The 125,411-nt window shown below is 55.2% G+C and overlaps 2 protein-coding genes and 1 long non-coding RNA gene across 4 annotated transcripts; 1 reads left to right on the top strand and 2 right to left on the bottom strand.

Annotated features, from left to right (window-relative positions):
- Positions 1-4,183: 4,183 nt before the first annotated feature.
- On the bottom strand, positions 4,184-45,674 carry PEA15 (proliferation and apoptosis adaptor protein 15). 2 transcript variants are annotated; one of them, XM_030542189.1, is made up of 4 exons: positions 45,513-45,674; positions 15,452-15,625; positions 12,771-12,926; positions 4,184-10,642 (listed from the first exon to the last, which is right to left on the bottom strand). In XM_030542189.1, the coding sequence occupies exons 2-4, from the start codon at positions 15,621-15,623 to the stop codon at positions 10,578-10,580; spliced, it is 393 nt and encodes a 130-aa protein (XP_030398049.1). In that variant the 5' UTR covers positions 15,624-15,625; positions 45,513-45,674; the 3' UTR covers positions 4,184-10,577. The 2 variants fall into 2 exon arrangements, with proteins under 2 accessions (XP_030398049.1, XP_030398050.1); XM_030542190.1 differs by lacking the exon at positions 45,513-45,674 and adding an exon at positions 25,358-25,393.
- A 9,581-nt stretch (positions 45,675-55,255) lies between these two features.
- CASQ1 (calsequestrin 1) lies at positions 55,256-98,576 on the bottom strand. The gene is made up of 11 exons (XM_030542383.1): positions 98,180-98,576; positions 85,979-86,063; positions 82,479-82,579; positions 81,715-81,826; positions 78,469-78,542; positions 77,822-77,952; positions 72,754-72,799; positions 68,520-68,574; positions 67,762-67,862; positions 57,254-57,328; positions 55,256-56,543 (listed from the first exon to the last, which is right to left on the bottom strand). Exons 1-11 carry the CDS (start codon positions 98,417-98,419, stop codon positions 56,385-56,387), a joined length of 1,179 nt encoding a protein of 392 aa, XP_030398243.1. The 5' UTR covers positions 98,420-98,576; the 3' UTR covers positions 55,256-56,384.
- A 220-nt stretch (positions 98,577-98,796) lies between these two features.
- On the top strand, positions 98,797-104,329 carry LOC115639517. Its single transcript, XR_003997695.1, has 3 exons — positions 98,797-99,104; positions 99,349-99,462; positions 104,288-104,329. It is a non-coding gene; the product is annotated as an uncharacterized LOC115639517 (long non-coding RNA).
- The last annotated feature ends 21,082 nt before the right edge of the window (positions 104,330-125,411 follow it).

Raw genomic sequence — 125,411 nt, 5'->3', positions numbered from 1 at the left:
GCCAGGCTCTGCACCTGCCTGCCAGGTTAAGGGCTTGTCCACTCCTGCTGGGCTGAGTGTTTACCTGCTGGCATACAGCCCTGGTATGGGGGCAGGGAAGGGGGCACCTTTCTCTTGCTGCCCTGCATTTGCCAGTCCCTCCTAAAGCACCACTTATCTCCACTGTGTGCAGCATCCTTCCCACAGGGTCCAGGGCTCCCCTGCTGTCTCACCCATTTTCTGCTTTGATGTGTGAGAGGGCAGGGGATCTCTGCCGTGGGGAGGCAGAAATAGCCACCAAGGCTCCTGTGTCCGTGATAGGTGCCCTACCCAGTGTCCTACTGTGTACCACCCCCACCCCATGCTCACAATGTCCCTGCCCTGCTCTCGGCCAAGAGGCTCCTGGGCTTGGCAGCAGGTCCTTTCCCCCTCTGTTCTCACAGCCTGAAACCCCCTTTTACCGGCAGCCTGGAGGGTCCAGCCCCTGCCCCTTTGCACTGCCAGGGCTGGATAACAGAGAATAGGGCCCCTGGAGCTGGTGGCTTCTGTGTCAGGTGGGCAATACAGGTTCTGCCTCTGCTCTTCAGAGCATGGCCCGGTGCCCTGAAGTGCAGAGGTTTTGAGGGGCAGGGTTAGAACCTGTATTACCCACCCTGGCTTCCCCTGTTCACTCCTCTGTCACCCCAGTCCCCTCTGCTCTCTCTCGGCTAAGTTCCCCCTCTACAATTGGCTCCTGGCTTGTTCCCCACCACTCTCTGCAGTGGCTTTACCCTGTCAGTGAATTTAGGCTGGGAGCTGGGGCACATGATTTATGAGGAGAGGCTGAGGGAACTGGGCTTGTTGAGGCTGCAAAAGAGAAGGGGGTGGATTTGATAGCAGCCTTCAACTACCTTCCAAAGAGGATGGAGCTCAGCTGTTCTCAGGGGGAGGGATAGCTCAGTGATTTGAGCATTGGCCGGCTAAACCCAGGGTTGTGAGTTCAATCCTTGAGGGGGCCATTTGGGGATTGGTCCTGCTTTGAGCAGGGGGTTGGACTAGATGACCTCCTGAGGGGTCTCCCAATCCTAATCATCTCTGATTGGAAAGATGGGAAAACTGCGGCACAAGCAGGGGTTGATCTGTGGTATGGCCATGTCTAGTGGTGCTCTAGGGCTCCACAGCTAGAACCAGAAATAAATTCCTGCTCCCACCCACAGCTGGAACCTGCAGCCCTGAAACACTACTGAGGTGTTAAGACTCCCACTCCCACCTCTGCTCTGCCCCCCTAAACTCTCAGTGCTGTGGGGGCTCCTTGGTGCCCTCCAGCCCCTGAGCCAGGTACCCACATCTGCTCCTGCTTGGGAGTTAATTGGCTGCTGATACTGCTGGAGCTGGGGTCCCAGCTGGGAGTATGGTTACATCTATAACCCCTGCCAGTGGCTCTGCTGGCCTGTGGGTGCTGCTTATTGCCTCAGTCACACAGGGCTTCCTTTAGCCTGAGCCCCACCCTTGCCTGTAAGAGACAGGCCCTGCCCCCAGAGAGCACCCCTGGGGTGGGCAGGGCTTGGCTCTGAGCGCTTTCAGGGGCATCCTAATCCGACTGAATCCAAGGGCCTGTGGGAGCTGTGAGCCTGCTGTGCCTTGTTCCAGATGCAGCCTTCGCCGCTTTTCCCTTGGCACATTCCCTGGTGCCTTCAAGCTTTGTCCCTTTGCCTCCTGCTGCAGCTATCCCTCCTCCCTGCCCTGGTTTTGCTTGGGTGGCTGTTTTATCCTAGTTCCTTTGATTTGCTAAACAGTGGGAGCCTCTCCTGGGAACGTGGCTCTACTTGATCATCCTGCACCAGCACTCGGGGCCACTCTTGCCCAAGGAGAGCTCTGGAAGGCGGCCCGGCCTCAGGGGAGGGACAGGGCTGATCTGCTTGGCATGCGCTGCAGGGACTTGGAACACCCAAGCGCACAGCCGTGTCAGCTGGGAAGTCACAGATGCTAGAGATGGGGAAAGGCCTGTTTCATGGGAACCTCTGGAACTACCTGCCCCAGGATGGCACGGGGGTCCAATGTCCACACAATAGGTCTCTGGGTTGTCTGGGTAATGAGAACGCCTGCATGCACATCAGATGGGATTCTGGGCTGAGGAGTGCATTAGGCAGCTTGGAGTCAAACTGGGGAGGGGGGTGTAACCTCACTGCCAATTGACTCTCCCCTTTCATTATTGCATCCTGCCCTGGAGGCACCTTGTGAGATCAAGGCCCCATCAGGCCTGCACAGATACCCAGGGAGAGATGGTCCCTGCCCCAGCTGAGCTCAGGGCACCTGCAGGCCAGGCGCTGCATTGACACACTCTGAATGATTCCTTGCCCCAAACAGGACTGGAGGACCCCAAGGTCACCCTGATCTTAGCAGTGTGTCACCACTGCCACAGGGGCTAATGCCAGCTGATTAGGGGTCTGGAACAGCTTCTGTACAAGAAGAGAGTGAAAAGACTGGGACTGTGAAATTGGAAAAGAGACAACTAAGGGGGGTATGATAGAGGGCTATAAAATCATAAATGGTGCAGAGAAACTGAACAAGGTCGTGTTATTTATCCCTTCTGTGACAAAGTTCCTCCTCTACCTTGGTGGGTCCTGCACTTATTGGCAGATTTGCTCACCTCAGGCCACGTCCAGACTAGATATTAAAATCGATTTTAGATACGCAACTTCAGCTATGGGAATAACGTAGCTGAAGTCAAATTTCTAAAATCGAGGTACTCACCCGTCTGGACGGTGCTGCATCGATGTCCGCAGGTCTCCGTGTCGATTCCGGAACTCCGGGTTGATGGAGTTCCGGAATCAATGTAAGCGCGCTCGGGGATCGATACATCACGTCCAGACTAGACGCGATATCGATCCCCGAGCAATCGATTTTAACCCGCCGATGCCGCGGGTTAGTCTGGACGAGGGCTCAGTGATCTCCACTACAGTCTGGATCAACTCCTCTTGTGTCTGATGAGGAGTTGAGAGGTTTGGGGGGAACCCAGGCCCACCCTCTACTCCAGGTTCCAGCCCAGGCCCCTAGGGATTTGCAGCTGTCTATAGTGCCTCTTGTAACAGCTGTATGACAGTTACACCTCCCTGGGCTACTTCCCCAAGGCCTCCTCCAAACACCTTCTTTATCCTCACCACAGGACCTTCCTCTTGGTGTCTGATAACGCTTGTACTCCTTAGCCCTCCCGCAGCACAGCCTCTCCCTCTCAGCTCCTTGTGTCTCTTGCTCCCAGCTCCTCACAAGCACTTCCTCTCCTCTGGCTCCTCCCCATCTGACTGGAGAGAGCTCCTTTTTAAACCCAGGTGCCCTGATTAGCCTGCCTTGATTGGCTGCAGGTGTTCTAATCAGCCTGTCTGCCTTAATTGGTTCTAGCAAGTTCCTGACTACTCTAGTGCAGACCCTGCTCTGGTCACTCAGGGAACAGAAAACTACTCACCCAGTAATCAGTATATTTGCCCTCTACCAGACTCCTGCACTCTACTAGCCTGGTCTGTCACACTTCTCATAACACACAAAGCAGGGGTCACCCCATGAAATTAACAGGCAGCAGGTTTAAAACAAAAAGAAGTACTTCCTTTTGTGGTGGTGGAATCTCCAGCCTTGGAGGTTAAAGCCTGGCTTGACAAAGCCCAGGCTGGGATGATTTAGTTGGTGTTGGTCCTGCTTTGAGCAGGGGGTTGGACTAGATGACCTCCTGAGGTCCCTTCCATCCCTCATATTCTATGATTCACACACTGTCAACCCGTGGAACTCATTGCCAGGGGATTAGTGAAGGATAAAAAATTCAACTGGGTTCAAAAAGAATTGGGCAAGTTCCTGGTGGATCGGTCCATCAATGGCTATTAGCCAAGACACTAGCGATGCAACCTCTGCTCTGAGTATCCCTAAACCTCTGCCAGCCAGAAGCTGGGACAGGCCAGGGGATGGCTCACTCCATAATTGCCCTGATCTGTTCATTCCCTCAGAAGCATCTGGCAGCAGCACTGTCAGAGACGGGACTAAAAGAACCATTGGTCTGCAGGGCCGGTGGTATGGTCTATTAACTGCGATGGCTCACTGTCCACGCATGGAGTAGCTGGATGCATGGGCAGAGCAAGTTTGCAAGCTACCGAATTAACTGGCACACCCAAGCCCCCACTCCCCTAGTGAAGCCCCAGGCTGGGCCCACGGAAAAGGCAGTGATGGTCACACACACACGTCACGGTCAAGACAATAAATTTTTATTTGATCATTAGCACAAGGACTGTTGTTTGTACATCAGAGTTGGCTGGACAACGCAAAGCGGACTCTGTTTCATTCAGCTTTTGAACCATTGGCTCTAGTTCCTGGCTGTATTTTTGAGCTGTGGTTGCAGTTGGGAGGCGAAGAGCTATGCTGGAAGTTGGGGGCATGTAAAAACAATCAGTGCAAATAAGGAAGAGAAATCAAAGCCACAGCCTCACAGATGTGGCACTATTCACATTTTAGGATGCCCGCGTTGCCCCCTGCTGCTCCCAGGGCCAGGCGACCTCCGTGTCTGCATGGGCCCATTGAGTTGACCTAGCTGTAAGGTTTGGGGGGGAGGGAAGCAGCTCCTTGGGGGTCAGATCACTCCAGGGCAAGATCTACCCCCACCAGCTGTGTTCCCATTGCAATGGATGGGACCAGGCTGTGGAGTAAAGTGCCACTGAACATGGCGGAATCTGGCCCCAACCTCGTGCCAGGGACACATCTGGTGCTCCCTGCGAGCCTGTCACACTAAAGCCTCTGGACAGGATTCTGGCCAGAGCAGCTTCCACAAAAATAGCTAGTCCCTTAGAAACGCTGGGCCTGCCCGTCTCCCTCCTGGGGGAAAGCAGGGCCAGCCAGTGCCTCCGCAAGCAGCTGGCTTAAGCCAAGCCCAAAAGTAGTTGGCTGGGTTTTCGTGGCTGGGTGGTGGTGGGGTGTGTGGGGGGGGGGGGCGGTCCTGGAAATGGTTGTCAGGTGGCTGGCGTTAAGGCAGGTTCCAGGGCTGAACAGTCAGGATTGGGGACTCTAAGAGGCGCAGGTGTCTTTAAGGCAGGTTTGTCGCGACAGGGAGAGGGATGGGCAAAGCCAGCATAACGTGCAAGCCCTAGTGAGACTAGGCCAGCATCAGGCTCCTGGGGCATTGAAACACCTCCCCCTCCTCCGCCCCGTTCACCCGGCCCACCAAGTCCCCCAGCCACAGATGCCAACAGACATGTTAAAAACCATTTTACAAAAGAGTTGTTATTTTGCGTTAAAGCGAAGAGCTGGGTCTAGTAATAATACTGTTTATCTTAGCAAAAAAAAAACACAACCCAACAAAACCTCCAAACCTTCCTCCACCCCCATCACTAGGCCTGGGTTGGGTTTGTTTGGTTTTTTTTAAATGGCAAAATAAGTTAACACAAAACCACAACAAGGAACCACTCAACATTAGAGTTACTATACAGATATTTATAATATCTATGTACACACAGTTAGCGCGGTCCGAGCGTTAGAGGCTGAGCGGGCGCTGGCGGAGGGGGAGAGCTGGCAGAAAGGCAATCGATAGCAACCCAACCCCCTTTCCTGTGGCCCCTCGTCCCCTTAGCCCAGCTGGGCTCCTCTGAGTCTCCTATGCCCAATCGGAGCGGATTCAAATGCCAGGCAGCAGCTGAGTCCCATGGCAGGACATCTGGCCCTGCCCTAACTGCTCAGTGCAGGCCCCCCAGGCTCCCCACCCCCATGGGGTGACACTGGGCAACACCTTCTGGGAGTAAGAGCCCACGAGAATGCCAGGGTTTGTCTGTATTCAGCAGCCTTGCTAAAGCATATGAATTAGTGAAGGTTAAACCAGTAATCAGCCCTGCCCCCCCACCCCGAGAGGAGTGAGGCTCCCTTAGGAGAGCCTTAAAGGGGAAAAGCAAGGCTGGTGTTCAGCACCTGCCCCCTGGATGGGCGAGGGGAGGATTAGAAACAGCAGCTGACCATGTCTTGTGTGATATGAATGTTTCAAGGCTTCTTCCCAAACACTGCTAGGAAAAGCAGGACACTTACAGTCCCAAACTTGTGGCACTCCTCAGCTGGTAGGTTTGGGAACAGCCACTCCAGCCTTTTGTCACCTGTTTGCAGCCCTTCAATTAATACTGGTTAGCAGCCGGCAGGTGTTCCTGCCTGGGATCTCCTTTATACTGAGGGCCCTTTACAGCACAGCTGCGAATTGAGAGCCTCAACAGGGTGGTTCATTAACACTATTTATTAACCTTCATGCACCCTCCTCTGGTGGCCCAATCATCCCCATGTCACAGATGGGTAAACTGAGGCACAGAACAGTACTTGCTTGAGCTTAGCTTCCGTGGTGGGATTTGAACCCTCACCTCTTGGCTCCCAGTCTGTTGCATTGCCATGCAAAGAGTCCACTGCTAAGCTGAGCCTTTCTGCCAGTGCTGACCCCCCTGGGGTGCAGCTTTCCCGCAGCCAGAGACCAGGAATGAGGGGGAACACAACATGGTGTTTGCAATACAGCCGTGTCCCCCCGCCTCTGCATCACCATGGCAAAGCCTCCACCAGCCAGCCCCACTTCCTGGGGAGCAGCAAAGCTTTGCCTTGGATGGGCCAGCACTCTGCCCAGTGCTATTAAACAGAAAATAAATACCAGCTGGTTTGCCTCTCCAGGGTGATGCTTTAGCCAAGCCGGCTGCTCCGGCTCAGGGGAAGCAGATGAAGGTGAGAAAGAGAAGAGGCTGGGGGAGGCCCTGTGGGGACCAGGCCTTCCCGCTGAGCAGTAAGGAATAGCGATGCAGGCATATGACATACACACCAGCACGGGGCAAGGGGAGCACTGAGGCAGACACAGATCTGGCTAACAGGCAAGATGCACACTGCAGATTTTAGCTTTTATTAAATAAAATATATTAACATAAATTCTTTTCACTCAGTCACCCAGAAGCCCCTATTGATTTTGCACGTGTCTGGCTCCCTCCTTGCCCGGGGGCTGTTAGTTAATAGCCAGCTGTTAGCACGAATCTCGCCCACCCCTCACCTGGCCCCTCGAATCTGAGCTTCCCCTGCGCACTCACCACGCTGGTTTTATAAGCCGCAGGGCTGGCCCTGCATGGCACCAAGTGGCTAAGGTGCTGGGTGCCATTAGCATGTGCTGAGCCAAGGGTGTGCAGGCAGTTCAGATGGCAATGGGATCCGAAGGCTCTGTGCTAAGATCACTCCCTTACGACCGATTAAGTGCAGCTGGTGTAAACCAGCAGTGATTTCAACAGTGCAATGCTGATTTAGCCCAGATGAGGATGTTGCTCAGTTCCAGGGAACAGAAACATCCTCCGGGGGCTCCACACACTGGCTTTGGGCTACTTCGGCACCCACCATTGAAGGGAGTCCACACAGAGGAACCTTTTGGCTCTGGGATCCATTCCACAACCGCCCTCCCCCGCCGCACTAGACACTCAGCCTTTTCCTTGCCCTGGTTTGAAAAGCATCTGGATATTTTGTGCTTTAAATAAAGGGTTTTGTTCTCCCTCTCCGAGCAGCTCCTCTCCCAACCACTCAGCCCCCAGTGCAGGCCGGATTGGGAGCGCTGTGCAAGACCCACCATTTCTCTGATTGGCGGGGAGGGGAGGTTTCCCCTGGGAAGTGTCACCATTTTGGGGGGCAAATTTTAGCTCCATTTGCAACGTAAACCGAGTTGGGCTGTGGGAGAGATTCCTATGTGGGCGCAAAACGTGTCTTGTGGCTGAGGCACAAGCTGGATTTGCTGGCACAACGAGGTCTCTTCTATTTCAGAAAGTGGTGCGTTGTCAGGGACCCTGCTCTCACCCTTCCCCGCCTCCCATTCTCAGACCTTGGCCATGTTTCTTGCTGAAACTGAGTTTCTAGACTCAGGCAGGAAAACTGAAGGACCTTGACTGCAAACTCTCTTTCAGGTTCAACTAGTCAGTTTCAATCACCCTTTGTAATTAAACCCATGGGGGCCTTACAGCAGCTCAGGCTTCTAGCCACAACCCGCTGCCAGTGCGCAAGGATCTCGGCCTCCCTCCAGCATGGGGGTGGGAAACAATCTCCAGCTTGGAAGCCGGCAGGAACAGAAGCTGGTCCCCACTCCCTGCCTCGGGCTGTAGGTTCCCAAGTGATGGCTCCACTCCTACCAAGTGGGAGCCCCCCAGGGATGGCACCTGGCCACACCCCTTCTCTCTGGCACTAGGGGAGCTTTCAGCACTCCCAGGAGAGGGTGGATCATCATGACGGCTGCCCCAGAGGGCACCAGATCTTGGTGACTGCCCCGGCTCCATATCATGACAGCTGTATGGGCATGGACTCCCTGTTACGATGCACTGGCTCCCCGGCTAGCCCTACAAGCCAGGCCCCCTACGCCCATGGCTTTGTCCCCTGAAGGGCTGAGAACCCCCAACCCCTTCATGTCCTTAGGAGATAAGGGCAGCTCAGAGCTCAGCATCCCAGCCAGAGTAGGCCCAAAGGGCCACACTAGAGGATATCTGGAGCAGCTCAGCACTTGGCAGGGTCAGCTGGCTAATGGGGAAGGGGGTGTTTGGGGGCATGTTTAGCATTGGGCTGCCAAATGGAGAAAGAACCCAGAGCCTGGCCCTCACCCTGGCTGACCCGCCCCCCAGTGGCCCCACTCCCTGGACCCTGCCTTCTGGAATCCCCCCACATCTCGAGCCGCTGCTGCCCCCGGCCTTTTCCAAAGTGGAAAGAACTTTGGCTGAACATTCCAGAACCTTCAGGCCACCAACGTTCTGTCCAGCAAAGGGGAGCGGGGGAAGGGCAGCAGGGGGTGATGAAGAGCGGGCTGGATAGGAAGGCCGGGGGGGGTGATAGGGGAGGGGGTGGCCAGTTTCCACCCGTGATATGGAGGAATGGCACAGAGTCAAGAACAGATAAACAGGGTCTCGGCAAAGGCCCCCTCCCCCTCCCACAACCCCACCCGCACCCCCAGCACGCGTAGCTGCTGTGAACAAAACACAGATACAAGCACTGACACGGGGCGACCTTGAGCAAAGAGCTGGGGGAGATCCTCAATGGAACATCCTCCTCCGAGGGCCCACGTGCTCAGCTCCCGCTGCCTTTTGCTGACACCCCTAGAAACAAACTGAACTGGTACCAGCTGAGCTGGGACATACCCTGCCCTCCCCCACTTCCCAACTCTTCGGGGACCCCCATCCTCTCTCCTTCCGGGGCCCTGATCTGTCAGCCACTTGGCTGGTACCAACATGGGACTGGCCAGCTCCAGCTCCCTTCGCAGCCTCATTCACGGGGCTCACCTCCCAGCTCCATGAGGAGGAGTGGGGAGAAATAATGGAGGAGGAGAGGGGCTGCGTGTGCAAATTCACAAGCATGTGTATTATGGGTAGGTTTGTGTGCGCGCAAAGGCACAAGTGTGTGCACATGGACTGTGTGCACAAGGGCGCAAATGCAAGAGGGCGTGGGCTTGGGTGTGCGAGCACACGAGTGCCTGTGCACAAGCATACATGTGCCTGTGTGCAAAGGCGTTGTGAGTGGCTGTGTGCATGAAGGGTGCTTTTGTGCCAGCACGTGCGCACAAAGCCCCAGGAGGGTGTGCACGCGTGAGAGTCTGTGGGTGTGCTCTGAGGGAGGACTGACTGGAGAGAGGATGGGGAGCTGACACAGAGAGCAGGGGCTGGTATCTCTACCCAATATCCCTGTCCCAACCCAGCCCTTGGGCTTTACCCAGGTCTGGATTCCGTACCCTGACCCCAGGCCCATCCCTCACCCACGGTGGGGACCCTTCCTCACCTGTCACTGGGAGGGACCTGGCTGCTCCTTTGCATGGTTTGGGAGCGGGGGGGGGAAGCCTGCCTGTGCCGGGCTCCTTGGCATAACGCTCCAGTCCCTGCCCCCATGCTGCAGCAGTCTCCCCAGGTGCTTTTGGGGCTGGGGTCCTGGAACAGCTGAAGGGCCTGATCCTGAGAGACACTGGAAATGCAGGGGGAGGAGCGGCTGGGCCAGTGGGACAGCTGGCCCTAGTCACACCAACTGGGTGAGTCTGCTCCCCCGAAGCCCCCCACCCCCCAAACCCACAGCTCTCATCACACCAGAGCTCTTTACCTATGGGCCCTACCCTTTGCTTCACAGTGAGTTACCCGCTTGGGGACCCCACTGGCCCCTCCCCCACTCTCCCTCCATTCCTACTTTCCCTGCCTTCCCCCTCTTGCTCTCCCTTTTCCTTCCTCGGCTCCCTCCCGCCTCTGGGCTCTCTGCTGGGGATGTTCCCTTCGGATCCAGCCCCATCTCCCCTAACAAAGGGGCACGCATGAGTGCAGACCCGGCCTGGGAGAGGGGGAGGCATGGATCTCCGCTTGCATAGGAATGTCCCCCACCCAGCCCAGCTCCTCCCCCGGGGCTCATCGGTATCAGCCCTCCCATCCCCAAGGCCAGACACATGCGGGGGAGGGGGGCATTAGGATGTGTTAGTGACCAAAGCTCTCCCCTAACCCTCGGGTGGCAGGAGGTGAGGAGTGGTGGGAGAGGAGGGGCGAGCAGGGCTGGTGGGGTGGAGCAGGGGATGACGGTGGTGGAGCGGGGGTGGGGGTAAAGTGGTGGGCCTGGCAGCTGACCCCTTCTTCCTCCTCCCCCCCCACTCAGGCTTTCTTGGGTGGGGGGGCCAGTTTGATGATCTCTTCTTCCGAGGGCTGCCGGATGATGTCTGCAGAGAAATAGGGGAGGAGAGTGAATGAGGGTGCTGGGGGTGGGGGAGGGGGGATTTCCTCAGTCATCCCCCCACCCCATTTAACCCATAGGCTGGCCTGCCACAGGCTCTGTAGGACTGTGAGGGATGTCACCCCTGGTGGCTCCCACGGAGCAGCTAAGGGCCTACTGTGGCTGCCAGCTGAGCGGCTCCGTGCATGCCGACAGTCGCAGGCCCGGGGCCCTGCTCGGTTCTGGACATGTCCTGGGGTTGAGCGCCGGCAGGTGGCTCTGTGCCTCTGAAACAAGGCGGGGCTCAGAGTGGGGAACTCCAGGAATGGCCCCTTCCCCCACTGCCCGTAGACCCACGCGCGGCTCCCCCCGGAAATCACACACGGAGGAAAGATGCATCCTTGTGACCCTGCTGTGGCCACGGGCCTGGTGCCAGGCGGGTCCTGCGCTGCCTGGGGGACTGTTCGCGTCTGTTACAGCCCCCCGCCAGCTCGGTCACCCGGCCCCAGCACTGCCTGCCGTGTTTGGGCTCCCAGAACGGCAGGAGCAGAGTTAAATTTGGCAGCGAAGGGGGGGCCCCCATCCCCTAGCCCAGCGCTCAGGCTCCCAGGTCCACGCTGAGTGCCCCTGGGAGAGGGGGCAGTCTTGCCATCTGGATCCTCACTGGAAGGCCTGGTTCCCCTTCAGCAAGGTCACTCAGCTCCCCCTCACCCCCGTCACTCAGCCCCCCCAGGGGGGATCCAAGCCCAGAGAGATGTTGCTGCTACTTGAAGCCCAGGGAGCCAGCACCAGGCAGCGCCGCCCCCCCACCCGCATCCTGTCCCTCAGCCCCACTGGCAACTGCAGGTGCTGGGAGTGTTGTGGGAGGATGAGGTGCTGGCCTGGTAACTGTGGGTGCCATCCTGCTGGGGCCCAGAGGAGAAGGCGAGACTATCGCAGTGACGAGGGGTGGGGTGGGCAGCGAGACTGTGGCAAAGATCAGCCCTGTCTCCCTAATGCCTGTTGCCCAGGTGTCCGGTTTTTGACCAAAACATACGGTCGAAAAGGGACCCTGGCGGCTCTGGCCACCAGGCTGTTGAAAGTCCTGTGGGCAGTGCTGTGGAGCTAAGGCAGGCTAGTCTCTCCCCGGCCTGGGGCACTGCGCTGTGCCCCGGAAGTGGCCAGCAGGTCCGGCTCCTAGGCAGGGGGGCCATGGGGCTCCGTGCGCTGTCCCTGCCCCAAGCACTGGCTCTGCACTTCCATTGGCCAGTTTCCAGCCAATGGGAGCAGGGGGATGGTGCCTGCCGGTCACAGCAGCGCATGCCATGGAGCCTTCTGTCCCCTTCCTGGACCCCAGAGCCCTCACCCCACCTGCACATCAGGCCCCTGCCCCAGCCCAGAGCCTCCTCCAACACCCTGAACCCTTCAGCCCCAACCTACCCCAGAGCCCTCACCCCCTCCTGCACATCAACCCCATGCCTCAACCCGCAGCCCCCTCTCACACTCTGAATCCCTCAGCCCCAAACCCCACCCTGGAGCCCTCTCCTGCATCCTAAACCCTTCATCCCCAGTCCCACCCCAGAATTCGCACCCCTAGCTGGAGCCCTTCCTCCCTCCCACACCCCAACCCCCTGCCCCAGCCCAGAGCCCCCTCCCACACTCTGAACCCCTCATTTCTGGCTCCACCCCGGAGCCCGCACCCCCATTTAGAGCTCACACCCCCTCCCACACTCCAACCCCCTGCCCCAGCCCAGTGAAAGTGAGTGAGGGTGGAGGAGAGTGAGCCACCGAGGGAGGAGGAATGTAGTGAGTGGGGGTGGAGCCTCAGGGAAGGGGCGGGGCTAGAGTATTCAGTTTTGTGCCAATAGGAAAGTTGCCAACCCTATGGTCACCCTGCACTCCCCCCCAAACACCCCGCCCCAAGTCTCACACTGCTCCCCCATGCCCTGGCTGCAGGGAAACACCCTTCTCCCCAGCATCTGGCCTTTCCCAATAACCCCAGGCAGGGACCCGCGCCCCACATCTCCTGCCACCCCTGCAGCATGACCCAGGAGGGCACCGCACACCCCAGCCAAGCCCTGAGGGGAGGGGACCCAGGTCTCATGTCCCATGGTGGGGGATGGTCTTGCCCATGCGTGTGTAGGGGGGGCTCTGACCTTTGTACTTCTTGGCGCTGGGAATACGGGTGAGCTTGGTGTCCACCTCGTCCTCCTCGGAGATCTTCAGCACCTGGGTGCGGTACTCCACCACCACCGTCAGCAGGTCCGGGCGCCGCGAGATCTCAAAGATGTGCTCGATGTACGAGAGGTTGTCTGTGTGGGCACAGCATGGGGGTGAGAGGGTGAGAACCGGGTGGGGGAGGAGAGGTGGGGGTGAGAGCCCGGCAGGGATGAGGGAGGAAGGGTGAGAGCCCAGCAGGGATGGGGGGTGGAGGGGGTGAGAAGCACGGGAGGGGGAGGGAGGGTAAGAATTGGGTGGGGGTGAGAGCCCAGCAGGGACGGGGGAGGGATGAGAGCTGGGTGCAGCTGACTCCCCTCAAACCCAGACTCGAGGACTGAGACCCAGAGGGAGCCCCACCCCCAGCCTGAGCCAGAGAGCAGCTGCAGCAGCCGCTCTCTGCCCAAGGCCCTGCCCGCGGGGTGGGGATCATCCTGTCCCCCCACACCTAGGGCCTCAGCTCACCACACTGAACTGACTCACGCGTGCTGTGCGTGTGGGCGCAGTCCGGGCCTGGGAAGCAGCCTGTCTCCTCCCGCTCGGGAGGCAGGTTGCACTGATCTGAGTTTCATTTAACAATGAGACAGGAGATGCTGTGGTTTCCCCAGGTGTAGGAAAGAAAAGCCATAAGAGCTCAGTACGGGCCCCTGTCTGCCAGGGAACCAGCAGCCCCTCCAGTGGGGATCTGTGCTTAGGGCAAAGATTGGGGGGGCTGCAGGTCAGGATTGAGGGGCAGTGGCAGAGCTGGAGGGCAGGCGGGGAGCCCAGGGCTGGGCTAGCAGGGGGCTACGGGTCAGGACTGAGGGGCATCAGCAGAGCTGTGGGGGGGGAGCTCAGGGCTGGGATAGCTGGGGGCTGTGGTTCTGGATTGAGAGGCACCGGCAGAGCTGTGGGGGGCATGGGGGACCCAGGGCTGGGCTAGCAGCGGGCTGTGGGTCGGGACTGAGGGGCACTGGCAGAGCTGTGGGGGGCATGGGGGACCCAGGGTTGGGCTAGCAGCAGGCTGTGGGTCAGGATTGAGGGGCACTGGCAGAGCTGTGAGTGGGATGGGGGACCCAGGGCTGGGATAGCTGGGGGCTGCGGGTTGGGATTGAGGGGCATTGGCAAATCCCATCTCTGACTGGGACTGCAGGGAGCCAGAAAGGAAAAGACCAGAAGGGGCTAATATTCTGAGCCCAGCAAGAAGGGCCTTGGCAGCTGTTCTCTCTCTCTCATCTGAAAGACGGTAGCACCCCCTGCAGCACAGCACCCACCAAGCCAGTGCCTCAGTTTCCCCATCTGTATAATGAGGACACCATAACCCTTAGCTTGAATTGCAAACAATCCCAGCCCTGCCTAGCACTACACTTTTCTTTCTGGGCCAAGCTCACTTGGAACTCCACGGCCACCTGCGGGACGGCTCCTCCTGCTCTAAACGCCCAGGCTCCTCTCGCCCGAGCTACAGGAGAATCCCCACTGGCACGCTGTCGTACAGAGCCTATGCTCAGTTCTGCAGCCAGGCAGCAGTGATAACTAACCAGCTCCTTATGGTGCAAAGCCTGCATCAAGGGGACCGACCCCCATAAGACGGACAGGGAAGGGCTCAGTCTGTCAATGCCTGGTGTACATGCTCTCCCCTGCCCCCTGGGGAGCAGAGCCCCCCTGCCCCCTTCAGACGCACACACATGCGCCATCCATGTACCACTTTCACCTCCCAGTAACACATCTCAGGTCTCCTGGCTGGGCCTGCTGAATCACTGTCTCTCCTGGGAACTGGGACCAGCTGTTCCCAAGGCAGCTGGGCTGACTCACAGGGCTGGGCTGCTTTCACCTCTAGGTCTCCCTGGCTGGGGAAGGAGGGCTGGTAGAGACCCTGGGACAATCTGCTTCCTGGGGTGGCACAGCCTGCGTTCTCCCTGCAGCTGCTGCAAAGTGCCATGTGGAGGCAGGGGCCACGTCGCAGACACAGAGCTCCTGAGATCAGCCCGTGGCTAGTGTGAATCGGCCATTTCCGCAAGGAGCTGAGGTGCCGGCCCCTACAAAGGGCTGTCCCAGCATGCACTGGGCTCCGCATGGATTCTCAGAGTGTAGGGTGGGTCATGGGGTCATGTCACTTTCCTTGGAAGCCTCAGTCAGGAATTGGGAGGAGGGACACCGCCCTTGCCTACCCCACAATGGGGCACCCCCTTGCACATGGATGGGAGCCCCCCTTTGTCTGCCACCTGCAGTGTTGGTGATCCAGCCTCCTTTGGCAGGTGGGTGTTGTTCTATAAAAGATGTCATTAAGGGTCCCATGGCATTGGGAGGGAAGAACCCAGGTGTCCTGGCCCCACTCTGGGAGGGGAGAGAGAGACGGATCACTGAGGCATCCATCCATTGGATCTATCTGTCCTTCCATCCCCAACATCTATCAACAGGGACCCAGCCACTGGACAAAGCCCTAGAGAGGAGTGGACTGAACAATAACCGTGTTGGGCAGCATGGACACTGGGTTGTGGAGTCAAAGCTCACTTAGCAGCCTGCAGTGCCACCTGCAATTCAGGAACAGGGCTCGGGCCTGAGGGGCGTGAGCAGAACTGTGCGTAGGGGCAGTAGGTCTGGGCTAGCAGGACCGAGCCGCGACAGCCATGCACATGCTCACCTTTGTCCAACTTGTTGTGCTCCTCCAGGAAGCTGAACCAGTCTTTGCTCGTGGTGATCGCCTCGTGCTTCTCACTAGGGATGTCCTCCTTGCAGGCCGACTTCAGCTGGTCCAGGTCCTCGTTGGTGATGTTCTCCGCCAGCTCCTCCAGCAGGCTGCAGTACTCCGCCATCGCTGCAGGGGGACCACACGGACCAGCCCGGTTAGACCCAGCCCCGGCAGGCCAGTTACCGACCTGAACTGGGAGCCGCCTTCCCTTGCCAATGACACCTGGGTGCAGTCAGCAGGGAGGGGTTTCAGCCCAGTGCCCAGGGCAATGAATTTGGGGCTGTCTAGGCCCAGGTCCCACATGGTTCAAAGAGAGCCCATAAAGAGGAGAGCTGGAGTATTATACAAGAATTGCGAGATGACCCTGGAGACAGTAGTGACAGAAATGGGATGAAATTCAATTGTACCAAGTGCAAAGTCATGCACTTAGGGGCTCATGATAATTTCTGTTACGAGCTGGCAGCTTATCAATTGGAAGCAACAGAGGAGGAGAGAGAATTAAGTTTAGAATTTGGAGAATGAAAGGAGGGTAATATAATTAATGCCAATCAGCATGGGTTTATGAAATATAGATCCTGTCAGACTAATGTGATGCCGGTTTCTGATGAGATTACATGTTTTGTTGATAAACGGTGTTGTAATATATGGAGACGTCTGCAAGGTGTTTGAGTCAGTAAGGAACTTTCCCTCTGCTCAGATCAGCAGCGACCTTGTGGAGGGGTTTAACTTTGGCTGTTGGGTTTAATGTGCGGGTGCTCATGGGCCTGTACTATGGAGGTCGGACTAGATGATCTGGTGGTCTCTTCTGACCTTAAACTCTATGGTGTTAGGAGTGGGATCCATTCAGAAACCAGAGACCTTTTGGCCAACACCTGTCTCTGTGATGGACTGATATAAATGCCCCGCAGCCAGAGCTCTAAAGGCAAAGAAGGTCTCTCAGGTAGGGGTGGCATGTCCCCTTGGGCACAGGGTGTTGGTGGGCAGCCACTGGGCTGTATTTTCCAGATATTGCCCTTGGTAGCAGGCACAATTTTGGGCAGAGACGCTAGGTGTGTAAAGAAAAGGAAAACAAGATCCTTAGAGATTTCCAAGCCAGCAGCTGGATCCTCCTTAGCTCTGTCAACTCCACTTCAGCAATTCCAGCAGATGCCGACCAGTCTCTCTTATGCACAAGATTAAAGGGCAGGTTTGACAGGTCTGCCACCTGCCCACGCAGCTCACTCTGAGCGCCATGGCCCTTGGGGTGCAGGCTCCAGCAAAGCTTTGAGAGCAATGGGCTGTCAGGCAGCAGCACATAAGCAGTGTATAGCAGGCCTATGTGATAAGCATGTGTATGAGTATAGATATCTAGGGCTGTGGGTGTCTCTCTATAGGTGTTTGCCTATGGATACAAGTGCGTGCACCTGTGGATGGCTGCCTGGCAGCTGAGTGTGCCCGGGGGGGCCCAGGAAGAGCAGTTTGCTCCAAATCTGATAACAGCCACTCTGGGAGCTTTCTATCCTAAAGCAGGAAGTTTGGGGCTACTGGATTCCCCGTGGTTCTGAACCTATTCTATTGATCTTACCTTGGCCCCAGTGAACTCCCCTAATAACCCGCACCCGCACTCTGCATTGCTTCCAGGTTGGCACAGCCCCCTGAGGGGTCTGTTAGCCCCAGCCCGAGGCACAGGTTAGAGATCACAGTTCAAATCCCAGGGCTTGCTCCGGGATCCGCACAGAGATGTGGGACCTGGAGCCCAAACAATTCCTACCCATAAGGACTCTGCAGGCACAATTTTCACCAGTGGCACTGGCCAGCCTGGCTTTCCTGACAAACGTGGCCAGAGCCCAGGGTTTTACTGCTGCTGAGTTTGGTCCCAGGAGGCACAAATCTGCCAACTTCCTGGGGAAAATGTCTCTGGTTTTGTCATCCAGATAAGACTGCCCAGCAGGAGCTGGGGGAGGGGCAGAAGGGGGTGAGCGTGTGTGTGTGTGTATGTGAGTGTGTGTGTGTACACACACTGAGGAGGGGTTTGTTCATTTTCAAGAACGGAAGGAAGGGTTGGCGTGAACTGCCGCTCTCTCGCATTCTTGCTCTCTCTCATACTGCTACTCTGTCATGTCTGCTCCCATCCAGCCGTTAATGACCCAGGGATTTGGGGGACTGGCCAGATTTTCAGACAGTTTTTGGCAGATTAAGGTGAGGCACCGAACCAGTGACCTGGATAAGAAAGACGCCCCCACTCGTTGATAAACACGCCATTTGGTGACACTTGTTCCTTGCTCGGAGGCTGCTCAGCAGGGAGGAGACGCCGGGGCTGGTGACCAGACCCAGACATTCACCCTCCCAAGTAGCAACGCACGGAGTCCATGGCAGGCACTGGAGCTCTCCCAGTCCTCCCAGCTTGCTCGCACACCCCACTGCACACACTCATGCACACCTATACTGTTATTTTGAGGGATACTCCAAGCCCTGCACACTCACTAACTCCGCCCCACAATCACACCCAGTCCCACAGCCCTGTCAAATCACACTCGCACCCCAGTACAATCACACCCAGTCCCACAGCCCTGTCAAGTCACAATCACACCCTAGCACAATCATACCCAGTCCTACAGCCCTGTTGAATCTCACACACACCCCCAGCAGTACACAACACACATTCCTACACAATTATTCTAACACATACAACTCTGCACAACGCCACACACACACACACCCCTACACAATAGACACCATCACTCTGATGCACTCCTCTTCTGAGCTCAGACACTGACCCCTCAAACACACGCCCTACACAATGACACAAAGCCCAAGTGCGCACGCACACACAGAGCAAACAGCATCATTCTGCTCTCCCTAGCCCATCACTCCCCTGCGCACACACCCTCCACAGTGACATACACCCTCCACAGTCACTCATACCACTCCACAATCACTCAGCGTGTGTGCACAAACACATCCACGCACGCACACACAGCGCAGCGAGAACACTAGGACTGTGGCATCAGTGGGATCAGGCCGGCTAGGCTGTGACTTATTTGATGCTCATTGGTTCTGACAGAGATGGGAGCTGCACATAGCAGAGCGCTGGAGACACTGCGACACACACAATCAGGTCACACTTCACTGCACACTCACCCCTATCCACACGTGCCCCTCTTCCCCCAAGCACTGAGCACCCATCTGCCTATGGTGAGAGAGACAGAGCTGAACCGATTCTGCCCAAGCACTCACACCTATCTTGATACCCTCAACACCCCGCCATCTACTGACACCCCCCAAAGGTAACAAATTCTAGTAGGCCCAACACACACACACAAAAACATCTACTGACAGCCCTCCTATACACAGATATACATGCGCTCCATCTACTAACACCCACAAAGACTGATCCTGACACTCCCAGTACACACACATCACATCTGATGCCCCGCCAACAGAATGACACTAACACCCCCCGCCTCGTGACAACTGCACTGCACACAGGTATTTATGGAACCATACCCTGCTCCCAGACATGCTGCCCCCCAGCCTCATCCCTCTCCTGTTCCAGCCCCAGTGGGGCCATAAAGACATTGGCCGAGCGAGGGGAGTTCAGAGAGGGGCAGGCGGGGGGGAGGAGAAGCATGAGTTATGGGGAGAGAGGAAAAGGGTTAAATCCACCAGGCTGGGCAATGGCAGAGGGGGAGAAGCATCTTCAGAGCCCTGATGGCGAGTCCCCCGGGGGAAAGGTGGGCAGCCCTGTTGCTCCATGGTAGGGGAATAGATCCGGCTGCAGGGTACAGACCCCCCAAGGGGGTGCCATTGGGAGTCATAAGAACATAAGACCGGCCGTACCGGGTCAGACCAAAGGTCCATCCAGCCCAGTATCCTGTCTCCCAACAGTGGCCAATGCCAGGTGCCCCAGAGGGAGTGGACCAAACAGGCAGTGATCAAGTGAACTCTCTCCTGCCATCCATCTCCATCCTCTGACAAACAGAGGCTAGGGACACCATTCCTTACCCAGCCTGGCTAAAAGCCATTAATGGACTTAACCACCATGAAGTCCTGGGCTGCGGGGAAAGTCTGTAGGGGAGACCTCATGCTGGGCCCTAGGTGCAGGAGGAGATGGGACCTGTGGGGGTTTCCCCGAGCCTGAGATCTGGCATCGAAACTCTGACAACAGGGCACAATATCGCCCCAGAGCCCAGCCCCCCATCCCTTGCGCTGAGCCGCCTCGTTTCCTCTTGGTTGCCCTGGAAACCACTGCCATCCACCATGACGGTAAAGACGGTCACCATGGCAACCACTATTTCTTTCACTTAATGTTTTCTTCTTTCTCTCCTTCTCCCCGGGGCAGCACCCCCTTCCCCCATCCCACACACCTGGCGCCTGGAGAGACATAGGGTGGGGATGTGGGGGGAGGACAGCGGGGGTTGGTTCTCACAGGGCCCAGATTGTCTCTGATCTTTCCTGACGGAAAGGGGGCAGGGAGGCCAGCAGCCAGCCAGGTGGTGCTGGCATGGGGGCAAAGTGGGGCTACATCCATCCATCCCCAGCATCTGTCCGTCCGTCCATCCATCCATCCCCAATATCCATCTGTCCATCCATCCATCCATCCCCAATATCCATCTGCCACAGAATCTGTGTGTCAATCCATACATCTGTCCACAGTACCGATCCTTCCACCGTAACCAGCCACCGATCACCTATCACATCCAATGCCCCAATTCCTCCATCCCCAGAAACTACCCCTCCCTTCCTCCAACCCCACATCATTCTCCGGGATCCATCCAACTCCTTCATCTCTCTAACATCTCCCTCCATCCCCACGTCTCTGGGGCTTCTATAGCACTCTCAACCCGGCCCCGCACCCCGATTTTGGTAAAGATTTGGGACAGAGACCCCGGGCTTTGCTGCTAACAGCCCAGCTGGGTTTATTTTGTCCCTCTCAAGAGGCATTTCCTGAGCTAAGAATGTGTGTCCTTGGCATGACCTCTAGAGGGTGCTGAAAGCTGGATGCCCCTGTCCCTATGCTGCTCAACAGAACATCGTCCCCTCTGGAGTAACCAGATTTACCAAGAACAAACACTGGAGCCAGACTGGGATCCCACCACGACTTTCACAATGGACCCAAGCAACATACCTGGAGCCAAACACGCCCGCAGTGGTGGTGCCCAAAACCCAGGCCTGCACCCACAGCCAATTCCTACAAAGCCCTTTGCCCTGCCGCACCCACCCTCCCCTTTTGCTGCAAGGAGCCAAGAGTGCTCAAGACTGGGACAGGGCAGCCGGATGCAGACCGGAAACGTTGGATCCAGGAGAAGGACTGGAATCTTATAAACAATGGAGGGCAGTTAGCTAACCAGATACTCCCATCCCCAGATAACCCCACTGCCTGCCTGCTCAGTTCAGGATCTCCCCCCATTTACTCCTTCCGGGCTGTGATCCAGCCAGGCCCTGAGCCCTTACCCCTCACTGGATATCCAGGCATCTTCTGTCCTTCTAGCAACAGCCTCCTCCCTCCTCTCCAGCCACACCCTCTCCCCACTGCAGGCATGAGAGTCTCCTCCTCTGCAGCCCCCACCTCCCCCGCATCTCTCCACTGACAGAGCTGTATCCGTCTCACCAGACATCACGTTATCTACCCAAGTGTTGGGCTCAGGGATCCAATCTAACCCCTTTCTAGAGTCTGAGACTGTTCTCACCAGCCCCATCTCACTGCTACACCATCCGTTCATTTCGAGTGGTCACGATCCCCTCTCCTGTCGCAGGCCGGCCATGCCCCAGCTATGCACAGGCCGAGGGGGAAGGAGGGCGTGTGTAGCGTGCGCATGCAAGTGCCTTTCCTGGCCCCGTTTTCTCTCCATAGAAACCTCACGGGCCACCCTCTTTCTCAGGGCTGCTTTTCTATTCTCTGCGTTTCACTGGGAAGGGGAAATTCCTGTTGTGTTTCTTTAAAGGGAAACGTTTCCCAGCTGGCCCGTCTTCCTGAAACAATGAATCACTGGCTAGGCTCTTGGCCTGGTCTCCTGGGTTCTTTTTTCCGCTGTTGTTCCAGGAGGATTTTTTTGCACTCAGTATTCCAGGCTGCCCCTGCAACTTGTGAGTGTGGTGCACAGGGGGATCCTTTCTCTGCTGGTCTCTCCCATTCGCTCCATCCCAGGGAAGGTTTCCTCCCCATTCATCCGCGCCTTTCACTTCTCATTCCCCCCACCACTTTCATTCTGACTTGTTTTCGTTCTTCTCTCTTTTCTTCTCCCCCCCCTTTTGTTTTGTTTATTCCTTTCTCTCCCTTTTGTCCCGCCGGCGTAACACAGCCCTTCAGGGATAATAAACTGCCCAGCCTGGCTTCCTGCCCATTTCCCAGGCAAGCTGGGTGGCACGAAGAAAAGAGCAGGGTACAGAGATGGCTGGAAAGTGCTGTTAGAGGAGGGGGGCTGGGGGTTAGAACTCGTGGGTTCTATTCCCAGCTTTGGGAGGGGAGTGGGGTCTAGTAGTTAGAATGGGGACACGAGGAGTCAGGTCCTCTAGGTTCTCTGCCTAGATCTGGGAGAGGAGTGGTTCCTATCTTTCCCAGGGGTAAGCTGCCCCAATGCCAGTCTCTCTTCATGCTAGTGCAGTGCGTATTCACTAGTGCAAAGAACACCCGGAAAGGCTCGGCTCAGTTCTCTGAACCCAAGTCAGCCCAGCGCAGTCCATGTTGTTCCAGCTCCCATCTGCCTTTCCCAAGTCAGTCTGGCCAGGCCTTGACCCTTCCAGTCTCATGCCTCAAACCCTGAATGGCCAGTACCCTCCGAGCCAAACGCCATTGACTTCCATGGGCATTTGGACCCAGAACAACTGCTCCAGGGCAACATGCCTGTACGTGTCCCACCTGCATCCCAGTTCATGGCGCGTCTCTTTCACTTTGCAAGTTCTACAGAAAATCCTCTACGGTTAATCTCTACAAGCTCTCAAACAGAGGGATAAAGATTTCCCCGACCCCCAAGCCATTACAGGTTACTGTGGACTTATACAAATGTTACAGAAAACAGACAATAGCCTTGAACCAATAGGAAAGGGGTCACCAGCCAATCTCAAAGCAAGATGAACCACAGCACCCCCTACTGCCCATTAGAGTCATATGCCCTGCACCGTCTCTGTGACAGCAAACCCACCAGACAGGTGCACTGGACTGGTGGATAAGCTTTGGCTAAACCAGGGCACCTGATTCTGTTCTCAGTTCGGCCATGGACTCACTCAGTGACCTTGGGTGAGTCTCCGTGCCTCAGTTTTCCCATAGTAAAACAGGGATAATAAACCTGATCTTCCTTGCAAATCTCTTTCAGGTCTGTGGAGGAAAAATGCTCTAGAACTATTATCCCTGCCTAAGATGGTGGATGAGAAACTGATCCCAGAAATTACTCCATGGCAGCTTAACAGAAGGCGACCAATAATGTCTGACTGGCCATTATAGGAAAGCCCCTTTGCAGCACTCTGGTAGGGTAAAGGGGCCTTCCCCTAAATAAGCATCAGGCCCAATAGCCTCTGGCTGCAGGAACTGTGGTGTGGGGGTTAACAGGTGACACATTTTGTCAGTGATCGAGGGGGTGCACTTTGGGTCATTTATTGCATGTCAGTTGTATGTTATCACATGAGATCTGTTACAGCATGTTCTGAGGGTACACGTGTCAAGTCAATCATTGTACATAAGTTATAACATGTGCTTTCAGTTACTGCAGTCCAAATATTACCCATGGTAAATTATCACCTGCCTGTTATGGCATGATAATGTGGTCATTTATGGAATGATCGTTCCATGGTATCACAAGTGAGATCAACTGTCAGAAGTCCCATGTCATTAGGGCATGTGCTTTTGTTTATCCCAGGGCAGTTACCACGTGTCATGTTGGTTATTGTTGTGGCATGTGGGGTAATTTCTGGCACACCAGTTGTGTGCGGTGACATGTGAGATCAGCTATGCCATGTATCACACACATCAATCAGGACAGCTAGTGTGGGTCTGCTATGTCATGTGTGATCATGTAGGACATGCCAGCTGTAGATGATTGCATGCTATTTATGGGATGTGCTGTCATCACATGTGGAGTTACAGCATGTGGCATCATTGCATGTAGTTGCAGCATGTGCTGTCCATTATCCCGCGTCAGTTACCATGTGTCAGACGGGTTATCATGGGGCCCTCATGGAACACAAGCTCAGTAATTGGGTGTTAGTTAAATGCCGGCACGTTCCCTGAGGCTAGCAATAAATCAGGCCCTTCTATCTGCCGCTTAATGCATCTCCAAAGCGATCCTCATCTATTGCTATTTAACTGGATCCCAATAACAGTCTGGCTCAGAGACGACAGCTCCCAGGGGGCCATGGAGGGAAAACAAGTCCACGCTCCTGGTTTCAGCCTACTCACAGGCTCCCCAAGGCCTGTCTGAGCAGCAGCCCCTGCACACCCCATGACTCAGGGCACTCAGGACAGTGTTGGCTTCTTCAGACAACAGAAGGGCCTGGAGCAGGCAGACAAGATGCAACCCTGCCCTGTCCCACTCAGGGAATGTAGAGATCAGGGTCTCCCCATCTCCCAAACTGCAGGGAAGCCAGGGCTTAAGTCCCCCTCTCCTCTCTGTGTGGGGAAACTTCAGCTCCCCTTTGGGGGCTCCGGAACAGGAGGTCCCCAGAGCCAGCCCCAGAGGAGGTGAGCTGGGGGGAGGACACACTCACTCCACTACAGAAGCGGGTGAAACCTCCAGGGGCAGGAGCCCATCTCACCCTGTGCAACCCGCGGCTGTTTCACATGGAGACAGGATTTTCCTTCACTTCCTGTCCCAAAGTGCCAAGCAGCTGTTACACAGCTGCCCTATCCCACTCCAGAGGTGGCTGCATTTCAGCGAGAAGGGGAAAGTGAGACATCAGGGCAATAACACATAGCAATGGAGGCAGGAGGAGGAGTTTAACTGAGGGGAGGGGTGGGTTATGAAAAGAAAGGCCCCAAGGCCCAAGCAGCAGCAGGGAGGGGCATGGGGTGAAGAAAGCTGATGGTTTCACTTTGCTCCAGACAATCGAGCCTTTCAAGCTCCTGGTAATTGAAGCCATGAGGCATCAGCCTGACACTCGGGAAGAGGACAGACTGGTGGAGCTGGAAGGAAGGGGGCTGGCTGGGGGATCCCAGGGAGCAGTCTGCAGGAAGCTCCAGAATGGCATCCCAGGGATTGTTTCCTACACCCCAACCACCCCCCCGATACTCACTGCAATTCCAGGCGAGTCCCAGGGACTGACCAAATTCAATCAGCGGCTGGGCTCTAGACAATTAAACCGTCATTCCCAGGGAGAGATCAGCACACAGTGGTGATGGTGACACGTGTGGGGCATAGGAACACACAGTGGGGACATACAGTGACACCACTGACAGACAATCCAACCTCAGCATCACGCTGCCCTAGAACCCCAACGGGCCAATCCAACCTTACCGTCACACTGATCTAGAACACCCGCGGGCCAATCCGACCTCAGCATTATACTGCTCTGAAACCTCCGTGGGCCATTCCAACCTTACTGCCACACTGCCCTAAAACCCAAATAGGTTAATCCTACCTTATTGTCACACTACTCTAGAACACCCAAGGGCCAATCCAACCTTAGCACACTGTTCTAGAACACCCATGGGGCAATCCAACCTTATTGACACACTGCTCTAGAACACCGGTGGGCCAGTCCAACTTCAGAATCACATTACTCTAGAACTCTTGTTGGCCAGTCTGATCTCATTATCAAACAGTTGGGAATTTTCATCATCCAGACCTTTGTCTACTAATTTAAAGAGCTCATTAGGCAAAAGAGCGAATGTCATCCTGGGAGGCATAAACAGGGGAATCTCGAGAAGGAGCAGAGAGATTATTTTACCTCTATATTTTGCACTGGTGCGACAACTGCTGGAATCCTGTGTCCCGTTCTGGTGTCCACAGTTCAAGAAGAATATTGATAAATTGGAGAGGGGTCAGAGAAGAGCAACAGGAATGATTAAAGGATTAAAAAAAAAGCCCTACAATGACAGACTGAAAGAACTGAATCTCTTCAGTTTAACAAAGCAAAGATTAAAAGGTGACCTGATTACATCTTTAAATAGCTACACTGGGAACAAGGATGGTCCAAGGTCAAACACGATCCAATGGCTGGAAGTTGAAGCTAGACACATTCAGACTAGAAATAGAGGGGTAAATTTGCACTGGTAAGAGCAATTAACCATTGGAACAATTTACCAAGGGTTGTGGTGGATCTCCATCACTGACCCTTTTAAAATAAAGATAGGATTTTTTTTCCTAACAGATCTGTTCTAGGAATTAGTTTTGGGAAGCTCTCTGGCCCATGTTATCCAGGAGGTCAGGCTAGATGATCACAGTGGTCTCTTCTGGCCTTGGAATCTAGGCATCTTGTCACAGATTTGTTCCCCCAAAAGGTATGCGTGGGGGTTCGAACCCATAGTACCACAAGCAGGAGCCACCTATGCCACTAGGGATCTCACTTCTCTGCTGTGTTGCTCGGGTTCTCCATCTATAAGGGACACATCCCCACCCCCAGTACAGGGGCTGAGATAATTAATACATATTTATACATAAATTATATTGCAAATTGCCATGTTACAGGGCTCTCACACCTTCTAAGGATCCTGAAACATTAATGAATGAAGACTCATTCTCCCCCAGGGAAGACAGGTCAGTAAAGAGGTCAGCAAACAAACAGCATCAATAAATACATTGCTCAGTGAATGAACACATTGGAGATGTAATTGCTATCAGTAGCTAAATGTGTTACAGTCGCAGGCTGGATGGATCCATTCCATCCCAGTTAGTCATAATTCCAGTGACTAATGCAATGTGATTTGTTCCTTTGGGAGGGTGTTTGTAATCTATATTCCAATTCTCAGACTGAACTGAGATAAACTCCAAGCACAAAGCTCCCACCGTAACGATATTTCTAGAACTAGCTGGGAAAAGAGAGAAATTCTGTGGTGGTGGTTTTTTTCCCCAAAATCCCACTCTACACCCTGCCCCCCTTATTTAATTTTACAACATTTTCTGTAGCTGGCAGAAAAATGAGGAAGGGAAAACTCTCTCTCTCTCTCTCAGGCCATGTCTACATCTAAAATTTTGCAGCGCTGGTTGTTACAGCTGTATTAGTACAGCTGTATAGGGCCAGCGCTGCAGAGTGGCCACACTTACAGCAACCAGCGCTGCAAGTGGTGTTAGATGTGGCCACACTGCAGCGCTGTTGGGCGGCTTCAAGGGGGGTTCCGGGACGAGAGAGCAAACCGGGAAAGGAAACCAGCTTCCCCGCGGTTTGCTCTCTCGGTCCCGGAGCCAGCCAGCAAACCGCAGGGAAGGAGACCTGCTTGCTCGGGGTTCCGGGACCGAGAGAGCAAACCGGGAACGCCGCGGTTTGCTCTCTCGGTCCCGGAGCCAGCCAGCAAACCGCAGGGAAGGAGACCTGCTTGCTCGGGGTTCCGGGACCGAGAGAGCAAACCGGGAACGCCGCGGTTTGCTCTCTCGGTCCCGGAGCCAGCCAGCACACCGCAGGGAAGGAGACCTGCTTGCTCGGAGTTCCGGGACCGAGAGAGCAAACCGGGAACGCCGCGGTTTGCTCTCTCGGTCCCGGAGCCAGCCAGCAAACCGCAGGGAAGGAGACCTGCTTGCTGGCTGGCTCCGGGACCAAGAGAGCAAACCGCGGCGTTCCCGGTTTGCTCTCTCGGTCCCGGAACCCCAAGCAAGCAGGTCTCCTTCCCTGCGGTTTGCTGGCTGGCTCCGGGACCGAGAGAGCAAACCGCGGCGTTCCCGGTTTGCTCTCTCGGTCCCGGAACCCCGAGCAAGCAGGTCTCCTTCCCTGCGGTTTGCTGGCTGGCTCCGGGACCGAGAGAGCAAACCGGGAAAGGAAACCAGCTTGATTACCAGAGGCTTCCTCCTTCCACGGAGGTCAAGAAAAGCGCTGGTAACTGTCTACATTGGATTACCAGCGCTGGATCACCAGCGCTGGATCCTCTACACCCGAGACAAAACGGGAGTACGGCCAGCGCTGCAAACAGGGAGTTGCAGCACTGGTGGTGCCCTGCAGATGTGTACACCTTCAAAGTTGCAGCGCTGTAACTCCCTCACCAGCGCTGCAACTTTCTGATGTAGACAAGCCCTCACACACACACACACACACACATACACCTTCTCTTGCCCAGTGCATTGTACCGCACCACACAGCACTCAGTCAGGTGACAATAGAAGTGATTTGCCTTCGTCCAACCCTCAACAAGGAACTTTATTAGAATGAGGAAAACAGGGTCATCCCTCCAGATGATCTGCCTTCACTTCGAATCTTCCCTGGCCCTGCTACTCAGACTGCTGGCTTCCCCCTGGGGACTACCAGTCACAGCACAGGTAGCCTCCCAACCAGCGGCTGGACACTGCTGGGTGTTGAGCCTGGTCTCAGTGGTGCTAGACAGCGCTTCCTCCTGGCCATTCATGGGCAGAGCCAAGAGGGACCAAAATCCCTTTGGAGGGCAAGAATGACCTTGGAGAGGTAGACGTGGACTCAGTCATCTAGTGGGGGAATGGGGAGTGAGTGGCGTGGGAGCTGGAGTAGATCACATGGACTAGGAGATGCAGTGGCCTTCCCTATGGGGACACGGGGACCTGCAGTGTCCCTCACAGCACAGGACTACACTGGATCTAAAGGGAGATTCTTTATCCAGGCTGCTGGGCACAGACAGATCCTGTGGTTCTTCTTGGCTCTCCAGTTCCCAGCCCACAGCTCTGGTGGAAAGGACCTGGGATGGCACGCCTGGGGGAGGCATTCAGCTCGTGCTATGGTGGGCAGGGATTACTGGTTCAGTAATAAGACAAGGAGAGGGAGGCCAACCAGACCCTGCAATAGGCAGAGGAAGACTATGAAAGGGCTGCAACAAGTGACCACCCCCTTCTGCTTCCATTCATACCTTTCATGCAAAGTGCTTCCTGAATATGCATGAAGGCGCATGGCTCAGGGAGCCCCATTCACAAAAAGCAGCTCGCACACACCAGCTGGATGCTGTGATGAGAGTAATTATTTTCTCTCCCCAGCCAGGCTATTTTCTCAGTGGAGTGACAAGGAAAAAGTAAGAAGGAGTTTGGTTTATGCCTCCTGTTATCCAGCTGGCTTGGGCCCGTCCCCACTAACATCAAACATTTAAATTTGTTCTCCCTGGCTTCGGCCCTGCCCGCATTCCTGAACTGCTCTGCCACAGCCCCTCCCTCCGGAGAACAGAGCATTGTCTGGGAGCCAGGACTCCTGGGTTCCACAACACACACCTCTGGCAAGGGAGTGGAGTTAAATGCTTAAAGCCTCCTGGGTTGTCTAGAGGTTAGAGAAGGGAGACTGGGAGCTAGGACGCTGAGGTTCCTTTCCCAGCTCTTGGGCCTGTCACTTTCCCTTCCTGTGCCTTGATTTCCTGCTTCCTAACTTGCAGATAACAAAGAGCTGTGAGCTCCTCAGATGAAGGGCACTGTAGAAGCACACAAGACTTTGGATTTGGGGGCCACTGTTCAGCAGCAGCTACACTGGTGAATCTGGCCGGGGTAGGGTGTGTGTCTGCGGCTGAAATGTCTGATTCTCCCCACTCAGAACATCTTCACTTTCTTGGGCAGGCGAGGGTGCAGCGCAGGAGATGGTTGTACTGGAAACAGTACAGCTGCCCTGAGCCTGCGACTGGGTGAGGAAAGGCCCTAGAACAGGGGGGAGATCATGTCTGCAGCTGGCAGGGGAGGGGGGATGGATCCCACTGCTGGGCACATGGATACAGAGCGCACCAGAAATGCATAGGGGATGCTAGGCAGACAGACCATTGCAGTTCCTCTGGGGTCAGGGGCAGTTGATTCCCTTTTAGAGGAGCTGCCCCACACAGACCCTCTGCAGGTCAGTCTCTCCCCAGCATGTGGTCCCCCCACACTCCTCTCTGTTCCTCCCAAGCCACTGGGAAACATGGGGGGCTGGCTTGACACAGCAAATTAAAGTTTGTGGCCCTGGATGAAATGTGAAATGGGCTGAGTGGCCTGATGGAGGTGGGGAGGCATCGGAGGGACCCCCCCAGGGGATTGGAAGCAGCAGTGGTTGGGTTTCTAGGCGCAAAGAAATCACCATGGCAACTGAGTCCAGCATTATTTTAACCCTGACATCCCCTCCTCACTAGCTAGGTAGGATCGGTTCCCTTCCCTTTGCCTGGAGAGATCCTGGGGGCTCCAGGCGCCATCCTCCCCCCATAGTACTGTCAGCCAGGGGGGATACTCCTTTAGCTCAGGTGTCAGCTTTCCAGCATAGAAGGCCCTGGGATCACTCCCTGCTACTCCTGGGAAGCTGTAAGCAGCAGCAGGTCTGCTGCAGTATTTGCCTCTTATGACTAGACTGGGATGGGAGGGTTGAAAAAGGGGTGCACTTCTTCCCACCCCAAGATGCAGAAGATGGGAGAGGGGAAAGGATGCAGTGGAGGGAAGTGGTGCTTGGAGTGAGTGGGCAGGGATGTTCTGGGTGCTCAGCAGCAGCTGGGAGCAAGGGAGCTTCAGCCAGCCAGCCAGCCCCCAGCCACGTAGGGAGAAACACCATTGCATGGAAAGGCTGGAGGGTATAACTGAACCAGGCCTCCCAGCCTGCCCCCATCCCCATCTCTATATCAATGGTCCCTGTTTCTGCACTCTCTGGCAGCAGGGGAATTGGGGGTGGTACCTCAGAGCCCGGCAGGCCCGATCCAGCTGAGATTCCCAAGGAATTTGGTTCCCTGGAGCGACCTGCTAACCTGAACAGCCCAGCAGGAGGCACCAGCTGTCACAGCTCGAGATTCACCTGTTGCGCGTTCATAGGTGGATCACGGTGCAGGCCCCAGAGATGCCCCCCCCCCACCCCCGAGTCCTGCCTCCAGCATGATGTGTCTCTCAGCTGGGGCAGGGACTCTCTCCCTGGGTGGCCGGGCAATGCCCAGCCCAAGAGGGCCCTGATCTCAGCTGGGGCAGGGACTATCTCTGCCTGCCTGTCTCAGCTGCTGCCATTAGAATGATCTGTGCGCTCCCTTAACGTTAGCACAGCCTATTGGCTCCACAAGCACAGAGGAGAGAGGACTTCGTGCTCACCTCCTGCCTCCTCCAGCTGGCTGAGCTAACAACCCACCACATTAACGGGCGACCTAGCATCCGCAAGACAAGCCAACCTTCGACCTCGGCCAGACCTGCTGGCCACTCCTAGACACCAAGTCCGCCAGCTGGCTGGTGGCCAGGGGCAGGAGATTTGACCCAATGGCTGCTGCAGCCGTCTATAAACAAAAACAAAAGACGGGCCCATGGCTAAAGCATAGGCCTGGCATTCGCAGCTCTGGGCCTGGCGTGAACCAGGAGGGAGAAAAGGGGCTGGAGGCCAGGACTTTGGGGTTCTGTTCCTGATTTTGCCACAACTGGCTGCATGACCCAGCACAAGTCATTCACTGCAGGGACCTTTCCACCTAGGTGAGACGGGGCTCCCCAATCCAATCACCCCTGAAATTCTGGCCCCACTGAGATCATGGGCAAACACTCCCATTGATTCACAGAGTCTCAGGCCAACAGGAACCACTGTGATCATCCCTGTGACTGGCATAACTCAGACAATAACCAGTGCCGAGCTTTTAGACAAATATCCCCTCTTGATTTAAAGATTGTGGGTGATGCAGAATCCCCCACAACCCTTGGGAAACTGATCCAGTGGTTAATTTCTCTCTGTTAAAAATTTACACCTTATTTCCAGTCTGAATGGGTCCAGCTTCAACTTCCAGCCGTTGGATCATGTTGGACCTTTCTCGGCTAGACCGAAGAGCCCATTATTAAATATTTGTTCCCCAGGTAGATATTTATAGACTGAGATCAAGTCTCCCCTTCATCTTCTCTTCATTAAGCTAAACAGACTAAGCTCTTTGTGTCTCTCGCTCTCAGGCAGGTTCTCTCATCTTTTTATCATTTCCGTGGCTCTTCTCTCACCCCTCTGCAATTTATCAACGTCCTTCTCAAAGAGGGGACTCTTGAACTGGACACAGGATCCCAGCAGCGGTCGCACCAGTGCCAGATAGAGATAAAATAACCTCTCTGCTCCCTCTCACCATTCCCCCGTTTATGCCTCCCGCTCAAGAGCACATGAGCTCTTTTGGCCACCGCATCCCACTGGGAACTCATGTTCAGCTGATTATCCACCACGATCCCCAAGATCTCTCTCACAGTCCCAGCTTCCCAGGATCGAGTCCCCCATCCTGTAAGTACGGCTACACTCTATGTTCCTAGCTGTGCACGTTTACATGTAGCCGTATTTAAACGTATCGTTTGCTGGCGCCCAGGGACCAAGCGACGCAGATTGCTCTGTCGGTGACCTGTCCTCTTCATTCACAGCTCCCCAAACTTTGGGTCACCTGCAAACTTTAGCAGGGATGATTTAAGGTTTTTGTCCAGGTCATTGATATAAACGTTCAACAGGGTGGGCCCAAGAACCGATCCCGGCAGGATCCTGCTGGAAACACGCCCGCCTGATGACCATTCCCCAGTTACAATTACATTTTGAGACCAGCTTTTAATCTCTTTAATCTGGGCTGTGTTCGTTTTATATCCTTCGCCGTTTTTTTAATCAAAATGTCAGGCTGTGTCAAGCCCGACGCTGGGCAGGAGTCTCAGCACGTTCTATCTATTGGCTTCGCTGAGAGCAGGATGGGCCAGTCCTCGCACTTATCTTGGCCCACCCGGAGCAGGAAGAAGACCCCCCCAGGGGTGGATGGGGACACCACCTCCCCCCCTTCCCCCTGCCGGGACCCCCATCCTGGAGACAGTGGGAATCCCAGCTCCATTCCATACCCCTCCTCCCCGCCCCTCTTTATCTCCCCCTGACAATCTGCTTAGTGTGGATCACGCGGCCTGGATCTGCTGTGATGGGAATTGCGCTGCTACCAGCTGACCCCATTTGGGCAGAAGTAATCTCCCACCTTGCTGCCCTCTTGAACGCTGGCGCTGCCCTAAATACAACGGCTCGGGGGGCTGGGAGAGAGATGGCAGCCGGGGTGGGACCTGTGGCTCTGACAGGATGTAGCACAGGAACGGGGATGCAGGAAGCTGGTTTGTAACCAGTGGAAACAACCCAAACAGGGCTCCTGCTCGTTTCCTTCCTCTCTCCCTCCGCATCTTCCTGTCTTTGTCCCTCGCTGCACACACAGGTGTGCGAGGAGGGATGGGGGGGGACAAGTAATCCTGGGTTCTCGGCCAGCCCTGGGATTGGAGTGGGCGCTGGTGGTTAGAGCAGGTGGCTGAGAGTCAGGACTCCTGGGTTCCGTTACTGATTCTGCCCCGGTACAATCACATGCCCAGTCCATGATAAACATCCTCCTAGTTACTCTTCCTCCAGCCACTAACGCTCTGTATGCAGCAACGGCACCTGCCATTCAAGGTGCTCCAGGTGCTTTGCAAACGTCATTTTAGGTGTCTGGAGATGTAATTATGCAGCTGTTTGGGGGCTTTTCCTTAAATATCCTTTGGCTGGCTTTCTCCAGGCAGGCCCGGGTGATGCAGGAGCTTTCTGCGATGTGCCCGTTTCTTTGGAGAGCATCCAGCACTGGAGACAGATCGGTTGTCAGCCCCCAGCAGGCTGTTGATCTCGGAGCTGTTCGGCACAAGTCCCGGATTGGGGGATCATGTTGGCAAAGTCGTTGCTGTCCCACGGGGGAGCTGAGCTCCCTCGTTCATACTGCTCCTGTGCCAGGTGGGTCTGTACGTGGATTTAACCACAGCACCTGCCCTGCCACCCTTTCAGTTTTGCTGCGAGTTCCGAGATTGAGTCAAAAGGGTTTTTTTAATCTTCAAAGCAGGAAGAGCTCTTCCTCCAGCTGCTTGTTTACAGATTTGCAGATGAGTATCTGTGGGGCAAACCCACGGCCAGCCGATTGCGGCCAAGGGAAGAACCGATTTAGCCTCGGCGGATTCAGCGACTGTTGGTTGGCTAGGATTATTTCTGGGGAATGCTATGCAGCAGCAGCTAACACAGAGGCTTTTCCAGCCGCGTGAGCTGAAGACATGTCAGACTGGGCACAGCGCATGGACGAGGGATGAACTGGTGGCTCAGGCACTGGACTAATGCAGCTGCCTCTGCCACCTAAGTCCAAAATTTCAGTGCCATGGAGATCCTAAAAGCCCTTGCGACACTGATGCCCAAGGTTTGGCCTCAGTTCCCCTCTACCCTGGCTCCCCCATCTGTGACATGGGAGAGCAGTGCTATTGATCTGTAGCTCCCTCAGACATGGAGCAGGACCCCAGGGTGCTAGGGGTTGTACAAACACAGTTTCTGCCCCAAGAAGTTGACAGTCTAAGCAATAATTCTCCCCTCTTCACAGGGATTTCAGGAGAGCCAATGAGGTGCTCAGAGATGTGTGTTCGAGCGAGGCGGGAGAACCGGCCCTTTGGCACGTACAGCTCCAGCTGGGCACCCGTGGGGTGCACTGGTCTCAATGAAGCGAGACAATTCCGACTGGAAATGAGGGTCACGTTTTCAACTCTTAGGAGAGTGCCCAGGACCGTGGAGAAGCTGGTGTCTTCAGAACAACTCCCTCCTGCCACTTGCCTCGGACGTAAACCTTGGTGCACATGAGATCTGTGGCAGCAAAAACTGGAGACAACCCAACCAAGTGGAAGTCGGGTAACGACCCCAGATGAGAACATGTGGAGCCTGCACAAACACAGACTCTCCCTGATGCAGTGACCCCTGCCAGCACCCCATACTCCTGAAGAACCAGTTGAGATAAGGGACACCACCTGGTCTCGGGTGTGGTGTGGAGTGACCAGGTACGACGGAGATCAAGGGTCACAGTGGATTCTCCATCCTTGGCCAGCTTTAAATCAAGACTGGATGTTTGCCTAGAAGATCTGCTCTGGTTCCAACAGCAATTAACTCAGAGCCGTTCTCTGCCCTGGGTATCCAGGAGGTCAGACTAGATGATCCCAGTGTTCCCTTGACATCAGACTCCCAAGCTCAGAGTTCTGTGCCTTGCTCCATGCTGCATCCCCCGCCCCCCACACAAACACCTGCAAAGAGCAAATCTCCATGGAGGAAAACGCCTCCAGAAGCAGCAGAGTGTGTTGAGCCAATTCCTCGGCAGGAAGCGCTGGAAGAGCGCCCAGGCCCTGGTGAGGTGCCATCCCAATGGCAAAGCTTCATTTGTTACACAACCAATCACCCCAGAAGCAATTTTTAAAAACAATAAAACAAGCCAACAGCAGCACACGAGCTGAAAATGCATCATGTGGCTGGCTCGCCCGTAGGACAGCGAGGGGTGTCTCTGTGCAGGCTCCCTCCCACCCCAGTTCTGCTGGTGCCCCTCAATCCTGACCCGTGGAATTTTTTCCATTTTAAATTCCGATAAACAGCAGCAAAAATTGTTGCAAGAATGTTTGTTTGTTTTCCATCCACCTTTGCAAATAAGGGAGGCGAAGCAACTCCCGTGAGGTCGCACAGCCAGCCCTGGGTAGAGCTGGCAAGAGAACCCAGGAATTCTGAGGCCCCAGCAGCCCCTAACCACTGCCCCACACTGCCTCCTGCATACCAGCCAGATGTTTGGTGGCCTCTGCAGCCACTGACCATTTGTGCACGCCACCTGCGAGTCCCCCAGGGCAAGGGACATGAGAGCAAGAAGCTCAGCGCAGCCTCTGGGAAGGGAGAGGCTTGGTGCCTGGCCTGGAAGTCAGGAGACCTGGGTTCTATCTGTGCCACTGCCATGCAAGTCCCTTCCCCACTCTGTGTCTCAGTTTCCTCTCCCACCTAGATTCCCTTGGGAGACTTTCCCCAGCTTGGGCTAGTTTCCCTCACTCCCTGCTCCTGGTTACAGCACTCAGCAAATCCCTCTCCCTGCCTGCAGACCCTTGTCATGCCCTCTCTCTGTCAGCTCCCATCTCCCACAGCCCATGATCTTGCTCTGGCTCATCTCTCAGCCCACTTCAGCACGTCAATTTTCTTGTTAACAAGGCACCAACCATAATGCCCTGAGAGCTCCATGGAGTGAAGGCTGGGATTCTACAGCCTGATTCTCAGTCAGCTCCCTACTTACACCAGAGCAGGAGGCTTTAAGCCACCTTTGCACTCTTCATATTCTAGGGCTATGCAGGGGCCAGCCCAGCCCCCAGTGTTAGTTAGAGCAGCCTCGGGGCAGCTCTAACTTACGCTCCGCTCCCCATAGTGCCTCTATGGCCTCAGCAAGCAGAGAGCGGGCAGGGCCCAAGGCATTCCAGCCACACCCTGTTAGGTGGGTTCAGACATTTCATGCCACCCCAGGGGGATTCTCAGAGGGCCACTCCCAGTCACCACTTGCAGAGAGGCCTGAGTGTGACCGAGGAGCCCCATTACTTGCCCAGCAATGGCCCCCGCTAGCCCCTCTGTCTTGCCAGCGCAATGTGCTTCCCCTCCACTTTCTGCACAAGGGGGCTGGCAAGGGGCAGGATGCAGGAACCTGACTGACCCGATGGCTCCCCGATTTCTCCAGCCTCGTGGGCACCTGGGGAGTGCCAGTCACTCCATGCATCTCGGTTCCTTCCACGTTGCTTCCTCTGGCCCTGCTTCCCCACCACCCCCATCACAGGCTCTTGACATACCTATTCCCCAACCCCTACAGGACCAGAGACCTGCCAGGGCAGCTATCTTACCAGTGTCACAGGGCCCAGAGAAGCAGAGATTTTGGACCCAGGGCTCAGCCACCACCAGGCACGTGATGCCGGGTAGGGCCGTGGGTTTCAGCCCCTTGCGGCCAGGCGGGGGATCTGGCTCAGTGGAATTCCCACTGTAGCAGATGTGGAATGTTTAACCTGACCCTGGACTGAGATCCCCTGTGTCTGCTGAAAGCATTGGCAGGTTCGAGTTTCCTCCCGACAGCTGGAAATAATATCAAGATGAACAAGGAGACGGAGCCGATTCCCTCTCCCTCTCTCCTCCCACTTTCCCATTCCTTCGCTCTTTCCCCATCTTTCTTTCTTTCCTTCCTCTGATCTCACTCCATCATCCTCGCTCCAAGAAGCAGCACCCCTCGTGCTCTTTTCACACCCACACTGCATTGTTCCACCCCCCCAACACCTCTCCCCACACACAAACACTTTGGATCTAACTTGGCCAATCAATGCAAATCCTCCAGCAAGCCGGGCCCCCCCGGAAATGGAATGGAATGTCCGGTCGGCTGCTGGAACCATGCAGAAAAGCTCAGGGACACAAACAAAAGACGAGCAGAGTGTGTGTGTGTGGGGGGGGGGTTGGTGTGTGCCCCAAACAATTGGCCTTTTATTCAGCGATCCCAAGCACCCAAATCCCCAGGACAATGCCAAGTGACTGGCAGCCCTGTACTGCAAGCACAGCATTGACACCCAGAGAGAGAGAAGTCTTTCAGAGACAGGCCTGACGGTTAACTGTTTCTGGGACGGCAGTTCGTCCTCAGAGGCGGCTAGTCACCATGCTGCATGCTGGGGAAATTCAGAGGGACAGAACTCAGATCCTCCTGCTCCAAAGGCATTGCCCCCTGTCGGAGAATCACCATCAGCTGTCAGCACTACAGGGCCTATGACACATGGAGGAGCAGCTCTAATTCATCCAGTAGAGGGCAGTGGGGGTGCACTCACGCACTAGCCCAGCTCAGCAAAGGACTTTGCAATGACGCAGCCACTTCTCTCCAAGCACTTTCCAAACATTCCTGAACTATGAGCAAGGGGACAAGTATCATCATCCACATGTTGAACGGGTGAGGAAACTGAGTCAGAGTGTAACACCCAAGAGTTTGCTGAAAGCCTACAGCAGAATCAGGAATAGAAACCAGTTCTTACCGCCAGCCCCCTGCTCAAGCCACTAGTCCTGCGTCCCCTCCTAGAGCCACTGGGACGCAGGCGTCCTGACTCCTGCTCCTTTGATATAATGATGAGACCACCCTCCCTTCCAGAGATGAGAATAGAGCCCAGATGTTCCTGCCCCCACCCCCTTGCTTTAAACCCTGGATCCCACTTCCGCTGCGAGTCCTGGTCAGAAGAAAATATTTAAAACCAAAGGGGGAACTACACAAAACAGGAAGGGTTTTCCCAGCCCATTTCACCACAGTTTAAACATGAGCCCGCTGGGCTGGCAAATCCACCCTCTTTTGGAACCACTTTGCTCCTTTCTCAGCTACCACTAGAAATGGATGACAATTTTTGGCCAAAACTTGGGAGGTAAATGCCAATTCAACCAAACAAATGTTTCGCTCATTTCGTGTCACTTGCACTTAAATTGTTCCCTTCACAACAAAACAAATTTGGGGAGGGGAAGGAGAAATCCGTTTTGGCTTTTATTTTCAATTTAAAAAATTACTTTCAAAATCTCCTTCCGTTTCATTTAGCAAAAATGCAAACCCATCTAACAATGCTCAACATCGAAATGAATCAGGCTGATTTTGGTCAAAGCAAAAATGTTTTGTTTGACCTAAAATGTCAGCTTGGGGTTTTTTTGACTTCTTGTTTCACTGGTAATTTTGAAAATGTTCTTTTTCCATCCGACCCAGAACAACTGTCTTCCCCCACCCCCACCAATTTTCAAAACGACCAGTGTGTAAGGAGGGGAGGGGAAAAAAAAAAACGATTCACCCAGCTCTAGTGGTCACGACCCTGATTTGCACCTGCAGCCAAGTAACAGCTCCCCAACCTCCTCTTCCTGTCCCCCCCACCCCCAAGGAAAAATTGGGACAGGTGGTTCAGAGTCTCTCATAGTTTTGATGCCAAAAGAGCCATTTGGGCAGATTTCCCAGTGAGCGACACTGAGGAAGGGCAAAGAAAACACCTCATGTGATCGGCCAACTCCCTTTAGTGGGGAAATGGCAAGCCCATTGGTGGAATATTTTGTTATCAAATCACCAGCAGTATCATGCTTCAGGGCAGAAGCCAAGGGGTCAGGAGGGAACTGACCAGGGCACAGCAGGTTCTCCCATCACTGCACGTTCCTTATTCTGAAACGGTTGGTGCCAGCTGGTGCTGGAGACAGGATACCCAGCTAGATGGGCCCATGGCCACAGCATAGCAGTGCAGGGGTGCAGCAGTAGGGTACGCTTTGTGGGGATGGTGGCCCTGTTCTGAGGCTACATCTGGGGGGCTGCCTGTGCCAGCCCCTGATACTGGCCTCGCTCCTGAGGTGGCTGCACTGCCAGGCCTCACCACGTGTGCCTGGCCTGCAGGGAAGTTGACCAGGCCTTGGTGCCCCTGAGTGGAAGTGTCAGGCTAGTGCTGTGGCAAATCCTTGCCTATACCCCCTCCCCATGCTGCTCTGAGGGGAGGTGCTAAGCTGGGGGCCACAGCCCCCAATCCCGAGCCAGGAGTGGGGCTGCGGCTGGGTTAACCTCCCGTGGGCTGGCTGCGACACATGACTTCATGCTGCTAGAGGAGCCAAGTGGTGCTGGTAGCTGTCAGATATTGGGTCTACACATCCTCCCCACCACACACGTAATGGTTTCTCCAAGCTGAAGGGCTTGCAATGAAGATAAAAGCCCTACTACTAGGGACAGCAGTTGGGGGAGCCTTCTTCAGCCCATGTGGTGAGGCCGTGATGCTGAGAAATTGTTGCTTGGCAGGCATAGACTGAGCCGGGCCCCAGGGAGACCTGCAATGTGCACAGGTCGTACTCCAGATGAGCTGCAGGCTGGGACAAGACACACAGGGAGTGTCATTAGGTCTATACACAGAGGGAAGTAGGGGGCCTGTGCTGGAGCTGGGAGTCAGGACTCCTGGGTTCCATTCCCAGCTCCGACTTGTTCTGTCACCTTGGGCAAACTCACTGTCTCCCCGTGCCTCAGTTTCTCTCTCTGTAATATGGAAATAATGATATCGACTTCTACCAGAGAGGCCTTCATGATTATTTCTAAAGCACTGGGAAGTGCTCAGATGACACAGGCTGCGGGAAGCATCGTTCTAATCACAGACTCCACCCTGCCTGGCTGGCATCCAACGCTTTCACCTGGAAGACGTTAGTCAGAGACTCCATGGGACCAGATTCTGTCTCCCGGGGACGGGACTCCAGATCCTTGCACACCCTGCCCCCCGGGGACAGGACAGTTGGGGGTATTGTGCGGGAGGGTGCATGCGTGCGCATGGTGAATGGGGGTGAATGCACCACGCAGGAGGCTGTCCGGATGAGGGTGCTGCACTTGTGTGTGCAGAAGCAGTGCACGTGCAGTCAGTGTGTTGTGTGTGTGTCACCGTGGAGGTCAGGGAGGGTGTGTCTCCAGGAGCCTGAGTGTGTGATGAGCATGTTGTGTGTGGAGGCACTTGAGTGTGTGGGCATGTCTGGCAGCAGGAATCAGGCCTAGTTTGGGGAGGGGGGTGTTATGGGTTCAGTGCCCCCTCCGCTCCCTGGCCTTGGCCTCCTTATCACCCTAAACAGAGTAAGGCTGCATGGAGGGACCCCCTCTGCCTTTCCTCAGTGACCCACCCGGGTCCTGCCCAGAGCATAGGGCAGAGGGGATGGGCCAGTGGGCATCAGGTACTAGGGTCTGCGGGGGGGGAGGGAGGTTGGCTGGGTTTCAGACAGCGCAACAGGGCACTGGGGATGATGGCAATGCTCCTTCCTCCTTTCCTGGCATCTCCCCTCCCTGCTCAGCGAGGGCAGGGCCTTCTGGCCAGCTGCTCCCTGCCCCTTTCACACAGTGCTGATGCATCTGCCCTGGTGCTGCCAATACGGGCGGGCTGCACAGCAGAGTTATAGACTGAGATGGGCCGGCAAAGCATGGCTGAGCAACGCTCCAGGCCCTGGGCACTCTTGGCAGCCATGTCCCCTCAGACCCAGCCCCCAGGGGTGCCCCAGATTCCTCCCCCGCACACACCTGTGAGCCTGCTCCCAGGACGACTCTCACCACCCAGACAGCACCAACGAGAAGGTCTCCAGCTGACAATTACACCCAAAACCAGCTCGGGGGGTGGCAGCTGCCATTTCAAACATGGGGGAGAAGGGAACCCAGCAGCCAAGCTCCAAACAGGGGCAGGGACCCAACTTTGGGGCTGCATGGACAGTGTCCCTAACGTGATTGGTTAGATCAGTGGTTTTCAGCCTTTTTTCATTGTCAGATTCTTACAAAATTTTGAATGGAGGCGCAAGCTCCTTTGGAAATCTACAAACACCCAGTGGTCTGCAGACCACGGCTTGAAAACCACTGGATTAGTTAGATAAGAGGAACATTAAAGGAGTGCACGTGGGGATGGGATACAAGGGGATATACTTATATGGAGATGGATAGACACTGGCAATTCATGGCTAGAGTCTCAGCCAGCCAAGGATTTATCCCACTAAAGTGAGTGATGGAGGTGCGTGGGAACGAGGAACAGCCCTGCTAACAGTCTGAGATGGGGGAGACGCAGGGCAGGGAGGTGAGCAAACAGCCAGAGCGACCGATCAGAAGCCGACAGAGGTACTGACAGGGAGGCGGCCGAAGGGACCAACTCCCGAGAGAGCAAATGACAAAGCTGTGTGGCTTGTGGGGCTGGCTGCCCGGGGGCTCCATGGACAGCAGAGAGGTCCAGGGAGTGGGGAGCAGAGCCCGGGGCTCACAGAGATAAGGGGCAGGGCATTTGGGCGTGGAGCTTTCAGAAAGGGCAGAGCAATGACATGGATGATGTGAAACACGGACATTTTGGCTCCCGGATTCCTCCACCATTAAACTCCTGGTGAAATTCTCAACAGTTCCCCCTGTGTTTGCAGCTTCGGACCGTGTGGATGTGTTTGCAGCTTCGGACGGTAGGCATGTGGACAGTATGGGTGACATGTCTCCCTCTAGTGGCTGGTCAGCGGATGCGGATAAGACCCTACTACTGCCGCCTGCTAACAGGGCTGCTCCTTTAGCTCAAGTGGTAGAAGACCGTGTCTTTAATGCCAAAGGTCTGTCATGGCCCACAAAGGGGACTGTTATGACAAGTTTGGTACATACTGAGGTATGGTGGGGAGGGCACAGAGCTGGGACTCAGATCTGGATTCTATGCCTGGCTTGCCCTTGGGCAGGTCACTTCCCCTCTCTGGGACTCAGTTTCCCCTCCCATGCTTGTCTGTCTGGTTTATTCAGATTCTTGGGAGCGGGAACTGTGTCTGTGCAGTGCCCTTAGGGCCTCAATGTACTGTCAGACACACAGTTAGAACTCCAGCTGGCCTGCAGCAGTTTCTGATGGCGAACGCAGACAGTTGGCAATGACAGAAGGGGAAAGGGGTCTACTCCCAGCAGTCAGACTTTTGAGGGAGTGACTCATAGCCCACGCAAGAGGATGGGGCTCAGGTTTATAGCTGGCTGATCTGCAGGTCCAAGAATCCAAAACAGCCAACTGCGGGGCTGGGTAAGACTGCACACCCCCACAGCCCCCATCTGCACAAGTACCCGCCCTCCTGGCAAGCGTCACGACAGCAGCGTGCACGTGATTGTGAGCGCACCGGGGCACAGCCCTAGCACTGTGGGGTGGGAGAGGAGCCGGCAATCACACTGAGATAGAGACAGGACAGCACCTACATGGGGACAGGGAAAGGGTTCTCTGCCATGCACCACAGCCCGTGTGCCGATGAGATGTACGGAGGGGATGTGATGAGAGCCGCTAGCAATTTCCGATGTGATTGTTTAATCACCGAAGGCACCGAGGGTGTGGGGGGGGGGCAGATGCCTGTGAGGGGAGGAGATGACAGAAGGGCAACTTTCTGCTGCCCGTCACATGACGCAGCCCGGCCAACGCCCGCATCACACTCTCACTCCCAATCTGGCCCCTTTCCCCTGCATTCCTTCTCCCCACATCCCCCTTGGCCTGACAGCTGGGAAACCTCTCTTTAACCTCCCTCCACAAGCCCACCCCCTGCCCTTCATTCGGCTCCACACCAGGACGGGGCATCGCGACCAGTCTCTGCACAGAGGCCCGGATGGCTGCTCTCGAGGGGTCTCCGCAGCACCGCCACATGGTTCGGCTCAGAGACAAGCGGCCCGGATCCCGGCACTGGAGTCCATCTGCCAGCTCCTGCCCCATTCAAGTATATGGAGCCGGCTTGAGAACGGCTTTCTGCGCTGCTGGTTGGAGTGTGACTGATGAGACTCAGGCTCCGCTTCCTTTCGCCCCTTACCCTCAGCAATGCTCCCCTTCCTCCCACAATGGCAGAACCATGTGGGAGGGCTCAGGCTGTCACCGCAGGGGTCACAGCTGCCCTAGGAAGGATATAGCCAGTATCCACTAGTGCAGGGGTGGGAGGTTGGGGAGGGGCTGATGGACCATGAGCGGGGTGTGGGGGGAAACAAGACAACGAGGGTCCTGTGAACTCTTTTGCTCAGGGTGAGCATGCTCAGGGAGTGGGGTTTAGGAGCCTCAGTTTGGGGTACCCTAAAGAGCTCAGATTTTCAGGAAGTGCTCCCCGAAAATCTGCATCTCTGTTGACAATCGCAGCCACAGCAACTTTCACTGGGGGGCATCGGGACAAGTGACTCTCCCCCCGCCCCGCCCCGCCCAGGCTGCCACAGACAGCCAAAGAGCCACCAGAGTAGAGTCTGTGTCAGCTGCCGGGAGAGAGGGGACAGCCCTGGGGGAAAGGCACAGGGTTGGGAGGGATGACACTCAGGATTTTCAGCACACTGGGTGCAGAAAAGTCAGTTCATGTGCCTGGATAGGAGCGAGGTCTTTAGAAAGCCCAACCCTGAGCTCCTGGGAGCGCAACCTGCGCACTCCTGCGGGGCTCCGGTGCAGAGATCAGACACCAGGAGCAGGGCCAGGTTGTGGATAACCGAGGGGCTGGGTTACCTGGCGTCCTGTGTGCACCAGGGTGTCTAGACCAAGAGCTGGTGTCTCATTCTAGACCCAGGCACGTCCACTGCTCGCTGAACAGCTGAGTGCTGTGGGTGCGTGTGCCAGGAGTGAGAGTGTGTGTGTGTGTGGGGGGGGGGGCATTGCTAGATCTAGGTACACAGGGCCCCAGATTCTCCATCACAGGACAAAGGGGGGTTCTCAATTACAGTTCCTGCCAGACGGGTCTACAGGGGCCTTGGAGCAAATGAGAACCATGCCCCACATCTTTCCCCAAAGCCACAAGTGAGCCACCTAGCACCAGAAACGTTTCCATCTCAGGTGCTCCTGCTTGGCCGCTCACATGCAGGAGGCAGGAATGGCGGATTCGCAGCAACCAGGGGAGTCCTAGAGGATCAACAATAACAACGCCTCCCACACCTTTCATCCGAGGACCTCTAGAAATAGCTCCCTGCCCTCGAGGAGGGCTCAGAATCATCAGCTCGATGTGACAGGTGGGTAAACCGAGGCACAGAGGACATGACATACCCAAGGCCACGCACAGAGTCAGCAGCAGAGGCGGGGCTAGAACCCAAATGCCGTGACTCCGCCCTGTGCCCTCGCATCTAGACCCTACTCCCCTCCAGGGCTGGAGATAAAACCCAGGAGTCCTGACAGCTCCCCCAGATCTAACCCCTGCATACTGACCATGCCTCCAGCAACTCACAGTTGTTGTCTAGTGGCCAGAGATTAGGCACAGTTAGGAGCACCACCCTGGGGTACCTACTGCACTGGGAGTAAATAGCATTAAGGGGCAGACAGAACAGCTGGGAACGTTGGTCTGGGTGCCCACACCGCTAAGCTGTGAATGGCACAATGCCCGGTGCATCCTTTCCCCCAGCTGGCCTGGGGAGCTCAGCCAGGCAGGTTTTCTACTGGGAAGATATCACCACCGCCGCCACCACCACCAACCTAGCTCGCTGAGGGGAGATCTTATTAACAACACTGTTTCCTACCTGGGTTACGGCAGCCGAGAGCAGGGCCCCACTGCGCCAGGCACTGCCCCGGGACAGAGTCCCTGCCCCAAGCAGCTCACAAGTGAAACAACACAGGAGACACACTGCCCCCATGTTACAGGTGGGGAGATTAAGGGAGTTGGACCAGGTGGCAGAGGCTGGGACAGAACCCAAATCTCCCACAAACCCAGCAGCCCTTTCCACGCTTCCAGGGGTTCTCATGCTGCCTCCTGGGCTCCCGTTTGCCATGTTGCCCAGAGATTTCCTTTGAAAACAGGTCCCAGGGCAGCCCAAACCTCTGCCCTGAAACAGCCTCCCTTCCCCAGCAGAACAGAGCCCGATCCAACAGCTTCCATGGTCAGCCACTGAATCACGCTGGCGGGCCGTGACATGGCTGTTCCTTGGCGTGGGCATTGCCTGCCTCTGGATTTCACCACTTCCCTTCCGGGCAGCCCCAGCCCTGCAATCCCCTCCTCCCCCTCCAGATCTTTGAGGGGAAGCCCCCTGCAGCTGGGCTGGAGCACTAGCAAAGGCAGCCACAGAAATGGAAACTGACCACGGGGGGAGAGGAATGGGAACCAAACCCAGGGAGCTGCCAGAACAGAAGCTCTGGTGTTTGGGTCCGGGGTGGGATTTGCAGCTCCAGTGGGGTGGGGAGAGACTGGCCTGGTCCCCACAGGAGAGGTAGCAGAAGAGATTTCCCAGGCTCGCCAGCTCCCCAGGATAGGAGCGGTGCTTGTACAGCACCGAGCACAAGGCAGGCGGAGCTCCCAGGGCATTACGCTAACACCCAACTCCCGGAGGAGGGGGGGCTGCACCAGCTAGGCACAAGGAAGGGGGAGCCAATCTTTAACCCTCCCCGCGCCGCCTCCAGCGTGTGTTCCCAGCTGTCCCTGGAGCCAGCTCGGCGCTGCTCGGAGGCACCCAGAGCCGCCAGGGCGTGAGCGCCGGGCAAGGCTCCCTGGGGGCGGCGGGGACCGAAATCTCGCCCCACGGCGCGCGTGAGGGTCCCGCCCGGGGTGGGGGCGCACGTCGGGGTTCATCTGCCCGGCGCAGGGTGGGTCCCTCCCGGCCAGCCGCATGAGGCTGGCCGGGCGCTCCGGGGAGAGCCAGCGGCTGGCGCGGAGCAGGAGCTGGGAGAGGCCGGGCCCTTTGCCGGGGCGCGACCCGCTGAGTAAGCGGGGAACCAACCCCCGATTCCCCCCGCCCCGCCCCGGGGAAACCTCCCGGGTCCAGCCCGGCTCGGCTGCAGCGACTTACCGGCTCCGGGGCTGGCTCTGGCACCAGGCGCTGGGGGGTGAGCCGGGGCCGGGGCTGGGGCTGGGGCGGTCCCGCTGCGCTCGGGGCTCTCAGCGCCGGAGGGCGAGCGAGGGAGACGGAGCCTTTGTCTGCATCCTCCTGGCTCGCCGGGCTGGGGAGCGCGAAGCGCAGGAGCCTCCGCCCGCGGATTTAACCCCTCGCATGCCACGCCCCTGCCACGCGCCGCCTCCCTGCGCCCGCCCCCTCCGCGGAGACAGCGGAGCTCGGGGCTGGCGGCCCCGGAGCCCGGGGGGCGCGCGCGGCTGGTTGGCCCGAGGGGGAGTTGCAAGGGGAGCACGCGGTGCTTGCTGGGATCAGCCCAGGTGCCTTTGGAAAGCCCAACCTCCGGCACGATCCCGGCCGGGGCTTGAGTGACCCAAACACCACGAGGTGGGCAAGGGCCAGGGCTAGCCGCGCCCAACAGAAAGCGAAACTGACCCGTTCTCTGGGGAAGGGGCCGAAGTGCAAACTGCAGCTGCACCAGCATCTTGTTTCAGCAGGGCCCAGACCCAGTGGGGCAGAACCTAAGCCCAAAGGGTGACCCAGCTCTGATCCCCGGAGGAGAGAACCTGCCAGTGTCCCAGAAGGGCATTTCCCACCCGTTGGCCACTTGCCATCATCCCTTCACACAGGGCAGTTAGTTACCCCAGCTGCACGCACGGGTTTGGTATTGTAGGGTCACCCAGCAATAAAAGGCTCCACTGGTGGGTTTGTTATTGTAGGGTCACCCGGAAATGAGGGGCTGCACTGGTGGGTTTGTTATTGTAGGGTCACTTTTGAATTTCTGCACTGCTGGCCCTGACCCAGGGAGCTGGGAAGTGAAAAAGCAGCATCTAAAGAATGACACAGACTCTGCAACCAGCTGCCAAGAGGTGCAGCTCCCAACCTGGCTCCTTCCCCCCCTCTTCCGCATCCCTGAGCCTGGCTCCCCCCAAGCCTGTTTCCCCCCAACCCTCACAGCCCCTTCATGACTGCAGAAGCCACTCCTGTGTTCCCCACAGGGACAGCCCATCTCACTCTCCTCTCCCACCATGACGCCCCAAAGGAGAGGCCAACAAACCGCATCACAATCTGAGCAGTGTAAGAATGAAATCAAGAGGAGGAACTGGGGCCTTTCGCTTCTCCCCCAAGGAGGGGGTGGGAGACTGGAAACATGACATCAGGGCTTATTTTAGCAAGCAGCTCAGACCCTGTTGGTTTGCCTATCTGGTTGCTGGTGGGGCCCTTGGGCCCAGGCCTGGGCAGTGCCCCTGGCAAGGGCATGACTATGGGGCCCAGGTTTCTGGTTGAGCTTTGGGGCACCAGGGGAAAGGAAGCGGCCTGGCTGCACTTGCTTCTGCTCTGCAGCACAGGGATCTGCTGCCTTCTCCAGCCAGGGGAGGACAGGCTGCCAGCTGCAGTTCCTAGACGATGTGAACCCAGAGCTGCAGCTGTTTGGAAGGCTGCCACTGCTGCCCTTGGGAATGGTGTAGGAGGTGCTCGCTATGCAGCATTCCCAGCAGCTCCAGTCCCGGCCTCCCCCAGCAGGGGGTGCACTGGAGGGAGTAGGGCAGGAGGGCTGGCCAGGAAGGGAGCTCCCAGCAGCTCCAGTCCTAACTTCTTCCAGCAGGGGGTGTTGTGGACAGTGGGACAGGAATGCATCCAGGGGCGCATGCAGGGAGATCTGCTAAGGGGTAAGGACAGAGCAGCTGGAGCAAAGCCATCGAGGGGTTAAACTCGACTGGGGACATTAACGAGATTCGACCCAAACAGGAGGACCATGTACTGTAGTTATCTAGGGTTCTGGCCTCTCGCGCTCTCTCTGTGTCACAGCTGGGGCCCCAGGGGTCTATCCCTGGGAGAGGGTGAGCGGCAGTGCTTGTGTGGCCTGTCATCCCTCGGTGGACACCCCAAGGGAGCTGGGTCTCTCCAGGAGCTCCAGGCAGGTCTGCAGCTGGGTGTTGTGTGCTGCCCCTGGCCACCTGCTGTCTGCGCTCAGGGCTATTCCATTAGAGTGTTGCACAAACACCCTAATCCAGCGGTTCTCAAACTGTGGGTCATGACCCCAAAGTGGGTCATGGCCCCGTTTTAATGGGGTCACCAGGGCTGGCTTAGACTTGCTGCAGCCCAGGGCCGAAGCTCGAGGGATTCAGCCCCAGGGCAGCAGGGCTCAGTTTACAGGACCCCCCGCCTGGGGTGCTCTTGGACTTCAACTTTGCCTCCCCCAACCCAGGGCGATGGGGCTTGGGCTTTGGCTTTGCCCCCCCACCCCACCAGAGTTGGCAGGGCTCAGGCTTCGGTCCCCCCTCCTGGGGCCGTGTCGTAATTTTTGTTGTCAGAAGGGGGTCATGGGGCAATGAAGTTTGAGAATCCCCTGCTTAATCCCATCTCCAAGCATTTTCATATGAGAGCATAATGAGACACTCCCTGGCATCGCCTACTGCCCCGCTATAGCCATCAGTTCAGCCAGCGTCATCCACCCCTGCCCTGGGGACGCTGATTCCAGCCTGGGACCGCACAGAGCTTCACAAACACTGCTAGAGCCTCACTGGGAAGTGGGGGAAATTGGTCCTGCCTCCCAATGCTGAAAAAAATGCAGCCACTTCTGGGGCAGGGCATGGCAGCTGCTTAACAACCTCGCAACAACTCAGCACTAGGCTCACTGACCCAGCACTAATATGCAGCCACCTCTGGGGCAGAGCATGGCAGCTGCCTAACAGCACAGAACAGTGTAACGGTTTAGGAGAAGAAGTGAAGAGAGTCTTGTGTCCAGTGTAAACGTCTGAGCGAATTTACTCTGGCAGAATGTAATTACCCAGTGGCCCTGGCTGGAGTGCAGCCTAAAACCTCTGTGCCTGTGAAAATGAAGGTGGGAAGGCAGGATCGTGGAGTTATGTGTCTGACGCAGCAGGTCCAGCACCACCGTGGGGTCAGCACTGACTCAGGGGAGCACGCCCCCTATTGACCCCCCTTCCCCATGGCCTGCAGCACAGCGCCGCCTAATGTAGCACTGGGGCATTGGGATCAGCACTCCCTGAAGGAGCGAATCTCCTATGAGCCCCCTGCTCTGGTCCCTGCAGCACAGCACTCCCCTTGGAAACGCATCTGTCCTGCCAGTGCCACATGCTGTGTGCCAGCTCCTGGGAGCGGGATTTCTCCTTGGCCTCCCTCCCGGCAGCTCGAAGGACCCAGACCCCTCGGGCCCCCTTGTCTCTGTGGCTGTTCTCAGGTCCCCAAGCTGCCACCGCAGTGTCTCCTGGACAGAGGCGTGATGCCGCTCTGCCACGTGCTGGGCTGGCACCACAGGAGGGGCATCGTGTGCTGTTGTCAATGGGTGCGGGGCTGTGAGCGGCCCCACGGGCCCTTTTCCCTGTCACGCCCAGCCTCTCTCCCTCTATCTCCCCGCACTTCCTCCTGGCCTGGCCCCTTCAACTCAGGCCTCCTCAGGGCTTGGGAGCTTGTCATCCCACAGCTCTGGGAAAGGCGCTTGGCCTGGGCTGTCTGGCCGGCACTCCCACAGCCGTCACAGGACTGGTCTGGTCTAGTCTGGCCTGTATAAACCAGGACGGGGACCCTGCCCCCGGGATTCCTGCAGCCAGCTCCAATGGCTTGTGCCTGAGTGGGACATTCATACCCAGGCTCCAGGGAAAGCTCCCACAGGTCGGGAGATCCCTCAGGAAGCTGCTTCCACCTGGGAAAGGTCAGAGATCAGCCCCTCTCTCTGTGGGAGGGTCCCTGAATGGGGGATTGGAGAGAAGCAGCCTCGCTACCAGCTGGATTGAAGGACTCTCAGATCCCTTCCAGGCCAGCCTGGTCCCATGGTGCTGGGGGCTGGTGGGAGCTAGGCCAGGCCAGAGCACCTGCTACAGTCATATAGCATGGCCTCTTCGCCTCGTCCCGGGGGCCCCCTCCTCATGCATTGCCCCTCCCAGGGCAGCACAGAGATCCTGCCTTGGGGTGTCTGGACCCTGGTTCTCAGTCCTTCAGAGCCACAGATGAGGCTGGGCAAAGCCTGTGAGCAGATCGGGGTGCAGCTCTGATGGTCCTTGTGGGGGGCACAGTCCCTGTGCGCTGGCTGCCGCCCACTCTCCCCTCTCATGCCCCTCACCACTAGCTATGGGGTTTACCCAGCTTCATCGCTCCAAGCTCAGGGCTCCCCGTGGCTGGGGCCTGCAGCAGTGTCTCCCTGTAGGCTCATGGGAGCCTGGATGCCCTTTTGCCTGCCTGGCGGGACTGACCCAGGCAGGTCTCTGCCCTCGTACCCGGATAGCTGCTGCCTGGAGAGCAGGCGGTGTCTGGCTGCAGGCTCAGCTGAGCTCACCTGCCAGGTGCAGGCCCTGCTGGCTGGTGAGATCCCTGGGGGGATCGTGATCCCCTGCAGAGAATTCGCTGGTCCCATGTGCAGGGGAAGGAAAGCAATGGGGCTGGCATGTCCCCTGGGAGCCGGCTCCATGCTCAGTGGGTGTGAATGGACCTGCGGTTTTGCAGGAAATGCCTCTGACAGCGAGTGCTCCAGCCAGACGTGGCCATCCTGGGTTAAACAGCAATGCAGTGATGGGAACTCAACCGCCTAGGCACCCCAGGGACTGCGGGGCAGCACCTTGCCACAGTTCTGCTGATGCCTCTCAATCCCAACCCACAGCCCCCTGCTAGCCCTGCCCTGGGTCCCCCCACAGCTCTGCCAGTACCCCTCAGTCCCGACACCCAGCGCCCTGCTAGCCCTGCCCTGGATCCCCCCACAGCTCTGCCGATACCCCTCAATCCCGACCCACAGCCCCCTGCTAGCCCAGCCCTGGGCCCCCCCCCGCTCTGCTGATGCCCCTCAATCCCGACTCTCAGCCCCCTGCTAGCCCAGCCCTGGGTCCCCTCACAGCTCTGCTGATGCTCCTCAATTCTGACCCACAGCCCCCTGCTCGCCCAGCCCTGAGTCCCTGCCACAGGTATGCCAATGCTCCTCAATCCTGACCGGCAGCCCCCTGCTAGCCCAGCCCTGAGTCCCCCTTATAGTTCTGCCGATGCCCCTCAATCCCGACCCGCAGCCCCTTGCTAGCCCAGCTCTGGGTCCCCCATACCCTCCCAAGCTCTGTCAGTGTCCCTCAAACCCGACCAGCAGCCCCCTGCTAGCCCAGCCCTGGGTCCCCCTGCCCAAAGCTCTGCCGATGCCCCTGCTAGCCCAACTCTGAGCTCCCCCCTTATACACAGCTCTGCCATCTCAACTCCAACCTTCACCAGCCCAGGTTTTGGATCTGATGGCACCAAAATTTCACATGCCGCTTCATTAAGATCTTTCCTTCCAAGTGAACGTCAGTGTCACCCACTTTCCACCGTTGTGACTGCTGAAGGATCACGAGATCAGTCACTCCTGTGTGCTGCCAGCCGCCTCGCCTACATCCTGCCCCAGGGCAGAGTGAGAGCTCGGGCATTTCCCAGACGTCGCTGCACACGCTGTCCTCTCTACCCTGTGCTCCCTGGACAAATGGTTTGCAAGAAACGGCCTGTGGAAGCTGTGGATGCAAACTCCAAGGGGAAGACAGTTGCCTGGGGCTGAGGATCAGCGGCAGGAGACGCTAGGAAGCATCACTGTTGCATATCAGCCAAGGCTGTGGGATTCTCCGGGTGAATTAGCACAGTGGCCACCAGGGGGCAGCAAACAAGGGAGGGGGAGGGGAATCTGTAGCAAATGTGACCAATAGGAGTTTTCTAAAGCCCACTCCGCCCCCCACCAGTCCAGGTGTTGAGCCCCATGATTCCATTTTGGCTCAGTTGTGCTCCCCTTGGTCCTAGTTCTGTACCAACTGGGCCTGAGCCTCGGAGTTTGGCCTCAGGCTTCAGTAATACCCAGGCGTCCTGTCTCCCACTCGCCCCCATTCCAACCTGTGGACACCACTCCCCTCCCTTCTTGGGGCCAAGCCCATTTAACATTTTTATTCATGACCTGGGCACGATACGTGGGAGTGTGCTAATAACACAAAGCTGGGCAGAATTGCCAATACTGAGGAGGATCGGAACATGCATTAGTCTGGAGAAGAGAAGCCTGAGAGGGGACATGATCAGAGTTTTCAAGGACATAAAAGGTTGTTACAAGGAGGAGGGAGAAGAATTGTTCTCCTTAACCTCTGAGGACAGGACAAGAAGCAATGGGCTTAAACTGCAGCAAGGGAGGTTTAAGTTGGACATTAGGAAAAAAAAATCCTGTCAAGGTGGTTAAGCACTGGAATAAATTGTCTAGGGAGGCTGTGGAATCTCCATCACTGGGGCTTTTTAAGAGCAGGTTCGACAAACACCTGTCAGTGGTGGGTAATACTAGATAACATGTAGATAATGGTCTAGATAATATTCAGTCCTGCCATGAGTGCAGGGGCCTGGATTAGATGATCTCTCGAGGTCCCTTCCAGTCCTATGATTCTATGATCATACAAGAAGATCTGAATGGTGACCTTAAAAACTGGAATAATAGAAATGGGATGAAATGTAATAATACCAAGTGCAAGGTTATGCACTTAGGGACTAACAACAAGAATTTTTGCTATAAGTTGGGGACGTATCTGTTGGGTTCAGCAGAGGAGAAGTACCTGGGTGTATTGCTTGATCACGGGATGACTATGAGCCGCCAATGTGAAAAAGGCTAGTGCGATCAGGCGAGGTATTTCCAGGAGAGACAGGGAAGTGTTAGTACCATTATACAAGGCGCTGGTGAGATCTCACCTGGAATACCGTGCATAGGCGCCGACTTCCCCTCTGCCCTGTGGGTGCTCGACCCCCACCCCCGCCACCTCTGGCCCCACCCCTGCCCCAACCCACAAATGTCGTTTGCCATCCCCTGCTGTAACCAACTGGCCCAACACCTAAACGGCTTTACAGAGCCTGATGTTAATACAGCAGAGATGGGTTCATGAATTTTTAATTTTAAAATTCTTTTCTATACGAGAGACTTTTTCTGTATGTATTTATTTATTGAAATGTAACCCTGCCTGGGTGCTGGGAAGCCGACCACAGCAAGCACTTTGGGGTGGAGCATGAGCAATGGAAGGTGAACCTGACTAGGCGCAGCAGATGACATTGACTAGGCCTAAGACAAGCTCAGACTCAAGGTATCCTGTGTCTGAGCGTGGCCAGAGCCAGATGCTTCAGAGGAAGGTGCAGGAGTCCCTGGGGTGGTGGGAGGACCTGCCTGTGGGGGAAATCCCCTCCTGACCCCGTTGGTGCTAGCCCCTCCCCAGTGTATCTCTGGCACTGACTGCCCTGGGCCGCCTGCTCATGGATGCAGGAGAGGGAGGAGTCGCTCAGGGACGGATGCTGCCATTTGTCGTGCACCAGCCTTGCTGTGGCTTCTGGTGACATTAAGCACATGAAGGGCGGGCCCAGCTGGCGGTTAGCAGCAATGCAGGTCACCTTGACCCACAAGACGGGACAATGAAACCATCCAGCACCCCAGCCCAAGGTGAAGCCAACGCTAGGCTGGCGAGAGCCATCACCCTGTAACCAGAGGGCGCACAAGGTTTGCCAGCGGGAGGGGCATCATTGGGCACAGACCAGCCTGCAGCCCTCGGTCCAGAGGTGAGACGCTGTGGGCATAGGGCACAGCTGGGGCTCTCCGGTACCAAACTCCCCAACCTGAGCTGGCTGCAGCAGCTCCCAGCCATATGTTTGAATCACCCCCAGGAGCAGAGGAGAAGCTGCTCAGAACTTCGTGGCAGCGGCATGAAGATAGAACCCAGATCCTCGTGCTTGAAAAGCTCCCGTGCGCTGCAGAAGAATTGCAGTGCCCAGCGCAGGGATTAGGGCGCCCACTGGAGTCGTCCTGATTCCACCCAGAAGCAAGCGGCAGCACACAGACACTAAGCCAGCACGGGACAAGGGGATCTGGATTCCCTTTAAGGAGAGGGGCTGATGCTGCCAATCCAGGTGACCCTTGAGCTGAGGATCCAGGTAGGACCTGGATTCAGTTATTCAAGGCTCCTACGAGTCCCCTTCACTTGCCCCTCTTGTCCCCATGGCCCCCTACAAGTGCACACAAATACCCATGCGCACACACACACCTGAACAAGTACATGCATGGATGCATATGTGCAACCCACCCCCAACGCAGACAACCCGCCTCCCCCAACTTCTCAGGCCCATCATGCTGGTCTGCCTGAGCTCCCAGCTGGGCCAGCCCTTGCAGCCTGCAGTTAATGTAGCATAGACCTGGTATCCTTGGCAACGCCAACGAACAGCGTGGAGTCGCTCCAGCTCAGGTTCTCCCACCTGCCATTTAGTTGGAGGCTTGGCACGGGTGGTAGGGTCCATTGTGCCCCTCCCCATCCTCGACGCAGGGGCTACCAGGGGGCCCAATGAGGCCGAAGGCTCCAGGCCCAAACACGGGGGGACTGGGAGGTGCCAGCGCTGAGCAGGACAAGGGCTGGATCCTAGGCACAGCTGGCTCAGAAATGCAACATGAGGGCGCCAATGGATGCTGCCGGCACAATTCCTGCATTTTATTCCTCACCCAAAATCGATTGGAACGTTGAGCGGTGGGTTAGAGCCGCTCAAAATTCTTTCATTGACCAGTTATTTGGGTTGAAAAATGACTTTTTGAATGAGGTGAAAATTTGAAGTGCAACCTGCGACATTTTGGTGCTGAAACGAAGCAAAGTGAAAAATTGCATCATTTAGATTCCAAACAAAAAATCTATTCGCTTTTTGGGTTTTTTTTTTGTTTTCCTCCTTGTTTCCCCAGGGGTGCAAAGGGGGTGGGAGGGAGGGAAACAGGAAACTGAAAATTTTCCATTTTGACTCTGTCAAAATAACCCAAACGTTTCCACGAAAAAAATATCTGTAACCCCAGGAAACCAGTGAACGCCGATCGAAAATCTTCCCCAGCACATTCTTAATTGCCAAATTCAAATGGTCGCGTCCCTGGGTTTCCTACGCCCTGGGCTTGGGTGGCTCCTGCCACCACAGTGTTTTGCACTTGGACCTTTTTATACCACGTCACCCCCTCTTTTGGCTCCAAGGACCCTGGCCCCAGGTACAGGGAGCTGGCTGATACCGGGTGCGGTGCTTTTCAAAGACCACTGCAGGAAAACCCAGGCACCACAGCTCTGCTCCCGACTTGGTTAACCGAACTCCTGAAAATGACAAGCGAACCCATGGACGAGCTCAGTTACTGATTATCTGGAGGGGACCCCTCTGCCATCTCATGCACAGGACTCATAGACTCATAGACTTTAAGGTCAGAAGGGACCATTATGATCATCTAGTCTGACCTCCTGCACAACGCAGGCCGCAGTATCTCACCCACCCACTCCTGTAACAAACCCCTAACCTGTGTCTGAGTTATTGAAGTCCTCAAATCGTGGTTTAAAGACTTCCAGGTGCAGAGAACCTTTCACCAGGTGACCCGTGCCCCACGCTGCAGAGGAAGGCGAAAACTCTCCAGGGCTTCTGCCAATCTGCCCTGGAGGAAAATTCCTTCCCAACCCCAAATATGGCAACCAGCTAAACCCTGAGCATGTGGGCAAGAGTCACCAGCCAGAGGAGGTAGGACAGATCCCAGTTCAGTCCTCCTCGGAAGCAGCTGGGTCCTACGTCCTCCAGACGTGGGCTCAGTGCTTCCTTCCCATCCAGACCCCGATGGACTAGTCTCTCGTGGCGTGAGAGTCCCGTCCCGACATCTTCAGCCAGGTCCCGGAAAAATGCACCTCATTGTTTGAACCAAATAAACAAAACAATCCGGAAGACCCTTGTGGTTCTCACTGTTCGTTTTTAATCACGTTGGTTGTTACAATATTGAGCTGTACAAAGTTGTTTAAAAATATACAAATTGTACATTGGTTGCCCCCCTGCGAGGGAGGGCGTGTGTGTTGGGGGTGGCGCCGTGTTGTTCCATGGGAGGAGGTAACAGTGCTGCAACGGAACCAGTGGAGATCACTGATTAAAAGTCCACACAAGGACACTGGGAAAGGGACGAGCTGCCGGTGGAGGAGGGGATACACACAGAATGGATTTTTATCTCAGGTTGGCAAACAGCAATTTTAAGGGACAGATTTCCTCTGATTTGGCCTTCAGTTTGCCTGCAGGCTTATTTATGCTTTGTAATGGACTGATTATGTCTGTACAGGACACAGTTGCCCTCTAGTGGTTGGGATGGGAGCTGCTCTACTGTGTGTCATTAGCCCTATAATGCTGAGAGAGAATGGGGATTCTCCTCTAGCTCCAGGCATTTGGTTTTTGTGAGGAGAGGGACTCAGTTATAACCACGATGTTCCAGCTGGGCTATAACTTCCCCTCCACAAATTCAGGGGAGGGATTTAAAAGCATAATGAAAGCCAATGAGACTTGCGCTCTTCCGGTGCGTTTGAAACTCTCCCCCCTTTGATGTTTGGCTCAGGCTGGGTGAACACCTGCCCCTCGGAAGGGAAAGGGCAAACTCTCCCGGCTCTACCATGGGGAAGGGAGTGGCCAAGAGGCGCTCATGACACGCAAGCGCGGTGTGGGATGCTCAGGGCGGGGGACCTGGCAGCTCCCGACTCACACATGCTGAGATCAAAATCCAGTTGGGCTGCTGCACACAGAGAGATGGAGGAGGAGGGGGCAGATGGACTCTATTGGGGGGGAGTTGTCCCCTGTGGGCCCAGTCTCCCCCTTGGTGTCAGCGTCCTGCAAGGGGTAGCGTGGGGCCAGGGGACGTTGGCTGTGGTCGAATCCATATAAAAAGGCATTATCATTAGAGTCTGGTGGCATTCTTTGCTCCGGCGTGGCCATAGGCCCGTCACTCCCACCCCTGAGCCCCCGGTGGGGTGGCACGGGTGCGACCCAGGCGGGGCCTGGCCTTGTGTGTCAGGCAGGCTGGGGATGCCCACAGAGAAGCAGCTAATCTTCTTCATCATCATCATCATCATCATCGTCGTCGTCGTCGTCGTCGTCCTCTGTGTTGATCTCCCCCTCCAGCACATCCTCGAGCCAGTCCTCTAGCTCCTCCGTGGACGGCAGGTCCTCCTCATTGTCCATCTGCATCCAGATGCTGTCAGCCTGGGGTGGGGGGGGAGCGGTGAGTTCCGGGGAAGGGAAGGAGTGGGGTGGGAAGGGCAGGAGGCCAGAGATGGGGTCACCCCCAGTGCTGGATCCAGCGTGGCCAGTCTCTCTGTGTGATGAGCGGCGCAGGTCTCGGATCCCAGTGTCCATACTGTACAGCTTCCCTGCCCCCATTGCTAGCCAAAGATCAGGCCCTGGCCTGAGCTCTCTTGGTCCCTGTGAACCCCAAGGCTGGAGCAAGCTGACCGGGTGCCAGGGGGAAGCTGGCCTGGGGCAGCCTGAGATGTACCCAGCTCTGGGCATAAACACGAGCCTCCAGACCTGGCCCATACTTCATTCAGGCTCCAGGCTGGCTCCTCTGTGGCCCAGTGCGCTCCGCAGGGCACAGAGATCAGCGGCTGCACAGAGAAGGCCGGGATGCTGAGTGGAGCCAGTGCCAGGGCATTTCTGATACAGACCAATCCATGCAGAACACACAAGACCAACGCATGTTGGAAGCGTGTCCCCGAGCTGGGCTCCAGCCGTGCTGATTTCCCCAGAGCCGTGGCATAGCTCCAGCACACGTTTGAAACACAGACTGTGGGAAGGCGGGGCACTGGGGCTCCCTCGACCCAGCAGGGGTCACATCCCCAGGGACTGCAGAGAGGCCGACTCCCAGCCAGACTGGCCCCGACGCACGAGCGGCCCCTGCTTGTCTGTATACTCACATCTGTGACGTTGACCACACCAATCTGGGGCTGGGACAGGTCGATATCGAATGTCTTCTCCCAGTATGGGATCAGCTGGAGCAGGAGAAGAAGTGCAAAGGTGCATGAGTGCGGCAACAAAGCCACGTCTGCTCTGCACCATGGCACCTGCCACTGAACTAACAGAGACTCCCCATTAGCTGTTAGCACAATAGGGCTTCTGACACACCATTAAACTGTTCAGGTTTCATCCAGCAGAGGGCAGTGGTGACACACCCCTATTCATTTTATTCCACATTCTAAAAGCACCATCTGCACCCAGACACTAACTGGCCTGGCATGGCCTCAAGGCCTAATGTGCGAACCTTGGGCACAAGGGTGGAGCCTCCCTTGGGACGGGCAAAGGGAAGTAGATGAAATAAGAAAGGGGATTTGTTATGGAGGCTGCCAGGCACAGACAGACCCCGTGGTTCCCTCTGGCTCCAGCTCCCAGCCTGTGTTGCCCAGTGCCATTTCCAGAGTGGGCTGAGCACACTGGAATGCCCCCCAGCCAGCCTCCATGCACCCAAGGCAGAGTCACTCCGGGGGGCAGGAGGTGGAGTTGGGAACACCCACTCTCTCAGGAGGGTCTGCTGGCAAAGAACAACTCTGTGGAGCACAACACAGTCCACTATCACCTGTGAAACAGGATCTATCCAAAAATCCATCCATCCATCCCTATACACCTCATCTATATCCATCTATCCCCATACACCTCATCTATTTATCTACCCCTCCCCACAACCCCTATCTATCTATCTATCTATCTATCTATCTATCTATCTATCTATCTATCTATCTATCTCCATACATCTACCTATCCATCCCTATACACCTCATCTATATCCATCTATCCCCATACACCTCATCCATCTATCTACCCCTCCCCACAACCCCTATCTATCTATCTATTCCCATACACCCCATCTATCTACCTATCCATCCCTATACACCTCATCTACATCCATCTATCCCCATACACCTCATCTATCTATCTACCCATCCCCACAACCCCTATCTATCTATCTATCTATCTATCTATCTATCTATCTATCTATCTATCTATCTATCCCCATACACCCCATCTACCTAACTATCCATCCCTATACACCTCATCTATATCTATCTATCCCCATACACCTCATCTATCTATCTACCCATCCCCACAACCCCTATCTATCTATCTATCCATCCCCATACACCCCATCTACCTACTTATCCATCCCTATACACCTCATCTATATCTATCTATCCCCATACACCTCATCTATTTATTTACTCCTCCCCACAACCCCTATCTATCTATCTATCTATCTATCTATCTATCTATCTATCTATCTATCTATCTATCTATCTATCCCCATACACCCCATCTATCTACCTATCCATCCCTATACACCTCATCTATATCCATCTATCCCCATACACCTCATCTATCTATCTACTCATCCCCACAACCTCTATCTATTTCTCTATCTATCTATCTATCCCCATACATCCCATCTACCTACCTATCCATCCCTATACACCTCATCTATATCTATCTATCCCCATACACCTCATCTATTTATCTACTCCTCCCCACAACCCCTATCTATCTATCTATCTATCTATCTATCTATCTATCTATCTATCTATCTATCCCCATACACCCCATCTATCTACCTATCCATCCCTATACACCTCATCTATATCTATCTATCTATTCCCATACACCTCATCTATCTATCTACCCCTCCCCACAATCCCTATCTATCTATCTATCTATCTATCTATCTATCTATCTATCTATCTATCTGTCTCCATACACCCCATCTATCTATTCATCCATCCATCTCTATACATCTCATCTATAATTATCTATCCCCATACACTCTATCTATCCATTCCCACACACCCCATCTATCTATCTATCCCCATACACCTCATCAATCTATCTATCCATCCATCCATCCCTATACATCTCATCTATATCTAACTATCCCCATACAATCTATCTATCTATCGATCTATCTATCTATCTATCTATCCCCATACACCCCCTCTATCTCTCTATCTCTCTATCTATCCCCACATACCTATCTCTCTGTCATTCTCCATCTATCCATTCACTGCCCCAAATGTGGTTAATCCAGAGTTAAGGTTTCCCATTGCTGCTTCCTGTCTTTTCAGAACATCAAATTCCGCTCCATTTAATCCACCGAAAAACCAGGAAATGCAGAGTTAGTACCAGCCCTGCCCCACAACCTTAACTGTGCCTCCTGGACCGGGCAAGGGCCCTTGGGATGCACTGTTAGTGTGTCTCAGACAGGGCGGCCCTGTGATAAGCAGATGGGAGGAATGACTAAATCCATGTGCTGTTTTTATGTGGCCTGGTGAATCCCGTAGCCCTGGACTCTTTCATTGGTCTGCGTGCACCACGACTGACTCTCACTGTGTTAGGGCTAGAGTGACCAGACGTCCTGATTTTATGGGACAGTCCCGATAATTGGGGCTTTTTTTAATATGGGATCCTATTACCCCTCGCCCCCTGTCCCATTTTTCATACTTGCTATCTGGTCACCCTAGTTAGGGGTGGCTGGAATAGCTGAACATACGAACGGCTAGACTGGGTCAGATCAAAGGTCCATCTAGCACAGTATGATAGTGGGCAGTGCCCGGTGCCCCAGATAGTGGCCCTGAATGGATGGACTGGCTGGGGGAAGGACACCTGGAGCAGCTGGGCCAGGGACAGCAGGACTGACTAGGGGATGGACACCTGGAGCAGCTGGGCCAGGGACAGCAGGACTGACTAGCGGACGGACACCTGGAGCAGCTGGGCCAGGGACAGCAGGACTGACTGGGGGACGGACTCTAGGATTGGCTGGGCCAGGGACAGCAGGACTGACTGGGGATGGACACTAGGATTGTCTGGACCAGGGACAGCAGGACTGACTGGAGGACGGACACTAGGATTGGCTGGGCCATGGACAGCAGGACTGACTGGGGACGGACACTAGGATTGGCTGGGCCATGGACAGCAGGACTGACTGGAGGACGGACACTAGGATTGGCTGGGCCATGGACAGCAGGACTGACTGGGGGACGGACACTAGGATTGGCTCGGCCAGGGACAGCAGGACTGACTGGGGATGGACACTAGAATTGGCTGGGCCATGGACAGCAGGACTGACTGGGGACGGACACTAGGATTGGCTGGGCCATGGACAGCAGGACTGACTGGGGACGGACACTAGGATTGGCTGGGCCACGGACAGCAGGACTGACTGGGGACGGACATTAGGATTGGCTGGGCCAGAGACAGCAGGACTGACTGGGGACGGACACTAGGATTGGCTGGGCCAGGGACAGCAGGACTGACTGGGGACGGACATTAGGATTGGCTGGGCCAGGGACAGCAGGACTGACTGGGGACGGACATTAGGATTGGCTGGGCCAGGGACAGCAGGACTGACTGGGGGACGGACACTAGGATTGGCTGGGCCAGGGACAGCAGGACTGACTGGGGGACGGACACTAGGATTGGCTGGGCCAGGGACAGCAGGACTGACTGGGGGACGGACACTAGGATTGTCTGGGCCATGGACAGCAGGACTGACTGGGGATGGACACTAGGATTGGCTGGGCCAGGGACAGCAGGACTGACTGGGGATGGACACTAGGATTGGCTGGGCCATGGACAGCAGGATTGACTGGGGGATGGACACTAGGATTGGCTGGGCCAGGGACAGCAGGACTGACTGGGGATGGACACTAGGATTGGCTGGGCCAGGGACAGCAGGACTGACTGGGGGACGGACACTAGGATTGGCTGGGCCATGGACAGCAGGACTGACTGGGGGACGGACACTAGGATTGGCTGGGCCAGGGACAGCAGGACTGACTGGGGATGGACACTAGGATTGGTTGGGCCAGAGACAGCAGGACTGACTGGAGGACGGACACTAGGATTGGCTGGGCCATGGACAGCAGGACTGACTGGGGGACGGACTCTAGGATTGGCTGGGCCAGGGACAGCAGGACTGACTGGGGACGGACACTAGGATTGGCTGGGCCATGGACAGCAGGACTGACTGGAGGACGGACACTAGGATTGGCTGGGCCAGGGACAGCAGGACTGACTGGGGATGGACACTAGGATTGGCTGGGCCAGGGACAGCAGGACTGACTGGAGGACGGACACTAGGATTGGCTGGGCCAGGGACAGCAGGACTGACTGGGGGACGGACATTAGGATTGGCTGGGCCAGGGACAGCAGGACTGACTGGGGGACGGACACTAGGATTGGCTGGGCCAGGGACAGCAGGACTCACTGGGGATGGACACTAGGACTGGCTGGGCCAGAGACAGTAGGACTGACTGGAGGACGGACACTAGGATTGGCTGGGCCAGGGACAGCAGGACTGACTGGGGATGGACACTAGGATTGGCTGGGCCAGGGACAGCAGGACTGACTGGGGGACGGACACTAGGATTGGCTGGGCCAGGGACAGCAGGACTGACTGGGGGACGGACACTAGGATTGGCTGGGCCAGGGACAGCAGGACTGACTGGGGGACGGACACTAGGATTGTCTGGGCCATGGACAGCAGGACTGACTGGGGATGGACACTAGGATTGGCTGGGCCAGGGACAGCAGGACTGACTGGGGGACGGACACTAGGATTGGCTGGGCCAGGGACAGCAGGACTGACTGGGGATGGACACTAGAATTGGCTGGGCCATGGACAGCAGGACTGACTGGGGATGGACACTAGGATTGGCTGGGCCATGGACAGCAGGACTGACTGGGGACGGACACTAGGATTGGGTGGGCCAGGGACAGTAGGACTGACTGGAGGACGGACATTAGGATTGGCTGGGCCAGGGACAGCAGGACTGACTGGGGACGGACATTAGGATTGGCTGGGCCAGGGACAGCAGGACTGACTGGGGGACGGACACGAGGATTGGCTGGGCCAGGGACAGCAGGACTGACTGGGGGACGGACACTAGGATTGGCTGGGCCAGGGACAGCAGGACTGACTGGGGGACGGACACTAGGATTGTCTGGGCCATGGACAGCAGGACTGACTGGGGATGGACACTAGGATTGGCTGGGCCAGGGACAGTAGGACTGACTGGGGACGGACACTAGGATTGGTTGGGCCAGAGACAGCAGGACTGACTGGGGGACGGACACTAGGATTGGCTGGGCCAGGGACAGCAGGACTGACTGGGGATGGACACTAGGATTGGTTGGGCCAGAGACAGCAGGACTGACTGGAGGACGGACACTAGGATTGGCTGGGCCATGGACAGCAGGACTGACTGGGGGACGGACTCTAGGATTGGCTGGGCCAGGGACAGCAGGACTGACTGGGGACGGACACTAGGATTGGCTGGGCCATGGACAGCAGGACTGACTGGAGGACGGACACTAGGATTGGCTGGGCCAGGGACAGCAGGACTGACTGGGGATGGACACTAGGATTGGCTGGGCCAGGGACAGCAGGACTGACTGGAGGACGGACACTAGGATTGGCTGGGCCAGGGACAGCAGGACTGACTGGGGGACGGACATTAGGATTGGCTGGGCCAGGGACAGCAGGACTGACTGGGGGACGGACACTAGGATTGGCTGGGCCAGGGACAGCAGGACTCACTGGGGATGGACACTAGGACTGGCTGGGCCAGAGACAGTAGGACTGACTGGAGGACGGACACTAGGATTGGCTGGGCCAGGGACAGCAGGACTGACTGGGGATGGACACTAGGACTGGCTGGGCCAGGGACAGCAGGACTGACTGGGGATGGACACTAGGATTGGGTGGGCCAGGGACAGTAGGACTGACTGGAGGACGGACACTAGGATTGGCTGGGCCATGGACAGCAGGACTGACTGGGGGACGGACACTAGGATTGGCTGGGCCAGAGACAGTAGGACTGACTGGGGGACGGACACTAGGATTGGCTGGGCCATGGACAGCAGGACTGACTGGGGGACGGACTCTAGGATTGGCTGGGCCAGGGACAGCAGGACTGACTGGGGATGGACACTAGGACTGGCTGGGCCATGGACAGCAGGACTGACTGGGGGACGGACACTAGGATTGGCTGGGCCAGAGACAGTAGGACTGACTGGGGGACGGACACTAGGATTGGCTGGGCCAGGGACAGCAGGACTGACTGGGGATGGACACTAGGACTGGCTGGGCCAGAGACAGTAGGACTGACTGGAGGACGGACACTAGGATTGGCTGGGCCAGGGACAGTAGGACTGACTGGAGGACGGACACTAGGATTGGCTGGGCCAGGGACAGCAGGACTGACTGGGGACGGACACTAGGATTGGCTGGGCCAGGGACAGCAGGACTGACTGGGGATGGACACTAGGATTGGGTGGGCCAGGGACAGCAGGACTGACTGGGGGACGGACACTAGGATTGGCTGGCCCAGGGACAGCAGGAATCACTGGGGATGGACACTAGGATTGGGTGGGCCAGGGACAGTAGGACTGACTGGAGGATGGACACTAGGATTGCCTGGGCCATGGACAGCAGGACTGACTGGGGGACGGACACTAGGATTGGCTGGGCCAGAGACAGTAGGACTGACTGGGGGACGGACACTAGGATTGGCTGGGCCATGGACAGCAGGACTGACTGGGGGACGGACTCTAGGATTGGCTGGGCCAGGGACAGCAGGACTGACTGGGGATGGACACTAGGACTGGCTGGGCCATGGACAGCAGGACTGACTGGGGGACGGACACTAGGATTGGCTGGGCCAGAGACAGTAGGACTGACTGGGGGACGGACACTAGGATTGGCTGGGCCAGGGACAGCAGGACTGACTGGAGGACGGACACTAGGATTGGCTGGGCCAGGGACAGCAGGACTGACTGGGGGACGGACATTAGGATTGGCTGGGCCAGGGACAGCAGGACTGACTGGGGGACGGACACTAGGATTGGCTGGGCCAGGGACAGCAGGACTGACTGGGGGACGGACACTAGGATTGGCTGGGCCAGGGACAGCAGGACTCACTGGGGGACGGACACTAGGATTGGCTGGGCCAGGGACAGCAGGACTCACTGGGGATGGACACTAGGACTGGCTGGGCCAGGGACAGCAGGACTGACTGGGGGACGGACACTAGGATTGGCTGGGCCAGGGACAGCAGGACTCACTGGGGATGGACACTAGGACTGGCTGGGCCAGAGACAGTAGGACTGACTGGAGGACGGACACTAGGATTGGCTGGGCCAGGGACAGCAGGACTGACTGGGGATGGACACTAGGATTGGCTGGGCCAGGGACAGCAGGACTGACTGGGGATGGACACTAGGATTGGGTGGGCCAGGGACAGTAGGACTTACTGGAGGATGGACACTAGGATTGCCTGGGCCATGGACAGCAGGACTGACTGGGGGACGGACACTAGGATTGGCTGGGCCAGAGACAGTAGGACTGACTGGGGGACGGACACTAGGATTGGCTGGGCCATGGACAGCAGGACTGACTGGGGGACGGACTCTAGGATTGGCTGGGCCAGGGACAGCAGGACTGACTGGGGATGGACACTAGGACTGGCTGGGCCATGGACAGCAGGACTGACTGGGGGACGGACACTAGGATTGGCTGGGCCAGAGACAGTAGGACTGACTGGGGGACGGACACTAGGATTGGCTGGGCCAGGGACAGCAGGACTCACTGGGGATGGACACTAGGACTGGCTGGGCCAGAGACAGTAGGACTGACTGGAGGACGGACACTAGGATTGGCTGGGCCAGGGACAGTAGGACTGACTGGAGGACGGACACTAGGATTGGCTGGGCCAGGGACAGCAGGACTGACTGGGGACGGACACTAGGATTGGCTGGGCCAGGGACAGCAGGACTGACTGGGGATGGACACTAGGATTGGCTGGGCCAGGGACAGCAGGACTGACTGGGGGACGGACACTAGGATTGGCTGGGCCAGAGACAGTAGGACTGACTGGGGGACGGACACTAGGATTGGCTGGGCCAGGGACAGCAGGACTCACTGGGGATGGACACTAGGACTGGCTGGGCCAGAGACAGTAGGACTGACTGGAGGACGGACACTAGGATTGGCTGGGCCAGGGACAGCAGGACTGACTGGGGATGGACACTAGGATTGGCTGGGCCAGGGACAGCAGGACTGACTGGGGATGGACACTAGGATTGGGTGGGCCAGGGACAGTAGGACTGACTGGAGGATGGACACTAGGATTGGCTGGGCCATGGACAGCAGGACTGACTGGGGGACGGACACTAGGATTGGCTGGGCCAGGGACAGCAGGACTGACTGGGGGACGGACACTAGGATTGGCTGGGCCAGGGACAGCAGGACTGACTGGGGGACGGACACTAAGATTGGCTGGGCCAGGGACAGCAGGACTGACTGGGGGATGGACACGAGGATTGGCTGGGCCAGGGACAGCTGGTTTGGCGGGGAAGGTCACCACAGCTCAAGCTGTGATATGTGGAAAGGGGCATCTGCACCCAGTGGGACCCCTTGTTTCTGGGCTGAGCTCTGTGGGAGTACAGCAGCACAATGGGGTGTTCCTGCTGTGGAGCTCTGGGGCAGAGGTGACAGGTCCCTACCGGGCACAGGGAAGTGCAGGAGATTTTCCCCGAGGGATCCGTGGGACAAAGATCAGGGGGTGGTAACGTCTGGCAGCTTTTTTTCTCCACCGACAGACCCCCCCCTACATGTGTCCCGATCTTTTCTCCCTCTCATCTGGTTACCCTAGGCAGCTTTGGGGTGTTGGCTGGGCAGCACTCAGGTGCAGCCAGCGGCAGTTCACCAAGTCTACCCTGAATGGGACTTTTACCTTAGTGAGGACAAGGTCTGACCATTTCTCCTACTCTGCATCCCCACTGAGCCTCAAAACACCTGAGCTGAGAGAGCACAACCGCGTCTGCCAGAGGTAGGGAGGGGCATCACTCAGCTCTGGCTGGCGGGGCTGGCATGTACCTTAACGCAGTATTTCCTGGCTGTCACAGAAGAGGTGTCGTGCAGTCAGTATTCTGGAAAGACACGAGGCCCTGCCAGCCAGCCAGAACTGTGCATTAATGATGCTTAGAGGCAGGAAGTCAGTCTGTTTATCCATCTATTTTGATGCTGGCAAACCAGGTGTCAGCTCATGACAACATCCTCACTGCCAAATACCCAGCTTGAATCAGTCTGGCTCACCTGCGTGTTAGTATTGTTAAATACTATTGTTAAACCAATCAGAAGAATGGGTTTAGTGTTTAGACGTTATTGAATGCTGGTGAGATGCTGCCAGCATTAATTTCCCTTATCCTACATTATAAGTTAATATCTGAGCGGTGGTATTGTGGGCCTCTGTGACTGTGTAAATCACCAGAGAGGAGAGAGACATGAACCAGGGTGAAGTGCTGATCTTCAGCAGAAGGTGTCACATTCTGCCCAACAGGAAAGGTCCATCGACACCAGATTGTGGGATGTTAAAGAGGACAAAAGACATTGGTTGTTCTGTTCTTCCCCCGTGAAGACGAGTCATGCAAGTGGATTCCTCCCAGAGTTTTCAGCTAAGGGATAAAAGCCCCTAACAATAAGTAACTGGATGTCTGTGCTGCTTGGACTTGGGACTGGGGAGCGGGGGAGTTGTTCTAGGCATAAGCAAGAGATCCCCAGTTGCTTAGCCTAGGTTAGCCCTGAAGGACGTATAGAGCCTGCTAATGATAGAGGCTTCCATTACCTTTGACAGTTAAGACTGTAACTAATTTGTGTATCTTTGTTCACTTGGATTAACCCCGTAAATATCTCTCGTTTCCTTTTCCTGTTCAACAGATACCTTCATATTGTTCATTATTGGATTAGCAGCACTGCTACAAGCATTGTCTTTGGTGTGAGATCTAAGGTGCAAGTGACCTGGGGCAAGTGACTGGCCCTTTGGGACTGGGCGTAACCTGACTAGTGCTGTGATTCTTGGTGCAAGGGACCAGCTACCATAGAGGTAAGCTCACCTGGCTGCTGAGGTAGATCTGGGGGTGTGACTCCGTGTGGAGACCGTTACAGTGCGTGCGGAGTTCCCACTTGATAACTGCCCTGATGCTGGCGCTCCGTTGCACGCAGAATTTACACAGCCCTTCTCCTCACGGTACCAGTGATTCTGTTACAGCTCTGAGGCTGAGATCATCCCTGGGTTAAGGGCGCTGGAGTCCGTGCCATTACACCAGGCCTGGATCTGGCCCTTCCTCTTTACCCTCCTGCCCTGTGGCCCCACCCGTGGATGCGACCTGGTCTGGGGAGGCTGGAGCAGGCAAGATCCAGATGCCTTATAACAGGGTCCCCTGGAGGGGTGGTCCGTTCCTGGGCAGACAGGCCCTCGGAAAGGGTGAAGGAGGGTCTCTCGCTGATTCCACCTCAGCCTACAGCTACGCCTATCCCTCACGCTGGCCGCCAGCAAGCCCCTGACTCTGGGCAGCGGCTCTGGAATGCTTGGGCGCCACGTACCAGGGGAAAGTCCTCCGGGTCGATCCAGATGATGCTCAGGTCGGGATTGTCCGTATTGTCCTGTGCAACGTCCTTCAGGATCTCCAGGAACTCGTAACCGTCTGTCCCCGGAGAGAGCAGGTGGGTGAGAGACCAGGGCAAGGGCAAGTGGCCACTGGCCCAAGGAGCCGGGCTAAGCAGTGTGAGCTCCAGGGGAGAAAGGCCACCTCCCTGCCCAACCTCCCTCTCTCCTGCTGCTGCCCGCTGCATGCCAAGCTCTCCAGCCTGAACCCCCTCTCCCTACACAGTAACACCCCCACTCCAGATCCCTCCCAGCTTATGAACACCCCCAACACACCCTCCCATGCACCCTGCTCCAGCTCCTGCCTCCTCCTCCCCCAAGGGCTGAGCATCCCAGCTCAGAGACAGGTTGGGGAGGGGCAATGAATCAGACACAGCCTGATTTCCATCTGCTGCTGCTTCTTTGCCCTGGTGCTACCTTCATGTGTCTATTTCACCTGCCTGACCTTAAGGTGGTACCAGCCCCACCTGCTCCCACTGCCCTCTCCTCCTGCCGTGCACCCTTCCCAGCAGCCAGACTTCTGCATCCCACCCGGCCTCTTAGAGCATAGAGGGCCCCTCCTGGGACTGTCAAGCACCCCTCATTGGAGGATGCTGCACCCCGGGCCCATAGAGTGCCCCCCTCGGGTGGGTCAGTGCCCCTTGCGCTCTGCTCAGCCTCTCTGCGTCTGTGCCCAGTGATCAGCAGCAGCTCTTACCAGGGTCATCCGCCTCTGCAAAGGCCACAATGTGGATTCCGTCCATGTCATCTTCCTGGGGAGCGAAGCAGAGAGAGTCACCGGTCACCAGGTGCATCCACCTTCCTGTTGTGTGTGGGGGTCAGACCCCTCTCTCGCAGCACAGGTCCAAATAGGGAGGAGTGGGGTGCAGGGTATGTTTGGGTCAGAGGATCAGCTGGGAGATGGACTGGTCTGCACACTCACCCACAGCCCCACTCGCACGTGAAGGCAGGTGCACACACCCCATTCAAACCCCCATTCACACCCATCAGTGCCCAGTGCAAACAAAGTGCAAGCTCACACCCCCATTCACACACCCCCTGCACACTCATCAGTGCCCCAATGCAAACCCTAGTGAAAGCTCACACACCTCATTCACCCCAACGCAGACATTCTCAGCCCATTCACACTCCGGTACAGACACATCCATACATAGTTATATCAAAGCTCTCAAGGACACTCCCTGCCCACATCCACACACCTACCCCCACACTACCATACTCATGTACATTCACTAGTACCATATGTGCACCATATGCTCACAGCCTCCTGTGAAAATACACCTACGCACCCAGGTGCCCCGAAAGATTTACATGCACAGAACTTGAAATACACGTGTCAAAACACACACACAAATATACACACAGGCCGTTATGGAAGTGGCCCTACTTTGTTGTGCACACACGCATAAAAGGATATACGTACACACGCATGCACACACCTTGACAAGTGTACACAGGCACACACTGATCTCTGTGCATGCATACATGTGCAATACATGCAGATAACTGCAGGAATACACATCCCACCCAAAGAAAGAAGCATGTATCGACATTGTCTCAGATATGCAAACACATCACACATATGCAAATCATAGGTACACACATTCTGCACAAACCAGACACACACAGAGCATATGTGCACACACATATACACACATGCAGAAGCACAATTACATGTGCGCAGACACACATATTGGATATACCACACACACATACATATACCCCATAGCATTAATCTTTCCCTCCAATAGACATACAGAGAGAACACCTACAAACCAAAGAATGATGCAGCTTAGAAAGTAACAGGACCAGTGATATTTTAGGGTTAGTGTTTATTACCAGATGTTGTCACATGCAGGAAATGTTGTTTGTTATATGTACTATAAAATATATTGGCAAGAGGCACACATATGAAACGCAGAAGTGACAACAGACTTTTAAAGGGGGAAAATATCTTACAAAATCACCCCCATCTTTATGATATAAAAAAATGTCAAATACATAATGGGATAGGGCTAGGCTAAAAATGAGAGCCCACATTTTCAGTCTTGAGTGCTTTGATTATTCTGAACTGCAGAACTGTCATTGAAGTTAGGATCAGAACTTCTGAAAAATGAAGCCAATGTTTCAGTTGCCTATGTCTAGATTCAGATGCCTGATTTTAGTTTGAAAATTTGGCCCCTGTATTGTTTAGAAAACAAATTCCCTTCCCGGTGCTAATGACACCATGGCAGGTTGTTAAAACAGAAAGCCTGTGAAACATCTCATTTGTGCTGTCAGTTTCTGCTCATTTTCACTTGCTCATCAATTTCACTTTCTACTCATTGTCTAGTTGATTTCACTTTCTGCTTTTCCAGCACCAGCCCAAAGCTGATGCTTTTAGCTGCTGAAGAAACAGAAAAGTGTCTCAGGGTATGTCTACATCTAAAATTTTGCAGCGCTGGTTGTTACAGCTGTATTAGTACAGCTGTATAGGGCCAGCGCTGCAGAGTGGCCACACTTACAGCAACCAGCGCTGCAAGTGGTGTTAGATGTGGCCATACTGCAGCGCTGTTGGGCGGCTTCAAGGGGGGTTCGGGGAACGCGAGAGCAAACCGGGGAAGGAGACCAGCTGCACCGCGGTTTGCTCTCGCGTTCCCCGAACCCCCCTGCAAACCGCAGGGAAGGAGACCTGCTTGCACGGAGGTTTGGGGAACGCGAGAGCAAACCGGGGAAGGAGACCAGCTTCGCCGCGGTTTGCTCTCACGTTCCCCGAACCCCCCTGCAAACCGCAGGGAAGGAGACCTGCTTGCACGGAGGTTCGGGGAACGCGAGAGCAAACCGGGGAAGGAGACCAGCTTCGCCGCGGTTTGCTCTCACGTTCCCCGAACCCCCCTGCAAACCGCAGGGAAGGAGACCTGCTTGCACGGAGGTTCGGGGAACGCGAGAGCAAACCGGGGAAGGAGACCAGCTTCGCCGCGGTTTGCTCTCGCGTTCCCCGAACCACTCTGCAAACCGCAGGGAAGGAGACCTGCTTGCACAGAGGTTCGGGGAACGCGAGAGCAAACCGGGGAAGGAGACCAGCTTCGCCGCGGTTTGCTCTCGCGTTCCCCGAACCACTCTGCAAACCGCAGGGAAGGAGACCTGCTTGTTCGGGGAACGCGAGAGCAAACCAGGGAAGGAGACCAGCTTCGCCGCGGTTTGCTCTCGCGTTCCCCGAACCACTCTGCAAACCGCAGGGAAGGAGACCTGCTTGTTCGGGGAACGCGAGAGCAAACCAGGGAAGGAGACCAGCTTCGCCGCGGTTTGCTCTCGCGTTCCCCGAACCACCCTGCAAACCGCAGGGAAGGAGACCTGCTTGCTCGGGGTTCAGGGAACGCGAGAGCAAACCGGGGAAGGAGACCAGCTTGATTACCAGAGGCTTCCTCAGGTATGCTGGGATACCTGCTTATTCCACGGAGGTCAAGAAAAGCGCTGGTAAGTGTCTACACTTGATTACCAGCGCTGGATCACCAGCGCTGGATCCTCTACACCCGAGACAAAACGGGAGTACGGCCAGCGCTGCAAACAGGGAGTTGCAGCGCTGGTGATGCCCTGCAGATGTGTACACCTCCTAAGTTGCAGCGCTGTAACCCCCTCACCAGCGCTGCAACTTTGTGATGTAGACAAGCCCTAAATCAAAACAGAAAAGTGTTTTGATGGAAATGAAGAAAAAATCCATGAAATCATTTCTATTAACATTCATTTTCTAAAATCCTTAACATCCCCCCCCCACGCCCTTCCCCCAAACCAACGTATAACCGTGGACCCAAACAGCTGGACACTGAGGCCCAGACCGTAAGGTATTTAGGCACCTAACATTCACTGACTATTTAACAAGTCATCTGAATGCTTTAATTAAAGGGCATAAATGTGTCCAGTTTCATTGGATTTTTTTCATATATTTTTCATAAAGGTTTTTTTAAGAGCCAGATCTTCAGCTGATGTAAACCTGCTCTACAGAAGCTAAGAGTCTGGTCACAAGTGTGCGTGTGGTGCATTTTTAAGGAACTAAATAAAGAATAGACCCAATCCCAGCTGACTCCTTCACTCATCGGGTCTGATTCTCCATTGTCCTGACTTTTGTGCAGACATATACATCAGCGCACAATGGGTGTAAAGTGCTGCCATTCTGATCTGGTAACATTCCATACCCACTTGGCACAGATGTAAAGGATGGTACAAGATATAGGTAGGGTGACCAGATGTCCCAATTTTATAGGGACAGTCCTGATTTTTGGGACTTTTTCTTACATAGGTTCCTATTACTCCCTACCCCAGTCCCAATTTTTCAAATTTGCTGTCTGGTCACCCTAGATATAGGGCATGGGAGAATCAGGCCTGAAGGGTTATGCATTCAGCAAGTATTGGGCCCAGTGACTTCCATGGGAGATTTGCCTGAGTTAAGGAACAGGGGAGAAACTAGCATGAAACTCAGGAGTTGGAAGACATCAGAGATAGGGAAAGCTATTCAATCCTGCCTAGTCCACCCTGGGGGGCCAATCCAGGATTGTGCCCCAGGGATGTTTTCCAGGGGGTCAGTGTAGGATATATGGAGATATACCTATCTCATAGAACTAGAAGGGACCCTGAAAGGTCATCGAGTCCAGCCCCCTGCCTTCACTAGCAGGACCAAGTACCAATTTTGCCCCAGATCCCTAAGTGGCCCCCTCAAAGACTGAATTCACATCCCTGGGTTTAGCAGGCCAATGCTCAAACCACTGAGCTATCCCTCCCACTATAACGTATGGCTTCAGGCACCCCAGTGTGTCATTCTGGGGGGCGGGCTGGGTGGGTGACGGTTCAGTGCCATGCTTGGGTGGGTTAGATGGCTGGTTGGCAAAGAGCTGGGCCCCTGACTGGCCATGCCTTAGCACTAAGCTCACAAGCCACCAGGCCTTCTCCGGACTCACCCAGGTCTCATACATGCTGTCTGGCTTCAGCTTCCTCAGCGTTGACCTGCAAGATAACAACAGAGGCTGCTTTGAGGGAGTGTGTGAGGGACGGAGCCCTGCAGAAACCCAGCCCCCATCAGGCATGGCCCGGGCAGTCAGGTAGCATTTGCTAAGTCCATGCTCCTCCAAGGTGCAAGAGTGGTCCTCAGAGTTTAATTACAGAGCCGGGGACTGAATGCCAAGGTGCCTGGATTCTGCCCCTAGCATTAAAAGGGAGAGTTGTATAATGGTTAGAGCAGGGGGGCGTGCAAGTCAAGACTACTGGGCTCTATACCCCACCGCAGGTAGAAATGTGGGGTAATGGTTAGCGAAAGGGAGCCAGAGGCAGGACTCCTAGGTTGCATTGCCAGCTGCAGGTGGGAGTGTGGGCTAGTGGTTAGAGAACAGGACTCCTAAGGTTCAGTTCTTGTACCATGCGCTTAGAGAACACAGTCTGTGTGGCGCTAAGTGTTGGGTGTTTGAAACTCTGAGCCAAAATTTTGCAACAAGTAGGGAAGAGACAGTGAGAGAGACAAAGGTGGATGGAGAGCTACAAAAGGGAACAAAGCAGCACAAAATCAAACACAATCCAGACGGGAAGTAACTGCCGAGCTATTTGATGGAATAAAGAGCAGCTGCCATGGCAACCAAAGTCTCTGATCTGCCAGCGTTTAGCATGAGTCAGGCAGGGGCAGGGCCTCACGCACCATGGCAGTAAAATAGAAAAAAAGCAGAGATCTGGCCCTGGGGATCTACCGCCCTTTGCAGAGCCATGCCCTGTGATCCTGGGCCTCTGTGCTGGGGGAATGTCACTCCTGAATTGCTCCTGTCCCGTCTCCCAGCAGCTCTGTATTGAGGTCACTGGGTGGGGGAGGGAGGGAGGGGAGCGGCAGTTTGATCCGAGAGGATTAGAGTGAACAGGCAGCCAGGACAATGTGTCAGGAACATCCTTCTCCAGAAATGCAGTCTGCTCAGGGGTGCGGCACTGGGCTGTTAACCTCTTAGCTCCCAGTGCCCAGGGGCGGGGGGAACAGCAAACATGACAAACCTTTGGAGTTACGGAATGAGGTTCCTGGGTGATGCAGGTCAGGCTAGACGAGCCTGGGGGGCTCCTTCTGGTCTGAAAATGTAGGGCCCTGATTCTCAGTTCCTCAGTTCCTGTGCCTGGGCTGGGGTGTGTGTGTGTTAATTTGGCTTTCAGCTCCAGTGTCAGTTAGAGAAGCCTCGGTGCTGCTCTAATCTACACTCTGCTCCCCAAGAAACAGGGAATAGCCACAGTGCTGCACGCCCTGCTCCACCCAGTACCTTGGGGACAGGACCCTTGTGCCTGCTCCATGCCCTCTGGAGAGGCCCATTGTGTGTGTGTGTGTGGGGGGAGGACTTGACAGCATAAGTGAGAAACAAGCTGGATGAATCTCCACAGCAACTCCTCTCCCTTCTGTAGGGTGTTGGAGTCCCTTTATCCTCAGACACCATGGGCAGAAGCCAGGCAAGCTGCCCCCATCCACTGTGCTTTCTGCGCCCTGCGTGCCGAGGTTATGCTTTGGCTGCTGCTGAAATGCAGCCTCCTCTGGGGTGAGGCAGTGTAGTCACTTAACAGCCACACAGCTATGCTGCAGAGGCATCATCACCCACTGCTGAAAATGCAGCCGTCTCTGGGGTGGGACACGGTTGCTGTGCCACAGCCACACAGCACAGCAGTTTAGGGCAGGAAATGAAGGAGAATCCTGCCTCTAACTGACCGCGTGCAGTGGGGATGTAATGGAATTAGGCCAGGACCCTACAGTAACATCCCCACTCCTTGTGTAAGTGTCACAGGATATTTAGTGACAAGTGGTTGGAATCTTGGAGTTGAATCTCAGCAGAGAGGGCTTTAGAGGGGACATGGAGGAGGACAATAGGACTGGCTCCAGAAAAGTCTGTCATGGGGGAGGCCACAGAAGGACAAAGCAGCTGAAACCCCCTCCCCCACCGGGACCCCAGGGGCAGCCTGGGCTCGGAAAAAAATGGGCAGAGCTGTCTGAGGAGGGAGTGTGGCTAGGGCACCTGGGGAAGACAATAATTATGCACCAATGGCCCCGCCCCCTGGAAATCAGAGCAGCTCCCCCTAGTGGAGGGCAGGGGGAGGAGGTATCTCAGGGCAAATCCCCCAGCAGGAGTGGATCTGGTCATGATGGGCTAGTGGCTGGGTGTGGATCACATCACTGCCTTTGCGGGAGGAGGGTCCCTTAGGGAGAGGAGGGGGATCTCACTCCATGGAGCTCCCAGAAGTAACCAGGAGCTGAGCCTCCTCCTGGGAGACAGACTCTGCGCCAACCCAGTGCCATGTTACTATGGCAGCAGAAGAATTTCCTTGCTCTGCCGCAGCCATAGAAACGGAGCTGTTGTCAGGCTGGGCAAACATTTTATCCTATCTCTAGCCACAGGCATCCAATGGGGAAACCAACGTCTGTGCCAGGCTGTGCCGGGCAGCTGTGCAGGGCAGCCCTGCGAGCCAGCCGTGGTATCTCCCCATTGGGATCGCTCCCTCTCACCATCAACCCGAACTCCCCATGGCAACTAACTCTCCATGGCAACTGACTCTCCATGGCAACTGACTCCTTGGGGCAGTTGCCTAATGCCCCATGGCAGCCAGTGGTAGCTCCCTTCTCATCAAGTTCAACGGCAGCTTGAAATCCCAACTGGCTGTAGCTCCTCATGCTGACCCTCATGACCGACTGTAGCTCCCTGTTACAACTGACTGCAGCTCCCCAAGGTGACTGACTGTAGCTGTAAGTCAAAATGAACTGTAGCTCCCTGTTACGAGCCACTGCAGCTCCTTACTGTGCCTGACTGCAACTCCCCCTAGTGACTGACTGTCTCCATGGCATGACCGACTGTGCCCTTCCACACCCAATCACTTCTCTCTCTGCTGCGAGGAACCTCGCCCCCCTGAGAGCTGTCCCCCATCACAAGCTCCCACCTGGCCCACCTACCCCCATTGCCAGGTGCTGCCTATACCTTCCTCCCCCTCGTTGCCAGTAAGACTCACCCACCCATCCCATCCCAGTTGGCAGAGGTGGGCCTGTGCTTTGAGTTATTTTTTGCTGATTGCTTTGCTGCTTAGCTCCAGGCCAGTCCCCGCCAGCCCCCCGAGACCCTTCTTGGAGGGATCCCAGCAGCCAGCCTGTTCCAGACCAGTGAATGTAACTGGAATATGCTTCATGCAAAAGGTCTCTTGTAAGACATCATTACACAGCTTATAATCTACTGAGTGCTATCATCCTACTTGTATAAATGTATCACTCTTGTCTCTGAAACTAGAAATATGAAATATCACTCTGAGGGCCTATTGTAATTATGCAAAGTGTAGGCCATTAATGGTGGTTTGAAATCTTGATGGTTCCCGTTAACCAGGACAACTGACTGTAGATGGGTGTGTTTTATCTGTAAGTCTTCCTATATATGTGTGTGCTGGCAAGTGGGCGATGACGTCTTGCAGTAACATGTGATCATGTCACCTGAACTGGAATCCATCTTTAACCTGGTGTCTTTCCATTGAGAAGGACAGGTGGGAACCCAGAGAGGGACAAAGGATTCCCGCCTTATGCAAAAGATATATAAAGGGGTGGAATAGAAGAAAGAGGAGAGGAGCCATCATGAAGAATCCCCTGGCTACCACCTGAGCTGGAACAAGAGCTGTACCAGGGGAAAGAATTGTGCCCAAGCCTGGAAGGTGTCCAGTCTGAGTAAAAAACTTACCGAAGCATCTCTGAGGGTGAGATTATCTGTATTTAGTTTGATTAGACATAGATTTGCGCATTTTCTTTTATTTTGCTTTGTGACTTACTTTGTTCTGTCGGTTAATATGTGGTACCAGTTAAATCCTACTTTCTGTATTTAATAAAATCACTTTTTACCTATTAATTAACTCAGAGTATGTATTAATACCTGGGGGAGCAAACAGCCATGCATGTCTATCAGTGTTATAGAGGGCGAACACTTTATGAGTTTACCCTGTATAAGCTTTATACAGGGTAAACTCATCCGTAAAACAATGATTTATTGGGGTTTAGACCCCAGTGGGAGTTGGGCATCTGAGTGTTAAAGACAGGAACATTTCTGTGAGCTGCTTTCAGGTAAACCTGCAGCTTTGGGGCAAGTAATTCAGACCCTGGGTCTGTGTTGGAGCAGACAGGAGTGTCTGGCTCAGCAGGACAGGGTGCTGGAGTCCTGAGCTGGCAGGGAAAGCAGGAGTAGAAGTGGTCTTGGCACATCGGGTGGCAGCTCCCAAGTGGGTTCCTGTGATCCAACCCGTCACACCCAGCCCAGCCCAGTTGGCAGAAGTGGGCCCGTGCTTTGAGTTATTTTTTTGCTGATTGCTTTGCTTCCTGGTTCCAGGCCAGTCCCCGCTGAGACCCTTCTCGGAAGGATCCCAGCAGCTAGCCTGTTTCAGACCAGCACTGCGCCCAAGGGGCTGAGGGATATACCCCATGTTCTCTGTCTATGGAATCGGCTCATCCCTGCTACATCCAGCAGCAAACTCCTCACAGCCAGACCCACCCCTGCCAAGGTGGCACTCGCCCCTGGAGACGTGCTGCCCCCAACACAAGCGCATGGTTCACCTGTGGAACTCAGCTGGGAGGTTTAATGATTATGTCTCCCTAGCTGTGCGCCCCTTCAGCCAACTCTGCCCACTTTCCCCAGCCCTGGCTGCCTACAGAAGCCCTGGTGTAGGGGAGTTTCTGGCCTCTTTGCCCTTCAGGGAAGTTTCCCCAGGTGACAGGTGGGGAAACTGAGGCACGTAGTGCTTAAGATGGCAATTTTCTAAAGCCTGGTGACTTCAGGCATTTGGACACTATAATGGGGTCTGGTATCTAGCAGCAGCGGAGATCCCCCAAATCACCAGTCACACCGGAAAACGTAGGCCTGAGTGGCTCTCCCAAGATCAGACAGTAAATCTGACTGGAAGCCAGGCATCTGGAGTCCCAGCCCAGCGTCTGAAGCACTAGGCCACCCTCCTGTCTTACTGGGGCTCCGACCCATCCCGCGGCTGGCGGTCCCCTACCTCTTGTGCTCCTCGATGAACTGCACGATCTCCTCCTCGCTGTTGGGCTTGTCAGGGATGGTGACGGGCTTGTCCATGAATGGCTCGTAGTAATCGATCTCGTTCAGCTTCAGGGTCAGCTTCTTGGCCACCTGCGATGGAGCAAGGGCAGGTGGCCAGTGAGCAAGGGGTGTCTGTGGCCTGGTTACCATGACCCACAGGAACCCTCCGCCCCAGCAGTCGCCTCAGCCTCGCAGGCTCCTTCCCTTGCTGCTGTGGGAGGGGCAGGAGCGATGGGGCCTGAACCTGAGGCAGATCTGTATGCCGTGCTGCCAAGGAGCTGGCGTGGGATGGGTCTGTTGGCCCTGATCCCCCTTCCCCTCCATCCCAGGGAGCTTCCCCGGACTGCAGCCAGAGCAGTTTGTGCTTGGCAGCAGGGGAATCATGCCCGACTCTGCCCTGCCTCACCCCAGGAGGGTTATTCAAGGCCTATTCGCTTTAGCAGCAGCTGTCCATAGAGCTTGGAGATGGGCAGAGGGAGAGGGAAGGATCCCCTCCCCCCAAATGAGGGTCTTTTGTTTCCTGAGTGTTACACAAGCTTCCCCTTCCCCATTTGCCATCTCTTGGCCCTGCCCCATCACTAGCTGGACGCTCCCCCTCGTGCCTACCTTGCTGTCGAAGGTTGCAAAGAAGGGTATGTACGGATGGAACTCCTCAGCGGCATCCACAAAGGCCTTGAAATCTGAAAGAGCCAGAGCCATGGGGGTCATGGTTATAGGCCTGTGAACGCCCACAGCCAGGGCTGGACCAGCAACTGCCCCAAACTAGGGTCATTAACTGGGACTGAACTCAGGCCCTTCTGTACTGACAGTGTGAGCCTCCAGCAACTCTTAACCAGCAGCTGTAGTAGACTCTTATCTCCTGCCAGAGGTCAGCCACTAGAGGGGACAAAGGCCTGCTCGCTCCTAACATGGGGGTACTCCAGTCATAACATCTCTTCCCCTCTCTATGCCTCCTCTCCTCTCAGGACTGGCGTGCTTTGCATGTGTTGATTGATTAGCCAATTAATTAATTACAGATTATTAAACATAATAACACCTACTTCTGCTGCATTTCCCACCTATACGTCTCAAAGATCAACCCATGAATTCATCAGTAAAACTGCTTTCGAATTACGCGGTACTCCTGGCTCCCACAGCATCCATTGAGACCACACCCATGAGGGAAACTGAGGCACAGAGCTGGGCAGGGACTTGTCTAAGGTAACACAGAGGGGAAGGAACCCAAGAGCACCGGGATCCACTTTTATGACCACACTTTTTTCCCAGAGACGGCAACAGAACTCACCAGCCTTGCTTCCCCGCTCTGACCCCAGCCACAAATTCATATTCCGCACAGAGAATGCAGGGGGCCAGACTCTGGCTAGACCCCTCTGCTGCCCAGAGTGGCCAACTGGTAGATATCTGAGTGTTTCTAGCACCTGCTCCCCATGCCCGATGCCTAATCTGCAGGGTCTCCCAGGCTGCCCGGGACAGATCTCTGCTCAGCCATTCCCTCTGGCCCTCCAAGGCACTGACGTGGGAAATCTGTCCCATCTTGGGCACTCCAGGGTTCCCTGTGCTGGGTTCACACCCCAACTGCTGGGTTGCCCCAGTTAGGGAAGCTGGGTGGCCCGTTGCTCTGCCCTCTGGGCGATGGTGTGGCTGGGTTTATCCTTCCCTGGCCTTATTAGCCAGCTACCCATGTGCATTCTCATCCTGCCAGTGCACCTCTGAAGCAGCTCCAGCACGGGGGGGACGGGACTCTGCTCACGGCCTGGTGCTGGGCCCCTTGTGGCTGGGAGATGCCCAGAGAAGCAGCCAGGGCTGGATGTGAAGTGGTGGCAATGGCAGGAGAAGTCGTTCTCTCCTCCTCAGTCAGGGTGGGACCCCTACCGGAACGGATGGGACACTCTAACGAGGCCCCAAGTGCTCAGCGTCATTACAGTCCCCATGCCACAGCTCGGAGCACCCCAACCGCAGCAGAGTATCTGCAACAATGGCTGGTCCCAGCTGCCTTGCAGAGAGGAGTCAGAGACCCCACCCAGGGGATAATTTATGGAGTAACTTACCCTTGCCCCAGCATCGTCAGTGAAGCAGGCGAGTTCATTGTTGATCCCCTCTTTATTTTCCTCCCATATCAATGCCCAACCCTTTATTTCAATCCTGATAATCACTGACCTCAATGAAATCATGTGGCAATGAGTTCCACAGGTGAACCATGTGCTGTGTCCAGGTATGACCTGAGTTTCCTCTGTTTTAAATGCGTCGACTCTTTCAGACTCTTTCGATTTGGGGTGCACATCAGCTCAGTTCTTAGCTGAGCAACGGTGAAACTAGCCATGAAGGAGACTGGGCTTGGGCCTCTGGAGGGGATGCAGGGAATCAGGCTGGGAGCCCATAGGGGAGAGAGAGGAGCATGTGGCCTGGAAAGCAGTGGAACTGCTGAGGCTGGCAGGCTGGGGGGTGTGGGATCTGAAGGGAGGATTAATCTAGAGCAGGCAGGCAGATCTCCCCATCCTCAGGGATGCAACTGGGCCTGGAATGGTCACAGGCACCATAACTCCGAGGCCAGGCACCTCGCTCTGCGCCGGGTGAGCGGAGCTGTGACAGCTGCAGGGCTGACAGGTTAAGCTCACTTAATGGTGGCGAGACGGCAGGCCCTGACCAGAGCTTGGCAAGAGGCTGCTGGGCTGTTAGTTCATGTGTCTGAATTCAAAACAGCAGCAGTGAGAATTTGCTCTCGGTCACCTCCTGGCTGGGTGTTGGATGGGACAAAATTGGCCCTGCTGTCACTGCACTGGGGCTGCACCAGGAAGGGCTCAGGGACTGGCCCCAACAGGGGAGACTTTTCCACAGCATTTTGTCTCCAGAAAGTTCACAAGGAGTTTACAAAGAAGGGTGAGTCCCTGCTTCAGGAGTGGAGCATGGCATCTGTTTAACAGCACATTGCAATGCTGCACAGGGAGAGCTCACCCAGCACTGCAATGCAGCCACCTCTGGGGTGAGATGTGGCAGCTGTTTAACAGCACATTGCAATGCTGCGCAGGGATTGCTCAGCCAGCACTGCAATGCAGCCATCTCTGGGGTGGGATGTGGCAGCTGTTTAACAGCCATCCAAAAAGCTACACAACAGTTCAGTGCAGGAGGTGAAGCTGCAGGAGATTGGGGTGATGGAGGTGGGACCGTGGAATCACTTGGCTGGGGTTTGGCCTGGACACGAGGAATGACAGCTCAGCTCTTACAAAAAGGACAGGGGAACTTAGATGACTTATACATGGTCAGCCCCCAGTTTGTATTTGGCATCAGGCAGCACCTCCATCAGCACAGCACAGCACAGCGACCCCAGCCCCATGCTGGGGCATTGGGGTCAGCCTCAGAGGAGAGAGCACTCCCTACTGAGTCACCCACACCACTCCCACCTGCACAGCGCCCCCTAGCAACTCACTGGGGCACTGAGGACAGCACTGAGTTAGAGAGGAGAGCGCCCCCTACTGTATCATCAGCTCCACCCCCTTGGCGGCTGTGTCTGGTTACGTCGCCTCCTAGTGGCGGCAGAGGGTACAAGCCCTGACCCTGGCAGCTATGAGAGATTTTCCTGTAGCTGACACTGGGAGCGCAGGGACCAGATCCCCTCCCCAGCAGAAACTCCTAGACCCACTGTGGCTCCTGCTGCCCTGCCATGGCCGCCTGTATCCAACCACTCACACTTCCCCAGCAGCCCTTAGACAGCCTGCTAATGATTCCCCCGGCACTGCTTGGAGGAAGCTCACACTCCTCTGCAGCCGATAGCAACAGCGCAGCTTGGACTGTGGGGCTGGGCCCGGGGAGGGTGGCAGCCCACCCGCAGAGGGACCCCAGTCGCCGCCTCCGTACGTTCTGATTCCTCGTTCTTGAAGTAGCCGATGAGCTTGGGCTCGTCTTCAATGTTATCGAAGGCCTGGAGCTCACGGTCTCCCTCGATGAGCTCCACCGGGTCTTCCAGCACCTGTAAGGGGGGCAGAGGGAGCTCAGCACCCGACCCTGGGAAACCCCCTCCCCACATGCAGGGAGCCGGCTCTGCAGGAGGGGAGAGTGAGGTGTGGTAGCACCCCCGGGGCTGTCCACCTGGCCTGTCAGCCTCAGTGCACCGGGGCACCCCAAGCGGCTTGGCAAGTCCCACCTCTGGGGACAAGGGACAAGGCCTGTGGGTTGTGCACAGCCTGCTTTCTTCTGCTGTCCAGGCCAAAGGAGGGGACACAGCATGGGCTAGTGGGGAAGGCCCAGGTCTGGGAGTTAGGGCTCCTGGGTTTTAGCTATAGCACTGGGAGGGAGTGGTGGCTAGTGGTTGGAGCAGAGGACATGGAGCCAGGACTCCTGGGTTTGATTCTCAACTCCACCATTCACTCGCCATGTGACCCTGCCTCAGTTTCTCCCCTGTAAATGGAGACAGTGATACAGGCCAAGCCGGGGGGCGGGAGGGGTTTGTCAGGCTGGCGAGGGGCCCTGAGCATGCTGGCTGTGATATGCAGTGGAAGGGGAAATCGCCTGGGCAACACCTCCAGAGGCAGGGAGCTGTGTCTCCCCCAATCCCCCCAGTCAGTGTCTCTGGGCCAGTCAGTGAAGGGAGGCAGGGCGAGGGACTGGGGGACGCCACTCACATCCAGGAGAAACTCCACCAGGGTGTCGGCCGCAAACTCCCCGTCGTACTCGATTATCTCATCCTCCTTGAACACGTACACGCTGTCCTCCTCCGTCAGCCCTGCCAGGGAAACAGCGCAGTGAGAGGGGCCATGGACGCGGGGGCATTAAAGCTCCTGACCCCCCTGAGCCACCGGGGAATCACCCCAGGGCTGGGGCACTGCAACGTGTGTGTGTGTGCGTGCGCGCCTCACACTGGGGCAGGAGGAGAGCATCTCGGCGGTGTCAGTGTTGGAGGAGCAGGGGGGTCAGGGCAGGGGAACTGGGGGTGTCTGTGAGGTTGAGGGAGGTCTGGGGAGGTGTCGGGTCAGGGGAGAAGAGGATCTGTGGGGTAAGGGTAGGAGGAACAGGGGGGTGTCTATGGGGTTGGGGGAGCGGAGGGTTTTGTGGTGTCAGGGTGAGGGGAGAAGGGGATCTGTGGGGTGAGGGCAGGAGGAACAGGGGGTGTCTGTGGGGCTGGGGGAACAGGGGGTCTGTGGCATTGGGGTCAGGGGAGAAGGGGATCTGTGGGGTGAGGGCAGGAGGAACAGGGGGTGTCTGTGGAGTTAGGGGAATGGGGGGGTCGGTGGTGTCAGAGTCAGGGGAGAAGGGGATCTGTGGGGTGAGGGCTGGAGGAACAGGGGTGTCTGGAGTTACGGGAATGGGGGGTCTGTGGTGTCAGGGGAGGAGGAAGGGGATCTGTGGGATGAGGGCAGGAGGAACAGGGGCTGTCTATGGGGTTAGGGGAATGGCGGGGTCTTTCGTGTCAGGGGAGAAGGGGGAAAGGGATCTGTGGGGTGAGGGCAGGAGGAACAAGGGGTGTCTATGGGGTTAGGGGAATGGGAGTCTGTGGTGTCAGGGGAGAAGGGGGAAGGGGATCTGTGGGGTGAGGACAGGAGGAACAGGGGCTGTCTATGGGGCTGGGGGAAAGGTGGGGGTCTGTGGTGTTGGGTCATGGGAGAAGGGGATCTGTGGGGTGAGGGTAGGAGGAACAGGGGCTGTCTATGGGTTTGGGCGACCAGGGGGGTGTCTGTGGTGTCGGGTCAGGGGAGAAGGTGGAAGGGGATCTGTGGGATGAGGGTAGGAGGAACGGGGGGTGTCTATTGGGTTAGGGGAATGGAGGGGTCTTTGGTGTCAGGGGAGAAGGGGGAAGGGGATCTGTGGGGTGAGGGCAGGAGGAACAGGGGCTGTCTATGGGGTTGGGGGAACGGTGGGGGTCTGTGGTGTCGGGTCAGGGGAGAAGGGGATCTGTGGGGTGAGGACAGGAGGAACAGGGACTGTCTATGGGGTTGGGGGAATGGTGGGGGTCTGTGGTGTCGGGTCAGGGGAGAAGGGGATCTGCGGGGTGAGGGTAGGAGGAACAGGGGGTGTCTGTGAGGTTGGCGGAACGGGGTGTCTGTGGTCTCGGGTCAGGGGAGAAGGGGATCTGTGGGGTGAGGGTAGGAGGAACAGGGGGTGTCTGTGAGGTTGGCAGAACGGGGTGTCTGTGGTCTCGGGTCAGGGGAGAAGGGGATCTGTGGGGTGAGGGCAGGAGGAACAGGGGGTGTCTGTGGAGTTAGGGGACTGGGGCGGTGTCTGTGGTGTCGGGTCAGGGGAGAAGGGGATCTGTGGGGTGAGGGTAGGAGGAACAGGGGGTGTCTGTGAGGTTGGCAGAACGGGGTGTCTGTGGTGTCGGGTCAGGGGAGAAGGGGATCTGTGGGGTGAGGGCAGGAGGAACAGGGGCTGTCTATGGGGTTGGGGGACTGGGGGGTGTCGGGTCGAGGAGAAGGGGATCTGTGGGGTGAGGGCAGGAGGAACAGGGGCTGTCTATGGGGTTGGGAGACTGGGGTGGTGTCTGTGGTGTCGGGTCAGGGGAGAAGGGGATCTGTGGGGTGAGGGTAGGAGGAACAGGGGGTGTCTATGGGGTTGGGAGACTGGGGGGTGTCGGGTCAGGGGAGAAGGGGATCTGTGGGGTGAGGGCAGGAGGAACAGGGAGTGTCTGTGGGATTGGGGGAACGGGGGGTCTGTGTTGTCAGGTCAGGGGAGAAGAGGATCTGTGGGGTGAGGGCAGGAGGAACAGGGGCTGTCTATGGGGTTGGGGGACTGGGGGGTGTCGGGTCGAGGAGAAGGGGATCTGTGGGGTGAGGGCAGGAGGAACAGGGGGTGTCTGTGGGGTTTGTGCCTGTGGAGAGCGGGGGCAGGGGGCGCCAGAGGCCCGACTAGCCCCCAGTGATGCTCCCAGCTGCCCTTGAGGGCTCTGGCATCACCTGCCCTGCGCCCGTCAGTGAGCTCCCTGCGCCCTCTGGTGGCTGCAGAGCAGAGCCGCAAGCAGGCTCAGCCCCTTTGCTGCCTGGCTGGTTCTGGCCCCCCGTGCCCTGAGCCGGCTCTCCAGGGGTACAGGGGATAAGATCAACGAGGCTGGACTCTGGGCTCCCTCTCCCTGCACTGCACGCGCCTCCTTGGCTGAGCAGTTTTGCTCGTCGAAGGCAAACTTCCCTGCAGAGCCCTTGGCCTCTCTGGACACCCTCCCTCCATGGGGCGCTGTCAGGTTGACCCTGGACCCACAGTCAGGCCCTGCGCAGTCACAGCCCAGATGCCCCCACTTTCCCCTGGCCTGAGCACCCTTTGGTAAGGCTGCCCGCTGCACCCCATGGAGCAGCTGATGGGGCAGGGGAACACACTTGCATTTTCCCAGCCGTGGGGACTTGGGGCCGGTTCAGACATGCACCCAGGCATTGGGGAACCCTCCGAACTCCACTGAAGCCTATGCTGAGGTGCCGGCAGAGGCCAGACCTAGCCTGGAAACCTCCGCTCTCCCCCAAATCTAGCAGGGAGGAAGCCAGCCTGTTCCCAGAACTGAACAGAAGAGAGTTTAAAGCCCTTCAGTGGGACTGAATGAAGGCTCCTGGCCCTGCACGTTCTCCAGGACCTTCCCACGGTGTTAAGAACATAAGGGACTGGTCCCATCCGGTCCGAGCGGCAGACCCTCCCCTGCGGATTGCTGCAGCTGCTCAGTGGCTTGTGGCTGAAAAAGCAACAGCTCAGGGGACGTGTTGAGCTGAACCAGCGACCGGGTGATCGGCAGTCAGATGTCCCAGCGCTGAGCTAGACTCTCTGGGTCCCAGCAAAGGCAAAACTTCAAGGGGGCTTCGCCTCCTCAAAACCTGGACCCTGAAGCCTCCATGCTAGGTCGTAGGCGGGGACAGGGCCAAGGAGCAGGGGAGGGAGAGACCCCTACTCTGCCTCCCTGGGTGTGTATCCAGCTGTTTCATGCCGGGCTGGGGTGGGGCAGGCACAGGGACCTAGCGCCCCATGTGGCATCAGCTCCATCCAAGTCCACCATGTGGCATGAGAAGCAGGAAGAAAGCTACCAGATCTGTCCTGATGTAAGCCAGGGGCCCTGGGATGGGCTTGGAGTCCGTCAGGAGGGTCTGGGACCTGGGACCTGGGTTCTCTCCCCACTGACACCCATAGGGACCGGGGGTCCTGGCTTAGTCCTTACCTAGCTTCTTGGCCACCACTGCATCCTTCTCCGAATCCACCAGGCCAAACCCCACTCCCTTCTCCTCCAGGACTTGGGCTGCTAACTAGGAAGAGGAGCAGAGACAGAGAAGAGAGAGAGGGAGAGGCTTTCAGAGAGGGATAAGGGTAGGGGTGGGGCAGCCAGACTCTGGGCGTGGGGATCAGGGCTGGACTTTCTCACCCCCTTCCCCCCAGGCTGGGTAAGGATGGGGTCAGATCTGGGAGGGGGGAGTGACAAAGGCATAATAGGCAGTTGGTGCCTTTGCAAGAAGAGCCTGGAGGGGTCTGTAGAAGCCCCCAGCTCCCCTCGAGGTGCCCACAGCTGGGCCCTTTGCCAGCGATCAGCTAGTGGATATTTCTATGCCCACCCTATGCCAGGGCTTGGGGGGGCCAGGCTGTGCCTTGGGTTTTCCATTCCCCCACCCAGTGAAGGCTCCCAGTGCTTAGGACCAGGGAGCCCTGGCTCTAAAGGCACCAGCCCCAGCGAGCTTGTGGGGGGCATTTCAGAGGCTGCAAACCGAGTCTGGCTGTGGGGTCATTACCCAGCTGCGGGTGAGACAGGGACAAGTGACAGGAATCACCCACCCGCCAACCAGCACCAGCAAACCAAAGCCTGAACCAATGCTGACAAACTGAACCCAGAACTGCCAGAACTAATACCAACAACTAAAACCCAGCATCACCAGAACCAGCACCAACAGCCCAAACCCAGCACCAGCACCACCGCCAACCCAACCCAAGCCAGGACCACCAGAACTGTGCCCAAGAATCCAAACCCAACATCACCAGAACCAGCACCAACAGCCCAAACCCAGATCAGAGTCACCACCAACCCAAAGCCAGGACTGGAACACTGACACCAAGAACCCAAACCCAGCACCGCCAGAAATTCCAGAACCGTCATCTAGAATTCAGACTCCAGACACCTCAACACTTCACCTGGAACTTCAACCTGCTGAACCTTCATCCAGATTTTGCACCAAGAACCATCACCTCAAACCCAAAGCTAGAACCTTGCCCTGACCTCAAGCCTAGAACCCATTCCTAGACTATTGATTGCATAGGCATGACTCTGTGGGTGCTGCGGGGCTGGAGCACCCGTGGGGAAAAAATGGTGGGTGCTGAGCACCCACCGGCAGCCCCCCTATCAGCTCTCTCTCCATCCCTCCAGCACCTCCTGGATCAGCACCTCCACCTCCCGCCCACCAGGATCAGCTGTTTTGTGGTGTTCAAGAGGCTCTTGGGGAAGGGGGGGAGAAGTGAGGACATGGTGCACTTGGGGGAAGGGGCAGAGTGGGGGGTGGTGCCTGGGGCAGAGCTGAGGGTCAAGCCCCCCCGGTACTTTGGAAAGTCAGTGCCTGTGGTTGATTGGGATCTCAGAGCATTGTCTCTTACGCTGAGAAGAACTGTCTCACTGTTCTTGTGCCCTCAGCTGTCTGCCTGTAGCCATCTGCTGTCTCTTGCTTGTATATTGTAAAGTCATGGGGACAGGGACCATCATTTGATTCTCATAGAAGATTAGGGTTGGAAGGGACCTCAGGAGGTCATCTAGTCCAACCCCCCACTCAAAGCAGGACCAATCCCCAGTTCCCTAAATGGCCCCTCAGGATTGAACTCACAACCCTGTGTTTAGCAGGCCAGTGCTTAAACCACTGAACTAGGGCCTAGCACCATGGGCTCTTCATCTGTGACAAGGACCCTAAGGCCCGACCGTAATACTACTACTAATAATTGTAAGCAGGGTCTAAATGAGCTCTCCCCTAACAACTAGTGATGAACTAGGGGAGAAGACTTTGGAACTGACCTTGTTTGCATAGACACACCCACTCTGCTAGGTGCACAGCGTGATGGAGCTGCTTTGCCCAAATGATCACTTGGCTGGGGTTGGATTGCAAGTCACTTTGGTATTGGGTGTAGGGGTAACAAGAACATAAGACCATAAGAACGGCCATACTGGGTCAGACCAAAAGTCCATCTAGCCCAGTATCCTGTCTCCCGACAGTGGCCAATGCCAGGTTCCCCAGAGGGAACGAACAGAACATGTAATGATGAAGTGAAACCTCCTCAGCTTCTGGCAAACAGAGGCTAGGGACACCATCCCTGCCCAGCCTGCCTAATAGCCATTGATGGACCTGTCCTCCAGGAACTTATCTAGTTCTTTTTTGAACCCTGTTATATTCTTGGCCTTCACAACGTCCTCTGGCAAGGAGTTCCACAGGTTGACTGTGCATTGTGTGAGAAATACTTCCTTTTGTTTGTTTTAAACCTGCTGCCTATTAATTTCATTGGGTGACCCCTAGTTCTTGTGTTATGAGGAGTAAATAACACTTCCTTATTTACTTTCTCCATACCAGTCATGATTTTATAGATCTCTATCATATCCCCCCTTAGTTGTCTTAAAGTATTTTCCTGGTTGTGTGACTCAAGAAGAGCAGAACTGTGCATGGCATGCCCTGATTGAGGTGTTCACTCTCAACTGAACTGCACTTGCTAAGTAGGGAGTAGGGGTGCATACACCCAGGGGGGTAAGGTGTTTCTACTTGGCCGTTGGGTTGGGTTTTGTCTGAGGGCTCTAGACATCCTGTGACTCTCTTCTTCTCCACTGTGTAATGCCAGAGCTGATTAAGACTCAATTAAGAGTCTTTTGCTGTGGATCACTACAGCTGAAATCACTGATAATTAGGTCTAAGCATTAGACCATCTATGGAACATTGTCTCTTGTGAAAGAGACTGCCCAGCCTGCAGTGAGGGTGCCCTGCTACTACCTGAAATCACTGAGAGCTGTGTCAAGCGATAGGACCTGAAGACATCCCAGAGGTTACAGCAGAGAAGGCAGGGGCAGAGCGAGTGGCTGATGGCTCAGTAAGTGACCGAGGTGCCTTTCCGCCCCAGGGTGGGAGGTGAACTGGTTGGTGGCTTGAGCCAGTTTTGTGTTGTATTGTTAATAAGGAATCCCTAGATATTGAACCCGGCCCTTGACACTGCCGACTACGCCTAGCGGAAGGGTTACATTGTTAACTCAGAAACTAGTGCGGCCCCCAAGCTTTGCTGGGAACCAGAACTCCAAACATCTGTGAGGTGACTACGCTGTGCAAAGGGGAGCAGGGCGGCTAGAGGACATCTAGAATAGGGAGCAACCACTGCATCTTCTGCCTATGAACTCAGAGGCCAAAAGAAGAAGGGAGCAAAGGGGTCCAGCAGTGCAAATGTGTGGGGCAGGCATTAGGGGTGTGTGTGTGTGTGTGTGAGAGAGAGAGATCGAGATCACAGTGCCCTCTAGTGGTGACAGCTCGACTTTAGCCACCACTGAACGTTTCACCCACTTTAAACCCTGCGTCATTCCTGCCAGTGGTTCGATTTTACTGTCAGAATCGACTCCGCAATCTGGGCCATACACAGTGGATGGGGGGACATCTGTGGGATACAGAGACTTGTTATACTACTTTGATGTGGTTTTTATGTCGAAACAAACGTAAAGGGCTGTAGAACTGTATGTGTCATTTCACCTGCGCTGAAATACAGCCACCGGGGAGCGGGGAGTAACAGAGCTGCTATTTAACACCAGCACAGAACAGCCTTACCCAGCTGTTGGGGACTGGAAGGGAAGAAAAACGCCTATCCTGCCGAATCTGGAAGGTAAGTTTACAAAGGTGGACTGTGTTTATCCCTCAATAATTTGGCCAGGACACCAGGGCTAACACTGACTCTAGGGATCGGTGCCACAGGCTCTGTACTGAGCACTGTGGTTTTGTCTCATCCCAAAGCTGGGACCTCCCTGCAGCACAGCGCCCACTAGTGTGGCTGGGCACATTGGGTCATTAGAGTCCAAGCGCTCCCTGCTGAGTCACCCACTCTTCTCCTTGCAGCACAATACTCATAGGTCGCACTGTGCCAGGGAACTGGGGCTAAGGCAGACCCAGAAGGGAGAGCGCCCCCTAGCACTGTGCTAGGGGACTGTGGCCAAGATGGAGTCATAGGGGAGAGCACCCCCTAGCACTGTGCCAGGGAACTGTGGCCAGGATGGACCCCAGAGGGGAGAGCGCCCCCTAGCACTGTGCTAGGGAACTGTGGCCAGGATGGACCCAGAGGGGAGAGCGCCCCCTAGCACTGTGCTAGGGAACTGTGGCCAAGATGGAGTCATAGGGGAGAGCACCCCCTAGCACTGTGCCAGGGAACTGTGGCCAGGATGGACCCCAGAGGGGAGAGCGCCCCCTAGCACTGTGCTAGGGAACTGTGGCCAAGATGGAGTCATAGGGGAGAGCGCCCCCTAGCACTGTGCTAGGGAACTGTGGCCAGGATGGAGCCAGAGGGGAGAGTGCCCCCAGCACTGTGCCCGGGAACTGTGGCCAGGATGGAATCATAGGGGAGAGCGCCCCCTAGTGCTGTGCCAGGGAACTGTGGCCAGGATGGAGTCATAGGGGAGAGCGCCCCCTAGCACTGTGCTAGGGAACTGGGCCTAGGACAGTCCCAGAGGGATGAGCGCCCCCTAGCACTGTGCTAGGGAACTGTGGCCAGGATGGAGTCAGGGGGAGAGCACCCCCTAGCACTGTGTTAGGGAACTGTGGCCAGGATGGAGTCATAGGGGAGAGCGCCCCCTAGCACTGTGCTAGGGAACTGGGCCTAGGACAGTCCCAGAGGGATGAGCGCCCCCTAGCACTGTGCTAGGGAACTGTGGCCAGGATGGAGTCAGGGGGAGAGCACCCTCTAGCACTGTGTTAGGGAACTGTGGCCAGGATGGAGTCATAGGGGAGAGCGCCCCCTAGTGCTGTGCCAGGGAACTGTGGCCAGGATGGAGCCAGAGGGGAGAGTGCCCCCTAGCACTGTGCTAGGGAACTGTGGCCAGGATGGAGCCAGAGGGGAGAGTGCCCCCTAGCTCTGTGTTAGGGGACTGTGGTGAGGATGGAGCCAGAGGGGAGAGTGCCCCCTACCGCTGTGCCAGGGAACTATGGCCAGGATGGAGCCAGAGGGGAGAGTGCCCCCTAGCACTGTGTTAGGGAACTGTGGCCAGGATGGAGTCATAGGGGAGAGCGCCCCCTAGTGCTGTGCCAGAGAACTGTGGCCAGGATGGAGCCAGAGGGGAGAGCGCCCCCTAGCAGCACACTGGTGCATTGGGTCAATGGATAACTGGCACCCAGGAGCTCACAGGTGTCTGCGCACTGAGGGATCAGATACACTGTGTTTTGAGCTGCCAGGGTTGAGTCAAGCATCTGCTGCAGCTGGGTGAGCCTTGCCCAGGTGACTATTCACAGCTATGCCAGGCAGCGCTGGGCACCGGGGTGAGCAGTGAACAGCACAGCACAATGCAGGGGACCGGGGAGGAAACTGGATCTGCTCGGGGAGGTTGCAAGGACTAGCGATTAGAGCAGAGGAGTTTGACTGAGCTTTCGCTCTATGAGATTGTCACACCCAACACACCTGCCATCTACACATAGAAACACAACACATGCTTGCCCACACAAATACACAATACATTCACTGACACACAACACGCTCACAGACACACAACACACACAGAGAAACACAACGTGTGCTCACCCACACAAACAACATACCGACACACAGACACACAACATGCAAATAGATACACAACACACTCTCACCCACACAAACACACAACAGACAACACACACATAGACATACAACACATGATCATCCACGCAAACACACAGTACACACACAGACATATAACACATGCTCACCCACACAAACACAGAATACACACATACAACACAGACACACAACACATGGTCATCCACACAAACACACAATACACTCACGCCCACAGACACACAACACACACACAGAAACACAACACATGCTCACCCACACAAACAACACACTCACCAACACAGACACACAAAGATACACAATACAGGCTCACCCACACAAATACACAATACATTCACCCCACCACACACAACACACACACATAGACACAAAACACGTCCAAGACACTTGAGTCCACTCATACTTACATAGACACAAGACACATTCACACACGCACACACACACATTTCAGTCAAAACTGGTGCTACTCGTGTGCCAAAAAACAACCCACTGAAATTTGGAAATGACCATTTCTCATATTTTGACAAAAACCCATTTGATCCTGTTCAGAACCCCCCAGGACAAAGTAGCCACAGAGGGAAACCCTGTGAAATATGACAAAGTTTCTAGTATGCAAAGTGACACATATTTTCCCCTCGAAGTCTGCTGACACAATAATTTTCCCCAGCTCTGATGCCTACAATACTTCTATCCGATAAAGTGAGTGTATTGTCACACAGAGCGTAGTGAAAAACGACCAGTTTAAAATGCCCCATTATAGGAGATCAAGCAGGATGCGTCATGAAATTAAAAGGCTGGTAGAGCTCAGCCTGTGGAAATTGACATGGCATGGAGATAACCTCTGGTACTCCCTGCTGCTGGGTGTCTGAGAGGGGAATGCTACAGTTGCCTTTCAAGAATGGCTCGGTCATTTTCTTAGAAGTTTTTTTGCTCAGCCTGCTAATCTGAGGTCTGGTCCAAAGCCTGTTGAACCAAAGGGCCTTCCCAGTGCTGTCACTGAATCGGGCCCATACTGCTGGAGGTGTGGCAGGAATTTCAAGGCACAGCATCAGCAGGATGCTGGCATCAGGTGCCTGAGTCTGAGTGGCCCAAACATGGGGGGGTGGGGTGGGAGCAGGAGCTGGAATCTGAGCCTGGATTGGGATCCTGATTCTGCGCTATTGTCTGTAACAATAGAACGAGCTGGACCAACCTCCAGGATCTAACCAGTAACTCATCCAAACACGAAGGGGCTGTGAAGCTGACCTAGGAGAACCAGGCCCATCTGTACAGCATCATTTATGGGGGGATTTTCAGATGCCCTCAGTGCCGGTCTGACCCCGCTCCCAGTGACGTCAATGGCGCCAGTGCGACCCGACTCCCAGTGACGTCAATGGCGCCGGCCCAACCCCGCTCTCAGTGACGTCAATGGCGCTGGCCCGACCCTGCTCCCAGTGACGTCAATGGCGCTGGTACGATCTCGCTCCCAGTGACGTCAATGTTGTCGGCCTGACCCCGCTCCCAGTGACGTCAATGGCACCGGCCCGACTCCACTCCCAGTGATGTCAATGGCGCCGGCCCGACCCCGCTCCCAGTGACGTCAATGGCGCCGGCCCGACCCCGCTCCCAGTGACGTCAATGGTGCCGGCCCTACCCCGCTCCCAGTGATGTCAATGGCGTTGGCCCGGCCTCGCTCCCAGTGACGTCAATGGTGCCGGCCCAGCCCCGCTCCCAGTGACGTCAATGGCGTTGGCCCAACCCTGCTCCCTTGACATCCCATTAGTAAATCTCCCCATTGATGTCAATGGAAGCAGGATTAGGAGAATGTTGAGTGTTCCTGAAAAATCCATCCTGCCTGTCTCCAGTGCCCCAATCCAAGCAGCCATGCAGCCCTTCGAAAACATTACTTATGCCCTGTGAATTTGAGTCTCAACGACATGTGAAAGAGAACAGCCCTGGGCTGCAGACCCTGGGGGCAATGAAGGGGTAGGGCTGATGTCCTTTGCACTGTGCTGCTGCCTCAGAACTTTGACCCAGAAGCAGGAGACAAGGCCGCATGGCTGGGGAGTAGTCAGAGGGAAAGTTCTGATAGCTAACCTCCGAGCCATACCTTCTACCTCAGCCCTGTTCTGGAGGGATGGCAGGGAAGTTGGGTCTCTGTAGCCCATTCAGTCCTTCACGTAGGCCAGAAGCAGGAGGCACTGAAAGTCCCGTGAGAGAACCTGCACTGGCAAGAGGTTTGCAGCCAGAGAGATTTGGGCAGCACATAAGCAGCACCAGGTCCTCATCTCAGCTAGATTTTCCAAGTGTTCGCTGGTCCCGCTCATAGCTAGGCTCTTTCAGAGAGAGCCAGGAAAGCTGAGCACCAAGGGGTCAGCTGGATCCCTCACAGGGGAGGGCACATAGCCAAAGTGGCTCCAGTGAGAGCTGTGCAGGACAGAAGTGCACCCTGGAGATGGATGGCCAGGACTCAGCTCCCTTCTCTGCCATTCTTGGGCTCCCCTTCAGCAGCCATTGCTGTTGCCTGCCCCTTGAGTGGTCTCTCCTCCCTGCGGTGGCCCTGGGCGATGTGACATCTCTGCAACAGGTCCCAGGCACTAACTCCATCACGATCCCCCATTCCTGGCTGAAAGCTGCTCCCACGAGCAAGTATCTCGTTGGCCTGATTCTGCAAGACCCACCGGACCCATAGCTGATTACTCCACAGAACCTCTCCACCCGACACAATATCTCCATAACATGTCTCCAGAACATGGCAACAGCCTCCAAACTGTACAAAACCCCTCCCTCCCAGAGCGAACAACCACTGAGCTAATTACCCTCCAGCCGCAGGGCTTCATAGGAACCCGCTCGGCTCACAACACATGCTGCAAACCTACTAGTGCCAGGGACTCGTGCAGTTAAAGAGCAGGATATAATTAGACCTGTGGTCAGTTCGGAGATATAAACACATTGCAGAGTTGATGCAAGACTGTACAGAAGAGGGTGCTCATAGAAGGCATTAGATTGGCAGCCGTAGGGGCCTGAGGCCTGTGTTTCCCCACACATCAAGGACAGCATAAGCAGCTTTGCCCCACGGCTCTGCCACAGGGCCCTACCCATTACTTGGAGGAGTCCAATATACAGGGCCATTATGGTAGCACCTAGAGCAAAGGTCAGGGCCCCAGTGTGCAGGGTGGAGCCCATCAACAGAGTGAGAGACAGTCCCTGCCCCACAGAGCTCACAGACTGACAAAGGGAGGGAGTGAAAAGAGAGGGGTGTGTGTGTGACATCACACAGGAATAGCACCCAGGTTTGGCAGCTCCCAGCCTTGTGCCCTATTCACTAGCGCACTTCCCATCTCTGCAGGTCTGAGGCCACTAGGGGAGGGATTTTGTGCTGTGGGCACCCAGAAATAGTCCCATTTCACACCAGCCAAAAGGCCACCGAGAAGCTCCATTCAGTCAGTGCCACCTGGGCTGAGTGACCTAGAGGAGAAAGGTCCCCTAACGAGTCCTTCAAGCTGTCCTGTCTTCCTGTGGATCAGAGATGAGCCCGAGCTGCAGTGATGGACTCAGGATCTGACCCACCCAGCCCAGCGGATGGGCCTGCTCAGAATGGAGGTCTGGGGAGAAGGGTCTGCATTCAATGCCTCTACCAGACCAGAGGGTGATAAACATGGCTCAGATTCAACCCCCTCAGAGCTGTGTCCTAACTCAGCTCAGCCAACTGGGGCCACACTGTGCTAGGCTCTGTAGCATGGTCACCAACCCCTTCCTGGGCTGCTTAATCCAGGCCGGGGCTTAGCAGCGATATAGGCAGCACAGGCCAGGAGCTGGGGAGCCCCATGGGTCTCTCTGTGTGTCCAACATCACCATTTGTCTCCTCCCTCCCCAGTCTCTGGAGCAGCAGGTCTCCCATCACCTGCCCTTCTGGGCCCCAGCTGAAGGCAGTTTCCTCTGGTTGGGTGCAAGGCTGGATGCAGAAACCTCAAGATCTTCTGACCACCCCTTCTCCACAGAGAAGGCCCTGGGCTACAAAGTCCACCTTGTACATGACTCTCCCTGAACACATCTATCTATCCCCATACACCCCCTCTATCTATCTGTAACACCAACAGAGCCCGGTCATTTGTGGGATCGAACCTGAGACCTCTGGAGTTTAGTGCATGAGCTACCACATTAACTAAAAAACAACTGCGTTCTCTCTCTGTCTCTCTAAGAGGTCTCGGTGCCACTAGATGGGATAGAACACCACACCCAGATCTATCTATCTATCTATCCCCATACGCCCCATCTGTCTATCTAATCTAGGCACTGAACCCTTCAATGTCTCACCGCTGGAGGTCCTCAGAAATTGGCACCAGAGATGTTCAGCATCTGAAGAGAAGCTGGTAGCCAAGGTCCCAGCACTGAGTCCTGGAGGATTCCTCTGGCTGCTCTGTCAGGGGTCCCCTGGCTCTTAGTCTCCCCAGGGCACCCCAGAGCAGGGGCTACATCTGACTCTGGGGAGGAGAACCTGATCATGCTGGGGGCTCTACGGGATAGACTATTGAGACTCAGGGGAACCCAGAGTTTCCCTACCACCAGCTGTTCTCTCCCATTCACAAGCACATTGCACTGGCCATATCTGCTGAGAACAGTGGCCCCCCCTTAGCTTGGTAGCCCCACTTCTGCCATACTGAAATGCATCAGGGATCCATTTAGTAAAGTATCTCAGCTTTTGGCCTACTGGAAGAGGCCAATGGTCCATCTTGTCTGATATCGGGTCTCATGCCATACACCCTAACAACCTTGCAATCCATCAGCTGACTCCTGTCTTAGTGGTCCAGACCCGTGGTTCACCTAGACCCATCTACAACATGGCAGATGCTGGATGCATGAGAGGAAAGCACAAAACATTGCATCTAACTGTGCATCATCTCTTGAACCAACCCTTACCTTTGAGTCTGTTTCAGGACAGGCTGCTGGCAAGAGGCCACAGCAGTCACACATCCTCCCAGCACCCTTGCTGCAGACTCAGGATCCAGTGGGACACTATTCCAGGAGGCAAGCCTTCCAGGGCAGGGGAAGGGGGGGTGGCCAGGCTGTGTCTCATTCCTGCACCCATCCCAAGTATGGAAACTGCAAATTTAGAGCCTTCTTCTGGGAATGGTTCATAGACCCAGAGAGGCACCCACAGCTGAGCCCCAGGCAGGAGCGTCAGCCAGTGAAACCCAACCCTTCCTAGGAGAATGCCCTCTTCTGATTCTGTACATAATGTACCGAGACTGCTGTCCTTCCACACACACTTGGGAAGGGCCTTCTTCTGCACTGGGCACCCAATGCCCTTATTAGCCCTTATAAAAATATTACAGAAAAGGTCTCCAAAACACTGCAATACCCTTGCAGTGATATTATAGTGACACTGCTAACACTGTAATAACGCTATAGTGACGCCATAGCAACACTTCCGTAATATTGTAATAAACTTAGTAACACTGTAGCGACATTACAATGACATTGTAGTAACACTGTGATAATATAATAACAAAACACTAGTAACATTGTAGTAATACTGTAATAACACTGTCGTAACATTCTAATAACCCTGTAGTAACGTTCTAGTGACACTGCAATAATATTGTAATAAAACAGTAGTATCACTGCAGTAACATTGTGGTAACACTGTAGCATTTCAGGCCTTGCTTTCAAATACTTTATAAGGGTGACGCATAACTTGACTGCACTGTCTCCAGATGTTTCAGAATCCAGGGTCTTACTTCCTTTCACATTTCTTTCCAAATCGCTTGCCCTGTCAGCATCAATCCAGTTAAAAGGGAAATAAATATCACTGGGTTAAAGTGAATCTCAGTGCCACCAGAGCACAAGACTTGCATTTGAAGAAAAGCCAGGCACAAATACAGACATAACGGTCTGCTAACTGAGCAGGTGCAGCATAGGCCAGGTCTGCCAGCATGAGCCGGGGCCCTGGCCCAGCTCTGGGTGCAATTGTTTGTGTGTGTATGAGAGAGAGAGAGCAGAGGGGGGATGATGACCCTTGATAGTATGGCTGGAGGCAGTTCTGGGGTGGAAACTTCACATCGTGACATGTATTTCAAGGGGCTTTTGACACAGAAGCTCACTTACTATTACCCTCATTGGTAGCTTGGTTAACTGGCAGGTGTCACTTTCTCACCTCTCATCCCCACATATCTGAACCTAACACCAGCTGGCCAGTAACAATCCCATGGCTCTTTCTCCCAAGGGTAGACAAGATGCGAGAGTCCCGGGCCACATTCCAGCCAGGGGAATAATTGCTTTCATTGGCCTCCCTAAATTCCACCCCCAGCTCCAGCAGCTTCACCCTCTGCCCTGCTTTATTTATTTTTTATTTATTTTATTTGCTTCCAGTTGCCACCTTCCACCCCAGAGGCAGCTGCATTTCAGAGACAGGCAGAGTGGTTTACATATAGAAAAAGCCCATCAGATCCTATATAGGCAGCCAGGGCAGGATTGGCTCATGCATATATGGTCCAGAGGTTGATCCAGTTATGGATCAAACGGGCTGGGTCCATTTCAAAGGGCTCTAGCATTGGGAGGCATCAACCTCTCATTCTTTCATTTCTTCTCCTATCCTTCCTCTCTCCCAGTCCTGCCGAGCCTCCAACGTTACCTCTAAAATCAGCTCATCCAGCTCAAACTGCTTCTGCGAGGCCTTGTCGTCGCCCACCGGCTCGTGGTAGAGCAGAGCCAACACGCTGAACTTCTTCAGCACCGACTTGTAGTTCTTGGCGTTGACGTCGACGACACGGTCGATGCCGTCGTACTCGGGGAAATCCAGCCCTTCCTGGCCCTGGGCCCCGGGGCCCGCCGCAGCCAGCAGCAGCACCAGCAGCAGCTTGGACCACTTCATCCCGATGCGGGGCAGGTCCAACAGAGAATGGAAGACGCTCTGGGTTGCAGTTCCCAGCGGGGGAAACGCTCGTCTGTCCTGCCCCCTCCCCCCACGCGGGAAAAAAGACGTTGCCCTGGAGTCCCCCTCCTCTCTCTTTCTTTCCCTCCTGTCTTGCCCCCTGGCTCCTCTGGCCTGCTGTCCGGCTCTCTTTATGGCAGAGGGTGGGCGGGGAACTAGGGTGGGAGGCTGCCTTGGCTCTCAGCTGGCACAGGCTGATGGTGTCCAAGGGGGCAGAGCTGGGGCGGCGACAGCTGCACCGAGGGGCATGGAGCCTCAAAAGCAAAGAAGAAAAAAGACAGGCTGGTGTGGGGAGGGCCCAGTGAGAGGAGGGCTGTCCTATTCCACACAGTCTGGCCCCACCTGCAGCAGTCCACCCCGTCACTCCCTGACTATATATGTATATGGCAGACGTATAGCCTTATATACAAGCAATAGTTTCATGCCTCCATCGCCAACCCCCCACCAAGACCCACTTTAATGCAGCAAAAAAGGGGGGGTGAGGGGGTGGATAGAGTTTCTCCTTTTGATCCTTCTCTCTCTCTCTCTCTCCTTCTCTTCTCCCAGCCCCCTTTCCTCCTCCAGTCCAACTTGATGGCATCTTGATCACCATATTAAGAAAGGAAAACGGAGACAAGATTGGGAGGTGGGAGGGGGGTGAGGGAAGAAGGGAAGGCTAAAAATAAGATGAGATGAGTCGGAGGTAAATGAAGATGGGCTTGTGCGGATGGTGGGTAATTAGAGAGAGCAGGAGGGAGGAGCCAAGGAGGGGGGAAAAGCTGCATGGCCCAGTCTGGAGAATCTCGGGGGCTCTTGAGTTACACGAGGGAGAGGGTGGGGTGGACATGGGTGGGGATTGGACTCTGATCGTTTCTCTTCATTGTCTCCAGTGCCCGCCAGGACCCCTCATCCTCGCTGCGTGCGACATCCAGGCGGTGGTAACGGAAACACTGAGCCATCACTGCCAGATTCCCAGGCCGTGGGCTCTGGATCACGCTGGAAAGGTATTGTACCCATTCAAGAGCATGAGTGCTTTCAAATGAGCCCACCAGCCTGTGGATTGATTGCACGGGCAGTGTCCATGTAGGATAGGCTGCAGGAGAGCTCAGAGCCCACTCAAGGGCAGCCGGCTCTAGCTAGGATCTGTATAGAAGGGAGGTCAGGTCACTAATCGGCCAGCCTCTCCCAGCAGGGGGCGCTGCAGGAAGTGGGGTGGAGCCCTGGTTCTGGGCGGAGTTCCAATCTACTCCAGCCCCAGCCTCTCTCAGAAGGGGGCGCTGTGGGAAGTGGGGCAGGAGCTCCGGCAGTAGGGGGAAGCTCCTGGCTACTCCAGTCCAAGCCTTTCCCAGCAAAAGGCGCTATAGGAATCGGGACAGGCTGCCAGAGGAGACCTCTGTATACAAACACCATATACATTTGGGGATCAATTTCTGAAGCTGTTTGAAAGCCATTTTGCATGTTAAAAAAAAGTTGCTTTACTTGGAAAGATCTCAGCAATCCTGGTCCCTCAGTGGGCTTGGATGCACACAATCTAGGTGACCAGATACCATGGTGGTGGGCAGCTTAACTGAACCAGGACAGAATAGATCAGGAAATTTAGAAAAGGCCTCTGATGCACACTCCTGTGACGTTGTGATAGTTTCAAATGAACCCAAAGGTAGTCACTGCTTGGTTGTTATTTTGGTTGCTTCCAGTATTTCCCAGTAGAAGGCAAGTGATGGGAAATGGTGATTTCTAGCAGTTTATTTATCAGCAAAAGCTGAACAGAATTTCATGGGACAAAGGAAAGGCACTTCCCCAACCCCAGGGCCTTCTCCCTGCCAGATATCAAAGGCCTGCTATAAAAATGGAGGTGTGGAATCTTAATAAGAACATAAGAATGGCCATACTGGGTCAGACCAAAGGTCCATCTAGCCCAGTATCCTGTCTCCCGACAGAAGCCAATGACAGGTGCCCCAGAGGGAATGAACAGAACAGGGAATCATCAAGTGATCCATCCCGTGTCGCCCATTCCCAGCTTCTGGCAAACAGAGGCTAGGGACACTATCTCTGCTCATCCTGGCTAATAGCCATTGATGGACCTATCCTCCACGGACATATCTAGCTCTTTTTTGAACCCTGTTATACTCTTGGCCTTCACAACATCCTCTGGCAAGGAGTTCCACAGGTTGACTGCGTGTTGTGTGAAGAAATACTTCCTTTTGCTTGTTTTAAACCTGCTGCCTATTAATTTCATTTGGTGACCCCTAGTTCTTGTGTTATGAGGAGTAAATAACATTTCCTTATTTACTTTCTCCACACCAGTCATGATTTTATAGACCTCTGTCATATCCCCCCTTCATTGCCTCTTTTTCAAGCTGAAAAGTCTCAGTCTTATTAATCTCTCCTCATACAGAAGCCCTAATCATTTTGTTGCCCTTTTTTAATTCCAATATATCTTTTTTGAGACGGGGTGACACATCTGCACACAGTATTCAAGTATTCTAAAAAAAACCTAAACCCCCCAGAAGGCTGCAACAGGCCTTTATATGGGAAAGTGTGAGGATGCCTAACTATAGGGTCCCTACTAGTGCTCCATACAATATCTTAGGTGGCTGAGGGTTGTCAACACATCCCATTATAAGACTTTGTTTTCAGTTGCCACTAACTTCACCAAACTGTAACTGGGCCAAATTTTTCCATGTCAGGTGCCTGCCTCATGTTGATCATTTTATGATTTCCTTTGAATATTTCAGATAAAAAGGTTCAGACATTTTCAAGAACGAAGTTGGGGGAAAATATGTTGTTTTGCCCATGGTAAAAAGTGGCGATAACATTTCTAGCATTCCCCCCCACACTTTGGAGCAGGGACTTGAGATCTTTCCTGGCAGTCGCCTTCGGGTTGTGGATGTGCCTTTTGACATTGCCCTGAAAATCCACCCACATTTGGCTCAGCGATAAGCCTCTGAAACAGCTCAGTTCGCACACACTCAATAGAGACTTGTTAGAATTTGGCAACTAAATTCTCCAAAGGTTCCGTCTACACTGAGTTTTCTCCAGCCCCTCACAGCTCCTAGATCCCAACCAGACTGCACATGCTACTGCTAAATAGGGTGACCAGATGTCCCGATTTTATAGGGACAGTCCTGAATTTTGGGTCTTTTTCTTATATAGGCTCTTATTATGCCCCATCCCCGTCCTGATTTTTCATATTTGCTATCTAATCACCCTACCGCTAAAGAGCGAATGAGTGCACTCCACCCTGGGGCTGTGGGGTCAAGCGGGATTTCCCCTGCAATTGCTCTTCCATCTGCTGGGGGATGCTGGCAAGTCAGACCCGGGAATGGAGAGCAGGGAACTTGTCTCTCCATGCTAGTATCCAGGCAGCTGGAGCGGGAGGAGGAACAGCCAGACTTGAACTCAGAAGGGGTACAAATGTGGTGGTGGGGGGGTCTGTGGAGAAGGAGCAGGGCAGTGAAGGAGGCTCTTGTCTGTAGGATCCCTGCCTCATTTCTTGCAGATGTTAGGAGGTGTGTTGAGGCTGCCCTGGAGAATTGGATTCTGTCCCTGCAGGACACCGGGCAAGTCACTTAAACTAAACTTCTCACAGGTGGTCACTGATGGTGTGTTGCCCATTTCCTGGCTGCCTGTCTTGAGACCCTGGGGTCTGATGAGCAGAAGTGCCAAGCGGAAGCCACGGGGAGCTGAGCTTTGAGCGTAAAAACAGGGCAGCATAAATGCTAAGTGCCCTGAAGAAGCAGGGCCCTGGGCGGCCCACACTGAGCCCTCAAATTTAGTGGACATTTAGGATCTTAATTTCTCTCCGTGTCCATTCTCCACATGTCAAAATGAGGAAAATAAGACCCCCCTCTTCTCACGGGCGTGTTGTGAATCTGAAATCGTCAATGTTCGTAAGGCGCTAAGATGTAACGGTGAGCGTGCTGCGGCAAACCACCGGAGGAAATGAATGAGTCTGTATTCAGAGCAGGGATGGGATGGCGCGCGGGAAAGAATATCTCGAGCCACACGGCAGGGGGAGGATAAAAAGAACGATTGAACAGCTACCCATTCAATGAGCACCATCCCTGCAGCACACTGAACGAGGCAGGGGTCCTGTGGCCAAACTAGCAGGCGATCCTGTAATTAATGACTGGCTCATGATGCATTCGCACAAGGGGGCAGAATTAAGGTGGCATAGGCCACCTTAAGGAATTTTCTAACTTTGGAGCGCTTGACTTTGCGACCTGGATGTTCTTTTAGCACAAGACGTTTTGAAAGGCATATGTACAGCAGCTGCAGCCAGGTCTCTCAACCCACTATCGCAGCACACAGCTCCAACCAGTTAGCGGTAGGAATCGCCGGGGGATTTGAGGGTGACATTGGCTCTGCACCCACTGCCTGGGGCCTCTTGCACCATAGTCCTGGCTAACATCCACTGGAGATGGTCTGTGTCAGAGAAATAACCCTAATTAGGAACGCACCCCGGTTCATAGGATCACAGGACTGGAAGGGACCTCGAGAGGTCATATAGTCTGGTCTCCTGCATTCATGGTAGGACTTAGCAGGGCCGGTGCAACTGATTAGGTGACCTAGGCGGTCGCCTAGGGTGCTAGGACTTGGGGGGGCGGCATTTTCTTTGGCAGCGACTGCGGCAGCCAGATCTTCAGCTGCCCTGGTCATCGCCAGCATTTAGGCAGAGGGAGCTGGGGAGGGGGGCGCGGGGAGGGCCACCTGCAGCAAGTAAGGGGGTGTGTGTCGGCATGCAGGGGAACTCTCCGCCCCAGCTCACCCCTGCCCCGCCTCCTCCCCGAGCACGCCATGGCTGCTTCACTTCTCCTGCCTCCCAGGCTTCCGGCCTCAATCAGCTTAGGCGCCGCAAGCCTAGGAGGCGAGAGAAGTGAAGCGGCGATGGCGTGCTCGGGGAGGAGGCAGGGCAGGGGTGAACTGGGGCGTGGGGAGGTGTTTCAGGGTGGGGGCGTGGGTGGGGAGCTGCCGCAGGGGGGTGCCTCAGGGCAGAGTGGGGGAGCTGCCACGGGGGGGGGTGCCTCAGGGCAGAGTGGGGGAGCTGCCGCAGGGGTGTGTGTGCCTCAGGGCAGAGTGGGGGAGCTGCCGCGGGGGGGGTGCCTCAGGGCAGAGTGGGGGAGCTGCCACAGGGGTGTGTGTGCCTCAGGGCAGAGTGGGGGAGCTGCCGCGGGGGGGTGCCTCAGGGCAGAGTGGGGGAGCTGCCACAGGGGGGTGCCTCAGGGCAGAGTGGGGGAGCTGCCATGGGGGGGTGCCTCAGGGCAGAGTGGGGGAGCTGCCGCAGGGGTGTGTGTGCCTCAGGGCAGAGTGGGGGAGCTGCCGTGGGGGGGTGCCTCAGGGCAGAGTGGGGGAGCTGCCACGGGGGGGTGTGCCTCAGGGCAGAGTGGGGGAGCTGCCATGGGGGGAGGGGAGACGCCTTAGGGTGGGGGCTCAGGGACGGGGGAGGGAGCAAGGTGGAAGTTTCACCTAGGGCATGAAACATCTTTGCACCGGCCCTGGGACTAAGTATTATCCATCCTTGACAGGTGTTTGTCTAACCTGGTCTTAAAGAGCTTCAATGATGGAGATTCCAGCACCCCCCTAGGCAATTTATTCCAGTGCTTAACCACCCTGACAGTTAGAAAGTTTTTCCTAATGTCCAACCTAAACTGCCATTGCTGCAATTTAAGCCCATTGCTTCTTGTTCGATCCTCAGAGGTTAAGAAAAACAATTCTTCTCCCTCCTCCTTGTAACAACCTTTTACATACTTGAAAACTGTGATCATGTTCCCTCTCAGTCTTCTCTTCTCCAGACTAAACAAACTCAATTTTTTCAATGTTCCCTCATAGGTCATGTTTCCTAGACCTTTCATCATTGTGTCGACTTTCTCCAATTTCGCCACGTCTTTCCTGAAATGTGGCTCTCAGAACTGGACACAATTCTCCAACTGAGGCCAAATCAGCGCGGAGCAGAGCGGAAGAATTACTACTCGTGTCTTGCTTACAACACTCCTGCTAATACAGCCCAGAAGGATGTCTGCTTTTTTTGCAACAACGTTACACTGTTGACTCATATTTAGCTTGTGACCCACTCTGACCCCCAGATCCCTTTCCACACTACTGCTTCCTGGGCAATCATTTCCCAGTCTGGATGTGCATAATACAATATGCTTTTTTCATGCCGCTTAAAGAGATGCTTCAGCACGCTCAGCCCCAGGGGGAGGGTGTTCAGGATTGGATCTGAACATTGGAGCTAGCCCCTAGTCTGCAATGGGGCCTAGAGACTCCTATGCAAAGAACCCGTAGCTTGGGGAGCGTGGCCAATGTGGAGTTAGAGCAGAGGGAGCAAGTCCTGCTCTCACTAAAGTCAACAGCAACCCCCCAGCCGTGACCTCAGAAGGGTCGGCCCATAGAATGAGGACAAAGAAACCTGAGGGAGAACAAGGGTTGAGGCGCTGCCCACCAAGGAAAGCAGGGGCTGGGAAGCTGACTGTAATTCACCAGACCCAGCTCTGGTCAGTGTATATCTGGGGTGACACCAGATTGTCCCTAGTGTAACCGAGATCAGAATCCAGCCCTGACCCATTGCAGTCAGTGGGTCTCTCTGGATTGACCCTGGTTAAACAAGATCAGAAACTGACCCACTATCTTTAAAACAGCTAAGCGTCCGGCACAGGCCATCTTGCACTGGGGTTCTGCGTATCTGGGTCCCAATCTGATGCCTCAGGTTTGACAAAGTGACCCCGTGACCTGGGGACAGCCAGCAGCAGCCCCTTCAGGCTGCCTGCATGTGCCTCGGGGGCAGGGGCTAGTTCTGAGAGGAAGAACTCTGGCTGCTTCTCTGGCCGGTTGACTAATGAGCCTGGGGCAGTTCAAACAGCCCCAGTCCTCGCTCTGAATCCAGCTACCGAGCTGCATCCTTGCAGAGCCAGCAAGAATGGGGCCGGGGCGGGAGGGGAAGGAGCGAGGTGTGTGTGCCAGGATGGGGATGGGGGGTTAGAATATTTTGACACATACGTCCCCATCTGTATCATGTAACAGCTGTGATTGCTGACACAAAAAAAAAGTAATCAGGGTCAAAGGCAAAGTGATTCACGTAACTCAAACCAGGCCATCGCTGGGGGGCAGGGCAGGGGGCGGCTAGTACAGTATCGCTCACGGGATTAGTAATAGGAGATGAAGCCTGGCACTGCCTGTATCCAGCTCCAGGGTAGAGACCAACCATTGTTCCCGCTTGATGGCTGCTTGGGAGCTGGAGTGTCATGAGTTGGGCAGGTCTCAGGCCTCCCAGTGGGTCTGTGTTTTCCAAAGTGAAATCGTGGATAGAGAGGCCACTGAGTGGGCCACGGACACTGAGCTCCCATCCCAGGGGTCCCGCCAGGGCGGGGCTGCCCCCTGGTATCCCTAGGACTCCACCCTCCAGGGTTAAGAATCCAAATCTGCCAGACCGACTCTTCCTTCAGAGGCAGGCTAAGCTTGGGGGGCAGGATGGAGAAGGTTAAGGGTGACAGGGTGAAGTTCAAAGTTTGGGGTAAATGCTCTGGACAAATGGGAAGGGGAGATCTGGGGTGGTAGCCAGTGGGCTGTGTAGAGTTTTGGATGAAGGTTGGGGAGTTCAGTTTGGGGGATCAGGGGTCAGAGCCTGGCTGGATGAAGATATAGGGGGGTTAGACTGTGGGGATGGGGGATCCCGGCTCAGATTATGTTTTGGGAGGAAAGTTCAGGGCTTATTACCGATTCACAGGGCACAATGGAGCTGCCCCAGGGGTGGAGACAGGAGGTGGCAACAACTACAGGACAACCTGTGGCCTCAGGGAGCCCGGGAAGCTGACGTCTGGCCTGGAAGGGCCTCTCAGAGCCAACTCCGCGGCTCCTCCACAGGACTGCGGGCCTAGCTGAGCCCACCAGGAGCCAAAATATTTCATAAAGTCCACAGATTTCATGAGACCACCAGGCCACCTCTCCATCCCAGGGCATCCTAGAGCACCCATCTCCATCTTCTCTGGGCTGCGGCCCAGCTGAGAGACATGGGCAATCTCAGAAGCTCTGGTGGGTGGGAGCACCCAGAGGCTTGGATGCTTCTCTGAACTCTCCGGTCCCATCTGATCCTGGGAAGCGCTCATGGGCCAGGGCTCCACTGGCTTCAAGTGGGACTTGTACAGGTCCTGGCCCCCCTGAGAGCGGGTCTGCCCCCTGGGGATCACAGGGAAGCAAGAATCCTGCAGTGGTTTGCATGGCCTGGGAAGCAGGGTATCTCCATACCCCAGAGGACACTATCAACAAGGCCAGACCCTAAACTGGCATCAGCCAGGGCAGCTTTGCTGAAGTCAGCAGAGTGACACTGATTTACACCAGTCAAGGATCTGGCCCTAGGAAAGGACCAAAGCTGTGGATAGGATTCAGGAATCCTGACTCTCAGCTCTCCTGTTCTAACCACTGGCCCCCACTCCCTTCCCTCCCCATGACAGTGCTGATGCCTTATCCAGGCTGGGCTGCTTGTGGCTGGCCAGGGGTCTGGGAAGGTTTCTTGGACTCTCCTGCCCCTTGGAAAAGCTCCGGGGAGTCGGTGGAAATCTGCTCTGCTTCTGAGGAGGTCAGCACATTCCAGAGGGAAGGAGTAACCGGATCACCCTGCAGATTAGATGGGGATCTGTGGTCAGGCATTCCGAGAGGGGCTGCAGGGGCTTGCAGTGCAGAGATCTCGTGGGCACGCTCCGGCGTGGGGCTGGCAGAGACCTCACTCATTCCCTTGGTGTTACAGGGCTCTGTTCCCCGGCTGTGGGGTGTGGGCAGCCCTGTGTCCCGGCGCGGGCATGGTGCCCCTCCCACAAAGGGAAGCTGGTTCAGCTTGGAGGTGGAAGCCCGACTCTTCTGGTATCAGGGCCATGGGGTCACCCTGGCAGGGGAGGCAGGAAAATGTCTGCTATGTGCTTTGAGAGCCTGACCTGAGAGGCTCTGCTGGGGCACAGTCCTGCCCTGGCTTGGGTTCTGCTGCCCTGGCACCAGGTGCTGGGAGATAAGCTATGCAGACCCAGATTGGGCTGTGACTGCATGGGAGAACTCAAGGAAAATAGACAGTAGGGACGCTGCAGGCTGCGCTTGGTGGTCCAGGGTGATGCTTTTCCATCTCAGCACTAACTCGGAGCACTTGCAGGGGTGGGGGCTGTGCTCCCATCTCCCACATGAGCTATGAATGTGAGATCCGGCCTCCTGGGGTTCAGTGAAGATCCCATGGTTCTTTTCCCAAGAGTGAGGGCTGTTCACGCGAACGTCCTGGCCAAACTCCACCTCCAAGGCCCCCGGCAGCTGGACTCAGCATTCTCCCAAACCATTGTGCAGCATGGCTGTTAAACAGCTGCTGTGCTCCACCCCAGAAGTGGCTGCATTTCAGTGCTGGGCTAAGCCATGCTAATGTTCCATTTGCCAGGGGCAGAGGGATGGAAGCTGCTGTGACCTCTGACAATTATTAGATTCAGAGTTTTGGTGGGAGGGGGGAACCTTTGTAGAGGGGTCCAGAAGCTTGCCCCAGAGGAAACCTGGCTGAAGCTGTCTCATCCCTTCTCCCACTTCCCTGGGGAGAATAGGGGGCTGGTGGCTGAGTTCCGAAGCAGAGCTGATCTGCGTCTCCCCGGGCCACATAGGTGATGTCTCTGCCCTCTGGCTGGAGACGCAGGTTGGCGCTGAGATATTACACCTGATCCCACCCCAGTTGCCATCCCCTGGCAGAGGCTGTGCGGTGCGTGTGGTGGGTGGCGGGCTCTGCCGCGACAGCCGGGCTGATGATGCAGCCCTGCTGGCTCCATTCCCTCAGCAGCAGCAGCCCCGCAGCCAGGGGAGAGGCCATAAATCACAGGCCTAATGCAGGAACTCGGCTGAGCCTGAGCCGCCTGCCCCACTACATGAGCAGCGGTGTCCTCTGACTGCCGGGCCAGACAGGGGAAGGACAACTCGGGGGTCAAATGGGCAGCAGCCGGACTGCCTGAGGGAGGGGAGACCCCAGGGGCACCTTCCCGCTCAGCCACAAGCAGCTCATCTTGGACGCAGGATAGGGAGGCATTTGGAGGGACTGGGGTGTAGGAGTCAGGACTTCAGGGTTCTGTTTCCAGGTTTGGGGGTGGGGGAGTGGGAGTCACAATTTGTAGGTTCTATTCAAAGGTCCAGGAGGGACTGTGACCTAGTGGTTAGAACGAGGGTGGTTCCTGGGTTCTTTTCCCTAACTGGCTGCATGATCTTAGGCCAGTTACTTTCTGTTGGGGGAGCGGGATGCGCATTTTATGGAGTTGATCACACTCACCCTGTCCTGGAAAACTAGGGCTAGGGATGGCTGCTGATTTTGCTCATTGATCTCTGCGAGGCACTTTGGGGTCCCCGGAGCTGAAGAAACCCAAAGTGTGAGGAGGCCCAGAGGCGTCAAGATACGGGCAGGGTGGAGTAGGGCTGCCGAGTCCTTGCGGTTGGGCAGAGCCCTGCTGGGTAGCACTGGGAGGCTGGTGGCATGTGATTGGATCCCACAATTGAAGAAGCCCAATAGAAATGCAGTGCAGGACACTGACCTGGGGGGCTGTCTCTGTTACTGTGATTATTTGGTGTATTATGACAACACCTAGAGCCCCCAAGGGCCCCACACAGACACACAGGCCCTGCCTCCATAGAGCTCACATGTAAATAGACACAAGGTGAGAGGGGAAACTGAGGCACAGAACAGGGAAGGAACTTGCCGCAGGGCAGGGGCAGAGCCAGGAATAGACCCCAGTCCACACCCCTTCGAGAGCTCCTGCCATTGCTAGCACTGAGGAGCTGACCCTAGAGGAGAACAGTCATGGCAGATTCCTAGCGAAGACCAGTGCAAACAAGAGCCTGAGCCCGTCCCCAAGTGCAGACTGGCCATCCATCCATCCACGCCTGGTATCCCTGTCTGGCCATCCATCCACCCCTTGAATTCTGTCTGGCCATCCATCCATCCACCCCTGCTATCCTTGTCTGGCCATTCATCGGTCCACCCCTGGTATTCCTGTCATAGGATACTAGGGTTGGAAGGGACCTCAAAAGGTTATCTAGTCCAACCCCCTGCTCAAAGCAGGGCTAATCCCCAGACAGACTTTTGCCGCAGATCCCTAAATAGCCCCCTCAAGGATTGAACTCACAGCCCTGGGTTTAGCAGGCCAATGCTCAAACCACTGAGCTATCCCTCCTCCCATCTGGGCATCCATCCATCATACCCCTTGTAGTCAGAAGAGAGCCTGAGATATAAGCCCTTATATCAGAGGCCTGGTATGAGGCCTGAGCTAAAGTAGTGGGTAAGCTTTGCTGATGTAAACCAAAGTTAGCAAAAGTCAGGCTGTGAGCAAATGTCAGGCTCTGTCTGCTTGCAAGTTCACAGAACCTTGCAAGCACAGGGCCAATCTTGCAGAAATACACATTCCTAAGGAGTGCTAGTCACAGAGCACTCACGTAAACACATTTCAGGAGAGTGGTACCAGAACATCCTGATATTAAGAATGGTACAAAAACATTTCCGAGGGATAACAGGAACACACTGACCCCTCCTAAAAGATAAGTTCAGGATGACAGTGTAATACATAGAAATGTTTTGATCAAACCAACTTGTACAAGTTGATGGGTGATAACTAGCCATGACCAGAGGGCTGTGACTATGTCAGAGGCAGGATGTAACTTGTTTATATCAGGGTATAAAGATGTATCTCAGAGGAAGTATCCTCGTCCAGCCGAGGGGGGAATGGAAAGTCCTTCCATTCACTGAGCTGCGTCCATTGTTATGAGCACACATGTCTTAGTATCCTGGTAGAAGATGTTCTCTGTTGACAATAAACCTGGCCTGGTGCCTTCGTACCTTAACGGATCTTATGGTCACTGGGGTTTCACTCAAGGTCGGCTGTGCCGGCTGTCTGCACAGAGCTGGGGCAGCACACAGGGGGAACACAAACATGCAGCCGAACATCTAACAACACCCCTGGTTAGCCACCCATCCATCCACCCCTGGTATCCCTGTCTGGCCATCCATCTATCCACTCCTGGTATCCCCATTGGCCATCCATCCATCCTTTCCTGGTATCCCTGTCTGGCCCTCTATCCATCCATCCATCCATCTCTAGTATGCATCTATCTAGCTATCTGTAGCGCCCTCCCCTATGGAATGGCCCAAGCTTTCCAAGAGCTGGCAGACTCCCAAGGGGGTTACATGTCCCCTATCCTCATACACACCCCTCTATTTGTCTGTCTGTGGCTTTGCCCCTAGGATGAGCTAGGAAACTGAGCATGCCCCTGTGAAGTGAGGCACCAGATCCAGTCTTGGGGACCCACGTCTGCTCCCCAAGGACCAGCCCGTGCCTCCTGCTGTATGATGAGCATGGATCTCACAGGTGCCAAGAGCCGAGGCTGTGCCGTGTGCTGAGAGTGCTGCTATGTGCTCCAGGCTCCTGCCTCTCAGGCGTTGTGCTGGCCTGAGCCACTCCGCCACCTCCAGAACAGAGCAGAGACAGAGGGTCCGTGACTGCTGTATGGGGCCAAGGCTGAACAGTTTCAGATTCTCATTTTTATTGCTCAGGGTTTTATGAAGATTTTTGTCTCCTGCAGCAGGGCACTTCTGCTGTCCAACTGAGTCTGTGCTGTTTAAACTGTTAGAGGAGCAAGGGGTGGGGAATGAGGACTCCTGGGTTCTGGCTCTGGGAGGGGAGTGGGGTCTAGTGGTTAGATCGGGGGGGCAGGGCTGGACGTTAGGACTCCTGGGTTCTATTCCCAGCTCTGAGATGGGAGTGAGGCCTAGTGGACAGAACAGGGGGAGGGGCTGAGAGTCAGGACTCCTGGGTTCTATACTCCTGGGGGAATTCTGTGCCACTGCAGATGCGCAAAATTCATGTCCCCCACAGAAAAATGACTTTCTGACAGAGAAGCAAAGAGAAACCACAAGAGCAGTCATGCGACTTTCCCCAGCAGTGTGTTTTGGATGCCCAGGGCAGCTGGCAGAGAGGTAAATTACTGTGGGGCAGGAGGCAGGACTGGGGAAGATCCAACTGGTGGCTCTTACCCTGCTCCAGGCTCAGCTGCTAGTCCTGGCTGGGCTAGGGAGGAAGGGGCTTCCTCTTCCCCTGCACTGCATCTGGGGCTGGTCACACCCAAATTCAGATTTCTCCCCAGGCTGAAGGATGCTCTGAAAATTCCCCCTTCCCTGCCTGTTTCCTGCACCCATTGCTCCTCAGCTGCAGGGGGAGGGATCACTCAGGGCTGGCGCTTCCATTTAGGAGACCTAGGTGGTTGCCTAGGGCGCCAGGATTTGGGGGGGGGCATTTTGCCACCCTTGGCGGCAATTCGGTGGCGGGGGGGCCTTCCGCACTCCAGGTCTTCGGCGGCAATTCTGCGGCGGGTCTTTCACTCCCTCCAGGACCCACCACCGAAGTGCCCTGAAGACCGGGAGCGTGGAAGGACCCCCCCTGCAGCCGAATTGCCGGCAACGACCGGGAGTGCAGAAGGACCCACGCCTAGGGCGTCAAAAACCCTGGCGCCGCTCCTGGGATCACTATATGTGGATCTGGTCCCGTATCCGCCTAACCCCTGTGCATACAGACCCCCTCATACCTAGACTCTTCCGCTAAGCCTCACCCCCGTCACTGCATCCAGAACCCCCGTGCTGAACCCCATTCTCCCTGCACCTGGACCAGCTCAACGAGCCACCTGCACCTGGATCCCCACTCCACTTAGCCCCACTTCCCAGCATTTGGGTCCTCCTCACTGAACCCTCCACACCCAGCCACGCCCCGATGAGCCCCAACCATCTTCACCTGAACCCCTCCCCCAGAGTCCCATTACCATTGCACCTAGAACCCCCCAACAAGCCCCTGCACATCCAGATCCTCCCCGCACTCGGATCCCCCACTGAGCCACTCGCACCCAGATTGCCCCACATAGAACCATCTCAACCCACACCTGGATCCCTGCACACGAAGTCCCTCCGCACTTGGATCCTGCCTTGCTGAGCCTGCCTGCCCACACCTGGTGCACCTGGCACGGAGGGGCGGAGCCATGGGATGTTTCTGGGGCAGGCCCGGTCCTTGGGCTGGCAGGGTTGGGTTTAGCCATACTGCTGAGTCCGTGCTTGGGCAGGGGTGGAGCTGCAGAGTGATCTCCCACCTCCATGCAGCCGGTGGCCTGTGCTCCTCACTGCCATGCTGGAGCCTCCACATTTATTTGATGAATAAAATTTGCAGAATTTTAAAATATTGTGTGCAGATTTTTTATATTTGTTTTTGGTGCAGAATGCCCTCAGGAGTAGTTCTAGTCCCAGCTCTGTCACTGAGTCACAGTGTGATTTTGCTTGGAGCCTGTGGCTGGGAAGAGAAGTAAAGCCAGTCATGTCCCCCTTCCTCTGCCATGCTAGCAGGCAGGGTGCATGGGTATGTGGGTGAGGAGCAGGCCGGCAGGGAGAGGGAGGGGCAGTGCCAGTTTGCGGTAGATGGCGGAGCCTGGACAGAGCCAGGGCCTGTGGGGAGGGGGCTGCTCTTGCCTTCTAGTGGGAAACTCCTGGGGTCTGCCCTCCCCCCATCTCCCCCAATGTGCCCTAGATGTTCTGCTCTGCTGGGCAACACACGGGGTGCCAGGGGTGAAGTGAGAGGGAGAGCATGCACAGCACCACCCGATAGGAGGAGGTGCGGGGGTGAATGGGCTGCTTACTCGCCCTCGCCCGCTCTCAGCTGCATCCTCCCTCCAGCCCCTTACTTTAACCCCTGCCTGCCCTGGCTCCCCCAGCTCCTACTGGCCACCCTAGCCTGCTCTGGGTTTCCCCCTCTGGAAGCCCCCCCAGTCTCATCTCTTTCCCCTGTGCAGAGGGAGACGGCCTCAGGCAGCCGGGCGCCCTGACATCCCAGGGCACAGAACCACCCAAGGCTCCTGCCCTTCTCCCCATCTTGAGGGACCCAATTAGTATAGCTCCATGACACTTGGACAGGGAGTCGTGAGCTGCACGTGGCTCTTTAAAGTGGCTCCTTCCAGCACATGAGATGAAAACTCTGTGTGACGTGGCTATTAACCAATCTAAGTTATTAACCAATCAGGATGCTTTTACTATGTTAGTAACCAATCAGAGTTGATAAAATAATAATACTTGGCCAGTCATTTTGCTGTGAGAATAATATATACAGTATAATATATATATATATAAGAGAGTAAAGGAAACAATGAATTCACACTCCTCTGGCTCTTTTGGGTAATACTGATTGCTAATTTGGTTCCTGAACCATTGAGATCTGAATATCACTGCTCCAGCTCAGTGGCTCTCAACCTTTCCAGACGAGTGCACCCCTTCCAGGAGGCTGATTTGTCCTGCGTACCCCCAAGTTTCAGCTCACTTAAAAATGACTTGCTTACAAAATCAGGCATAAAAGTACACAAGTGTCACAGCCGCACTATTACTGAACAATTGCTGATGTTCGCATTTTGTTTGTGTGAAATTGTGGTTTGTACTGACTTTGCTAGTGCTTTTTATGTCACCTGTTGTAAAACTAGACAAATAGCTAGATGAGTTGATGTGCCCCCTGGAAGACGTCTGCATACTTCCCAAGTTACAACGTACCCCAAGTTGAGAACCATTGGTCCATCACACAGCAGATTGAGAGGGGACTTGATCGCCGTACATAAAGCGCCCTCGTGGGGAGAAACCAGCTGATCCTGAGGGGCTCTTTGATCCCGTGGAGAAAGGCAGAAGAACACGCAGGGCCAGCCCACAACATTCTGGCGCCTGAGGCGAGGAGCTCAAACGATGCCCCCATCTCACCTCGCTTGGGCCAAAACTTTGAAAGTTCTCAATTCTGCCTTCTTCCTGTTCTATTCCTCTCATGGTACTGCTCTGCTACCTACCCCAAGAAAGGAGAACTAACAACGTAAAATGTCTTGTTCAAAAAATTTAAGTAACACTTAACTTTCAAATGCCTGAACAGCGAATGTAACTTTTCTTAAACACCGGCATTTTTATCTGTTTGAATAATCAAAGTGGTGCTTTCTGTGCCTTCTTGGTTTCAAAGATTTGAACTGCTTCCTGAAGGTCCACAGTCTGGGCCAGCTCATGCTCTGTTGAGATGGTTGCAAGGCTGACCAGCCTCTCCTGTGTCATTGTGGAGCATAGATGTGTTTTTATTAACTTCAGCTTGGAGAAGCTGCTTTCTCCACTGGCAACTGTTACAGGAAGTGTTAGAAGTATGCGCAGAGCAACAAAAGCATTTGGAAAGAGGGTGGTTATCTTATTTGTGCACATATATTCCACAACTGCCTTTGGAGTTGATCCTGCTGAAATGTATCTTGAAAGGGCTTTCAGTTCATCACCTAAATCACTCGCATCAATATCACGCATGTCATCATGTGTCAACACTGTCTCTAGTACCCTGCATTGCTGATGTAGGTCTTCTTCAGGTATAGTGAGGAGTTTTGAAATATCATACAGAATCCCAAATATACTGCTGTGTTCCTTGAGCTGCATGAAATGTTCTTCAACTGACTGTATTGCACAATCTAGCACCTGGTTAAAGAATTCAACTTTGAATTGTTGTTCGGGGTCTCTTATGGGATTATCCCGTGACTCGTAATCAAAATGTCTTCTTCTCCAGTGATTCTTGTATTCTTGAAGGGGTGGGAAAATAGCTTCAGTGTGAAGTTCCTCTGCCAGCTTCTATGCACTCTTCAGAACGTTTTGAAATCCCTCATCTGACCAGTAAGACTGTAGGTATGACTTTGCTTTGTCCAGTTGTTCCATTGCCAGATATATCAAGGTCAACACCTTGGAGTCTCTTGCTTACCACATTTATTTCAAACAGGATGTCATGACACAACACTAAGCCACACAGAAATTTGAAGTTACGTATGTTTCCTGTGATTCCATTTCCCTCTGCCACTGTTCTCCCGCAAACAGTTCCTGTCATAGCATTATCCTCCATAATGGCAACTATGGCACCATCTATCCTCCCAATTTGGTGTTTGATAGGCTTTATCGCCTCCACTCAACTTTCCCATCATGTGGCACTCAACGATTTCAGGTTTCAGAGTAGCAGCCATGTGTCAGAGAGGATGTTCTCAGATGTTGCTTCAAAATTTGCCATCGATGAGCTGATGCAGAGAAAAATACATAGATGCTTTGAATTACATTAAAAATTTCAGCAGCTTCACTAGAAGCTGATGCTGCATCATTGACCACAAAGTTCAATGAATGAGAACTGCATGGGACAAAAAAAGCTCGAGGGTTTAACTCTTGGATCTGTGTCTGCACTCCTCAATTCTTTCCTCTCATGTTGGCACCATTATCATAGCCCTGACCTCTCATGTCAGCTATCGCAATTCCTGTATCTTACAGCTTTTTAAGAAGCACATTTGTCATACTAGCTCCTGTAGTATCATCAATGTCAATAAATTCTAGAAAATGCTCTCTGACAGTCACCATTGCAGGGACATTTTCACTAGGTTCTGTTGTTGTTACAAAATGCACCATTAGAGTCATTTGTTTCGTATGGCTGATGTCAGGTGCGCAGTTCAGAATAACAGAGTAATATCTTGCTCACTTCAGATCTGCCACAATATTCTGTTTGACTTTTGTTGCCAGTAACTATATGATCTCATTTTGAATTGTTTTTCCAAGGTAGTGGTGTGTGTACATTTCTTGGGTGGTGACTCTTCTTAGATGTTCCTGGAGTACAACATCAAATTCAGCCATCAGCTCCACAATTTTAAGGAAGTTTCCTTTGTTTGGCACATACAGCTGATCTGAAGTGCCACACAGTGCTAGGTTTTGGGTAACAAGCATTCTCACAATGGCAACGAGCCTTTTCAGAACATTTTGCCAGTAAAGAGACTCTGATGCAATCTTCTCTTGATGCTGATCATCTACGGCGGCCTTTAACTGTAGTCTCATCTCAAGCTCTTTCCACCTATGAAATGCTCTTTAATGATTTGATGCCTTCTCATGGCATGACAGACTTCTAGCCAGATTCTTCCAGTCCTTTGTTCCTGTTGAACCCAATGTGGCTGGAACATTAGACTGGAAGAGTTTGCAACAAAAACAGTATGCAGCATTCTGGGTTTTTGAGCACATAAGCCATGGCCTCTCCACTTTGTCACCATTGGGGATTTCATGCCAGTAATGTGTTGGATGGAAATTTCTATTTTCATTGTCTTTGGGGAACATAAAGTTTTTCATTTGCTGTGGCCAGTGCAGTCCAAGGAAGTCCCTCAGGCTACTGCCTAAGTGGGTCCACAGTCCTGGATCATCTAGACTCAGCAGCAGCTGTTTCTTGTGCCACCACCACACTCTTCTCTGATCTACACTTTTCTTCAGGAATGTGCCTGGTTACATCTATCTGAGATGGAGATATGGATGCTGCAGTAGCTGCCAGGTCACCTGCACTCTGACTAACTGGAAGATCAGACATCTCCTCCCTACTCGCATCCTCACTGGGGCTGGAAGTCTCAGTGTGAACATTTTAGGGTGACCAGATGTCCCGATTTTATAGGGACAGTCCCGACATTTGGGGCTTTGTCTTATATAGGCGCCTATTCCCCCTCCCCCCACTCCCATCCCGATTTTTCAAACTTGCTGTCTGGTCACCCTAGAACATTTGTGTCTATGTATCTCAGGAGATCTCCTTCCTGCTTAGATAGAAAAGCTTCCTTTGCTCTCTTTCTTTTTCTGAAAGCTGCTCCAGGTAGGGTGACCAGACAGAAAATGTGAAAAATCAGGACAGGGGGTCGGGGGGTAATAGGAGCCTACATAAGAAAAAGACCCAAAAATTGGGACTGTCCCTATAAAATCGGAACATCTGGTCACTCTACCCCAGAGGAGCATTTTCTCCTTTCACTCATGACTGCTGTTCTGTGCCAGCTATAGTGACTCTCAACACTCAATTGAAGCGGACAAATAAGCAGGCTGGTAGCAGGGCCTGAGTGAGGGAAGATATCAGCATCTTAAGGGCCTAACTGGCTCCTACTACTTCAGTAGACTGTCTGTTCTCCTCAAGTAGGTTCAGGGAAGCATCAGGAAACAGGACGCTCCCTGAGAAGCTGACGTTAAACATTCCAGGTTCCTGGGGGTGCTCGAGAGGTACATAAGAGGTTCCTCCTCCTCTCTCTCCCTGAAGCTCCTGCTGCTTTCTGATATTCCCTCTCACCTTTTCTCCTGCCTGCCTGTTATGTCTCTTGTGCCCTCCTTCCTCCAGCCCAGCACTCCACCATCTCTGTGCATCTAGAGCAGAGAGATGCACCAGCAATATGCACCAGCAGCAGACACAGTTTTCTATACTCTGGGTCCTAGTGGCGCCCCCCACAGTCTGGCACCTGAAGCGGCCCCCTCAGTTCGCCTCGTGGTTAGGCCAGCCCATGACCCAATAGCTGGAAGCTGAAGCTGGACAAATTCCGGTTGGAAATTAGGCCCAAATATAGAATGGTGAAGGTGGGTAACCACGGCAACAGATGCCCCCAGGAAGTAAGTGGTGGATCCATATGTCTTGATGGCTTCCTGTCCCACCTGGAGGCTGTTCTGAGAGATGCTGTAGCCAGACACAGGTTATTGGGTTCAGTCCAGACGTACCTGAAGGAAGTTTTCTGGCCTGTGTGATGCAGGAAGTCAGGCTAGATGATATAATGTCCCATCTGCTTTAACCTCTGTGAAGCAATGAAGATGAGGCCTCTGACGTCACACGTATGATCCCAGTGCTGCTTGCACGTGTTTTGTGGCCACCTCGTTGTTTAACATTTGAGCCTCATGGGCCAGCCCGGCCTTGGTGTGGCTCCTTCGGGATTCACGTGTGGGCTTATGTGTCAGATGCATGGCAATGATGTGCCACACGTGAGCTTTCTGCAGCTGGGACATGTCTGATGTGGATTCACGTACACAGTTCACGTCGCATATTTGTGCCGTTGATGGGATACGTGACCTCAGCAAGGGTCGCACGTGGTTCATCAGTGCCTCACGTCATTTACATGTCATTGCATTTGGGGTGTGTCCTGCATCCAGTCGGCACTTATTGCTCTGAGATTGTGTGAGCCAAGCTGTAAAAAGCACCCATGGTCCATACCGAGGCCACACATGGCCAGAACCACGTGTGTGACAAGTGAACTTTGTTTTGGAGGTGGCCAGAGGAATCAGGAGGGATGTGGGGAGCCACAGGGGATTGGGGGAGGGTTGGGGTGCTGGATGGGGAGAGTCACAAAGAATTGGGATGGAGGGGCATCTGAGTGGGAGGAGTCTGTTTGGGGATGAGCATTTAATCTGTTCAAAGCCAGACAGGGTCCCCCAGGGAGAAATGGGGGGTGCCCCTCTTACTCCCTCCAGCCTGGCAACTGCTCCTTAACACCTCAATCCTTCCTCCCAGGCCCCTGGCAGCACCCCCACCCCATTGCCCAGCCCTGAGGTGCTGGCTCTGGTTTTGAATGACCCTGAGTCTGGGCCTCCTTATTTTTAAACCATGGTGGATATTTAACCACCCCACCCCCTCCACAAGTGAAACCTGAGCAGCGCCCAAAACCTCTCAGCCTCCTTAGGAGGCCCTCCCCCACCTCCCTCTCTCTCTCTGACTCTCTATTTTGGGTTTGCTGGAGTCAGCAGCCCCAGTCTGCGCAGCTGGAATGCTGGGAGGGGAAGGAACCAGAGCCAAGCAACCTGTCTACTGCGGGAGGGATTGAATAGCTCCCCCCAAGTGAGAGAATTTCCTCCATTCTGCAGCCCTCAGCCCCAGCTGGAGGCAGAAGGCAGAGGGTCTGTGAGCAACTCGTCAGGCCCTTCACAGCCTGGAAATAGAATCCAGGAGTCCTGACTCCCAGCCCCCTGCCCACAAGACCTCACTTCACACCCAGAGCCAGAAACAGAACCCAAGCATCCTGGCTCCCAGCCCTCTGCAATAACCATTAGACACAGCTGTTTCTCCTGAGCCAGGCATGATCTCACTCCTAAGGGTCCCCAGTTATTTTGCCATGAACCCCCACCCCCCACATATATACTTAGTAGGGAAGGAGATGTGCAGCAGGGAGGGAAGATGGTAGCATCAGCCTTTTCACCCACCCCCACAGGGATTTATAATCCTGATCCCCTGCCCAGCTCCCTATTCCCACCAGCCAGGTGGGGGATTCTGTTAGTTGACTGATGAGGGAGGGTGAAGCCCCCCCACCCAAACTCAGCCCCCTAGCCGCCTGGTCGCAGGCCCTGTATGGCAGCTCTGATCTCACCACTCTGTTCTATGCCAAGGAGCCAGCTGGCTGCCGGGCAGAGTCATCCCAGGTGGTTCCATGGCTGGGAAATATCAGCTGGGTCTGGAGCGTGTTGACCCACCTCCATCTCCCATGGCCAAGGGTTCTTTTAGGGGCCACAGGTCAGGTTCAAGTGAGAGTCACAGCTGTGAACTCTGGGGTCCCCATCCAACTGATTCTGGGGCTGGGTTGCCCTGTGCTGGGATCCTCCCTGACCACTTCGGACAAATAGATTTGAGCCCCTAAGGAACATCTGGGTGATGCAGGCTGCAGGGGAGGCTCCAGGCACCAGCGCACAAAGCACGTGCCTGGGGCGGCAAGCCGCAGGGGGCACGCTGGCGGGAGGGCGGCAGGCAGGCAGCCTTTGGTGGCGTGCCTGTGGGAGGTCTGCCAGTCTGGTGGTTTCGGTGGCAATTAGGCAGCGAGTACGCTGAAGGCGCAGGACTGGCGGACCTCCTGTAGGCATGCCGCCAAATCCGTGTTACCGGCAGACCTCCTGCAGGCGCGCCGCCAAAAGCCGCCTGAATGCCGTGCTTGGGGCGGCAAAATACATAGAGCCGCCCAGGTAGGCAGTGTGTGAACCAAAAGGGGGCGCTTTCCTCTCACAGTCAGTACTGACCCCACATGGCCCAGCATGGTGCTAGGAGATGCTGCAGTGCAGGGAGGAATAGGGGGTGCTGTGCTGCAGGGGGCAGGGTGGGGACATGGTAGAGAGCTGTGCTGCAGGGAGGGGTGTTGTGGGCTCAGTAGGGGGCGTTGTACTGCAGGGTGCGGGGGCTCAGTAGGGAGAGCTGTGCTGCAGGGAGTGGGTGAGAATTCAGCAGGGGGCGCTGTGCTGTAGGGAGCAGGGCAGGGACTCAGTAGAGGGCACTGTGCTGCAGGGAGTGGGTGAGAATTCAGCAGGGGGCGCTGTGCTGTAGGGAGCAGGGCAGGGACTCAGTAGAGGGCACTGTGCTGTAGGGAGTGGGTGAGAATTCAGCAGGGGGCGCTGTGCTGTAGGGAGCAAGGCAGGGACTCAGTAAAGGGCGCTGTGCTGCAGGGAGTGGGTGAGAATTCAGCAGGGGGCGCTGTGCTGTAGGGAGCAAGGCAGGGACTCAGCAGGGGGCGCTGTGCTGTAGGGAGCAGGGCAGGGACTCAGTAGAGTGCACTGTGCTGCAGGGAGTGGGTGAGAATTCAGCAGGGGGCGCTGTGCTGTAGGGAGCAAGGCAGGGACTCAGCAGGGGGCGCTGTGCTGTAGGGAGCAAGGCAGGGACTCAGTAAAGGGCACTGTGCTGTAGGGAGCAGGGCCAGGGCTCAGCAGGGGGCTCTGCAATGCAGAGGGCGGGGCAGGGGCTCAGTAGGGGGCACGGTGCTGCAGGGGGCAGGGTGGTAGCATGGTAGGGAGCCCTGTGCTGCAAGGGGTGGAGCAGGGTTCAGTAGGGGGCGCTGTGCTGCAAGGAGCAGAGCAGGGTTCAGTAGGGGGCGCTGTGCTGTAGGTAGAGGGGTGGGGGCTCAGTAAGGGGCGCTGTGCTTTAGGAGGTAGGTGGAGGGGCTAAATAGGGGTTGTTATCAATTTCCAGGCCTGTCCAGCAACTCTTTCTGGCCTCCTGGGGAAGAGCAGCCAGTCACAGCTGTGCAGCACGTGGGGCTGTTCTGTGATCGTTTCCGTGTCTGTCTGGCTGCTCTCAGGGGCGTCGCTGGATGACTGTACTAGATTACGTTAATAGCAGGTTATTGGGGTGACCAGAAAGGGGACAATGACTAGAGCCAAGATGCCTCCCAGCAAATCTCAGCCTGAGCCCTAACGTCCGCACTTCTATTATTAGCCCCGCAGCCTGAGCCCTGCAAGGCTGAGCCAATGGACCCAGGCTCTGAGCCTGGGCTCTGTGGGTTTTGTATTGCAGTGTAGACGTAACCTTTGTGCGCTAAAATCTGCTTGCTTACATTGATTGGCTTGAATTTTTCTATGCCGGATGGGAATATATGCAGAAGTTAGTGTTATGATCCAAATGTGGGATCCGTCGGGCAGGAGGTTCTCAAGTTACAGCCCCCCCGCCCACAGTTGTGTGTGGGAGGGAAGCACATTTCATTGCGTTCTTTGTTAAGTTCACAGATTCTAGCAACTGTGAAGTTGGGCAGGAATCTGAGGATGAACTGTGAACAGTTAGGGATGATCAGCTGCGGTCATGTTGTGTGGGTTTGTTTTTCTGAGCACAGAAGAATATTCAGGATTTGGGGTGCTGAATTTTTGAATATTGTTTAAAGAAAATAAACGACACAGGTGAATGTTCCCCAGAAAGGGAAGGGTGATCAGGAGAAGTTTGGGTCCGTAGCTAGGGATGGGGTTATTAAGGGGAGGGGGTAAATGGGTGGTAGAAGAAGGGAGTAGGGAGAGTGGGAGATGAGGAGATGGGAAGGGATGGGGAATCTGAGAGGTAGCAGAAATTAGGGTGTTTTGGGGGGATGTCAGACACAAATTCTACCCTTCCCTGTGTGTTCTGGGATCTGGGGAACCCTGCTCCTTGTGAGTGTCTGAGCCCCTCTCCCTGCCCCCCATGTGAACTGGGATCTGTAGTGGGGGGAACAAAGGAAAAGCACATTTAAACAACTGAAGTCCAGCACATGAATAGCAAAGATACACGTCACCCGTGTGGGGGCTGGACAGAATGTGGGGGAAGGGCCTGGTTTTGAGGAGGGGTGGACTGGGAAAACCTAGGGGTGGCTGGGGAAGCCTGGATGAAGCAGGGCAGAAGCCCCAGCTGGGGGTGGGTGGTTGGAGCGGGAGGCCCAGCTCAGTGGGCAGCTCTGGCTATTAACCAAAGCAGCATGTGGCCCTCCAGCAAGCTGCTACCTGTGAGACACGTGCCTAGCCGCATGGGGCTGGAGGCAGCCAGGAGCAACATCTTCCATGCTAATTGCTTGTACAGGGCCAGCTAATGGCTTAACAGGACAGGAAGGGGAGGGGGAGCTGGAAATGTTGGTGGGGGCCTACATGTTGCAGGGAAAGGTGGGGCAGGAGGTGCAGAAGGAGGGAAACACACTAGCCTTCTCTCACATGCTTAAAGTTACTGTAACCACCATGTAATAAAACTGTTGAGGTTTTGGGACATGGCCCATGGATGAGATTACTCTCACCAGCCTTGTTAGCTGCTGTGTACTGCAAAGCATGGCCACTGTGCCTAGTCCACTCTAAAAGATGCATGGGGGGAGAGCCCTGAGGAATCAGAGCCATTGTGTGGCCTAGTAGAAAGACTACTGGACTGGGACTATTCCTGGCTCTGCCAGTGGTTGGCTGAGTGACCTTGGGCAAGTCTCTTCACCAGGGCCGGCTCTACAGTTTTCACCACTCCAAGCAGTACACCGAATTGCCATGTGGGCGGCGGGGGCAGTCCACGCGCCCTTAGAGCGGCAGGTGCATTTCCGCGGTGGTGGCAATTCGGCGGCAGCTTCTATGTTTAGCTGAAGCTGCCGCGGACAGCTAAACATAGAAGCTGCCGCCGAATTGCTGCCACCGCGGAAACGTGCCTGCCCCCCTAAGGGCACACGGAGTGCCCCCGCTGTCCGTGGCGGCAATTCGATGCACTGCTTCGGGGCAAAACAACAGGGACTGCTGCCCCTTGAAGATTGCCCCCCCAAGCACCAGCTTGGAATGCTGGTGCCTGGAGCTGGCCCTGCTCTTCACCTCTCTGTGCCTCAGGTTCCAACCTGTAAAATGGGGATAGAGATGTAAAATTCTTTGTGAATTTCTTCTACTGATGAAAAGCACTATATAAAAGTCAGGGCTTTTGATTATTACCTATCCACAGAAGCCATATGAACTGCAAACCCAGATGAGGACTACAACTGTCTAAATGACACTAACACCTGCAACAAACATTTCTTTTTCTTTTTCTTTTTAAAGAAGTAGAGAATTAAATGTCAAAAAACATTGTTAACACAGAGTTAAGGGTGCCTGGTGATAGCTCGTGCCCTTTCTGGGTGGCACGTGCAGCAGAACTCAGACTGCTGAGAACCAGGAAATACAGCATGAAGATAAAAGCCCACGTAACTGTAACTCTGTCATCTTTGAATGATGCTCAAATACGCCAATAACGCACACTCCCCCTCTCCTTGTCACCGTAATGGGTAGCTGCTACCTGTACGTGCCCTGCGATCGAACACTAAGCCTACTTCCCTGCCAGAGTCCCACCCGTGTAGCATTTAACAACCTCTTCATCCCCTTTTACAACTCCTTCACACCAGAACACAGGAGACCACCTACACCTGTACCTTCCCCTGCCCATCATTAAATCCACAGACACCCTCCTATTGCACGTCACTAATGATACCACAGCCTACTGCCCTGCTAAGAATATAAGAACGGCCGTAGTGGGTCAGACCAATGGTCCATCTAGCCCAATATCCTGTCTCCCAATAGTGGCCAATGCCAGGTGCTTCAGAGGAAATTAACAGAACAGGTGATCATAGAATCAAAGAATATTAGAGTTGGAAGAGACCTCAGGAGGTCACCTAGTCCAATCCCCTGCTCAAAGTAGGACCAATCCCCAACTAAATCATCCTAATCAGGGCTTTGTCAAGCCTGCCCTTAAAAACCTCTAAGGATGGAGATTCCACCACCTTCCTAGGTAACCCATTCCAGTGCTTCACCTCCCTCCTAGTGAAATAGTGTTTCCTGATAGCCAACTGCAGCAGGGTGGTTACCTGCTCCAGCCCTGACAGGGTTAAGGCCAGCCCGGGGAGAGGGCTGGGGCTGTAAGGAAAAGCCCAGGCTGCTTAGGAAAGTAGGCACAGCTGGGGCCATGCCCCAAACAGAGCACAGCAGGTCCTTATAAAAGGGCTTCTAGCATAGAGCTAGAGGCTCTCTTTCTCTCTGGTCTTGGAGGAGCAGGGCTTGGCTGCCTGCCTGCAGAAAGGGTACTGGGAGTGAGTGAAGCAGGGCTGGGGAAAGGCCAGAGGAGCTCCAGTCTGGTGACTCCTCCAGGCTGCAGGGCCTGGTCTTAGGCCCAACCCTGAGGTACTGGGTGGTAGAGGAAGACAACAGGTCCTACACCTTTGCCTGTGATGACTGGCTCTTATACTGCAGTCTGCACCAGGGAGCAGAGGCTTATTGCTGACTGGCAGTAGCCCCAGGCTGAGGCAAGATGGGATTAGTGGGTTGGGGGTTCCTGGGAAGGGGAGACACTGAGAGTGAGGAGTTACTGCTGGGGGCGGTACCCCAGATAATGGGGCACTTGGGTCTGGGAGGGACACAGGGGTCTAGTGGCAGCAGGACACTGGCCTGCAGAGGGTGCTCCAAGGCTGGAAAAAGAGCTAATTCCCAGGAGGCACTGCAGGGGTGAGTCCTGCACACTTACACCAACCTAGACCTCCCCTACTGCAACTTGAGATAATTGCTGCTTGTTCTGGCATCGGGCACCACTGAGAACAGTCTCGATCCATCCTCTTTGGAACCCCCCTTCAGGTAGTTGAAAGCAGCTATCAAATCCCCCCTCATTCTTCTCTTCTGCAGACTAAATAACCCCAGTTCCCTCAGCCTCTCCTTGTAACTCATGTGCCCCAACCCCCTGATCATCTTTGTTGCCCTCCACTGGACTCTCTCCAATTTGTCCACATCCTTTCTGTGGAGGGGGAGGGAACAAAACTGGACACAGTACTCCAGGTGTGGCCTCACCAGTGCTGAATAGAGGGGAATAATCACTTCCCTCGATCTGCTGGCAGTGCTCCTAATGCAGCCTGTAGCCGAGTAATTACCCGCTCCTGCTCT

This window comes from Gopherus evgoodei, chromosome 24 (genome assembly GCF_007399415.2).
Source record: "Gopherus evgoodei ecotype Sinaloan lineage chromosome 24, rGopEvg1_v1.p, whole genome shotgun sequence".
Lineage (NCBI taxonomy): Eukaryota > Metazoa > Chordata > Testudines > Testudinidae > Gopherus > Gopherus evgoodei.
This window is presented reverse-complemented; position numbering and strand designations above follow the sequence as displayed.

Bases quoted from the DNA above. Each gene is read 5' to 3' on its own strand.
- PEA15 (XM_030542189.1), bottom strand. From the start codon at position 15,623: ATGGCGGAGTACTGCAGCCTGCTGGAGGAGCTGGCGGAGAACATCACC. The intron at 12,927-15,451 runs GTGAGCATGTGC...GTGCCCACACAG, and splicing joins GCACAACAAGTTGGACAAAG to ACAACCTCTCGTACATCGAG. The intron at 10,643-12,770 runs GTCAGAGCCCCC...ATTTCTCTGCAG, and splicing joins CAGCGCCAAGAAGTACAAAG to ACATCATCCGGCAGCCCTCG.
- CASQ1 (XM_030542383.1), bottom strand. From the start codon at position 98,419: ATGAAGTGGTCCAAGCTGCTGCTGGTGCTGCTGCTGGCTGCGGCGGGC. The intron at 68,575-72,753 runs GTGAGTCCGGAG...TTCGCTCCCCAG, and splicing joins ACAGCATGTATGAGACCTGG to GAAGATGACATGGACGGAAT. The intron at 57,329-67,761 runs GTACGTGGCGCC...CTCCTGCTCCAG, and splicing joins ACCCGGAGGACTTTCCCCTG to CTGATCCCATACTGGGAGAA.